This window comes from Aythya ferina (genome assembly GCF_964211825.1).
Source record: "Aythya ferina genome assembly, chromosome: 2".
In the NCBI taxonomy this organism is placed as follows: domain Eukaryota; kingdom Metazoa; phylum Chordata; class Aves; order Anseriformes; family Anatidae; genus Aythya; species Aythya ferina.
This window is the reverse complement of record NC_140297.1, coordinates 147,547,428-147,691,606: the sequence shown is the minus strand read 5'-3', so window position 1 is coordinate 147,691,606 and position 144,179 is coordinate 147,547,428. Positions and strand designations below refer to the sequence as shown.

The window sequence follows — 144,179 nt, the reverse complement described above, 5'->3', positions numbered from 1 at the left end:
TAATGGGCTTGCTGCCCATATGCTAAAAGGTGCATTTGCACACACTTGTACCTGGAGCATTCTAGACTCTAATATTGCAACTGTAGCATCGCAGCTGAAGAGATCCTGCTCCCTGTCACTGCTTGCAGCTTACCTTATCAGATGGCTCTTCGTTTTCACAAGGTCTCATCATGCAAAGGCGTGCCTGCTTCACCATCTCACACTGCTGATTTCTGTTGGTGACACGGGTGGAAAAGCCCATTCCACAGCTTTTGGAACAAGCGCTCCATTCTGTTGTCTGTTCAATACAATTGGCACTTGAATCAGACACATCGATCCCAAGTGTGGCCTCCTGTCTGTATGCTGGAGACAAAACCCCACAGAACTTTATTACAGGAAAAACTTATGGGAAAGCCCAGTAACTAACTGACCTCTACTACATGTGGGACGAAACAAGAGACCAAAAAAAAGGTCCAAAATTCATGCTTTAGGAATTTTAACATCTGCTTGTTTAGGAGCCCTGGATGGTTACTACCTACGTCTAAAAGTCAACTGAAAGGTGCATGCCATCAGAACAGTGCTTCAGCTAGTCTTTAATCATCATTCTTTCCGATGGGAACATATTACAAATCTGTGCTAAAGCTGTCACAAAAATATTTGTATTAGATATGACTTGAGAGAGGTTGGATGATTCATCTAAACTAATAAACAGCAGGGAAGTAAACTGCTGTATTCCCACAGTCATAAAGTAACGCAACCTTGTCAACTATTGACAGATTATAGATGGGTGATAGAGGGGAGGAAGGAAGGAAGGAAGGAAGAAATTTCCAGCTGTTATCAGTTGCTCAAAGCCACCACCAACTCTGAATACCTGTTCTGCCCTCATGGATGTGTTAAGCTGCATTATGCAAATATTGCTAACTGTATAGTTTGGTTCAGCAGTTATCATATGAGCAAACAGAATGCTGTCTCAGTCACATGAGACAGTCACATGAATTTTCCTGCATTACTCCTACAGCTCTGGCTGTTAAGCTTCCTTAGATATGCATTTTTGTCTTTTGAAAGATAAAGATCCAAAAAGGTGGCTTTCCAAGACAGATGGCCACTGCTAGAAAGAATCCAGATAATCAATCTGTAGGTATTATAAGGATTACCTTGTCAGTCAAAAATAAAAAATTAAAAATCAAAGAAAATGAAAGATAGTAGAAAGTCAGCAACCTTTTCATTTACATTTTATGTGTCTTACATCCGACACTGGAGAATTCTGAAAAGTTGTTAGAGCTTTTCTTCCTGGATCATTCTTTAATTGTTTTTCAAATGGATTAGCTGAGTTTCAGCATAAGTAACTCCTTAACACCACAAAGAGCAGTGACTGGAAGAGAATGCAGAGCCTTCTACTCTCAGTAAAAGTAGCTTGCGAAAATTCATGTTGAACTGATAGCCTGATTTAAAGGGGAGGGACACATAATTCAGTAAGAAAACAGGTAAAAACATTACGTAGTCTATTTTTTTTTCAATTATAAAAGCACTTTGAGTTGTGTTTTGGAATTTTTTTGTTTTCAGATCCACTTGCTGTACTTATAACTACTGCTTCTCCAAGTATTTTGTAATGTTTTTAATGCCAACAATAATGATGAGAGCTCTAGCACAGACAGAAAGGAATTTGCTGGCATTTTAGCTACTAGGCTGACCACTTGTAATAGCTGGGGAATTTCGGGGGGGTAAGGGGGGGGGGTGGAAGTCTTTTGTAGACTAAGCTGTTAAAGTGGTATTTATGATGTAACATATTCTTGCAGGGCAAACAGCAAGACTGCAGTTTTGAGTACAGGGGCAAAATAATGTTTGGAGGATTATGAGTTTGTCCCTGTTTTATTCCACTCACAGAACTACCCCATAGCAGACAAACAGAAATCCCAGAACTGGAAACTAACTCAGGTAAACTACATTTTAAAACTGTGGTGCACAATTCATCCTGACTATCTTTTCTTTACCTATTCATTCATAACCTTTACATTCATAGCCTTTATTCATAGCCTGTGTTATACTTACTGGTCACTATAGAGGAGGAAAAATCAAAAAGAAGGAGCACAAAGCAACATGTTTTAGGATTTTGCAAGCCCACGGATATTCCCAGTGTATCACCTTCTCTCCCAGTGTGATTATAAGCTTTAGTTTCCTCACCAGCCATAGCGAAACCTCCCAAAATCACTTCGTCCTTCGGGTCACAGATCCACTTCTCGCAGCACTCTCCGGGCACTTCAACCTTCCTGGGGAAGGGGCAGTCCGGGCCGGGGAGCAGCAGGTCGAGGTTGCAGCGGGGCAGGCAGCCGATCTGCCCGTCCCGGCAGGTGCACTGGTACTTGCAGCTGGGCTGGAAGGTCTCCCCGTTGCGGTAGATCATCCCGTCGAACACGCAGTTATCCCCTTCCAGCACTGCCGAGGAAAATGAATTAAGATCACCCCGACGGCACGCTCAGCACCCTCCCACCCCTCACTGCCGGACCCCGGGGGTCTCCCTTTAACCTCCCCCTTTTAGGCGGGGAGCCGCAGGCTGGGGGCACTGCCCGCGGCCCCCCGCCCGCCTTACCCATGCAGATGCCGGTGTCGCCGCTGTCGTCGGGGCCGCGGTCGCAGTAGAGGCCGCCGCTCTCGTCGCAGGGCAGCAGCGGGGAGCAGCTCTCGCCTCGCTGCCGGGCGCACACCGGGCAGCAGGAGCAGCCGTCCAGCACCGCCGGCACCCCCGGGGCGCAGCGCGGAGCCTCCCCCGGGCACCCCCCGCTGCACGGCCGGGGACACTCCGCCTCCCGGCCGCCCACCTAACGGGGAACAAAACGGGGAAAAATCGGGTCAGGGCGGCGGCGGCTCCCCCCTCTGACAGCCCCGCTTGCAGCCCCGCACTTGCCTCGCACAGGCGGAGGAGGAGCGGCAGCAGCAGGGCGGCCAAGCCCTGCCCGCCGCCCGGCACCATGCTCCCAGCCGCCGCCTCCCCGCCGAGCTGTGGCGGCAGAGCCATTGCGGCCGCTTTTATAAGAGACGGCGGGGAGCGATTTCCACCCCCCTTTTCTCTGTCCCGCCGGAGGCGGGGAGCTGGAGCTGGAGCTGGAGCCGAGCTTGGCTCCCCCCCGGCTCCTCCTGCCCCTCAGCGCCGGGTCCTGGCCCGCCATGACCCGCAGAGGGCCCGGCCCCGCTCCCTCTGAGGCCCTCAGTGTGCCCCATGAGGGGAGAGCCTTGCAGGTGTGACACCCCCTCGTCAATAAACTAATTTTTCAAGTTTTTAAGCACTGCTTGTTGCCACAAAGCATTGGCTTGCTGGGTTCAGGGCTGCACAGCGAGCTCCTCGCTGTCTGTGCAACATGAGGGGGTGATGGAGAATAAGGACCAACACAGCCATGGTACAGCATGGGGTGGTGATTTGGACATCACACACACACAGCCATGCTTACACTGGCCTCATCTGGGCACGCTGACACGTCAAGCCTCAGGAGTGCTTTGGAGAAGTAGCTCCAGTGCGCGGTTACCTGAGTGGTATCACAGAACCACAAAACGGTTGAGGTTGGAAGGGACCTCCGGAGATCATCTAGTCCAACCCCCCTGCTCAAGCAGGGTCACCTAGAGCATGTTGCACAGGATCACATCCCAGTGGGTTCTGGATATCTCCAAAGGAGACTCCACAACCTCTCTGGGTGGAGTCTCCTGCTTCACTGCTCTGTCACATGGTACCTTCAGTTACCTGAGTGTAGGTACCTGCAGTGATATAGGCAGAGCTTATGGGAGACTAAACCTGTTAACATGTTATCTGTGTCAGAAATTATCTTCTGCCCAAGGCAGGTGGCCTTGGGTCTCTCTAGGATATAGATGTTCTCCATCCACAGTTGTCTGAGGCAGGTAATATGCACTGGGTTCTGTTGCAGCTTGTTAAAGAAAAAATATTTGGAAAATAAACAGGGGTTGTAGACAGGCTAGTGAAAACAGGATGCCTTTTAAGCCTAAGACATGACACAAGTGGTACTCATGAATTTACAAGGCTGCTGTCACTCTAAGCCAAAGCAACGCTCAGTGCAGAACCAGCAATCACCAAAAGCAAGTTTTGTTTTGAACAAAAGTCACCTTGCCTTTCGTGATGCTGCGTGGGAACAGCTGGGTTTTTGGAAAAGGCTGTCATCTGGGCAAAGAGGAATATAGGGGTGTTCAAACCTTACTAACAGCTTGGGCATCAGTTTGAGGTTATTTCAGTTATCCACTGCCACAGAGGCCATTTCAGCTTCCTTATCTCCTTTTTTTTTGTCCTCTTGCTTCTTTGCTTTCTTCTCAAATTTAGGCAATCAGTATAAAGCCATTTTTATAGTACCCTGCTTGTGAACAGAAGGACCAATGCTGTTGGCCAAGCTAATGTTGCATTTTGCTAAAAAGAAGCACTGCTGTTCCTGTAGTCTTCCCAGAAGCAAGGCTGTAAGCCAGAGGGGCACATGCAACATCTGTTTTTGCCTGTCCCGCTCTGTGTGACTCTGATGAGTTTTTTGGTAGCAATAATCACAGCCACGGAAAGTTACCTTCCCTTTAAATGAGAATACTTCACTCTTAAATATATTCCAGTCTATAAAAAAATGTTTCAGCGCATAAAACTGCAGAGAGAATAAAAGATTATTTACCAGCGTAGTTAATTTTGAAAAATCAACTGCTTTATCTTTATTCACTATATTTATTATGGTGCCATTTTCTTATAAAATACCAGTTATAAAAATAATGTGATACTGCAGTTTAGTGCTGTAGGGACAAATTCCTTTTTCCAGACATTTCTGCCCCCAAAAAGCAGGCATAATTTGGACTCTTTTGGAATTACCCATTCTAAGATGCTGTTTCATCTTTCTGGAAGTGAATCTTTTTGTCCGTACTTGTTTTACAACTCTTTTAAGGCTGACATAATTTTTTCATATGAAAGCGCCCTTTGTTATTATTCAAAATAAAATAATGATCAGGTGGATGGTTTTATTGCTGGCTCAGCTGACAATGAATAGCACTTACTCATGCTATAAAACTAGTACATGCAAATGAATATTTTAGTTTCTCTGGGTTTGCTTTTTTATACTACTCTGTTTAATTGGGTTAATATTTGGGCTGCCACCTTGGGTCTTGGTTTTGCAAAGAGTAATATGTAAAGAAATTAAGAAATTAAATTAAAGAAATTAACTCTGCTCTTCACTTTGCAGGAAGACACGGTCGCCGAACAGTGTTGAGAAGCGTGAATTCAGGAACAGAGTCCAGGAGTACAATTCCAACTCCAAGTATAAACATAAGGGATTTCCCAAGCCAAGGTCACAGGCAAGAAAAGTCTTGCATGGTACCTAGTAAAAGGAAAACAAGCTGGTTATCTACAGTTTCTAACTCTTCGGGATATAACCTGTACAGGTGTGTAAGATGCTAACTAGGGGCCATGCAGAACAAACACTGAAGTGTTCTATAATCTTAGCTTTAAAATTAAGCTGCTAATTGCTGTGAATGCTTAAGCAAGCCAGATAATGTGTCTTAAGTTGCACTTAAGCATTACTGAAGCATGAAGTGCTTCCCAGATATCTTTTCTTTCTGGAAGGAATACAGCTTTGCATTTTTGTGCAGAGAACATATGCCCAATCTCATCCACAGCTATGTTCTCCTTTGCCTTTGCAGGCAAGTATTTCTCCCTCTGGATTTACATCTCTGCCTTGGGCTAAACCTCTAGCAGTGCTGTCTGGACATGATGTTTCACTCAGGTCCTTATGTCCATAGAGCTAATAACATTCAATATGTCACTTTTACCCAGCCTGTTTACTTACACAGCACAAGATTGTTTATGGCCTCTGTCTAAAAGACTGGAAGCAGAGATTACAAATAAAGCTGGTTTTAACTCCTACAGATTTTCTGGTTCTGGATCCTATTCCTATCCAGAGGTACCTAGGTATGTAACAGACTTTAAAAACATTCACAGCAACATCCCTCTTTTTAAAGCTAGCCACCTGTCCAACCTCCTGCAAAGGCCACAGTCCCACAGAATTTTTACTTTTACATTTACAATACAATTTTTAACATTTACAGTTACAATATTTTTCATGAAAATTTCAAGCTAGTTTTAGCTAGTCCTCCATTTAGCTAGTCCTGCTCCACTTAGATGACAGCTTGAAATCCAAAATATACATTACACTTGACATACTAATAACGAAACAGTAGGCTTGATAACAAACTTGTTCCTTTTGCCGTGTTTCCTCTCCACATGAGAGTTTCTTCACCCAGAGATGAAACTGGTGTAACTAAAACAGTCCTAACTGTCTGAGCTGGTAGAGATGCTTTGAGGTATGTACCACAGTCACTGTGTTTCAGAGGAGATCTGTCCAAGATGCAAGTGGACTCTCCTCCATTTGTCTGTGGTTATATCACTAGTCTACATGGCTAGAATTTTGAAGCTGCTGTTTGACCGTTTGTTGTTGTTGTTGTTTATTTATCCTCAACATTTGAGGCTTTAATATTGATTGATGGTGTGGTTAATCTTGAAGGTGATACCTGAGCTACAAATATCAGACTCAGATGCTGGTGACATTACTTCTGATGTCAGTGTTAATGAACAGTTTTAATTCTTATTGAGCTTCTTATCAAGAAAATATGAGAAGATTGCTTCCCATGAAGAGCTACACAAGTTCATGAAGAGTCCCTTCAGCTCTATGCCAAGACTGAGTGCTTCCTATTCACAGTGGGATACCCGTTGCCATTAGGCAACAGAACTATGTTCATAGAATAGGTTCTGTATTTTGATACATAGATCCTTTTCAGTAGGATCTAGAGGATAGCATCAATACCTAGAAGATGCACTTAGTACCCCACTGGAAAGATTCTGAGAAGGAAAATAGTACTGAACCAAAAAAGCTCTTGAGGTCTGATCAGCTTAAATATTATCAAAGGAGCTGTTCACCATGAGTAAAACCATCTGTTCCTGAAAGCATCTGTTCATGCTGAGGAAGTTTACTGATAAACCTCTTGCATATATCATGATTGGGACGGTGAAGATAGGTCAGGCCACTGGAGGTCAATATGACTGTGTGTGTTCTTCCTGAGTAAACCAGGCCAGAGAATTTTCCCCACTAGTACATGCAGTGAACCCAATGACTTCTCTCTTCAAAAGGAATTCCGTTTCACCTAAAAGATGGATATTCCAGAAAAGCAGCTGTTTTCTTCCATCTTTAACACTGTTTCTTGTATAATTCTTTAAAGTAGGATTTAAGGTGTAATCATTTTTCTAATGACAATATTATCAGAATCAGACCCGCAAACTTAAGCATGGTTGTGTTTTTTAGTTGAAATTAAAAATATATTATCCTTCTGCCTATAGAAGTATTGTACTTGTTATTTTATACAACATTTTATGTGTAGTGTTTTACAATTCCATTTAGCCTATGCAACAATACCATCAGTTTTGCAATACTTAAGAATTGTGCAAGTGACAGTAAATTGGATTTTATTTTTTTGAGATATGCCTCCTATATCATCACAGTTTTGGCAAATTAGAAATCTGGAAAACAAAAAAAAAGAATGTGTTGGAAGCAAAATATCTTTATTTTAGAGATTTAACTTTGGACTTAAATAACATTTTGTTTAAAATTGAAACAATTTAGAAAATGTCAGAATGAGTTAAGTGGGGATGGGGAGTTGCATCATTGCTTTTGACTCAGACAATTCCGTGTACTTAAAAGAAATTCACAAAATGTTCCAGTTTAATGCAGTCTGTATGTTCTACCAAAAAAGTTTCCTCAATTTCTTTCTTCCAAACTTATTTTAGCTATAGGGCCTGCTGGGAATACTTCTAGCACAAGTCACCAGGCGAAGTTGCTATGTATGTCTTTTTGTTTTTTGCTGTTTTGGGGAACATAAGAGGAATTTTATTTTTTTAAGAAAGCTTTTATTTTTTTCATTTACAATTTTTTCTTACTAATGTTGAAAAAGCTCTGCCTTTTGAAGTGAGAAGAGTGCAGGTGAAAGTGTTTGCTGTGGTTTCATGTGGGCTGAGATTTCTGGAAAAGAAGACAGCCAAGAAGGACAAACACTGTACTCATACTGCTACAGATAAGTAGGGTGGGAACAGCTCATGTCCACACTGCTTAGGGCTATCATTCTTTAGACTAGCATTTAATTCTTCATGCCCTGGAATTCTCCGTACCCCCATGGCCACAAAATATAACCGTTAGTTTGGGGAGGATGAGGGACATTACTGAACAAAGTACCTGAAGTAACATGAAGGAGAGCTATGCTGCATCTCACCAAAATGATGTTTTTATACAAGGACTCTGTGGGTAGATGTTGCATGCCACGGGATTTTGTATGCTTGCCTGCTCCTGTTCAGGATGGCAATATGCGTGTGCATATTCAGTTCTGTGCACTCACGTTCTGTAGTGCTGATTTCTGCTATGTTGGGAAGCAAAGAGATGAGAATTATCCCAGAAATCAGTCGTTAATATTTGCTCCCCAAAGAAATTAGAGCATTTGCTTATTTCATTTGATTTAAAAATTCATTAATCCCAAATATATACTTGTGCTTTGTATCTGAAAACCAGACTGATATTACTAAGAGTCTAAGTTTGCTCCTTTTTACTGCATAAGATGATAATAGATAAAAAGAATTAGGGAATTTTTCCTTTCATTTTTCATGGAATGAAATTTATTTTGATGTAGATGGCCAATGAGATCTTTGAGGAACATACCACTTAATTTCTACTTCAAGAGCTTCAGAAGAAGCTCTTTTTTTAAAAAATCTTTTCATGGATGAAAAGAGGCATGATTGCCTCTCAAATTGTTTTTGAGAAAGGAATACACGTGTGAGTAAGGGCTAGAAGAACAGGCTGGCATTTGGAGGATCCTAATGGTGATAAAATTGTTGTTCTGCAATCAGAAAGTTAGATCAGCAGAATGGATTTTCCCCGTCTTTCTTTCTTCTCTAAAGAACATTCTTTGAGCATGTCTGAAAGAAAGGAGTATGGCTAACTAATTCAGCTAATTGACAGTTCCTGACTCTGCCAAGTCAGGTTTGTTACTAAATGGCATGATTTAGGGCTGTCCTTCATGCCTGTTTCCCATATCCGCGTTGGTGTCTGCCAAGAGCTGAATAATCTGGCCATAAGTAATGAAAACATGCTTTATAGCTTTCATTTAATTTTGCAATATGCTTTTGTCATATTCTTTTGTGGCCTTAACTGAAAGAGAAAAATCTTGGGAGAACAAACAAAACTTACGGTGTGTCCTGGGAATGAACACTTCCAGAGGTTTTTGAATTGGTTGAGATCTGAATTAGAGGCTGTGAATCTACTGTGAATGCAAGGCAATGAAAACAAACAAAATGCAATTAAATTGGACCCTCTTAGGTTGAGCACTCTCTGTAATCTCTGCTGTAGATTTGTGCCACTGGTGAAGAGGCAGTCTCAGAAGTAATTCTTACCATTTAAGGATTTTAAGGTTAAAACCAGCTTTTGCTCATAGAGCAAGTTACTAGCCAGTGAAGGCAGGGAACTATGAGAATATGTTCCCTACAGAGGAATATCCATATCCACAAGCACTGACCCACTGTGTAACAACTGCAATTTTAGGGGTTTTGGGAGTACATTACAGCACTCCCGTCTCTGAGTGAGAAGGGCAGGGACGCAGTACAGCTACAGAAGGTTGTATCAGGGATGCCTGCTGCAAGGTGTTCCTCTTTTCTAACCGGAATAAATTTGAAGATCATACATTTCAGGTCAGACATCTGATTTTGAGTATCATTTATCTTTGAGTATCATTTATCTATGTTAGTAATACATCTGCATTTTCTCCATCATCTCTTCTGAGTTCCTGCAGTGTCCATGAGTAACATTCTGAGCTGGCAAGCCGGGTGCCCTTCCAGGGAACCATTCCCAGCCATAGTTCCTGGACTAATTTTCTGATCTTCCCAAAATCTCTTTGCTGTTTCTCTAAGTTAGGGCTTAAAAATGCTCATAAGGAAATACTGAAATTTTGATCTTGTGATAGCCAAGCCTTTTCTGTTGGCACTACAAAGAGATTTTTTTCTCCTTTAGACAGCCATATGATATCAACACGGCATACCTTCTAACTGCATGCAATGATTTTTGCCAAAGGAAACATACCGAGTCGAGCTTCACCCACCCAGCGGAGTCACTGAGTCCGAGCACTGTATCAGCCATCCAGCAAAGAAATCGAAGACATGAGAGATGGAAGAAACAATTGGTCACCTAATCTCTTTTTCTGTTTTGCTGGTCCTGTTGCCAGGGAGATATTGTATTAAAAGGAGTGGCCCACATATTCACTTCACTTATAAACTGCCTCATTGTAAAAACAGCATTTAAAAATAAAGTTTAAAATAAAGTTTAAAAATACTTGTGGACTGAAAATGTTGTTGTGTCATTGTTTAGCCAAACTCAAATAATTTAATACTTTCAATATTCCTTGTAAATGATCCATTCAGCTTTTGTGTGTGTGTGTGTGTGTGTTTCTCTAAATTTTGTCCAGGTTTTCCTACTGAAACTCATAGAGCAGAAAGAATTTAGTCAAACAAGCACGTCTTTTTTTTTTTTTTTTTTTTTTTTTTTTTCCTAAATCAAAGTCAGGGGCTTGTTTATAGACTGCATTAACACAGTTCGTTCTCTTTTCCCATTTTCTTTTCTTTGGTTCCTCTAGAAGTGTCCAGGACAGTCTCCCTCTGTTTTCCCTTTTGTGGAAATGGAAACTAGATATGGATTCAAATCCCCCCTCCTTTTTTTTTTTTTTTTTTTTTTTTTTCCATGGGACATATCAGCTTGCTGATATGTTTGCTTCTAAGTTCAGAATAACTCAGTACAAATATTCATCAGGGTTAACATGACATTCGCTTGTTCTGTAAGCATTACCAAATTCAAGGAATAGGCAGAAGATCCAGAAGTCTGCTGTTAAAATTCGGGATTATTGTTTAGTCTTCTCTTCAAAGAAGAGATTTGGGAGGAATGCAGGCGGTCCTGGAAGAGAAGCAGCTCTGCACCTGTAGGAGAGGGAAGCTCCATTCCTGGGCAGCGTTCAGCTTCATGCTCTGATCCCGTGATCTCATCTCCTTTTTGATGAGTTCCTTCATAACTTCCCCACAAACTTCTGTAGAGTGTCTTAAACACCAGGAGGACACAGCATGTAATTTGTAATTTGACCACAGCAAAGCTTCTGAGAGCAGCAGTTCTCTCGAGAATTAAATGCCTCTCCAAGTTTCTGTCACTGCTCCCACCAACTGTCCGTGGGCCAGCGCTGTTCCTCGCCATACACATTACGGTTGATCCTTTGTCATCAGTTTCCTGCAGCCTGTCGTGGATCATTTTTGTGCTGCATCCAGTTCTTCGAGAATTTTACTTTTGGTGGCAGGGTAGATATTGTTTCTTTCAACTGGTGTTTGTAACTCCTTGTACAAGTCAGTTGGCCATGAGTACAGGAAAGCCTAAGGTGTATACAGTTGTCATAAGAAATAAAGTTACTACATGGTGAATTGTGATTCATTTTCCTGGTAGCACACGGTGTGGCATACACCGTTATGGCTTGTGCAGCTGGGGAGCAGTTATGAAGAGGACCAGGGGGAAACTGCAACCCAGCTGGTTATTTTATACATTCGGTTTTAGAGGTTATGTGACAAGAAGCTCCAGGGCAGTGTTTCTAACTTCAATTACTGCTTCTGCCAAAGCTGCAGAGAGCACTGGAGTGAATTGACCAAGGCAAAGGGACTGTGCAGGTGGTAGCCACCTGGCCTGGCACATACACTGCATCTTGCAGAACCTGAACACCTTCCTCTGGCCTTGAAAGAAACTGTTATCCTGACAGACTATGTATGTACTAGACACAAAAATCCATCTGTTTTGGAACACCGCAGCCTCAAGATTTTCGCAGAGGTACATGAGGTAAGATACAGGGCTCTCTCATCATACGTGATTTCCTCTAAGTCACTGCCAAATCTGGGACCCAAATCCTGTTGGAAATTGGACATTGTCCCATTTGCTTAATGAATTTGCTAGCAGATAGCTATAAATAAAAGCAAATGTTAAGCAAATACAAATGTGAAGTTTCCTAGATTGTTACTTTATAGAGGCAAATTTTTTAATGTCCTGAGAGTGTCAGCAGCCATTATCTCCTGAGAGCCCACAAAGCTGAGGAAATAGATTGAAAAACATTTCTGATGCTGCAGAAAATGAAGTGCATTGATTTTCATTAGTGATGTTCACATTACCTCATGGTTTATGATTTTTGAATCTGAAGTACTGACAAGAATATTTACAGAAAACTGGAGCACCCTGCATTAATATTCACTTATGTTGGCATCCATAGCCCTTGAACTATAGTCATATCTTTCTGCCACACTCAAAAGGTCTCTTGACTAGCCACACAATATAAAAAACAGAGCTTTTGCAATGATGTGCAAACAACACTTAGATAAAAATCTGTAGAACAAGAGTCCCATTGTGCATTTCAGGGATCGGCTGCTTAATGCCCAGATTATGAATAAATCTAGAAGCTATCATTTGCTCCATTGGAAAAATTATGAATAACAACAATAACAACAAAGCAAAACAGTCACATTATAACCAGACTTCAGATCATTTGAAAGGAAAAATAATAATGAGGAAGTCTTTGAATAAATATGAGCAAGATAGTAATTTGGCCACTATATCTACCCATAATAGATGAGATTGGTTGGAGATAGATCCTTGGCTGGTGCAGTAAACATAGTAGGTGCTATGCTGTGTATCCTCTGGTGGTTTTGTAGGGGGAAATTAGGGACTGTAGATGGTGCCACCAGAGCCAGGAATGGAATATCATTCTCTTTATATCAAAGCATACGGTCAGTAAACTGCTTTCTGTACCACCCCATGGCCACAGCAGTTTCAATAAAATAGCAACTATGAACTCCCTCAGTAGTGATGCCGTCATCAGGATCAACCTGAAGGTAGATTTCCTTGTTCTTAGAACATTCTGGAACATCAGAGCCACTAATGGATGGTACTGTGTGTTCTTAATATCTGTCGATGTTGGTGGATGCTGATTCTTCTGCAAATGTAATTCTAAATGAAAGAGAAAATATTGAAAGAGCTGCAAGGGTGAAAAGGGAGTAAAACTTCTGCTTAGTGAAAAAGACGGAAACATTTGGTAAATACCCAATCACTTGTCAGTGAACGGAAGAGCCACCTTCTCTTCAAAGGGAAAAAACACCTCTCAGATTACTTGCCATCCGTGCACAAGTTGATTTTCCTGTGAGGAAGTTTAAGTAAAAAAAGGAGGAGAGAGGAAGGGAGGAGAGCAAAGCAAAGCAGAGTCTTGCTCTGCCCCATTTCCTCTCGTTTGCTTGACTCTGCTCTTTAATCTCTGCAACAGCTCACATAGGTGTTAACAAGACTGGCAAACACAGCTGGTGTGTCCTGCCTACTGACACCCATTTGGCCTTCAGTACCAATGCCAAACAATTATAAATGGCTGTAAAGTTCTTTTAGTTCATAAAAATTTCCAGAAATATTTGCTTCGGTATAACCTTTCAGTTTAAATACGGCACAAACAGCAGGCTAGGTATGCAAAATCCATGGCTACAGAAGTATGTTTGAAAGTCTCTAGGCCACAAGTCTGTTTCTCTTGCCAAGAAGAGAGGAAAAATTTTATAAACTGGAAACAGAAATAAAAGGAGGTCAGGGACAAACCAGGAGAAAGGAAAAGAGGAATTACAGAAATACAGGCAGAAAAAAGATACATATTAAATAAATAAATAAATAAACACAACTTTTTAATCAGTTGTTATGTCAAAAGCTATTCAAAACCTATCTCCAAAAACAGTCATGGGCTAATAATGGTATCTTAGAAAGTTCAGCAAAGCAAATATTATAACTTAGAAACTGCTTTGCAGGAGTAGTTTGCTGATACAATACATATGGTAATTATTAATTAATCATTATTTATATTAAACATTTTAATAAATACTAGATAAAGTGTTTATAATAGATATTATTGAAGCTTCCTATAATACTATGCAGTAGGGACAGTACAGACATAGAAGAAGACACAAGCTCTGATCATGACAGCTTGGAACCTAAATAATATTAACAAGCTTATTACATCATAAGGAAGACATTAGTTGAAGCTGAAAGCAGGAGTTGCCGTGTCTATGATCATGGTAAATGTTTTCTGCAAGGCACTCTTAAGCCATTTTTTTCATCACTCCAGGTTTCATAACTAAGATAAAAGAATGTGCATACTGCACCATGAGAGCTCATCCAAATATTGTCTCAGCAATATCAACCTGTTTTAAATAAATATGAGTTCTTTGTTGTGTAGACAATCTATTTTCTTTTCATTTTCTTGAAAATACTATGCCCTCTTCCTCATATAACATGTTTCTTCCTTTTCTTTTCTGATTCTTTTTTCATGACTTGAAATATTTTCATTTGAGTAATTTGATAACATCTATTAATGCAAGTCAGGGCATTTAATATACATGTAAGAGTGAAATGTTTTAGTGTAAACTCTAAACCTTTTTGAATCTTTTTTTGTGAACACAGAAAAACGTGGCAGCATTTTAAGAAGGTGATATTTTTTCTCAAATCCACGTTTTTTTGATAACAGTCAAACTAGACTCTGAAGTATCTACTGAAGAGATAGCTCCAGTGAACAAGTGGAAAGGTAGTGCCAGGTTGTATAAAAATTAGTATCCTGGATTATGTTAGTTTTACAATTTAAAATTATCAGTCCAATTAATGTACAAAACCTCTTAATTTGTAAATAAGGATTCTATCAGCAGTTAAACATTAGTTGTAAAAAGGCTTAATGGAGTAGCAATTTAGAAAAAAAAAAAAAAAGTGTATAGTCATTTTTCATGCTAATAGCATTTAACAGAAAAAATATAGGCATTATCTTTTTTAAGCATGATTATCTGACATAATTCTAAACAAACTTTTGGTCATGTCTGATGGTTTGGCTTAGCTAATTATAAAGATTATGAAGGCATACAATATTTTGTGATGTAGACAAACCTCTAGATCAGCATCTATAGGACAGGTAACCACATCACAGAAACCATTACAATGAATTATTTTGTTACTAGCAGTATCAGAGCAGAGACTGGGGTCAAAGGACTAAGAGATAGCTGGAAGACCTAAGGATTTTGGCTGAGTAGCCCTGAAAGCTCTGTACTCTCTCTGACGTGATTATTTGGGAGCATTCAAATGAGGACTTTTACTTATAACAAAAGAAGAGGGAGAAGATTCTCTTGTAAATTCAGTGTATTTTTTTTCCTTTAATACAAAGTTTTAAAACATATAAAAACAAAGTATTAAACAGTTTAGAACATGTTAAATATGAATGGAGAAACATCTCATCACCAAGCAAGTCAGAGTTTCTGTTGCAGAAGGAGTAAAAAAAAAAACAGCTCTCCAGAGATTTCAATACCAGTAACTTTATTTTTTTCACTCTTCAGCTCAACTTTCATTCATGGACATGAGAAAGAAGGTATGTCAGTGTTCATCTGTGTGTTTTCATAGTGAGTAAGCTCAATGCTATTTCACCCAGATGTTTCTGTACTGTGAGATGAGTGGAAAGTTCACAAGGTTCATTAAGCTTCAAAGATCCACAGCTTAATATGGGCAACCTACTAGCTGACATGTTAACCTGTTACAACACCACTTGATCTCCTCAGGGAGATTTTTCGTACCATCAGATTTTGATTAAAATAGCCCTTCTTGGTCTTCAGTACCTAGGAAGTAAACTTGGATAATGTTAAAGAAACAATTAGGGGAGAATAAACCACCAGGGAAGAAAGCAGCGTCAGCGAAGCCTGAAAATGCCTGTCTAGATTTCACTATCTTACAAGACTGAAAAGAGGCCTTCAGTTTCCTAAGTGTCCTTACCCATGGCAGGGAGGTTGGAACTATCTGATCTTTAAGGTACCTTCCAACCCAAACCATTCTATGATCCTATGATTTTAACTTCACTCAAATGTGATTTTTTGTTTTGTTTTGTTTTGTTCTGTTCTCAGAGTACTTCTATTCAAGCGGTATCTCAGAGGCAGAAAGGATAAAGAATTACATCTTACTGTGAATGTTTTGGTTGTCCAAACTTCACCCAAAGTTTTAAAACTGTGGGAAAACTTTTGATAAGGAAATCTTTGATAGCTGTCATATGGATTTAATGCCACTGCCATTGAAGTCTGGCTTTATTACCTCTTTCAATGTAACTGCTTCAGTCAATGCATCAAGAATTAACCCAACCTCTGGAACTGTATGCCTTGGGCACCCACATTAACAAGGAGATCTCTGCAACAAAGTAAGAGACAAGGTATTCTGAAATCAAAAGGGTGAGATGCTTGACACTAGAGGAAGGAGGAGGAGGAGAGTAAGGAAACAGAGAATTTATAAAAATAAGGTCAATGAGGGGAATTAATCCACTTTGTCAACTGTTTTGCTTATATGCAGACACACCACCTCCATCACAGGGTTCTACCAAGCATGTCCCTTGGCTGGCTGACTTGCTTCTGTGCCAGCCAAACCACTGAAGTGTAGATGGGGGGAAGAGGTGGAAGTGTCCAGTATTGGAATGCAGCTGTTTGACTTTTCCATACAAAAGTCATCAAAATAGGGATATATGTATTTTGTAAAATTCAGTCCAGCATCAGAATTATAACAAAATAGAATTAAAGCAAAAGTATCCCAATACATTTACAAATAATGACTGGATTTGGTTTTGAGCCTCTTTCTTACTTGACAGAATGTAATCCCCAGATATTTTCAGATCTCAGGAAAAAGAACCTCCCTCCCCACTACCAGAGAATGTAGTTCATACCCTCAAAGCATGTTTCTTAACTTATTAAATACCTTAACTTATGCACATTAATATTGTAATTTTTTTTTTTCCTCAAGATTCAGTCATTTCATAATTCTTTGATTAACTTGATGACTCTCTTCACATTTTCTTATTTCTTTCCTAACTGATATTTCATTCAATTAATAATATTTCATTCAAAAATATTGCTTTCCTGAATTCTTTGACTTTCTGCTCTTTCTGCTTCATAGCAGTCCTGCCTCCACTCCCTCAAATACACTCTGGGGTTTATCTAATACCTTTTGATGTTAATAGAAAAAATTTCCATCAAAATCAGCAGGTTTGGGGCAGAGTTGCTCTCAAGCATATTAAATAACAGCATGTAGGAAGCATATGTGTAGAGTGGAACTTTTATACCAAGGGTAAAACCTTGATTTTTCCAGACTTTCTTAGTAGCATGACACTTAAAATCTTGGTAACTTGAGGTCCTCCAGCTCTCATACTGATGATGATACTCACCAACATACAGCAATTAAGGTTTTACAAACAAAAACAGTTATACAACTTTTGGACAGTATTATTCCTCCCCAGAATAATCCCATAGCATGACCTAGGGACACTCTAACTCTTATGTGCACCACAAAAGACTTTTGAAAATTGCTGTGCTGTGTTGCTTTTCAGATTAATGTCATTATACAAGACCTAGCTGAAGTCTGAGTTGGTGGCCTTCCAAAAGTTCAAGAACCTCTGTGTTAAGGGAAAGCAGCCTGATACCATTGATGGGAGGGGGGTGAGAAGTAACACTGACAGACATCCCAGGATAATATCAGACAGCAAACTAGACTGAGCATAAAGACAACTACAGCTGTAAGTGCTCTAGGGGCAAGTTATGCAGCAACTTCATGTAAGAAATCAAGGAGTTAGTGTTTTCCCTATGTCAGGTGATGGTGGTATAGAGGTGTATCATGTTATAGGTTACAGGGCTGTGCAGACCACCCCTAGCTAGCCCTGGAGCCGGAGGGATTTGATCCCTGGATCAAATTTCAATCCACTCTTCAATCTGCTGTAGCTTCCTTGTTATCATAGCACCAATTCCTTGTTTTTCCCAGCAGGTGAGTGAACTCAATCCAAAGAGAAAAGCATCTCAAGGACCTTTAGGTATTCAATTGTTCAAGCAAAGGACTGTTCAATAATGACATTATCAGAAGGTGGCAAAGGAAAAAAAAAAAAAAGCAAGTAAGACCTTGAGAAGAAAAAGCCAAAGTCCATTTCCTGTCCAAAGGATGTCATTGGAGTCCAGGTATCCATTGCAGTGCTTTTCCAATAGGATGTCTGGTCAGGGGAAAAATAGGTAAAGTGACTCTCAGCAGGACAGTAAAGTTCTTTTTATTTTCTTTCCCATATTTCTTCAGAACAGTTTCTTTCTGTAAGAATGCAAAGTAAAGCCAAATGTCTCTAAGGTATCTTTTCAACAGACTTCCAATCTGTAATGATGGCTCCAATTGCCAAAATATTTAAAAGGCCTCTGAAAGTTAGAGCAGATATAAAAGCCTTTCTCAGGCCTGAAGAACCAGATTATAGTATTTTTATGGAAACCTTTAGAATAGAACCATAAAAAAGGCAGGGATGAAATCTTGCCTCTTTTTCTACTAAATAATCCCTTTCAGGAAGTCCACTGCAAGTTGCATTTAAAACTATTTTGGCACCTGCCGATAGCATTTATCTGATTTTCCTTCAAGTTGTTTCTGTCAACTGAAAAAATCCTTCTGGTGGCTGAAACTGTGCTAGATTCATTAACCTTTGTATTAGTTCAAAACCAAAGTTTTTGAAGAGCCTTCCTTAAACCTCAGTTTTTTAGTGAATGTAATTGAGGATTTTTTTTTTTTTTCCTCAATCTCAAGCTATATTATGTGAATAATGGAATTAAGGCAGCATAGGGTTACTTGTTTCCTTTTAGGTGGAAGAGGTTTGCAGAGACCTATTTGATAAAGAGGGTAAGAATTTAAATAAGCAGTGTACTAACTGGAGGAAGGAGAGGGTAACATGCTTCACTTGTTACCAGACCGAAGGTGTGGGTCCAGATGGTGCTACTCACCTGCTTTGGCTAGTGTGCACATCTCAGGCATGCCTTGGCTCTGTGTTGCAATCACATTTTTCTCCCTTTTCCCTTGTTTCTAGTGGGAGAAAATCCAGGCTTCTGGGCCAGAAGATTATTGTACTCCAGCAAACCCCTTGGCTTGAATGGTCAGGAGGCCCAGACTACTCACCTGACCTGCAATTTTAGACTCTGGGATTAATGCCAACTCTCCTTTCAGGGAGAGAAAACCAGAAATTTCTCTTCTATCTCTCATATATCTGTAGCCTCTCAGCTGACTTCTTCATTCACTGTGCTCTTTCTCTTCTTCACTCGTCCAACCCCAGAGCTGACAACACATATTACTCATAAAATCATTAAGTCTGGAAAAGACCTCCAAGATCATCTGGTCCAACCATCCACCTACCACCAATGTCACCCACTAAACCATGTCCCTAAGCACCACATCCAACCTCTTCTTGAACACCCCCACAGACGGTGACTCCACCACCTTCCTTGGGCAACCCGTCCCAGTGCCCTACTGCTCTTTCTGAGAAGAAATGTCTCCTCATTTCCAACCGAACCCTCTCCTGGTGAAACTTGAGGCTGTTCCCTTGTGGAGGAGGAGGAGCTTGAATCTGTTGGAAGTTAGAGGTTGGAAGACACTGAAGACAAGAATGATTCTAGTTAGGTAGGGCTGAAGAAATCTTCAATTTTGGGGTGTTGTTTTTAAAATCCAGAATGTGCTTTAGCAATTTACTTATGCCAGCCTATTTAGAAGTTGCTTCTGTTTTATTTTTCATATTCCTATTTCCTAAAGAAACATTATTAGCAAATCTTTAATTTGTTTTTCCTAGCACTTTTTCTTTACAAATTAACCTGGTGTAAAAACATTGGAAGCACCACTTTTGGCAAAGGATTAAAAGAAATGAAAACAGGCTCCACTTTGTTGAAATCAATCCCTTAAAAGACTTTCAAAGGAGTTACCAAACTTGATAGGAGGTTTTGATTAGGTAAGTCATGATTGCCAGATAAAACAGACATTATTTTTTTGGTGCAGTTTTTTAAAGATACAAGATCAGGGAGACAATTACAAACATTACAGTATAAATACAATACTCATACAATTACAGCTATATTTGAATGTCACCTTTTGCTGTTATGTCTATTACCTGACATTTTAGTACATATGTGAATTGTTGAGCAGACATTCTTACTAACAATTCTAAAGAAAAGAACAGAAATAAATCATTATAACATCAACAGTTAGCAAATGGTTAAAGAAGTAGATTCCCACCAAAAAATGCAATTACAGAATCACAGAATAGCTGAGGTTGGAAGTGACCTCTGGAGTTCATCTGGTCCCACCCCTCAGCTCAAGCAGGGACACACAGAGCAGGGAGCCCAGGACCACGTCCAGATGGCTTTTGAAAATATCTAAGGAAGGAGACTCCACCAACTCTCTGGGCTACATGTGGCAGGGCTCCATCACCCATACAGTACAGAAGTGCTTCCTGATGTTCAGATGGAAGCTCGTGTGCTCCAGTTTGTGCCCGTTGCCTCTTGTCCTGGCACTGGGCACCACTGAAATGAGCCTGGTGTCAAGTGTTTATATACATTGATGAGATCCTCCCTTAATCTCTTCATATCTAGGCTAAAAACTTCCAGCTCTCTCAGCCTCTCCTCACAAGAAAAGTGCTCCAGTTCCTTCATCACCTTTGTGGCACTAATTAAATCATCCATGGAAGATGATCTTCTAGGTTTGATTCTAATCAAAAGGAATTAAAAAAGGTAGCAAGTATGGCAGGGAGCTGGTGAATTCATTGTTTGGAAAATAAGAGACTTTCTGAGAGCAGGAATCATCATATTCATTGTCCATACATAAGATCTTATAAAGAAGCAGCCCAAGAGAAAGGTGTTTAAGGAGGTACAGTGAGTCTTCAAAGAAAGGGACTTGAGAAAGGTTTATTCTTGTGACTAAAGTGTAATCAACTGATATTTGTTCACAAATATGCTCTGTGGCAGAGATACTTGGAAACATGAGCTAAAGTTATGAAATTATGTACTTGTTGACATTTTCTCGAGGGGACATGACACTGCTTCCAAGCCCTACACCTCAATTTCTGCAGTCCCTGCTTCTCTCCTCAGGTTTGGACAAAATGCTGCCTGTTGAATAAGTTCATCTTGAATACTGTAAATGCTGCAAATCTTACTCTGTGTTGGATGAAAGCAAAGCATGTGTATTCTTTTGAAGAATTTCATGCTAGAGTTGTCTACCCTCCATCTTGTGATAGACGGCAAAGCCAATGCCCACTTATGGGCATATTTAAGAGATTTCTGATCATATCAGTATGTTGATTGAACTCAAAGAATATTTCTGCTTACTGCTTCTTAAGATCCATGCAGCAACTGGAAGGAGCAGGACTGTGACAGTTTCTTCTGTGTTTGTATAACTCTGAGCATGCATATGTTATATATCATACAGAACAAATAACTTTAAAAGCCTAGTACCTCAGACTTCAGTTCTAAGCTAGATTTTTCTCACTTGTTTTATATTTAATGTATTAAAACCTATCTTCTGAAACAACCAAAAGATAAATCTTGCACCTTTCTCTGCCTTGTCTGAAGTCTCTAGCAACCACAGCTGTGCTTATGGGTATACTAGTGGTCTAGTATACTGTATGCAGGTATGGGTTCTAACAGTTCTAATATTATTGCATGAATATTATGAGTAGAAGATGTTGTTTTCCTGAGAAACTTGTTTCTGGAAGTTAGTAACTTCTTCAGAATGATGCCATTCCACATTGGTTATAGACATATGATTATAGAAATCATGATGGTGAAATAATGATCTTAGTGATGAAGATGTGTAATTAAAGATTCTAAGGATGCATATTCATATGCATATTAGCTGTTTCCATTTCACTGCTTAATAATATTTAGGCATAATCTTGTCCTTGAATTTATTTTTTTATTTATTACAATGTATTCTTTAGCAAATTCTAGTGAGAAATCCAATGTTAAACAGCATTGCATCATTAATTTTACCAAAATCACACCCTGCTATATGCTTATATTTTAGTTTTGAGTACTGAATCCCCAGATATGCATAATCCATAAGTGAGGGGAGGTTTGGCACAAAGTACCTGCAGTTAAGTCAGTAGTGGCCAATACACATTAAGTGCTTCTGGTCAGGATAAAAAAACAGGGAGGAAATGTACAGGATGCAAACTCAGTTGCAAAGTGCTGAAAGCAAACTTTAACAGCTTTTTCTTGACAAGCTGCACAAGACAGAGAAATATAATAGCTGTAATCATTTTCTGTTAGTTATGCAACTAATCTTGATTGGTTTAGATTTCATTTCTGTATTATTTTTATTATTATTTTTTTTTTATTTCAAAGATTGATTAACAGATTGAAAGAAAAAGGGAATAAATCTTGAACTAAGATAAAACAAAAGATGATTTATACTGTCTTGTGAGTCTTTTCTTCTCTCTCCCCCCCCCCTTTTTTTTTTTCTGGCACTGGTTTTAACATTTTTTCCTAATGTTCTGACTAGCAAAATGCCACCACCAGTTTGAAGAGAGACAAGCTCATTCCATTATGACACAGCAGCTATGACAACCTCTTTTATTGTTGCTTAATGGTGTGTTCAAGAATGTCAACACAGCTTGCAAATATTTCTGGTTCTGCTGTTTCAGGGACATGAAAACAGCAGCTTCAATTGTATTGAAATATTATTCAGAACAGCTTAATACTTTCAGAGCATTTCTTGGCTTCAGTGTGCTTGCCCATATTTGTAGTGATAAATTGTCCACTAGTCTTTGAAAAGTTAGTTTAAAACTCTTAGTACAGTGAAATAAGCTATGCTCAATAAAACAGAGGTGCCATTTAATTGGATGTGGAGACTGAATACTTGATGAATAGTTACCTCTTCATTTCTCATTCACAAAAATCACAGAATAGCCCAGCTTGCCATGACCTGTGGTTTCCATTTGAAATGACTGAGTATGATTGCCCACTTCGATATGAAATGGCTCCTGAACAGTTTTTGTGAAAGTGGTGCCAAATCATAAAAATCACCATAATAAATGACACACTTATCAGCAGTTTTCAGCAGTCAGAGGAAGGAATTTGCTGGACACAGTAGGTGAAATTTGTCTGTGGAAACACAGTTTAAAAAGACTAGGCAAAATTATTATCTGCTCGCTCAAACATATATTTTAGGAAAAATCTAATAAATCATAGGATCATAGGAAAATTCACATTGGAAGGGAACTCAGTAGGTCTCTAGCCTGACCTCCTGCTCAAAGTAGGTTCAGCTCAGGGTTCACACCAGATTGCTCAAGGCTTTGAGCAAGCCCAGTCAGGGCTGAAACCCTCCCAGGATGGACCCAGCACAGCCTCTGGGTAATCTGCTGCAGTGTTCGACTGCCCTCATGGGGAAAAAGTTCCAGTTTATACCCAGCTGAACCTCTCCTCTTTCAGCTTATGCTGAGTCTCTCTTCTACCCACCAGGAAAAACGGTGAGAGCCTGGATCCCCATTTTCTTCACGATCTCCTCATAAGCACTGGGGTCTGCTCTTAGGTCCCCCCAGGGCTGTCCCTTCTGCAGACTGAACCAGCCCAGCTCCCTCAGCCCCTTCTTAAGGACAAGTGCTCCTGCCCTGAGCATCTTGGTGGACCTCAGCTGAACTCCCTCTAGCTTGCCAATGTCTTTTCTGTGTTGGGAGCCCCCAGACTGGATCTCAGTAATATATCTCAAAATCAGAAAATTCTGTCTTCATCTTCCCCATTGTTCAAAATCAGCTCATGAGGTCACCCTCTGAGCCTTTCATAAAGTAAATCAGGTCCCAGGCTGGGTACCACAGAATTTGATTCTCAGTCCAGTGTAATGATTTTCTTTTATTCACACGTAGATGTTTCTCTTCCAATTTGTACACTCACACATTTTTTTTCCCAGACCTATATGATAAAATCAGTTCATATTTCTATCAGTGGTACTGCAAATGTCTATTTTCAATTCTCTTTTCATTAACTCACACCTCTGATCCAAATATATATGTCTTGCTCTGCATTATCTAACCTTGAGAATGGGAGATACAGCATTAGCCAAAAAATATTACTTTGCTTCCAGAATGTGTGGGTGTGTGTAGGAAATAAGAACTTTATTTTGTTGCTAGAACTCTGTTCAGTACCCTATTGCTCACTTGATTTTACAACTTCTTTCTCCAGTATCTTTACAGGTAGTGAAGGGCAGAAAGAAAGAAAATTAGCTTGAGCATATGTTATTTAATCAGAAGTATTTGAGGATATTTCCAAAAGGAAACAAACAAACAAATGAAAACAAGACAAAACAAAACAGAAGTAACACTATCATAACTGTTTCAAAATACAATGATTAAAGTAGTTCACTTTTTAGGTACTATGCCTCCAAAACATGCTTATTTTAGAGTCATTCTTTACTCCTCACTGTTTCAATGTCGGGGGAAATAAAACATCTAAATGCATTGGATGTCTCAGTGCAATGGAGAACATGTGTTTCTGTAGGCAGGCCAGACAAACCTGTCCCTGACCTGCTGAAGTGGCTTGGTACATGCTGCCTGGACTTGCTCTCCCTAGCTCATGTGAAGGGAGATACGCCTTCAACATCTGTAGGAGTGCAGGCAGATCTCAAGCTGTCAGCAAGAACGAGCATTCAGCTACTGACGGACATTCTTGGAAAGGGCTTTTCCTTGGAAAGGAAAACCTCTCTGAAATCAATACTACTTGAGAGATCCAAAAATTTCACCTGTGAGGGAAGGGCCTGGGGTACACCATGAGGCACCACCATAGCACTGACTCTATAGTGCTGTCTCAAGCCATTCTAATTTGGTCCTCTGGACTGCAGAAGGGCCATCAGGAAGGGCTGATTTTATTAAATGTATGTCAAGGCAGCACTGTCTAGACCACCGACTTTGTTGTTGTCTTTTCAAGCTGCAGAGGAACATTATTATCTTCTGGCCTGGCCTTCTGAGTAGCCATGAGAGAGAAAAGCTGACTGAAAGCAGTGCTACATTAGTCTCAGGGTTAAGAAGCAACCACTCTCCTGCAGGTCTACACAAGCTGAAAGGAACCTTTCCGCACTCCTCCACAACTGCCATAATGAGTATTTTGCAACTTGCTATTTTTTAAAAGCAAAACAGAAATAAAAGCTGCATGGAAAGCTCAGTGTGCGCTCCACAGGTGACTGAGGTAGCTGCACTTCTGTGCTACCAGCCTACTGTAGGATGCTATCTGCTTCCGTAGGCAGTTTTATTTTCTTGGCCCCCTTAAGGATAGCTTAACCCAGAGAAATTTCATCATTTTAATGCATTTATAGTCATAAAAGTGGAAAATAAATTCTTTGGAAAGGAAAGGGAGAATTTTATTTCATATGGAAGTGCAAATCATAAAGGGCCTATCTCTGACTATACATAGCAATGATAATCCTTGCTTGAGCAGGGAAAGTGGCTTTTACAAAAAGCTGTGGAAGAACAACTTTCTAAATGTGCCAACAATTTACACTACTCTAGTATAAGTGCATTTCTCCTCCACCCCCCAAAAATGTCTGTAAGTAGAGATTTAAATCTGAACTTCCTTTCGTTTGCACATAGGTTTCTGGAGCTGAGATCCTGAGCCTGGGTTCCCACCCAGCTACCACGATCCCCATTTCCATCTGGCACTGTGCTCTGGTGAGAGGTTGGGCTGAAGCGTGCTGTGTTAAAGAGGAGTCTCAGGACTGCAATTCTCCAAAACTTAAATTAAATATAATCATGATCCATGCACCATCAACCATGTAAGTGATTTTTGAATTGCCATGAGAAAGCATGTTCATTCATTGACTTCCTATGCTTGTGTCTTTTAGATTCATATTTTCATTTGACCATAGTGTCTAGCACATATCTGTGTGGAAGCTGATGCATGTGGGGCAATCCCTTGAACCTAGCTGACCTAGAAGCAGTGTCTGCGGGGGTAAACAGCAAGTGTGGGGGACCTGTGATAAAACTGCTTTTGCCTGCAGCTCTGGAATGAGGCTGCCGTCTGTGCTGTCCAGGAAATTTGGTGCAGAGGGAGAAGATAGAAATGATCTAGGAACCCTTGTCACCTGAGTTTGGGTGACATGCATATTGCTAGGAGATAAGCACTGTGTGATGGACTGCAATAAAATGATTTTTAGTCTGTTCCAGATATGGCTGCAGGCTTCTCACAGCTTCTGTTGAGATTTTGGCAAAGTAGGAGTGTATCCTGAGCTTAGTGGACAGACCTTTGCCTAAATTTAATCTAGAGTCATATCAAAATACTGTGTCCTTGACCCTGCTCCATTCACCTCACTTTACAGGGGACAGTGCCCAAAGAACACAATGAAAGGACTGTGGAAGACAAATGTCATCCCTTCTCAGGAAACAAATGCCTTACTGTATATAACAGGTTAGAATTATTTTAACTGTGCAGAATTAAAGAATGGCTGAGGTTGGAAGGGATCTCTAGAGGTCGTTTGGTCTAACTCCTCAGCTGAAGCAGGGACGCCCAGAGAAGGGTGCCCAGGACCACGTCCAGGTGGCCTTTGAATATCTCCAAGAAGGAGACTCCACAACCTCTCTGGGCAACCTGTGCCAGTGCTCTGTCACCCGCACAGCACAGAAGTGATTCCTGGTGTTCAGATGGAAGCTCATGTGCTCCAGTTTGTGCCCGTTGCCTCTCAACCTGGCACTGGGCACCACTGGAAAGAACCTGGCTTCAAGTGTTTATAAGGGATGAGCTCCTCCCTTAGCCTCTTCATATCTAGGCTAAAAACTTCCAGCTCTCTCAGCCCTTCCTCACAGGAGAAGTGCTCATCTTCATGGACATTTGTTGGACTCTCTCCAGTACATCCATGTCTCTCTTGTACTGAGGAGCCTGGAACTAGTCACACTACTTCAGATGTGGCTTCATCAGTGCAGAGTAAAGAGGAAGGATCACCTCTCTTGCTGGCGGTACTTTGCTTAATGCAGCCAAGAACACCATTAGCCTTCTTTGCAGCAAGGGCATGCTGCTGGCTCATGTTCAACTTGGTGTCCACCAAAACCTTCAGGTTCTCTTCTGCAGGGCTGCTTTCCAGCTGGTTGACCCTCAGCATACATTCATGCACGGGACTGTTCCTCCACAAGGATTTCAACCATCCATGATGGATTTTCCTTTGTTATGTTAAGAAATGGATATAGGTATTTCCCAACTCCCTCACCTGGTTAAAGTGCCTAGAAGATTACATAGAAGCCTGCTTCCTTCTTTCTCTCCTTTTTTTTTTTTTTTTTTTTTTTTGGTAGAGAGTGGTTTAATGCTGAGTGGCACCCACTTTGAACATGTTTTCCCATCACTGCTCTACCAGCTCTGAAAACTGCTTTTGTTTGGATATTGTTATTATCTGCTAGAGACTGATAGGAATGTGGAGTCACTCAGTGAGAAAGGGAAACATGGTTCTCATTCAGAAAGAATGCAGTTTCATCCACGCAGTTTACAGCACAGTTGTATTTGAAGTTGAGCCGTAGGATCTTGTGGCAGTAAAAATCATTGTGATTTATAGGAAAATGTCACTCTGGCTGTCTCCTCTATAAAAGCTTTTTACTACTCTTGTTGAATATAAATCAGAATTATGTGGCCAAGAAAATGATGGTTTTGGCAAAATGTTATGAAGACAAAAAAATAAACGGATTTGAATTGTCTTGGCTTTATTCTGAAGAGAGATATTACTGGAATTTATTGCCTTGCCAAGATCAATATCCCTGTCCTTAAAAATAGGTGTGTGTAACTGTATGTCTAAATTCATATCCAAATTAATATAAGGATGTTCACTGTGAAGCTTACCTTCAAATCACAATAACAGTAGATCTTAACTGCTTGAAATGAAGCTGACAGTTTCAAAATCTTACTCTGGCCATATTTGTAGCACCACACTTCAAACTTTGGGTTTTTTGTCTCCTTCTGGGGGGATATGTGATGGGTCTCAGCATATGTGACTCAAGCTCAGCTAACTTCAATCAAGAATTTAAGTAGGAGATGATTCACCCCTCCCATGCTGTGTATTAGTTTAATTTATAGGGAAAAATATGTATAATAAAATAAATAAATGATCAATTTATTAGTTGGTTGTTACAGTTTTGTGTTTCTCCCCTTGGAGTGAAACTGCTAGGGAAATGGATGAGCATTATCAGAAGGTGAAGGAAGCCAAACAGAGGGTAAGAGAGTTTGGGGCTAGTTGTGTACTACTTCTTTCAAAGCCATGCTGTTAGCCAGAGGTTCCCAACCTGTAATATTTTACCTACACATGGGTTTTGTGTGTGTAGTCAGTGCAGCTTCCTGAATATGTCTGTGGAGAGGGACATGGGGCCTGGGTGGCCAGTATGTTCAGCTTTCCCTAGGATCTGAGTAAACTCAGCTCAAGCCTGTTCCTGGTTAGTGCACAAGGATCATTTATGCCCTGAGCATAGACACCAGCAGAGATGTACAAACTACCAAAGAGGTTGGGCACAGAGCAGGAGGGCACACAAAGGGCTCTCCTGGCTCAGGCATCCAAGCCCTTCTTTCTTAGAAGTCTAAATCTCAGACAGTATTGGGCAATATCATACAGGGGGCTAGAAGGGGGAAATATTCCATCTCTTGCTTCTGTATAAATGGCAATAACAATCTAAAAATTGGGATATAAGTGGTAACACCAGGCTGGGCCCAGCATTGTTCTAACACTTTGTTCTTTTATTTATTTATTTATTCATTTGTCTATTTATTTATTGAGGGGGGAGGTGGGAATAAAGTATCATCTAGACCAAATTAGTTGAAATCATATTCCACAGATAGCCACAGATAGCTCACAAATGAACCCCTGAGTGAAGAACAGTTCCATGTCAAGTCATTAGTAAAAATGTACTGTGGAATGATTTAATGTAAAACAAGTTTTAATACACTTGAATCAGGCATAACCCAGGGTTGATATGGACTTTGGAAGTGCTGCATAGTAAATGTAGTATTTAGGAACATGAACATATGTGGTAATGAGCCTTTATGTACTTCTAATCCATTCTATATGTTCTGCATGAAAAATGCTGATATATCTCTCTGAAGAGTCCTTATGACACTCCCAAAGTATACTTGTCTATTTTGACCACTCTAATGAAAATTCAGGATTAAGTGATACAGATTTCTGACTTCTGAATTAGAGGTATATTTTCTGATGTGTCATATTTCTGCCTCAGTCTTCCTGTCTGTGCAATGGAGATAACTTCACCTACCTTCTTTCTTCAAGGAAGCCAGGTGGGATTAAATGATTAATACTTATTAAGGATTTTAAAAATGGAAAAGATGAGACAAACACAAATTGCATTTCTTGCCTTACATATACAGTGAAAGGTGTTTCCTTTTGCTTCTGTTGTCAGAAGATTGCAACAGGCCATAACATTCAGCCAAAGCAGTCACAGATGTTGCCTATACCCACATATTTCTGAAGCTTTTGGTGATAAGTATGCAGTCTGCATACCTACAGGAATAAGCATGTACTGGTTCACACAAAAAATGAAGATACAGCAATTTAAATCAAGTGCTGATGAATTGTGTCTACCTCCCTCTAGCTATTTAATCCAATTAAAAAAAATGAGAGAAAAAAAAAAAAGAGAGAGAGAGAGAGAGAGATTAAATCAGTAACTTTACTTCTTCCTCCATAAGACAATAGGTTTTCATTCCTCTCTCTTCTATCATGCTAATGTCAAAAGGTCAAGGTGGTACTTTTCAAAGTCACTTCAGTTGGATCAGATACTGAAAGGCCAAAGTGAGAAAGAAATTGGAATGAAAATCACTTTAAGATTTACATAACACAGAGAAGTTAAATATTAAAACTGTTCAGGCCCTGGAAGTTTATAGTTAGCTACTATATTTTTCTGAATACTGCTGCATACACAGTTTGTTGACCAATAGCTCTGGCAGGACAGAAAGAAGGAATATGAAAAACTACTGCAATATAGAGAAATATTGTAAGAGTTTAGTCAGTCTTTTCAGAGACAGATTCATACTTAGATTTCTGGTGTAATACATATGACAATGAGATCAATACAAGTATGCAAAATTTTCAAGTTTTGGTCTGTAAAGCCCAGCTTTTCAAATAGAGTGTTAGGGTTCTTAAGACAATCAGATTTCATCCGTTTGGAGGAATCTGTGATGCTTAGACTCTGAAAACCAGAACGTATGTCTATTTGCTAATTAATTCATTGATTTGGGAAGAAAATGTCTCTCGCAAAATATAAAAAAAAGCTTGACTGTGACATAAAATGCATCATGTTTTTCTTTGCATAAATGTATTTACTTTCAATCCTTGTCTGTAGTGGGAGCATTAATGTGAACTCTGTAAATAAAATAAACTTCCTAGATTTTTATTTTTTTTTCAACCATGAGCCCTTATTTTACCCATAGTCATCAAGGCCCCAGGCTTTTCTAGTTAGTCACTTCTCTGGTCCAGCTTCCTTTGCTCTTGTCTCTGACCTGGACATGTATTAGTCTGTTTTGGTCACACAGTTATATCCTTTATGCTTTACACTTCAAATAGCAGAACCAGGCGTTGGCTCTAGTTTGGGGTTGCTGTCAGATTGCAGAATCTCTTCCTTCTGAGGATGCAAAGCCCATGATTAAGTCATTTTCAGGAGCAATGATTAACTGTGTAGATGAAAGTGACAGCTGAACCAAATGAGCTCGACAAAATGATTACTTTGACTAGCAAAAAAAAATTTACATACACAGTTAAAAAAAGAAATGTGCAGGTATCATCACATCTTGTTATTTTTACTAATGAAGTCTGTTATGAGACTGTGGATCAATGCACATGAAAGAGTTTAGATTTCTTCCTCTTCCTAATGTCTATTATAAATGGATTTTCTGGTAACATCTCTCTTGGTCCAAAAGATCACATGAAGGATATTTTAGAAGAGTTCCTCTCATACCTACATCAACACAATACCTATGCTGTTGAGTCTTGAGACAAACCTATAACCCACTGTGTTTCCAAAACCTAAATATATTGATTTTTATTTAATCTGGATTTGTTAGACATAAGAAACCTGAATAGAGGCTTCAGCAATCTATATATCTTAGAGCTGGGTGGCAGGCAGATATCTTAAGAAAGTCTTCACTTACCCTCTTCAGTGGCTGACTTGTTTGTTTGCTGTCACTCATGTGGCATCACTTCAGGGGGGAAAGCATAGAGAAAGGGTGCACAAAAGGCTGATGCCCATTATCTTGAATATATTTGGAAGCAGAACAACAGACAGATATCATCCCACTTGAACAAATCCAATGAATTATCTCAGAAAGAACTCTAAAATACCCCTGAAGGCAAATAATGTGGATGGGTGTTGCATTTGGCCTAAATCCCAGCCTTATGTCTGCTCTTGCACAACCAAATACATGTGACAAATAAAATTGGTTATAGGTCTGTGGCTAACCACTTCCTTAAGTGCTTTGTGTTTAAGAAAAGTGTAGAAGACACAGTGAAAATGTAGGCTGTCAAGATTCACAATGTTTAATATGCAGATTTCTTTCTATTTACATATTTATTTGAACAGGTTTAACACAGTTTGGCTTACTAGACAGCATAAGACACCAGGATCTTTCAGCTAACATTAAGGAGGATATGAAGACACAAATGAAGTAGATACAAGGGATTTCTGCACAAAGTACTAAGAAAGAAGATAAATGTGATACCCTGGTTTTGTCCAGGTTTGAAATGGCTAATAAATATTGGTAAGCACCATATATTTTTTTGCTTGAACTTTTGGTGGGTCAACATAATTGCCGTGTTTTGAGCTGTCCTGGCATTGCATGCAGGACTGGGTAGCATACACATATATTCTGCCATTAAAAATAACCTTATGAGAAAGAAAATAACCTTTTGGAATCTGAGCTGAAAGAAAAATACATGATTTTTGCCATAAGTTGACATAATTTGGCTGTCATATTTATCTTCATAAATCAAGTTCTACAAATAGATTAGTAACATGATTCTGCCGGTAAAGGGAGTCTGGCATATACCTGACAAGCTTCTGATCTAAACACCTGTGTTTTCAGTACCTTCTTAATTAGGTGCTCAGCTTTTCATGCCTCCAAATACATGAGCTGTAGCTGGGAGGCATTCTGCCAGTGCTGGGTGCAAACTGTCAGAAGTGACAGCATGACTTCAGCTGTACCTGCAGAAATCCACATGTACAACCACACCTACATTTCTTTCACAGCACAGGTGATGGAATTGCAAAATGCATTGTTTGGCATGTTCCCAGGCTGGACATGAAAATAGGAGACTGATTTTGAAAAGATGAAGACAGAAAACGCTGCAAAGCCAGATTCTGTCTTTAGGCTTAGGCTACAAGATAGCCCACCCATAACTTCACTTCCTCCAAGAATCCCACAACAGGAGCCATTTTCTCAAGTTCTTATGAATACAGAGCAAGAATTTTTTGCTGTGATGCTGGTTTATCCTCGTGCCCCAAACCCTGGAAGCAGGGTCAAGATTGCACCTACAATCCTAGAACCACAGAATATCTTGAGTTGGAAGTGACCCACAAGGATCATTGACTCCAACTCATGGATCCAAACAGGATCACCCAAAAATCAGACCACATGTCTGAGAGTGTTGTCCAAATATTTCTTGAACTCCAGCAGGCTCGGTGCCGTGACCACTGCCCTGGGGAGCCTGTCCCAGTGCCTGACCACCTCTGGGTGCAGACCCTTTCCCTAACCCCCAGCCTGACCCTCCCCTGTCCCAGCTCCATGCCATTCCCTCGGGTCCTGTCGCTGTTCCCAGAGAGCAGAGCTCAGCGCCTGCCCCTCCGCTCCCCTCGTGAGGGAGCTGCAAGCCGCCGTGAGGCCTCCCCTCAGCCTGCTCTGCTCTGGGCTGAACAAACCAAATGACCTCAGCTGCTCCTCATACATCTTCCTCTCTAGACTTTTCACCATCTTTGTTGCCTTTCTTTGGACACTCTCTAATAGTTTTATGTCCTTCTGATATTGTGGCATCAAAACTCTACACATTACTTGAGGCGAGGACACATCAGGGCAGAGTAGACTGGGTTAAGCACTTCCCTCAGCTGGCTAGCAATTACACTGCAAAACACAAAGCACGTAAGGATGTGAGTAGCCACAGACCTATAACCAGTTTTATTGTTCACATCCATTCTGTTGTGCAAGGATAGACATAAGGCTGGGATTTAGGCCAAACTCAGTCACCTATTGCTATGGATCTTTTAACAGCAAACCCCATGCAAGAAACAGCTGGAAGGAAGGAGAGAACTATTTATGCCTGCTCTACTCTCTCCTTACTCACTGCATACTGTTGAGATTTACAGACACAGTGCAGGAAAGTCTCTGTGGGGCTTATGCCCTTCTATTCCCCTGAAGGCTCTCAAAAGGAGCAGCCACAACACAATTCCAGGTTAAATTGCCATCTTAGAGATATTTGGCAAGAGCTCACGGGTGCTGCTGAGACACTTGACTTAATTTTGCCACCAATTCAAATGGAGTGCTGGGCTGCTTTCCTGTCTCTATTTGGATTTTAAATCCTCCCTGGATCTTGCAGAAATAATCTCTGCCAGAGACAACTTATCACTAGGTATTACTGAAATGCTCCCAAAGAGTGCATTTATTTTTTTCTTATTATTGGCCTAGACCAGGTCACAAAAAATGGGAAGAATTTTAAAGAAAATTCCCAGAAGTGGGTGCCAAGAACACTCCTCTTTTTGCCCCAAAGTCTCTTCTTCCCCAGGTTCAGGTGAACAAGCCAAGCATGGTTTTACTTCACCCATATATACCTAGTTTGTTTTCCAGGAACAGAACATGAAGTGATGTGCTCTGTGTAGGTAAGTGCTTAGCAGGTAAGGGCATCTCCCCACCTGGGGACAGAAGCCAGAGAGCATTTGGATGACACTGAAGGCTGAATAGACTCTAGTTTCTCAGACAACCAAGGTAAAACCAGGTGTATTGTTACTGGGAATTCCCTTGTTAAAAATGCTGGCAGTAGGCTTCTACATTTTTTATTTATTTATTTTTTGTTTAATATGTATTAAGTGTTCCACCTGCTGTGCTTTTAAAGACTTTCTGGTAAGTAATTCCATCTTCCTGTCTTCTCCACAACAAGTCAATGGCCAGGGAACCTGTGAGAATTTAAGCACTTCTTCATAGCTGCCTCTTCCAGCATCTTTTGCCAGCTCTGACCATCCATCAGAGCCTTCCTCCAGGGCAGGACCTCAGGGACGGTCGGTAACAGCTCCACCACTTGTCCTGCCTTAGCTCTAAATCCCTGGACCCATAGGTAGGAGCAATTTGTTTCCTCCTCCAGCTCTGTCAAACACCTGGCTTGCGGTTTGGAATTTGTGTACTGAGCACTTAACCAGAATCCAGAATTGAGTATTAAATATTTGTGATACGCAGGGAATGAATAAAGAGTAGGTGAGGAAAGACCATTAACAAACCTTCTTCTAGGCCACTGGAAAGGATGTGGCAAGAGTAAGAGGAGGATTTTCCTACAGTCAGTACCAAAAAGTCAGCAAGTGTTTGAAGTGAATTAGTGATAAAGGGCTCGTTATAGATATTGGAGAAACTTTAATAAAATGAACATGGAAGATTCCAGCTCTTTAATTTTAGAGTTTGCTCCTGCAGGAATGCTTAGGTTTTTATCTCCTTCAATATTTTAGCAGGATAGACTGTGTTTGCAATCAATAGTGGTTTGTATTCCTTGTAAAGTAGAAAGTGTTTAATTTGTTGAGAAAATCTGTTCTCAGAAAAATAACTAAGTGGTTTTGTAAGAAGGATGAAGTTTTTCTTTACACATAGTAAATCAGATTCACTAGGGGCAGTTGACATGCCCTCTTTTCTTACGATGTTCTTGAGATTCCGTGTTTTGACACCGTCAAAGAACAGGAAAATATGCCAAGCTTCTGCTGTTTGAGATACCAGCTGGTAAATTCCTCCTGCCTAGAAAAATCAAGGATCCAGTCACAGGGTCTGGTCTTTACATGGGGACTTGCCACCCCATCCAGAGCCCCATGGAAAGAAGTGGGACCCTCCACAGTTGCAAATGTTTGTTATCACTTCTGATCTGGGTCTCAGACTTGCATTTCAGATAGCCTAAACCCATGTAAGGCTGTTGTTTAGGACACCACTGCAGACATACCCAAGAAACTGAAAGCAGTGATGCATTTATCCCATTCAAAATGGCAGGGTAAAAGGAGTTGCTAAATATTTTAAAGAAACTTAACCTTAGAAATATCACAGTCATGATTATTCTGTGGCATTCCTGTTCTTCCCCAATAAATAAACCAAGACTTAATATGTGTAAAATAGATTTTACTAGAATATGAGAATGCATGGGAAAGTCTACACCATTTACTGAAGGAAACTTGAACTTCCTGTGAAATGGAAAAATTTGAGAGCAAAACATTAAGATCATTCATTGATTATATTCATTGGCCTTAAACATTTTATTTATGGACAGTCAGAAAAGATGGGAGAGGTGCTAGACATAACCCAGCCACAGTATATAAATTTCCATTATTGATGCTAAAATCCAAGTTATTTTAAAGAGGATTGGTGCCTTTAGCTCACCTTCTGTTTTTAATAAAAATTGCATTTTCATAGAAAAAGTAATAATGGCCTCCCTTCATTCCTTCAGATTTTGGAGTTTGCTGTAGACTTCAGTATTGGAATAGGCACAAGGTACAAGGTACGACTTCCTAATGATTACTTCCATTCCTAGCCATGGCAGTAAAATCCTACTCCTTTTATATATGCATATATATGTATATGTAAAATGTACCATATACTCTTGAAAGGTAAGGAGAACATTCCATGAGTTATGTGGTGGAGATACACTGCATACACTGTGTATGTGATCCAGACATATGAAAGTCAGTAGAAGGACTATGATGTTCCTCAGGGGAGATTGGATCAGGCTTCACATGATTAAAGAAATAGGTTAAACATTTCTGGTGAACTAGATGTCAGAAATATAGAAAATGTGGTCTGGTGTTTTACTTCAGTTAATTTTCACTTTTTTGGACATGTAACACAAAGCCTCTGAGTACTTTGTAGTTACTGCAAGAGATTAAATGCTTGCACCTGAAGAAAAGCCATCTGAACAAAAATAAAGAGAGACAAACAGTGTTATCAGTTCCCAAATATGATCCCAATTTGAGAGAAAAAGGAGCAAACTCTGTCTGTGGTAGAGACTGGAAAAACTAAGAGGAAGTTTTTCCAGTACCCCCTAAAAAGTACTCAAAGAAAGATGAATCAGTTGAAATGAATATAGCTTGCAAAGCACTCTGAGGGCCACAGTAGGACACATGGCTGGGAGACCTCCATTAGCATCCTGACCCAAAGCTGCTTCCAACAGTCTGTAGGCTTTTCAGAGAAGGATCTTGATGGATCAAGTCTCACTGACTATGATGGTGTATATATGGTGTATCTAACATTGCACTGCCTGCAAGTGTGCAGAGAAAAGGGACTCTCTAGATGACCTCAAGAGGTACCTTCCAACCTCAACTGTTCTGCAGTTCTGTGATTTATGGCTTCTTCAGCTGGTCTGAAATGTCTGCATCGTACCACTGAGCAGTAGCTCCACGTCCTATCAGGCCTACCTTGAGACAGTGTTACATGGGTCCTGCAGTTCAGATGATTTGCTGCTGAAGAATCACCTGAGTTGGCAAAGCAGTGTGTGCTGTGACCAGTCTTATATTGTGCTCCTTCTGCTTAGCTGCCTGAAGAAAATCTATCCAAGTGTAAGGCACATCTCTTTCAGGCCTTTCTGCTGATGAGGTTTACTTTTTTTGTGTTGCCAAAGTCATAGCATCGTGGAATAACTGAGAAGAGAACTCTGCATCTCTGGTCCAGCTGCCCTTCTCAAAGCTGTATCTAGTTGGGTTTGGGATATTGCCAAGGACAGACTCCACAGCCTCTCCGGGCAACCTGTCACTGTTTGACCACATTTGTGGGGGAAACAAAAAAACAAAAAAACAAAAAAACAAAAAAAAAAACCACAAACACACAAAAAGTTTTGCTTTTGTTTTTAAATATATAAATATAATTTATTTCAAATTGTGTCCATTGCCTCTTGTCTTGTTACTGGCTCTGTCTTTTTTACTCTCCCCAACAAGTATTTATATACATCAATGAAATCCTGCTGTACCTTCTCTTCTCATCAGCATGTACTGGTGCTTGCAGTTGTTGCTCCTCGGGGTCACGAGTTTACATTTCCCATGTTGAACACCATGAGGTTCATCTTTGCTCAATTCTCCTGCCTATATGGGTTCCTCTGGATGGCAGTATGACCCCTCTGGTTCATCAGCCACTCATCCATCATGGAGGATGAAGTCTTGCTGAAAAACAAACTGTGAGTGACAGCTTCTTGCCGTAAACCTACTCCCCAAGATGACTTCCTTCAAAGAATTCTCTAAGGACACTAGCAAATGTCAGGGACTTCACCTGCAATAATTGAATACTGTGTCCTGTTGTCACTTGGCTTGTAAGTCCTCTGTCACATTGGAAGCAAGTTGTCTGGCACCTTTCTTACCACCCCCCGGAATATTGCTCTTGAGCAAACAGCAAACCCTGACCCTCATTTTGCAGGGGATGGGAGAACATTATCTCTTCCAGTCCTGGGTGTCAGCCCAGCCCAGCTAGCACATAGCCAGGTGGGCACCCATGCGTGCTGCAGTGATGTGACAGGAGCACCACTGCTTCTGTGCAGAACTGGCTCAGTTTGTGCAAACCTCTTCTGGTGTGTTAGCTTATGGCCTGCATAAATCTGAGGTCTTGTCAACTGTAACTACAGTACTCAATGCTAAGCAACCGTGACATGCAAGGTGATTTCAGGGAAAGCCATGTGGGAGCAGGAGAATGTTGGAACTGGGACTCAGTTTTGCTCTGACTTGCATGCAAAGCTGTTAGCATGAGCACTTGGCATGGAAATTGTACAAAAATCGCTTGCCAGGGACTTGCAGTCTGTGTCTATGTGCATTTCTGTGGTGAAATTTCACACCTGCTAGACAAGCGGACTTGTCCTTAACACTTTACCTGGAAGACTCCTGGCAGAAGCATGCTTCTAACTTTCTTGGGATGCCCACATCACAGCCTTTGTCACAGGCACCCCAGTTGTGGTTTTCATTCTGGGACCCTCGGTGCCTTGGAGCATCGTGGAGTCAAAGGGATCATCAAAAGGGTCTTTTGGGCATCCTGTAGCAGGGGCATCTTGCATGGGTTTACATCATACAAGGGCTGAACTTTAGAGCAGAAAAATTATGTAGAAACTCTTCATGGAAATAGACTTTTTCTAACCCTAGAAAGAGAAGACCATGGGGTCTTCTCTGTCTTGAAAGAACAGTTCCCGGTATTCTCTGTCTGCAGATACATCCATACACAGTCCCATGATGTACCCCAATTCTCTAACAGTGAGTTCTGCAGCATCTTCAGAGAAGAACACTCCTTGTTGAGCACTGGTCTCCAGTCCAGGTCTTCCATTATTGCTCAGGACCACATGAAATTCAGAAGTTAAGACAGATGCCAACAGGGAGAGCAAGACATGGTGTTGCCTATTGCACTGTCCTCAGCATCCCTGCCTGGGGTCAGTGAGGTGTGGGGGGCCTGTTGCCCTTTGTGTACTGATGTGTGCACAGACATGGCTTGCAAACAGGTGTGTGATGAGCACGAGGCACATCTCATCTCTTGGACCTTCTTCCATTATACTTGGTTATGGAATACTTTAAAAATGAGGTACCATCTGTGCACTGGGATGCCTTACCTGCCCTCCCACCCTGCATCCAGTCAGGAAAGTCCAGCTTGGGGTCTGAGCCCATATTTAGGTATGGCAATGTGCACAACAGTCATAATTCAGGTCTCTGAGGAGCTTGCCTTTCATGACTTAAAAAAGCTATGGTGTTGAGCCTTTTACATCAGATACACGCTTTCCAAAATAGGTCCCAAATTTAGCTCATGTGGCATGTTGCTCCTGTTGATGCACTACATTCTCCTGGTAAAGTTTTCTGCTCCTCTGTGGATAAAACCTGTGAAGAACTGCTCAGAAGATAATCTACAGTCTGCTCTACCAGTCTAGTGTAGCTTTCTTACAGCATACTAGAAAAAAAAAAATAAAATAACAGCACTAAGTCTCAGGCCAAGTGTCATATGAGGTAAGAAAGTCTATCTGACATAATTTCTTTCTTAGAAACTTTTGGTGTTGAAAGTCTTCAAACTCTGGCACTTTGCCAGAGTCCACAATCCCCACCACAAAATTAGAAGATATGTAGAAAAGAAGTCCCTTTCCAGGAATGACACAAACAGCAAAGAACACAGTGAGAGGGGAAAAAAATCTCCCAAGAGAAGTGTTCAAGACAGATTAGAGAGAACATTTCCCTTTTAACTTATAGGGTACTGAGGATTTGGCCATACATTTTTGGTGAGTCTTACAGAAATTATTTTCTGATTATAACTCTCGGACCTGAGCTCTGCTCTTCCCACAACTGATTGTTTCCCAGAAATTACATTTTTCTTATTTCAGTTTGGTTTCTTTGATACCGAGCTGCCTGAAACCAAGAGTCAGAGCAGAAGGAAGAACTAAACTACCTAGCTCTGAAGAAAGTATTTTTCCCTTTTTTTGCAGGTACCAAAATTTAGGAATTGACTAAAACATCTTAAACACAACATTTTCTACCCAGGCAGATCCAGGCAAATTCCAGCTGGGCTGACTGTTTGTTTGAATTTTACAGTATCGTTTTAGGCCACTTAACATAAAAGAATCTGCTGCTGCAAAAAACACTGCACAGTTTCAGTTCACATTTGCAGTTCATTTGTTCATTGCTCTCAAGGAGACAAGCTGTTTTTCTTTTCTCTGTTGAAGTTTATTATACTGTGGGCAAAACATCAAAGGGGAGAGCTGGCCTAAGCTGTGGAGCAAGCCACAAGGGGCACACTGTTACACTGGAACAGTCAATATTTTTCAAATGCTAAAGATAGGAAATATTTTAAACCCTTTTTTTCCCCTTTCTGCTGGAAGTGCTGCTACATATGCCCCGCCTGTGTCCTGAAAAAGCTGCCAGCTCCCCTTGGGACAGGTGTCCTTCACGGGGCCAGGATGGGACATGCAGCAGCATCCTTCAGACAGGAGCAGCAGTGGGGTGGAGACATCCCAAACTGCTGTTGGAGGTAGGCTTGTCTGAGACTGCATCTGGGGACAGCTGTCAGCACATCATGTGCTGCAAGAAGAGGGGAAAATCCAAGCTGATAGTGGCTAGTAATGACACTATAATCCAAGAACTGGACCATGTTTTACAGCTATTAAAATTTTAACTTGAACCTGTCTTAGGTAGAAATGAGAAAAGCATAGAGAAGGTTCGGGGGGGTCTCATCGATGTGTATAAATACCTGAAGGGAGCGTGCAAATGGATCCAGGCTCTTTTCAGTGGTGCCCAGTGCCAGGACAAGAGGCAATGGGCACAAACAGGAACACAGGAGGTTCCCCTGACCGTCAGGAAGCATTTCTGTCCTGTGCGGGTGACCAAGCACTGGCACAGGTTGCCTAGAGAGGCTGTGGAGCCTCCTCTTTGGAGATCTTCTAAAGCCACCTGGACGTGGTCCTGGGCACCCTGCTTTGGGTGTCCTTGCTTGAGCTGGGGTGGGACCGGATGGACCCCAGAGGGCCCTGCCAGCCTCAGCCATTCTGTAATTGTGTAATTTTGTCATGGATATTCTATAGACATTTGGTAACAGAAGACAAGGGCACATTGGGAAGACAGCCATCACTGATGTTGCCTTGCGAATACAAGACTGCTTTATGGACTATGGTGTAACTTCAGCATGGACGTGTGTTTGTGAGCCATTTTGGTCCTGATGAGTGTCTGTTTAATGATCTGTTCTGACAAAGGGAGAGGTGAGTTTAAACCCCTCAGGTGACAGGGGCCTGAAATACCACTCGCTCAGGGGAGACCTTTTATCACAAGAGTGTTGCACAGAAAGGTAAAGGAAATTACTTCTCCTTAGACCTTGTTTTGGTGAAATTCTTCCCCCCTCTAGCTACAGGCTTTGTTTATGTGTGTTACCAGCACAGTGCCTTGAGCTAGAAGGTCACTTGTCTCCCTTTGGATTTACATGACATTATTGCTGAAGCCAGCAGGATGGAAAATGGAAAGCTTCCAGACCTGTATCATCTCCTGTTAAAGACAACCCAGGCTGCCTCTTCACAGAATACAGAGTCTCACTGAATCCCGTGGCAGTTTGCTACCCTTTAATGCACACTCAAATACAAGATACTCTCTGAGGGAAGAGTGATATTGTGAAGGTCTCTGAAACACTGCTGCTAAAAGCCTGCTCCCTTCTGCACACATCTGGCACACATCTGAGCCAGGGGCTCAGGAGGTCTCTCCTGACTGTGGTGGTTGTTTTCTTCCAGCCATTTCAGAGCATCTTCACCTGCTCCATCTGCTCGTGGCCTTCTGGGATAGCCATTTGTGGCAGCCAGTGGGTGGTTACCCACCCTCACGGTGCTGCTGGGTAAAGAAAAATGAAGCATAAAGGTTGAAAAAGAGCTTTAGTGAAAGAGCAGGTTGGATGCTTGGCTGATGTAAGCTGGCACAGCTTGGCTGCAGCCAGGAGAGCAGCACCACAGCATCAGACCTCTAGAAAAGCAGTAGATGTGATCTGGGAAGGGAGCAAATACTTCAGTTACTCAGGAAACTGCCTCCTTTACTTGAGGAAAATGCCGTTCAGACTGTGATGGAAAATATTTGGTTGTAGCAATACAAGGGTTTTTCAGTGGTGATCATACAGCTGACATTTTGTCCAGAAAAGGCAGAATTTCTTTGATGTCAAAGGATTTGTTTGGCATGAAGGGTTAAAGATGCTCTGGCTAGGGCAGGAAACAGTCTATAATTGAGGAAACAACACTTTTCCTTTAAAAGACTTTTTCAATTGCTTATGATTTGCCAGAAATTTTCCATGCTAGTTGCTTATTTTCTGCTGGGTCCTCTGAGAAAAGTTTAATCAGAAGTCATTAAAACCTTTCTAGGAGCAATTAGGAAAAGCTGCTCTGCTTTGCCTATAGTGAAAAACAAAACAAGACACCAGAACACCCAACCTGTAACTACACAACCAAGCAGCTGCATGTTCTGCAAGGGCAAGGCAGGTACCTGTCAGGTCCCTGACTCGACACGTAGCACTAGTGGCATGCCCAGAAGCAGAGTGTAACTCCTGTTACCTGAGGTCCCACAGCTCTACAAGAGGCACAGCTCGAGTCACTCCAATGACTAGCATCCCCGTCTTGTGTCTAACACAGAAGATAATTGGTAAATGCTGACAACAGGGAAGATTAATGAAGGGGTGAGGAATATGAGAAGAGGAAGGGATGAAACATCAGCAAGGCATGTTGAGACTGAAGACACTGCATAGAGGAAACTGGGTCTGCATTAAAAAGACAAACAAGAAAAAAAAAAAAGATAGTGCAGAGGAAATAGATGGCTTGAATCAGGATGCTATGGGATTTTGAAAGAAAAAAATGTGAGTGGGATGAGGAAGTGTGTGCATGCGCATGCATGAGCAAGTGCATACAGGCAGCCCAGCCCTTGCAGAGCTGTAGAAGAAAAGGTAATGAACTGGGGGAGAGAGAAACAGGACAGAAAGTATCTTGGAAAGAACAGGAAGATTTTGTGAAACTTCTCTTTCAATAACCTTGTACATGTACAAGCTTAGATGCTTAGTTTTCAGCATGTCACTGATGAAATATTTGTTTGGGGAAAGTCTGAAGAGCAGTAGTTAAAGGACAAGAGAACTTTCTCAGCTAACTTGGGCAGCTTGTATTGTATCCATTCACTGTTCCCAAAACTGTGCATAAGAGGATGACCTGATTTTACCTCTTGTTCTTCCATTGCAATGTGAAGGACCAGGAGCCAGCACTGTTATTCATATGTACCAAATATGTACCAAACAGAGCTTCTTGATCTCTGTTTGTGCTGGGGCATACAAGTTGTACATTTTCCTAAAAATATTAACTTGGCTGGCTTTATTTTAAACTATCAGTTCTGATGAAATGCACTCAGCATTTCAGTAATGCAAGGATGGACTGTGTATGTGAGGCTGTATCCCACAGGGGAACTTCACCACTTGAAAGGACACAAGCTTCTTTGCTGAACAGCCTAAGGTGAGAGATGCCCCAGGAATCACGCTGGTGAGCCATCTAGCCCACTGCTTTCTGGTGGTGGCATGAGGAACTGCTATTTAGGATGAACGTTTGAACATGACAGTGCAACTCTTTCCCTTAGCTATCAAAATCCACAACTGGTGGATCAGGGACACCAGAGCATCTGTTCCTCCTTCATCCTTTTAACACACTGACCCATTATTCATTGATTAGCCTAATCCCATCATAAACATACTAATACTGTTTGTATCCACAGTCCGTCTTTCTTTCTTTCTTTCCTTCTTTCCTTCTTTCTTTCTTTCTTTCTTTCTTTCTTTCTTTCTTTCTTTCTTTCTTTCTTTCTTTCTTTCTTTCTTTCTTTCTTTCTTTCTTTCTTTCTTTCTTTCTTTCTTTCTTTCTTTCTTTCTTTTTCTTTCTTTCTTTCTTTCTCTCTTTCTCTCTCCCTCCCTCCCTTCCTCCCTCCCTCCCTTCCTCCCTCCCTCCCTCCCTCCCTCCCTCCCTCCCTCCCTTCCTTCCTTCCTTCCTTCCTTCCTTCCTTCCTTCCTTCCTTCCTTCCTTCCTTCCTTCCTTCCTTCCTCTTTCCTCCCTTCCTCCTTCCCTCCCTTTCTCCCTCCCCTCCTCCCTTCTTCTGTCTTCCTCTCTTCCTCTCTGTCTTCCTCTCTGTCCTCCTCTTCCCTTCTTCCTCTCTTTCTTTCTTTCGCTTTCTTTCTTCCTCTCTCTTTCTCTTTCTCTCTTTCTCTTTCTTTCTTCCTTCCTTTCTTTTTTTTCCTCCCTCTTTCTTCCTCTTTCTTTCTTCCCCTCTTTCTTCTTCTCTTTCTTCCTCTTGTTCTCTCTTTTTCTTTCTCTTTCTCTCAGCAACATTACACCCTCTGTTCTGTTCCTAATAACTTTCTCATGAGCTCCAGTGTTTTATTGACTTTTCTTGCTTGCCATCGCATACTGAGCTGATGATTTCAGAGAGCCATCAGCAAAGGCTCCAAGATGTCTTTCCTAAGTTGTAACTCTCAGTTCCAAGTTTGGTATAGATCATTTTTTCCTAGATGCTTTGCCCTGTATTTATCTACATTAAAGTTCATCTGCCACCTTTGTGCCAGCTCAGTTTGATGAAGTCTTCATGGCATGCACAGAATTCAACTATCTGAAAGAATTTAGTATCTGCAAACTCTGCAAAGTCTGTGGCTCCATTTCTTCAGCTGCCATTTTAAATGAGCTGACTTGGTTAACATCCATAACTCCCTAGGAAAAAGAAATCTCTCCAAAATCCCCTTAAGGTCTGAAAGCTAGTTTCCACTTGTCTGACCTAGTGGAGCTCCAGGGGTTTCAGTCACATGTGATTTATAGAGGTCAACAAAGCCAACTGAGTCCTGCAGGGAGAAGAGGGAAGGATGCTATCTCCAGCTGCCTCTTACCTCCTTAGAAAAGGGGCTTTTCTTTGCGTTACTGTACTGGGATTGTTCCCAATAAATATGAAATGTGGAATATGAATGTACCGACAGAAGTATGAAGTAGTGTACGGCACTAAGATGATGCTGTGTACGTGTATAACAAAAAAGATGAAAGTGTGACCCCCATCCATTCAGACAAATTAGTTAACTTATAAGGAGTCTTCCAAATTGCACTGCTAGCAGCTTTGCTTATTTGGAAATTAGGGTATGGAGAAACCCTGAAGACGGAGTGGCCAAGGACGTCCCTAAAGTCAGTGCAGCCAGTGAAGGGCTTTCTGTGGTTGTAGCTCCATCTACCGGCACTAACTGGGCTGATCTCCACGTTTAAGTCATGAGCTACACCAAGTAATGTTCTTGGAGGTCTTGTTGTTTATTTATTTTTTATTAAAGAAAAATAAGGGATTAATGAATGAGTTAAATTCACCATTAACTTCTTCTCCTAATATCCTTTCAGCCAGCAGAGACGCACAATTTGGTGGTATCAATTAAGTGGTGACACTGCAGTAGTTCTTCATCTCAGAAGTCCCATGTGACATTGTGCCTCACCTAGCTTGTTTCAGCATTGCCAACCCTAAACCAATCACAACCCATGAGTCAGATCCTCTAAAACAACGAGACCCCACAAGTGCTGGGTTTTTATCTTGGAGCCTTCATGTCTCCTAAGTCTGCCATGGACACAAAGGCTCTTTTTCCTTTTGTGGCAGCAGCTATTCCAGCAATAACTTATCCCAGCAGCAGGATCCTAAGAAGAAAAAGCAAATGACACAAGGCCAAAGAATTTGTAATACCATTTATTTCAAAGGTCAGCTCTATTTAGTGCTGAGGGAAAATTCTGTTCTTACTTCCATTAGTGAGATTCCTTGCTGGCGACCTCAAAAGAAGTTGCATTTATATAACTAAAAGCAAAATCTGGCCTCTTGTTCATCAAGAAATTTCTCTCTGACGTATTCTGTCTTTTTTAGGAACATTTGCTCCAGCTAAGACCCAGACATGTTGTTTGACAAATTCATTATCGGGTATATTTACTTTTTATTTTAGGTCAGGGACTGAACCTTGGGTTTTAGCCCAGGAACAGCTGTCACTGCTATGGGTCAGGTCAGCCATGTCTTAGCACTCAGATGACACCTCTGTCCAGCTCCTCCTCCTTTCTGCTCTCCAGCTCATGCAGGGTCCATGCTGATTGTAGCCAGGGAACAGAGAGGAAGAATTCCTGTCCTTCTTCCAACCTTTAGAGCTGATACCATGTTGGGAAGTCGACCTGGGAGGTGGGGAACACTTCCCCTTCCCCTCTGGTCCTGAATTTGGGGTTAAAGCATCCGGTGATGATTCACCTTGCCTCTTATTTGAACAGCCCAAGGCTCTAAGCTGGCCCTACAGGTTTCCCAGGACGTCACATCCCAGCACAAGGTATTTACAGCTTGAAAAACAGGCATATTCAAGTTTCAAGACCTAGACTTATTGCATGGGACAAATGCAAAGAATTGCTAAAGTCTTAAACCTCCTTTTATAATCAGTGGGCCTCCCACACAATTCCTCCATTTGCCCTAACTTCTATGTTGTCTTGGTGGAACCATCAAAGTTCATCTGTGCATGTGTTGCCTACCTAAGAGTGAATCACATCCAAATACACCACGTTGCTTTCTGGGTTGTCCAGCTTGTCCAGATCACGGTGCAGCTCCCTGCTTGTCTGCATGCCTGGCTTCCTTTCCAAAACCAGGCAAGAAACAGGGAGAAGAGGGGATGCCTGTTCAGGTCACACTATCACATAGAGCTGTGATGTAGCTAGGGTGTTCACCTGGACCCAGGCAACTGGAAATAACTCCAGATCCTTCAATTTGGAAACAGTAAGACCTATGGTATCAGTAATTACATTATTAATTTATGCTACAATATTCTTTCCACTTGAAAATTAATTGCAAAGAAAGATGGTTATAGTCCTTTTAAGGACAAAAAAAAAAAAAAAAAAAGGGGGGTTGAAAAGTGTTTGTTAAAAGAAAAATTTTTGCCTCAATGGTTAGTGTCATAAAGTTTATTGAACCTAAAACAATACCTGCAGCAAGGTAATCAGATCACCCTGAAGCTCCAGTGCCTTTGTACAGGGAAATGGGGCAGTGTGAGGTCCTAGCTGTGCAGCCAGAGGAGTGCGGAGGATCCTTGGCTCTGCAGGAAACCCCTCTGGGCTTGTTCTCATCTGCTGTTTGCTGTTCCACAGCACTGGCCTGGTGATATGGGCCACACTTCGCTGAGAAGACTAGAAAATAAGTATGGATGAGATTAAAAGCTCCAGTAATTCCTTAAAGATTACTAGTAATGCTGTAATCAAGTGTAGGTCCCTGGGGCCCAGTCCTTGCACAAGAGCCTCTCTGGAGCCAGGTCTGACACTGGGTTTGCTGGGCATGTGTGAATATATTGCCCACAGTCTCCAGAATCCTTACAGATATTTGTACTAATCCCACAGCAAGGAAGGTGTTCAAACACCTATCCAAGCCTGATGACTTGATCATTGTGCTTCCTTGGAAGGCAGCTTGAACAAATTAGTTGCCAAAACTTAGCTCAGGTTTCTGACCTGCAAGCTGTGCCTTGGCGGGCTGGATGCAGGTAGTTTTCCTAACGCCAAGTTTGTAAGGCTCAAACATTTCGTGTAGCAGGAAGCAGCTGAAACCTGCAGATTCCTGAGGATCTGTTTCCTCTTCTAAGATGCAGGAGGCAGACCAACACCTCAAGCAGGAACTCTGTGTATTTACAGCTGGATAATCAAACTGAAGGTCAGAATACCCAGAAACTAGCGTTGGATATAGGAATGGCCAATTTGGCACATAAAGCTTCCCTTTAACTCATAAACCTTCACAAACAGTCCTACCTTTTAAGCCCATGTAACTAGTTGCCTGACTTAATACAACCGTGACAGAGACAGAAATGGTCCCTGTCGATCACGTACAGGCCGCACGACACCGCTGTCTTCCTGCCCACATTTAAATCCACCTTTGCCTTGAGCAACTGGGTTCTTCTCCACCACAGGTCTCCTTCAGCACATGAGCCTCTCTGAGCTTCCCATCTGTGACAGGAGAACAGCACTTATCTTCCCAGGAACTCCTCAGGTACAGCTGCAGTAAATTCTGGGCTGCCCAGGTTGGAAGGAGGTTTACAGGAGCACCATAAGGGACCAACAGCAGCTTAACCCACCAGGGGAAAGGTGAAGAGTCATGCTGGACTCCACTTAAAATAATAATAATAAATAAATAAATACATATATATATAATACTTCCATTGCTGATTTTTTTTTGTTTGTTTTTTGTTTTTTCTTCTTCTGATGGTGTTCCTTGTGTCTCCAATGTCTCCACAAAGGCCAAGGTATCACAACCAATTGTCCAAAATGCAGATCAGAAAAATATACAGCATGATCTCACTTTCCAATTTTCCATTTTATAAGACTTTATAAGACTGAAAAGTCCATTGTTAGGTTTGCATTTCAGTTTTAGGATTTGTGGTTCCCCATTATATTCAGACACAACCAGGAAGCCTTTCTGTACAAGCCCGGCAGTGGACTGTGAAATGCATCAGGATACCAGCATTCAGAGACCAGTTTCCCTCTGTATAGATAAAAATGGAGCAAACTAGTTCTCCAAGAGTTTTATGCTCTCTTAACATGTTGTTTTTTTTCAAATTCAGACCGGAACATCAACATTTTTTACACTTATAAAGCAATTGCAAAAATACAAGGATTAGAGGAAGTGCAATGGGAGTCAGTGCTGTGAGATGGGTTTGGAAGCTAAAGAGGAAAAGACACTGGCCTATTGATTTTTCAGTGCTTTTTCTTTAATTTTTTATGAATTGAACAGATTTGCATGATCTCTGTCCGGTTCTGCCTCTCTCTTTCTACAGATGTGTTTTACATCAACATAACTTTACTCGCTTTATGATTTATAACCAATATACAAAGGCCTGAGAAATCATTAACAGCCTGATCCTGTACATATCAATAGTCACTGCAGGTGCTGTGTCACCTTGGGTCATTTCCAGGTATTCAAGAAGACAGAAATAAAGTCAGGACTTCGGTGAAGCACTTTCTGTGCATCATTTTCTGAGTATGTTCTAACAGAAGCTTAGCTTTCTAAAATGTATCCTTTCCTTTCTCTTAAGCAATAGCAAACTAGTGCTTCTCCCTGCACCTTCTGAAGTCTCCTTATAGAGAACTTATTTAGCAGCAGCTGTGGAACAGCAGTATCCAAAATACTATGAAATGTTTTTTTGTTTCAATAAGAGTAGGTACCTGCATGGTATCTTGGATATCCCTGCACTGTAGCTTCACTTCATAGAGACATTTGACGAAAACACTTTTTGGCATCTGTGGTCTAATTCCATCCACCTTAAATTCATTGTGACAGTTTATATTCCTATCTCCTCCTGGGCTGCCTTTGTTCTTTGAAGAAGTCTAATATTGTGCTCTTCAAGGTCATCACTCAGAGGCTTGGGGACATTTTTATACATTTAATTTAGGAGAAAAGAGTGAGACGTATTAGAACCAGCTTGCATATATCACCTGTAATAACCATCACAAGGTTCGTGCTAATTCCCTATCAGTATTTGCATACAGACATCCCAGCATGCACACACCACTTGGGAGTCACACCCGTCTTTTTACAAAGTAATACAAAATTAATTACTGGCCTTTTTTTTTTTTTTAAAAAAAAAAAAAAAAGGAATGTGATGGCTTCCTTGTTCCTTTTTATGCTGTGTCCTTCCTTAGATATTCCTCAAAGACCAGTAAAACTCCTTAGATGCTAACAGAACATTTATGTCCTTTCAGTGCTTTTTAGCCACCTTTTCATACGAAAGCCACCTTTTCATTACTGGAGTTTTTACCTTTATCTCTTCACTGCCCTTTGTTTGTCTTTGATAGTTAAGAGGGAAAGTTTCACCTTTCCTCACTATGCAAATAAAGTTCCCATGCTATGCTAACTGCACTCTGTTACCTGGGCTTCTTCTACAAGTGGTATAAGACATTTAAACAGCACCCACTAGTCATCATCTTTACACCTCAGGTTTGAACTCCCAGGTTAGGTACAAAGTCAACTAACCTTGGACAGCTTTTTAATTGACACCACGTGTGGGATTCATCCTCTGTACGTTTAAACAGGCAAAAAGTTAAGATCTTTCCCTCATCGTCCCAGCTGGCTGCAGGTGCTGTAGCTGTGCACAGTCTGCAGTGTGCCGTGCACTTCTAGGTTCCAGGGTGAGGGAGTAACCACACCAAAATGCAGCACCCATTTACAGTGTTGTTGTAGCTGATCTGGCTCTTCTCCTCACTGATGTTCATGCTGTATCACATAGCAAACCACTATACAAAACTAATGTAGTTGTGTCTTCTTGAGAAATCTTAGCCTTTATTTTGTATGTCTAGAATCACACTGAGCTGCAAAGTAGTTTTTTGATACTTTCCAAAAAGAGAACTAATGACAAGACTTTACAAACAAGATTAATAACCAGACTGCTGCCATAAACATATTTAGTAACTTTAATGCTGCTTAGCATAAGTCCATTAAACATTTTCATCCATATACTCCAGTGTAAATGTATTTTATACAATATGAAGTGTTTTAAAAGTATATGGCTCTAGGTAAAACATTCACAAAACAAGTTTTAACGCAAGTAGAGGATTAGAAAAAAATAATCAGGCAGAGTATAAAATCTCTGGAAGATAAAATTTTCAGAAAAGATACACAAAACCATCCCATTGCAATAATTCAGGAGGTGGTCCCAGTAGTCAGAAGGGTGGCTGCTCACTTTCGTGTCACCGATAAAAATCTCTGTCCTGGGTCAGCAGGGACTGAAGGGCTCCACTGATGGTGGCTGGCTCTCATAGATCCTTGTTCCTGGCAAATTTGGCAAAGTGACCTTCAGAGCAGATACTTTTGTTGGCTCAAGAAGAATGAGTAGGCCCAGGAATGAGGGAAGTCCTGTCTTCCCTTACCCAACCGCCGCTGGTCTTTGTAGAATTGTAAGGTGCACTGGCAAGATGCAGTGAGCGAGTTGTTCTTGAATGACAGAGAACCTTTACGTTCTCACATTATCAATTTGGCACTATTCACAAGAGCAAAAAAAAAAAAAAAAATATTTACTAGCATTATAAAAAAAAAGAAGTTTTGCCATCTGCCAAAAAGGATGAGTGTTAAGGAACAGAGTGCAACACTATCGTTTCGTTAACTTTGTATTTATAACATTGCATGTCATTATACAACTGGGATATTCAAAGGAGGCTCAATTAAACTTCATTCCTGCCAAAAGCAAACTCCCTCATGGGCGGACTGCTTTGCATTCCACTGCTTTCAGCAAGATGCTGCATAGGCATCTCTCCAAATAAAAACACCTTTACAACACCGCAGGTTTAAGATGTAACAAACAGCGCACTGCATGAATTGAGGTCAGACAATATTCACCATTTGGTAACATTCCATTCAGATGAAGTTGACTCACATAATTAAGTAACAAATGCAGCACTTGAAGTAACAAAACCACAGCCGTACTTCAACAAAGTAAAACAGTGCAAATATTCCTGTTAAACAAAATTATATCACCTATATACACACAACACAAATGCACTGTTTGTTTTGCAGTATAAATAGATCTGATTGAGCTAAATGCCTAAAACTAATGAACTACTGTCTGGCACTCCCAGACACTTTCCATCTACAAAAGAACACAAGAAGCTTTAGAGGATCAGATCACCATAGCTGAATATGGTTGTAAAATAACACCAAAAGATTGCACTGCGTGGATATTTAAAATATTTCCTCTGTACAAAGTTAATAATTTATACTAAGCTGATACTGCAAAGTCAGCTTGGGCTCTGATTATGCACCGAGCAGCACACACAAGACCAGTGACTCCACCAGGAGCCTCAATGCCCACCTGTGTGGAGCGCACTGCAATGCTGCAAAGCACTGAAAGCCCAGTCCCAGGACTTAACGAGGGGGGAGCTTCTTAGCTGCCTGTGCAGGTAACATGTCTGTTTAGTTTCAGCTTTCTTCCTGCTCTTCTGGTTTAGCACTAAAATTCTGCTGTCTGCTCATGATATCTGTTTATCCCTGAACTCTAATATTATTCAGTGAATAATGTTTCTAATGAGGACCCAATAAAAGTAAAAACTAAAAAAGGAAGAGACAGAAACATGTCTTCTGTTAAGGAAATCCTGATTAGGGGTTATTTGCATTTCAGCAGTTGAAAAGAGATTTTAAGCAAAAAAAAAAAAAAAAGTCTTTTTTGGAATTACATTACAGTAAAACAGACAAGTAGTAGTTAATTTGATCTGAAGTGGAGCACTCAGGCATTAAAGTCTCTTCAACCGCTATAGCTTCCATCTCCTCAACGCCATGGCTGTGCTGCAACCATAACAAACAGCTGTTGCAAAGGCAAAAATCTAGAGGAGTAGGGGGGAAAAAGAAAAGAAAAAAAAAGTGAATCACACATTATATTGATCTACTTTTTTTCTATTCCAAAAGAATACACCAACACAAATGATTCAAAAGGTAGCTCCCTACCCAAAATTCTTATCGTAAAGACAGGCCTGGGATCCTCTGAAGTTTTCTCACAAACTTCTCTGTTTTAAACCCATGTTACTGTTTTTAACTTGCTAGCTGCAGAAGATCTTTTGAAATAGGATCTAAACAGAACACGTTCAGAAGTTATGGTACAGAACAATTGTGCATACTTACACCTTGCGTTTCAGTTTTGGAAGTTTGAAAACTTCAGTTTTTAGTGTTTGATTAGAAGACCTACAAGTGCATGCTTTACCAGCAAACAATTAAGGAGACAAACCTCTAAAAAGCAGAGTTCTTTACTTGCAGAAATACAGAGATTGATTCAAATCTGGCCTCCTTAACCAGATAACCAGACACTAGAAGAGATTCCTAAGAAATGCCAGGAATCTGCTGCTGCTCAAGAACTAAATTGAAGAGATAGAAACTGAAGGTCATGCCATGGCAAACTCAGTTATATAATATAAACCAGAAGAAAAAAATTAGACACTGAATTTTTGAAACATAGTTTCTTGTATTGTCCAGTGCTAATGATGGTCACTCTCCTAGAACATACAGATTCAATCACGATCACAACCTTGCTTTCCATACAAGTGTTAATCCGACACATCAAGTTTTGAATAGATGCTACATCCTAAAACTATCACTCATAAAAGGAAAAGATACATTTTTAATCACAGTATACATATCTAAGAAGTAATTTTAAAAGACAGATGTCCACAAGGCTTTATCTTTTTTTTTCCCCCATTTAGATCATAGGATTGTTTTAATGAAGTGTTTGAAAAGGGTCATAATTTTTTTCTCTGTATGTCCTGACTTTCTAATTAGATAATTTTGGGAAAAACAAACAAACAAACAAACATGAAGATGCTAAAGACTACAGTATCTGATTCAGCAGTTCCCAGCATCTCTTAATTAAAAATTACTGAGATGCAAATCTCCTCCTCCCTATCTTGAGAGGGATTTGAGGGTCACGAAGAACTGAATTCTCCTTAAAAATAGTATGGAAGGGGTAAAGGGTTTCTTGGAGTATTCTACTGTCAGAAAAGATAATGAAGGTGACTGAAGAAAAATATTTTACCAAATATTAAGTAGGATCTGAACACACTCAAACAAGGACTGAAGAACTACACTGAAGTGTAGAATTTGAGATATTTAATAGAAAGTCCTCTCTCAGTTTGGACACAGCCATGAGACACCACCTCTGTCTGTGTACCATTAAATGTGCTGGAGTGTGCTAATAGCAAGAGGGTAATGGTGGGCATGTCAGTCTCCAAGTCCTGAGTGCCTCACCTCACCCCTTCAGAGCTTGGCTTGCCAAAGCAAAAGGTTTTTCCTTTATTTTCTTTCAGAGAGAATGTAAACTTCACACCTTAGGCTCATCTGTTTTTATCCTAAGATAAGCTGAAGGTGTTTACAGCATAAGATTTGTGGTTATCTAGTTCTGAAGACAACAGATACCCACAGAGCATTTTAGAAGCTTAACAAACCCATACAGTTCCCTGAGGTATGTGAGATGCTCTTGGAGGTTAAAAAAAAAAAAAAAAAGGCTCAGTAGTTTTAGTTCAGTTCCACACGCCTCCTTGCCATTCAAGAGTCCAGTCAGGGAGAAAGCTAACGCCCGGTGTATTTCCTGACTCAGCTCCACACGCCCACATCACCAGATACAGGGATTCGGTGATGATGCAATTGCAGTGATAAAAAGGAAGTCTGAGCTTAGGCTATCAATAAAAACACACTAATCCTTGTCATAGGTAACAGCGTGGCCTTTGCAGCTAACTTTTATACACTTTTTTGATGTCAGGCATATCTGGAGCTGCACAAGGAGCTAGCCCAAGATTTTTCCCCATGGCATGTTCAGGACTACCTGAACAGTACCAAAAATCCCAAGCATTCACAAATTAACAGGCTGCCCAGGGAAGTGGTGCAGTCACCATCCCTGGAAGTCTTCAAAAGACGTTTAGATGTAGAGCTTAGGGAAATGGTTTAGTGGGGACTGTTAGCGTTAGGTCAGAGGTTGGACTCGATGATCTTGAGGTCTCTTCCAACCTAGAAATTCTGTGATTCTGTGATTCTGTGAAGTCTGAGCACAGGCTTGAAATTCACACCTGATGCTTTGATGAAGGCTCAGTTTTTATCTATTTCTCCTATTCCAAAAAACAGCATTGCTTTTATAATATCTCATCTAAAATTATAAGCTGGAGTGATAATAGACTTCAAATACTATTGTGAAAAGTACCCTCTGAGCAACAGCTTACTGTGATATTTTTTGCATGCCACTGTGAAAATATTTGCTGCTTTCAAAGACGATCACTTCTTCCATTTTGAGTAGTTGGCTACAGGGACTTACAACAGACTTCTGTCCCTAGATACAAATTAATGAAGTACATACCGAGGCTGCTATGCTTATGTTATATTCATGATCAGCTAGAATCTTCTCATGTGTGGTGGAGTTGAATTTGCGGGGGAAGTAATGCAGAGACGTAGTTGCTGCTTGCAGTAGAAAAGCTCCAAAATAAAAGACAAAAGTAGCCCCATGGAAAAGAAAGTCCTGAAAAGCAAAGAACAGATTGAGTCTGTGCTACAACATGCACCTAGTTCTTGTAGTCTCAGTGTAAGTGAAAGCCAACACTGAAACCTGAAACAAGCACTGATAACAATAACTGTACTTGAGCAATGCTAAATCCATCTGAGAGCTTAAACAGTACATGTTTTCACAACTGCTTGCAATTACAAACAACTCACTAACATAATTAGTACTAAGACAGCCCTCCCTCTCCCCAGCCTCCATATTCTTTCAAATGAAGAGGCACATGTGCTCAGCTTATGTACATGTGCTGACCTTTTAGATCACTTTAAAGCAAGTAGAGCTTACAGAACTTTCTATTTATAAAGCTCAGATCAAAAAGAAGGGACGTTCAGGCTGACTATCACAACTGAAGCAGTACAATACAAACTTGCAGTCCCCTGAATCCCTTCTCAGCCACAACCTCAACTCCAAAAGCTCCTTTTACATTTAAATGTTGCTTCTGTACGTGTCCAGAAACATGCCAACCTTGACACAGCTGAAGTTTACTTCATGGTACAAAGTCCAAGTACTGAGGCACCTCCTCAACTCTCTCTGTTTTGGCTCTACACAGAATAAAGTAATGTGGAGGTACTTTGTGATCCTGCTGAATAAAATGCCTGGCACTTAACAAGAGCTAGGATATGCTTTATATATGTGTCTCTTGTGCTCTTCTCTAGGCAATTCACTTCTCTGTAGTGAATGCTAGCTAAGCACAAGGTTCAGACATCTAACATTTGTGGATTCTATTATTGGTGTACACAAAAAAGCAGCTTTGGTGCCTAAATCCTTCTGTGGCTTGTGCCTCAGAGTGTTCCATGCGGCAAGACGCAAGACATGTTCCAGTACAGTTTGAAGACATCTAACGCATTTTTCCAGCACCTCCCTCTGGTGTTGAGTCTGCAAAGCATACATGTGCACCACACTCAGTTCCTGAGTCCATACAGCACGTGCAGCGTGTGCGTACACATGCAGGCCTGCACCATTTTGTATATTATACACAAGCATGGGTATGCTTTTTGATGAAAACCATGATACATGGTCTATCTCGAGCACAAATTCATTGTGGACCTGTCATTGGTGTGAGTGCAACGGACTACCAGTATGCCAAGAGCGAGCACCCAGGAAGAAGCATCCTGATCTCATCACAACAGCAGAGAGTATTCATACACACCAGAACTTACTGTGCATTACCCTTACTTACCTCGTGGCTATCTGATAGCAAGGCAGGAATGCGCTGAGTTTCCCTGATTAGAAAAATGTTTCTTCAAAGGTGTTAGATTTTATTTTATTGTTATCATTAAAAGAATTCATTTCCAAATTCATCGGTTGTTTCATATTTGATAGCAGATAGAGCTACTCTAGTACTCACACTCCAGTTAGTTTCGGCAAGTTATGATCTAAGAGGCCACTTACAGTTTCCAATTCCACTTTGACCAGGAAATAATTTTCTCTTAATTAACAATCATTTGAGGCTAGGTCATAGACAATACTACTTTCTTAATGACTGCTTATTTCTAAGAATATAAGTTTTGGCAAAAACAGCTGCAGTAATTCCCAACTTCTGGTCTTCTATCCTGTCTGCTTTACTTTTTTTTTTCCCCCTCCCCTAAGCTTTTACTTCTTTAGGAGCATCACCAGGAAATGCCACTGACATCCACGGAACTAAGAGAAGAAAAGAGTGCTGAGATTGGCTTTACAACCTAGATGGATGGCTGTCATGTCCTAGGCTTGCCAGAACTCAAGCTTTGGACACAAGACTCATTCCCTCAGTCTGCTGCTCTCCTGTAACATCCGTACCTCATACAAAAAATTGTAGAGACCAGCAACCGCTTGTACATGAGAGCAATGGAGCACTGGAGAACCTATGGTGCTGTGCTGCAATTGGGGAGGCACTTCTCTCCACCAGAAGCTTACTGGTTTGGTTTCCCCTGCTCAACTGAGCTGGCAGACAGACCTGCATCTTCTACATGACCAGCTGTGTGCACCATGACAGACTGCATGCAGCTGTGTGCTCCCTCCGTGACAAACCCCAAACCCCAACATGACCTGACATACAAATTTCATAGCGCTGAAGTTCAGCAACTCAATTGGTGTGCATAAATCCATAGATAATCAAGGACATCCAGTTTTTTGGGGCTACTAAATACTGGAGGGAACACAAATAGCTCCATGAGGAAGATGGTGCTGAATGCATGCAGGACAGGTGTTTTCAGAAGACAAACTCTTTCGTTTCCTCCATCCTCCTGCTGAAGCCTCTAATTTCCTTCTCCTGGCAGCAATTACAGTGAAGCCATGTAGCAGCAGAAAGGTTTCACATTCATATGGTTAGGGTTTCTATGACCGAAAAAGCCGAGATGTTATTAGGGAAGGTGGTCAGTTTTGTTTTTAATAATTGTTAGCACAGTGCCTAACTTTCCATTGTCTTAACCCTTGTATAATCATGGAAGCCTCACACAAGGGATATGTAAAACAGCACCAGATCTGCGTGATATGCTACTTCACATCTAATTTTGTAAACAAGTATGTTGTGAGTCAGGTCATAAAGAAATATATTTGTCATACCATCTGGTTTAATACAGTGATGTATTAAGGTCCATATTTTCCCCCAACTTTTCACTGTGTAGCATCTTATTTTTTAAATATCTGTATGAGCTCAGTGGAGCTACTTACGTCATACGGTATTAACAAACGCAGGTCTGTCAGAATCCCAAGCTATTTTTCAAATTTACACTTAGCCTTCCAGAGCCTGAAACCACCTTTGCTCATGAATCTATAAAGAATGCATTTGTACTCTCCCATAAACAATCTACGACTCTTCCTATTTTTCCTAATTTTATAATCTGTAATATCTGAGTTTATTATAAATTTAATTTCTGAAGTACCAAAAACATGTATTTATATAAATATGTGGCAACCTAAAACGAACACGTACACCTCTGTATTGTGTAACAATAAAAAGTTTTTAGTATTTCTAGTAATTATTTATTTGAAACAGCAGGTAAAAATCCTTGTGAAGTGCTACTAAAGAGTTTAGTGCCAACAAGTTACAGAACTTTTGTGTACCTAACAATAGTGGTCAAATGATACATCTACTGTTATTTCTGTTGAAGACTGGAAGAGGCTGGATTTCAGCCACCATGCTAGAGATAAAAGGATCCACGCTGCATTTATTTAAGAAACTGCCTTAGTTACGATACCTTTTTGGAGTAAGTCAGAGTCCCACAGGCATGGCTTTTATACAGCTCATCTAGCAATTTCCTGACACGGAAAGTTTCTCACTGATTTATCAAATACAAGGGGAGAAAATTAATAGCACAACCAAGCACTACCAACACCAGGCAGCCAACGTGCAAGATAAATGCTCATCTTAAAACAATCTTTTTCAATTTATAAAAGACTCTGCCCTTACCCAGCAACCCTGAAATAGATTAATGATTGTAAATTGGCAAATAGTTTCAATGAAACCCAGGACACTATTAATTTACTTAAGTTATATACATGCTCAAGGGCTTCGTTGCGTCATAACTTGTGAGGATGTCACAGCGTAAATTCCTGTAACACTCTCTAATTGTAACTCATTATGAGCTTAATTACTGCCTGTATTGTGCTGGAAAGCTAAGACCGTACGTATGTGTATTTGCTTTTATAGAATCCAGTCTGTTTTAATAGAAGTGTTTGTTTTAGTAGAATCCAGTTTGTTACCATTGATGGACTTTGATGCTGTTAGAGCCTCAAACTTATAAAGCTCTATGATCTTGCTTTAAAGAGCATTTTTTTCAAAGGACTGTCAATAACTTGAACAGATACATAAATATATTGATACTGAAAAAAACAAATCCAGTTATCATCAAAAAAGTGTCAGTAAGAAAACTAAGGCATGTGAGAGAATCTGCTGATCACCTTCACCTTTAAAACATGTCTGTTTTTATATTTCAGGAGTTTTGATTCTTTCAGAAGATTTTTTTTTTGATAATTCCCACTCTGATGACAGTTTTGCCACCTGTTATTATTCACTCCCAGAATTATTAGAGAGAGTAATACCACCTTGTGCTCAACTACTTGAGAACTAACAACCTCAAAGTAAAAACCAGTTTATGACAACAAAGGAGTACATAAATTAACAGTCAATAACCTCACATATCCATGTTGCTGGTAAAAACCAGAACCAACAGCTTCCCTTTTTTAATAGGAAGGTACAGCCTGTGAGAACTATTGGCACAAGCCATAATGCTCCATTACAGCATGAATTAAGTCTTTTCTTCACACTGGACAAAAGCTGAAGAGAACATAATGAGATCTGTAGTTTCCCCAGATTTCCCATAAGGAAGATAAATTTATAAAGATTAATTAAAAAAAAAGGTAAGCTACTAAGGCTTATTCTGACTTTGACTACCTAAGATCTAACAGCCAGTTGTCAATGCTGTTCTGGAACTGACCCCAAGTCAGCTGAAGACTTTCTTAGGAAGTGAAGGAGACTTCTTGGGTGCTTTAGTCTGGTGCTATTTCAGACAACCACATCACACAATGTGTTCGAAATATGTATTGTTTCCTTTACAACATTACATACATCTTTATACCTCCAGTTACTCACTTCTCTAGTAGTCCAAAAATATTTTCTATTTTCTAGTCTATAATTATTTCTGACCATTTAAACCAATTGGTTGTCGTGATTTATTAAACTAGCTCTTTTCCTGCTGCTCATGCCTTTTATGTGCTTATAGAGGACAAGTACCCTGCTTCAGTCTGTTTCAAAAGGTAGGTTCTTTCAGCTTTCATCATAAATGAGGTCTCGTATTTCCCCTCATATGTCATCCTTGTGGCCCTACTCTGTCCTCTTCCAGTTCTGAGTTCCTTTTCTGAGAAACTTCCTGTTAAATGTAAGCCTAGGCATTAAGACTTAGGATAACTACTTCTTATAAAATCATTTTCAATTTATAAAATAAACATAATCCTTTAAAAAATACATGTATACGTAAATAAAAAAATATCTTACTGTCTGGTTCCAGTTGACGGCAATTCTATTTGCATAACCGAAGAGGAACACGCACAGGAACACGATGGAGAGGAACCACGCAGTCACTGCTACGAACATTACCCATCCCTGCAGCAGTGGCAGTGGAACTTTTGTAGATGCTACCAAAATCCAGACTATTGTTCCAAACAGCTGCAAGGAAAGGAATGCAGACGATGAACTGACAGAGAATTTTCATTCAGTCCCTTCTAACTCAGAATTAGCACTTCATATCACACATCAACAAGCCCTCTGACTACTTTCAGGAAAACAGAGGAAACACTTCAAAAGTTCTCTAAGAGTATAAGTGTTGTTCTGAGAAATGATAGGCACTAAGTGGAGGTTAAACAAAGCCCCTCTTAAAACAGTCTCGACAATGGGATTTACATACTTAGGTGACTTGTGTGCTGCTGCTGAAAATGTTGCTCTTACTGTCATTTAAAGGGAAATAAAAGAAGCGTGAAAATATTACTCACACACATAAATATACAACTATGTATATATATATACGTATATATACACACACTCATACACTAAAGTTAGCTTGATGATGATGCACATCAAATTTGGATTCAATCTCATACTGTTTAGTTTGGTAGTCCTAATCAGATGAGATACATAAAGAAGATGAAACTACATCTTTTTTTTAACGTATTTGTAATGAAATGCTGATAAAGTACACAATAAGTAATAAAGTGAAAGATAAAACTAGGTTATAGAATAAGGTGAGTTATAAACTATGTTGCAATGGCTAGAGAAATGTACATTTTCCAGAAGTTATTGTAACCAGAGAAAGAACACAGCATTACCAATCTTTTTCAGTATACAGATCTGAGTGAATGAGTAGTGGGGGTACTGTGGAGCATTTACTTCCCCTGTTGGATAGCTACAGTTAACTTCAAAGCAAGCTGCTACTTCCTTATTTAAATCCTACAGATTTAAAACTACAAAGTCAGAGGCTACATTTTCAGATTCAGATAACTTCCTTGAGAATCAAGGTTGGAAGAGCGATACCTTTCAAAAGCTGCCTGCTATAAAATTAGCTATAATTGGTTAGAAAATTAGTCGGGTCCTCTCTAGTGTTATGTTGCAGCAGCATGCACGTAAAGACACACTGGTAGTCTCAGTTCAAAACTCCCAAGGGTTTTGGTATTAGCCTTCAAGTTGTTCTTTAGGGTTCCTTTTTTTTTTTTTTTTTGCTGTGTGACAAACCGCTTTCTCTAGTTTCACAAGGCTGCAGGTGCAAGTCTGTTACTTATTGACCAGACAGCGATGGGCAGTGGGGAAGCAGAAGGGATAGCAGAAAGCATTTGCGAAACAAGAAGTGGATACACACGAAATGTTTTCAGTATTTTGAATATGGAACCTTGCAGGATTCTTTTAAAAAAGGAAACAAAAACCGGGAAAAGAGAGAAAGAAAAATAGAAAACTACTGCAGAGATTGCTAATCTCAGCACGCAGGGCTGTGCAATTTCCCCAATACTACAGCTGTCCCCTTCGGCTCGCAGGGCAAATGCCTGCCAGGTTAGCCAACCTAATTAACCTTTTGTGCCAACTGACTCAGGCCCTGATTCAGCGCCAGGACTTGGTGCTCAGCTCCTTCCTCAGGTGCCGTTGTACAGCTTGCAGGGTGGCACCTAGCTCACAGACACATGGGGCGGGACGCCAAGAAAAAAAAATCTTAATAAATTAATAAAATCGCTTCTGCCAGATTTCTCTCCACCACACACACTAATTAGTGCCACAGAGACTGAGCTCAAAGGACCCCAGTCCCACATAAATCAGCATGGCCTTCCGCACACGCAGATTAAGCTCACTTGCAGGAGTTTTCACAGGACCTGTAGCACAACCACTGTAACTTTTCAGAGAGATTTTTGGGTTCTCAGCAGCTTGAGCTCCCCCTGCCACCCATCAGGACGGGGCTGGGGGGGCAGCTCCCCACACAGGGCCGGGCCAGGGGTGCCCAAGGGGAGGCGGGGATGACCGGGGAGGGAGATCCCGGCTCCTGCTGCCCTTCCCCGGGGCACAGAGCCGTTTTCTCCCCTTTTTGGGCTGGGGTAGGAGCGGCGGTGCCTCCCCTTCCCTCCCTCCTTCCCGGCGGCTGCCACAGCCCGCTCACAAAATGGCAGGTGAGGAGCGACGGGGTGGGGAGGGAAGAAGAGTACGGTGTTCCCCCCTCCAAAAAAAAAAACACAACTCACGATCTCCAGGAAGATGAAGGCTCCCGAGTAGGTGCGCAGGATCTCCAGCCCCGAGGGCAGAGTGACCCGGGGGGGCGGGAAGTAGGCGGCGGGGTTGGGAGGAGGCGGCATGGACGAGGCTCCCCTGGGCAGCATGGTGCCAGTGCCGCCGAGCGGGGACGGCTGAGCCGCGGCCAGGTGGGCGAGGAGGAGGAGGAGGAAGGAGAGGAGGAGGAAGAGGAGGAGGGAGCAGGTGCGGGCGAGCCCGTACGCACCGCCCCGGCCGCCTCCCTCCTTCCCCACCCCGCCCCGGGGCCGGAGGAGCTGCCCCGGTGTCACCACCCGGGACTCTTCTCCCGGCCAAAACCCCGCACCAGCAGCCGTGAAAAGCAGGAGCAGGTTCCTCAGGAGCCTCTCCGGCCGGGCTGGGGGCCTCCTGCTTGCTGGGTGTTTGCTCCGGATTGCAAAACCGCCCGTTCAGGAGCCCTGAGTCAGTTCCAGCCACGTTTACGTGGTTGTTTCCTCATGCCAATCTGCAGAAGGTGGTTATTTACATTCTGGTTTAGATATTTGAGGCTTTGAAATTAGGAGGATGCATTTTTTTTTTTTTTTCCCTAAGGAGTCTATTTGGTTTACCTGTTCAAATACTGAACACAATCACGTGCATCTGCTTTTCATTCAATCATGCACAATTACTAAAATCCAATAGTATTACAAAGTGTTTTTCTGCTGTAAAAGTTTGGGGTAGATACAGGTCTAGAAAGGTACATGGTCGTCAAACCACATAGTCGTCAAACCACATATAATGTATTTTCTCATCCTTCTTAGTATGAATACCTTTACAAGGTCTTTCCTAGATGAAGGATGTAGCATTGACCAGCATTTTTGTTGGTTTTCCCTTCGTGGCTGAGGACAGAATCACAGCACAGCTCAGGTTGGAAGGGACTTCAAAAGATCATCAGGTCCAACCTTCAAAGGAAAAGAGAGCCTTCACCCTTTGCACCCTGTCCAGCTGCATCCTCAAAACCTCCACTGATGGGGGTTCTGCCTCTGGGGTTGTTCTGGTGATTGATTATTCTCACTGTAAAAAATATCTTTCCTTTGTCAAGATGGAATTTGTCGTGGTGCAGATTGTACCTGTTGCCCCTTCTCTGTGTGGTTTCTTGTGAAGAGAGAGCCTCCATCCTCTCTGTAGACATCCTTTAAGTGCTGGGATACTGCGATGAGGTCACCCCAAGTCTTCTCCAGGGTGAAAAGATATGATTCTTTCAATCTTTCCTCATAGGGCAGGTTCTCCACCCCTTCAGTCATCTTCCTGGCTTCCTTTGGACCCTCTCCTTGTCTTTTTTAAATTGCAGAACCAGAACTGTACCATGTGCAGACTGCCAGGCGCTGAGCAAAGTGGGGTGATCACATCTCTATTTCTGCTAGTAATGACCCTGCAGAAACAGCTCAGAATCTGATTTGTCTTTGTTGCTGCAGTGACATCTCACATTCAGCTTGTTGTCCACCAGCACCTACAGGTCCCTTTCACCAAGGCTGCTCCTCAGCCACACAGATCCAAGCTTGTACTGGTCCCGGGTCCAGGACCTTGCACTTTGTTAAGCTTCATACAGTTCTTGCTTCTCCCAGCCTGCCCAGGTCTCTCTGTAAGATGGCACCCCTTCTGATGTGTCCACCTCACCACAGTTTAGTGTCATCAGCAAACCCGGGGAGGGTGCTATCAAGGCCACCATCCAGACCACTTACGAAGATGTTGACCAGTATTGATCCCTGGGGCATCCCACTTGTGCCTGGCTGCCAGCCTGAGCAAAAACCATTCACTCCACCCTTTGAGTGCAGCCTATTAGCCAAATTCCTACCCATCTCACAGAGCACCCATCCAATCTTGTCAGTTTGTCTAGAAGAATGTCAGAAAAAGTGCTGAGTGCTTTGGTGAAATCCGGGTTAAAAATACCTACTGCTCTCCCCATGTCAACAAGCAGATATTATTTTGCTCTAGAAGATGACGAGGTTAGTCAGGTATGATTTGCCTTTGGTAAATCCATATTGGCTTTTCACAACCACCTGCTTCATTTGGTTTGTAGTTGTTTCTAGGACTTGTTATATTACTTTCTCAGAGGCTGAAATAAGACTTAAGGTGTCCATTTGAATGAGTAAGTACTGTTTCATCCAGTGTTTCTGGGTGTTAATCCTCAACATATTCAGCTGAGATTTTAAAGCTGATGTTTTAAGAAGGTTTCATGCAAGTGTAGCTGCTCTGAAGGTTGAACCCACAAGGGCATTAACATTGTATTCCTTTGTTTTTAGATGCGCGGTGTCTTTCAGAGGTTTGTTTTTTGTGATGACAAGAAATATTTTAGCTTGAGATGCCTGTCCTCCCCACCCCAATCTAAAATCTAGGTGGGGAAGCAGTCAGCTTCTCTAAACACATCTCATATGTCCTTAGAGCATACCTAGTATATAAGTAGGATGGGGATACTTCTGAAATGCAGTAAAAGCAGCTCAGTTTTTAAATCATGGCTAATAGGGAAGGAAGAAGCAACAATTTGTATTTTCTTGTGCTCTCTCCTCATCGCCACACCCCTTGTGGCTGCGTGCCTCTTCCACTCTTAAGATGTGGGAGATGTAGGGTTGAATTGTCTGTTTGGGTAAGGGAGGCACTGAGCCTGGCCTCCTCTCTTTTCTGAGTGCTTTAACCTGTCAGTTATCAGATGAGAAGGATACCTCTTATTCCTCCTCTGGACATATTTTAGAAATGAACATGATGTCCCATTCATTTATCTTCAGGGAAGAATTCCAGGCTCTGGAGGCACATGCCTACAGGTCCTGACTTGGGTGTGTTTTGGAAGGGAATAGGATCCAGACTTGTGCCTAACTGATGAGATGTAGGTGGTTCTTTCTTGGGGCTGCGTTCTGGAGACCATATGTCCAATTAACTTAACAGTCTGGTCCTAAATCTGTTGAGATTACCCTGCACAGGGAGAGATCTGAGTGGGTAGAAAACTGTGTTGAGCAGTTTATGATTTGGAAGAAGAAATGTGATTATTTTTCTCTTATTCAGAGGAAGTACAAATAACACTTGGTCATAAACATTTCCATCTTTATTATCCTGCTACACAATTAATCTGTGTGGGCTCCAGCAGCAATAGATTTTTTTTTCTTGTAAGGACCATTCATTTTAACCTGCACTTGCCTTTTAACACTGATATTCTTGACTTTTACAAGGTTGTCACAGTAAAGTCTAAATATCACTGTTAGGTATATGTATACACAAATAGTCCTAAAGCAGATTTATAGAAATCCTTTTTTTTTTTTTTTTTTTAATAAATCCTAATAATTTAAATGAAAGTAGCTGTTTAAATGATTATTACTATGTTTGGGCAGTATACATGACAATGCCGTATCTGTATCCTTATATACTGATTCGGATACTGTTTGAATCTTTTAAAAATCTGAAGTCTATAAGGGATCAGTACCAGGACTGCACTTTTAAGTTTCCATGGCAAAAGCATGCTTGTGCTGGACAGCTGTCTTAATAGCATTTTTATGTAAATAATTGCATTGAGGCATGCTACAAGGCAAACTAATGATGCAGCTTCAAGTCCACCAGAGTTGATAAGTAGACAGATGTATGTTGACTCACTCTACCTAGGAAGGTCTGTTTATACAACCAAAGGGACTAAAAACTTCTCTTAATTAAAGTATTAAATAAAGTCCAAACTTCCCCTGGTGTTCTTGAAGTACTTATTGCAGCCTAATGTAAAGTTGGGATTGTCAAAGAACTGCAAGATCACTTACTGTCATTTTCAGATGATAAGAAATATCTGCAAGGGGAATCGCAGAATCATCTAGGTTGGAAGAGACCTCCAAGATCACCTGGTCCAACCTCTGATCTCTACTAAACCATATCACTAAGCTCTAAATCTAAATATCTTTTAAAAGACCTTCAGGGATGGTGACTCCACCACTTCCCTGGGCAGCCCGTTCCAATGCCTCACAACCCTCTCAGTAAAGAAGTTCTTCCTAATATCCAACCTAAACCACCCCTGGTGCAACTTTAGCCCATTCCCCCTTGTCCTGTCACCAGGCACACGGAAGAATAGACCAACCCCCACATCACTACAGCCTCCTTTAATGTACCTATAAAGAGTGATAAGATCATTCCTGAGCCTTCTCTTTTCCAGGCTCAACAATCCCAGCTCCCTCAGCCGCTCCTCGTAAGGCTTGTTCTCCAGACCCCTCACCAGCTTCGTTGCCCTTCTCTGGACTCGCTTGAGCACCTCGATGTCCTTCTTGTAGCAAGGGGCCCAAAACTGAACACAGTAGTCAAGGTGCGGGAGGAGATAAAAGTGAAATAAATTAAAATTCCAGCATTTGAAAAGCCCAGGTAAGTCAGTACACATGGCAATTCAGTAGTCAGTGCAGGGAAAACACCAGTAGAATGAAACTTGTTTACAGGCCTGTAGGTTGTTGATAGTTAGTGAGTCATTTTTCAAAACTAAGAGAGAATCTTACATTTATTTAGCTAGACTTGCTGCAGAGTATATGGCTGAGGCAGTTAAATAATTTCCAAGATGCAACAAATGTCATAGGGTAAATTAATCGATGACTTAAATTCCAAGTATAGTGAGGTAATGTGTGTATCTTTAATATGTATTGAAATAAAAATATCTTTTTCTGAAGAGAGAAATTAATATTTTGAAAAATACATTGAAAATTACTTATATGGATATGAAAATTATTTATATAGCAGCCCTATGTAGCCAGATTCAAACTACCTTTTGTGTTGTTCAGCATTACACTTCTGGAAGAGCTGAACATTTTAAAGGATACTAGGTTAGTAAGTGGAAGTAATGTGAATGTAAGAATTTATGGTCTTCATCTTATCTCTGTGTGTTTCCACAAGCACCTCTGGAAGCAGATGTAACTTCCACAAAGATGATCAAGGGATTGGAGCACCTCTCCTATGAAGACAGGCTGAGGGAGTTGGGGTTGTTCAGCCTGGAGAAGGCTCTGGATAGACCTTACAGCAGCCTGCCAGTGCCTAAAGGGGGCTACTGGGGAGGGACTCTGTCAGGGAGCATAGGGATAGGACAAAGGTAATGGCTTTAAACTAAAAGAGGGTACATTTAGATTAGGTATAAGGAAGAAATTCTTTACACTGAGGGTGGTGAGGCAGTGGAATAGGTTGCCCGGAGAATTTATGGATGCCTTGTCCCTGGAGATGTTCAAGGCCAGGCTGGAAGGGGCTATAGAAATATAGAAAAAGCAAACAGAAAGCCAGAAGTTGATTGTATGACATGCAGATTGTTTTGTTTATAGATTAATTCATTTAATATGCTCCTGGAAATTGCATACAGGATTCTGATCTCATACTGGTGGAAACTGGGTGTCATTCCTCTTTAGCCAGTGAAATTAAATTGGCATAAAACTGTTTTGCATAAAATGAATGACAGGGAAACCCTTTTGTGTAGTGTGTTTGCCCAGTGGTAACAGAACTTTACGGTCATGTTTGGACCAGTGCATATTATGATTTGGTGTGTAAATACCACATTGTTGAGGTTTCTTCAGAGGCAGCCTAACAATTTTTATTCTGACATGCAGGGCCAGGCTTTTGATTGCATGCTGGCACTTTTTGCATCGCCTAACTAAAAGAAAAATAACTGTTGAAGTCACTTGCCTGATCCAGTAAAACTGCATTTAGGATGTTCGCTGAAAAGATGGGATGAAGACTGAGAAATTGGTAGTTGGACTGCACGCCAGCAATACTTACTGTTTTTTTCTTCCTGCCAGCCTCCAGGTTTGTGGTGTAAAAGAGGAGCAGTTTAGCTGGTTGCAGAGGAACTTAGGTTGGTCAGCACAGGCTGGAGGATGTCATTTAAGTGTTGTCAACACAGGATGCAGCACAGTGCCGTGCCATTAGAGCTGCTGATAGTGTGGGGCTCTTCTCAATTCTCATCAGTCAGAGCTTCATGGATTCATCGTTAGTTGTAATGCGTTGGCCTCTGATCTTCTCTCACTGGTCAGAAGTGTGTACCTGGTGTTTTGATGAACTATCCATGCTGACAGAGAGTCACTTTTTTTCCCTAGTTGCACTTTGTTTGCTTTTGGGGGACTGTTTGTTTTATTGAGTGAATTCCTGGCTAAAAATCCAATAGAGGGCAAAGGGTAATTAGGCAAAAGACAAAGGTAGCTTCATTTTCCCATGAATGAGTTCAGGAAGGAGAAGTAGGGAGAGAAATCAAGCACAGCATTGCTAGCCAGTTGAGGGAAGTGATTGCCCCACTCTGCTCTGCAGTAGTGTGGTCTCGCCTCAAGTAATGTGTAGAGTTTTGGGTGCCACAATATGAGAAGGACATAAAACTATTAGAGAGCGTGCAAAGGAAGGCAACAAAGATGGTGAAAGGTCTAGAGAGGAAGGTGTATGAGGAGCAGCTGAGGTCCCTTGGTTTGTTCAGCCCAGAGCAGAGCAGGCTGAGGGGAGGCCTCATGGCGGCCTGCAGCTCCCTCACGAGGGGAGCGGAGGGGCAGGCACTGAGCTCTGCTCTCTGGGGACAGCGACAGGACCCGAGGGAACGGCATGGAGCTGGGACAGGGGAGGGTCAGGCTGGGGGTTAGGGAAAGGTTCTGCACCCAGAGGTGGTCGGGCACTGGGACAGGCTCCCCAGGGCAGTGGTCACGGCACTGAGCCTGCCGGAGTTCAAGAAGCATTTGAACAACGCTCTCAGACATGTGGTCTGATTTTTGGGTGGTCCTTTGGGGACCCAGTAGTTGGACTCAATGATCCTAGCGGGTCACTTCCAACTTGGGATATTCAATGATTCTATGAAATTAAAATATGTTTGTAGACAAATGCTCTGTAATATTTTGAAATAGCATAAAAACTTTTGCAAATGGAGCAAGCCTTTAGATTTCAAAACACCAGTTTATTCAGTTGTAAATAAGAAGGATTAATCTTAGTGTAAGATAAGGCCACGTAATTAGGCCTTATCTGATGACTGTTAGTAGGATGGTAAACATAACTATTTGAATGCAATTATGAGCATCATTAAGTGAATGATAAGTAACCTCTATATTTGTAGTTTCAGTTTACTTAAGAGTGTAGGGTCTTATTCTATTGGCATCTTTTGCTACTTAAATTAACTACTGGAGTTATAAGGCTGAGAGGGAGCTCTTTGAGCACTGAATAATGCACAGACTCCCAATCCTTTTACTGACAACGCTTCATCTCAGGGTCTTTGACCCTGGCATCCGGGAATCTTACACCTCTGTTGTTTATGAGCTTTTCTGTGGAACTTCAAGCTGCACATAAGTCAGTGTAACTGGGCTTCTGCCAAATCAAGGGATCCTGTTCCCCCACCCATGGTTTACCTCTGCCTCCTTTGTGTTAGAGCTGGCGTAAATGAGGGTACTGAGTGGGTCAGACCAAGACATAACTGTCCTTTTTTTCTCTTTGATTGATTAGGCTTGTGCTGAGATTGATTATTTTTCTGTAATAATAAATTGGTTTAAAAATAAACGCAGGATTTATGAGCTGAATACACTGCTATGTTCTGTCTTTATGGAATCTGCCAAATGTGGATTTTAATTCTCTTGTAAGGTGATAAACAGAAAACCATTATTATGATTTTTAAAAAAGATTTTCTGAATAATTGTCGTGGTTTAACCCGGCTGGCAGCTAAACACCACGCAGCCGTTCGCTCACCCTCCCCCCTCCCTCTCTGGGACGGGGGAGAGAAATGGAAAGTGAAGCTCGTGAGTTGAGATGAAGACAGTTTAATAAGACAGGAAAATAATAATAATAATAATAATAATAATAATAATACAATGATGATAATAGTACTACTACTAATAATATGTACAAACAAGTGATGCACAATGCAATTGCTCACCACCCGCTGACCGATGCCCAGCTTAACCCCGAGCAGTCCGGCCCCCTCCCCCCGGCTAGCCACCCCTATATATTGTTTAGCATGACGTCAGATGGTATGGAATACCCCTTTGGCTAGTTTGGGTCACCTGTCCTGGGTCTGTCCCCTCCCAGCTCTTACTGCACCCCCCCAGCCTGCCCGTTGGCAGGACAGAGCAAAGGCTGAGATGTCCTTGGCTTAGTATAAGCACTGCTCTGCAACAATTAAAGCATCGGGGTGTTATCAGCACTCTTCTCATTCTAAGCCAAAACACAGCATTCCACCAGCTACTAGGAAGAAAATTAATTCTGTGCTAACTGAAACCAGGACATCTATCCACCCCTTATTCCATACCATTTATGTCATGCTCAGGTTACACTCTTTTCCATACATTCTAATTAGTCACCTATAGTAATCATGGTAGTGATAACATACAGTATAATATACTATTTAACATGGTGCAATTCAGTTCATGGGCTATTCTCACCCAGTATTAAATCTCCTTGAGGTACACACCGGACCTCTCCGTTCTTTTGCATCACCCACCAAGTATATCCAGGTCCCTGAGCGAAAACAATTCCACGAATAGGTTTGCCTTTTCCTGAGGCAGGAGTAGCCCAGACTGTTTTACCCAGCATATTTTTTACATGCACTACAGGAACTTTATCCCCATCTACAGTACGTAACAGGTTTGATTGGGCAGGTCCAGCTCGGTTGGTAGATCCCCTAGTATTGACTAACCAGGTGGCCTTTGCCAAATGCGTATCCCAGTTTTTGAACGTCCCAGCGCCCATTGCTTTCAAGGTAGTCTTTAACAGGCCATTGTATCGTTCAACTTTCCCGGAGGCTGGTGCATGATAGGGGATGTGATACACCCATTCAATACCATGTTCTTTGGCCCAAGTGTCTATAAGGTTGTTTCGGAAGTGAGTCCCATTGTCTCGTAAGTAAAACCACAGGGTGGCACGGGGTGAGTACCCACCATATCGTCTTCCTTGTGTGGGTGAACGCCTACCCCTGACAGCTGAGACACTGCTTTGTACAGGTGCGAAGGAGAATAATCTCTCTTCAAGTTGGTGAACCTTTTCAGAAAGTTTCTCCCAAGTGTTCTCCTTTGGTCGGTGGGCACTGGTTGGTTCAGGTGGGGAGGACAATAGATTCTCTTCAAGTTGGTGAACCTTTTCAGAAAGTTTCTCCACAGCTGAGACGCAGGCCTGTAAGGAAGAGGAGAGACTTTCTTCGTACTGCCGGAGTTGTTTAGCCGCTTCACCCACTGTGGGTTCCTCATCCTCTTTCCAGGCCATTATTGCCAATGAGCTGGCATATGATGATGGTGCACTCCGTACAAACTTCCGCCACATGGGTCATGTACACTTGACTTCATCTGGATCTGTGGATGTTTGTTTGAGGTCTGGATCCTCATAAATCACTTCCCGTACGGCTAATTCCCTCAGGTACTGGATTCCCTTCTCCATAGTGGTCCACTTGCCTGGTAGACATAAAATATCTTCCTTGAAGGGATACCTTTCCCTCACAGCTGAGAGGAGACGCCTCCAGAGGCTGGTGGGTCGTGCTCCATCTGCAATTGCTTTGTCAATGCCGGCGTCTCGAGCAAGGGATCCCAGCCGCTTGGCTTCCCTGCCGTCTAATTCCACACAATTGGCTCCAGAGTCCCAGCACCGGAGCAGCCAGGTGACAAGCTGCTCACCTATACAGCGACCAAAATCTTTTCACACATCTCGTAGCTCGCGCTCGTTTAGGCTTCGGGTAGTTACTGTTGCTCTTTCGGCATCCTCATCTTCCTCCTCCTGAATCCTTGACGGCCCAGCGTCGTCATCATCTTCGTCATCTCTATACTTAGTTTTGGCAGAAGCCTTACCTGGATTGGCAGAAGACTCTCTGCGTTCTAAACGACTTGAATTTCTATACCATATTTTCACCTTCTCTACAGGGGCAGCTTGCACTGCTACTGCTCGTTTCTCTGACTTTGTTACAGGGTCTGCCACAGGGGTTGGAATGCCCTCTGCAGGGTCAACTTGCACTGCTACAGCTCGTTTCTCTGACACGGCCACAGGAGCTGGAGCGGCTACAGGAGCTGGAGTTGGAGCTGGAGCAGTTGCAGGAGCTGGGACTGGAGCAGCAGTAGGAGCTGGAGCTGGAGCGGCTTCAGGAGCTGGAGCTGGAGCGGCTTCAGGAGCTGGGACTGGAGCAGTTGCAGGAACTGGGACTGGAGTAGCGGCCGGAGCTGGAACTGGAGCGACTGCAGGAACTGGGACTGGAGCAGCTGCAGGAGCTGGAGCTGGAGCAGCTTCAGGAGCTGGGACTGGAGCGGCTGCAGGAGCTGGGACTGGAGCAGCTTCAGGAGCTGGGACTGGAGCGGCTGCAGGAGCTGGGACTGGAGCGGCTGCAGGAGCTGGGACTGGAGCGGCTGCAGGAGCTGGGACTGGAGCGGCTGCAGGAGCTGGGACTGGAGCGGCTGCAGAATCCACCGTAGGGGTCACAGTGGCCGTTGGATCTGTCACAGGGTTTGGAGTGGCCGCAGGGTCTGTCACTAAGTTGACAGCAGTATCAATGGCAGCTCGATAGGCATGAGCCAGGCCCCAGCACGTTACAATGATTTGTGTTACTTTGGAACTGCCAGAATCATTACACCTTTTTTTCAAGCATTCTGCCAGTTTTTGAGGATTTTGCCATTGTTCAGGGGTGAATTTCCAACACACTGGGGGTGCCAACTGCTCTAGATGCCTGCCCATATCCACCCATACTCCCTGCCACCCACAACTATACTGCCTCCGGGCAGATCTCCGGATGAGCTTCATAAGTAGTTGTTTAACTTTAAGCAGAACCTGAAGTGCATTCAGGAGGCAGAACAACAGGACTATGCTGGTCTGAGTATCCCAAGGATATTCAATATCTTGGAGAGCTATTGTAATAAACTCGGAGGATAAGAGGGTGGTGAAGGAGGAAGGGAGAGTGATCAAGGAGGGTACAGGGGTGGTGAAGGAGAAATGGAGAGTGATCAAGTAAGAAAAATTATCTTCCCCTTTCCCCCCCACAGATTGACTCCCTAATGAAAAAAGGCAACAGATACAATTGCTAATAGTTTCCAAAATACAGTTTCCAAAGTATAGAATCGAAGATGTTACTGAGTACAAATACCAGGTTAGAGTCATGGCCAGATATTTCATCATCTCATAAGCCACTGATACAACACACAGTACCATAATGGTCTGAAACCAGGGCCCAGAGAGGATAAACAACATGACAGAGAGCACATACGGAAAATAACGTGCTATAATACTCAATTTGGAAAACAGGCGCAGCACAGTTGAGATTAAAGCAATCAGCATTATGACAAGTGACTATTAAGCAGGTCTAATACTTATACCAATTTTAGTTTAACACACTCTGGTCAGATCTGCCGTTATCTCAACCTTTCGAGCCCCACGTTGGGCGCCAAAAAGACTGTCGTGGTTTAACCCGGCTGGCAGCTAAACACCACGCAGCCGTTCGCTCACCCTCCCCCCTCCCTCTCTGGGACGGGGGAGAGAAATGGAAAGTGAAGCTCGTGAGTTGAGATGAAGACAGTTTAATAAGACAGGAAAATAATAATAATAATAATAATAATAATAATAATACAATGATGATAATAGTACTACTACTAATAATATGTACAAACAAGTGATGCACAATGCAATTGCTCACCACCCGCTGACCGATGCCCAGCTTAACCCCGAGCAGTCCGGCCCCCTCCCCCCGGCTAGCCACCCCTATATATTGTTTAGCATGACGTCAGATGGTATGGAATACCCCTTTGGCTAGTTTGGGTCACCTGTCCTGGGTCTGTCCCCTCCCAGCTCTTACTGCACCCCCCCAGCCTGCCCGTTGGCAGGACAGAGCAAAGGCTGAGATGTCCTTGGCTTAGTATAAGCACTGCTCTGCAACAATTAAAGCATCGGGGTGTTATCAGCACTCTTCTCATTCTAAGCCAAAACACAGCATTCCACCAGCTACTAGGAAGAAAATTAATTCTGTGCTAACTGAAACCAGGACAATAATACATAAACAAGAAATAATGATGCACCCAGCTGCTAGAAGCTTTCACATGATGAGCCATGCTTCTGCATCTTTAAAACCTGTGCTGCTATAACCATACTACATAAAGAGAAAAAAAAAAAAAAAAAAAAAAAAAAAAAAAAAAAAAAAACAGATCATCACAGGGATCTGCTTATACTGAAAGAATATTGATTTCAGCATGAAATTCAAATTGTTCATAAAGAGGAGTTTAAACATATAGGTGATATATGTGTAGGTAATTTTAGTGAAATTAGTATCTGGAATTTATTTTAGTTAGACAAATTTGAACTGCTTTAATGAGCCAGATTTCCAGGGTTTTACATCCTGGAAAACTCCAAGAGTCTCAGTAGAGACAAATAGGACACGTCATCATTTGTCTCATTTTTTTTTTGTGAACTCAGGGTAAGCGCAAATACACGTTCTGTCACCTTGAATTTTTTGAGCTTGTCTGTCCACTGAAATGATAAACTCCCAGCGGGCACTCAGATGTTTGCAGGAGCTTATAGAACATGAACCTTATTTCTAATGCCCAATTTTCAGATGTCAGATTGTGAAATGCTGCCCACTAATATACTTACACCATCTGAAAACCAGCCCTCATACTGATGGCAAGTTCCAAATGGTAACTGTTTCTGGTTCACCCAAGTGCTGAAGCAACATCAGAAGTTAGCATAACAGGTGAGAACAGTATCTTTATTTCAAACCACACCATGAGTTTGGGGAAATACGTGGTTACTCCCATGTGTATAATGATTTCACTGTGGGGAAAATTCTGGAGGAATCTCAGCTGCAAATGCAATGAACTGGGAAGTATTTGTAAATGCAGTTTATGGTGAGTATATTTTTTCAGGCCTATTTCAACTACTCAGATCCTACTGAGCTCAATGTCAGGTTCCTACTCAACCCAGCTTCAGGTTCTTGCACAATGTTTTGGTAAGTTTAAGCATTTGATCAAGTAGGTCTTGATTCATAGTAAAGCAAACAGGTTCGAGGATTTTTTTTCCTTCTTTCACAAATCCTAAACCAGTTACACTGCATTCCTGTTAGCCTGGTGTCCTTCATGAAGAAATAAGTATTACACAGAGTACATGTGCAATTTTTGAATAGAAAACAATCTGTAGTTCTATTAGCATCCTTTAACTTATGATTCACAGAGGAAGGTGAAGTGTTTTGTCTGTCCTCACACTGAGACACACTCTGCTAAGATGTGGTTCAGACTATGAAAAATAAGTTAAAGACCAACTATCTCACTTTCACTGTATGATTTTTAATGAGACAACTACAGCAGTTACTCACCCAGGTAATGCTAATGAATATTTTAGTTCATTCACAGCTGATAATACAGTCTCGTGTTCATCAGTGCCTGATCTTGTGCTTTTTTTCCAGTCATTTTTTTCACTTATATATGTTCCTCCATTGTCATGAGTGTTGTCATCCTTTACAGTAAGTAACTCCTCAGAGTGAACTTGCACATTGTTCTTAGAAATTCTGAGTGAGGGGACAGAAAGGGAAGATGAAATAGCTACCAGGAAATTTTTGTTTTTTATTTACAAGACTGTAAGTGAAAACTAAAATCAAATGAGCTTAAAGGAGCAGTCTCCCTACACATCTCTGATTCTAAACAAAATATTTCATCTACTTTAGAATCTGATTTGGGATGGGATCTTATGCTCACATACTCTTCTGAGTGTTTACAGTGTGTAGCAGTGCATTTCAAATAGTTGCCTTTCCATTTTTGGCTTACCAGTAATTTTGTGGAGCTGTTTAAATAGCTTAAATTTTAATCCACAGGTATTTAGAGGAAGGAGGAATCAGTGGTCAAAAAACACAGCTCATTAATTTTGCATAATAGCAAAAGAATAAATAGGCCAGTATTCTGTGCATTATTTTACTAATAGAATAGTCTAATTGCACTGAAGTTAATGTTTATATGGTACTTTGAAGTTATAATTCGTTGTACTGGACTAATGCAATGTTCATACACTTCTACATGTAGCTACATTCTACTTGGAAAGAAATTATTAACCTAGCATGAAGTCCTTGGGGTTTCTAGTGCACAGAAACAAAACAAAACAAAACAAAACAAAACAACAACAAAAACAAACAAACAGGTGTGATCTGGCTGACCAAGTGCTTATGTGCATCTCTGAGCTATCTGGCTAGACCCCTACTGCAAAGGAAGAAGAAACAGCCACATTTGAAGAAGTTTTTTCATACTAAAGAAGATAACTGGAAACAGATCATAAATCATTTGTGTCTGCTTCTCAACTATAAAGGAAGTTTATAGCGACTGTACCCGACGTGGACATCTACCTTGCACATTCTTAAAGTTAGGTGACAAAAAATGCCTAGACCAAACTAGTTCAGTGTTTTCTGCAGTGATTTGAAAGAGGATAGAAGGGCTGCTTAAAATGAGTTGAATAGCAGTCTGGGCTGGTTGATTGAAAGGACTGACTCAATGTAACTTGAAGGGACTGCATACGCATATGTACCTGGTTCCGAGCACATCTGACATGGTGAATGAAAAATGTTGTTATGCTCTTTTTCTTTGCCCTCAAAGTCTATGCTTTTCTTTCTGTCAAAACCTAGCAGGCTAAGTTCTTAGAGCAAACCCATTCAGACTTGATGCTGTATCAGCCTGCCGTGGCTTCCTTCCAGAGACATCTGAGCTTCCCAGCCCCTTGTGTCGGTCACCTTGCGGGTGGTATCTCAGAAACAGTTGCAGCCTTGCACATTTGGTGGTAAAGTAAACACAAAGCAAAAGTACAACCTTCCTTCTTGGATCTATGGCAGACACAAAACTCTTTCCAGCCTTCCCCACATACACTTAACTGATTGTCTTATGCCTGGAGTCTTTCTAGCCCCACAGAAGCAGTTGTGATCAGCAGGTAATCAGTGGAATCCACATCTATGTTTTAGGTCCTTAACCTCAAACATAAACAACTTCTTCACTCCCAGTACTTCTTTCCATGTCCCAGTCTGGCTCTCCTGTAGAAAATCCTTTCTTTCAGAGTTTTGCTAACCCAGTTAGCAAAAAAAAAACAAAAACATCTTTGTCAGTGTAAGATTGTGCTGTGTTCCTTCAAGACTTTCTCCAGCTTCTTTCCCCAAAACTGGTCTCCCAGATGGACCATTGCAGGGCTCTTCTTCTGAGGTGCTCTCTTTAACTTTTTCCAAGTCTCTTCTGTCTAAATTATGCTTTCTCTCAGACACATGATCTGATTTTTTAATTTTTGTGTGTGTGTGTGTGTGTGGTCTCTGGGGATCCAGGAGTTGGACTCAGTAATCCTTGTGGGTCTCTTCCAACTTGAGTATTCTATGATCCTGTTTTTTTTTTTTTTTTTTTTTTTTTTTTTTTTTTTTTTTTCTGAGCCATACAAGCAGCTAGCCCTCACTTCCAGCTTTTCAAGTAATCCTCACCTCCATTGGAATAGGAAAATAGGAACTTCAGAGAAAATTACCTGACTGCCATGACCAAAAGAGGATGAATATAGGGACTGGTAATACAACATGCAATCAGATGTCTCTGAGTTACAAATCAGATCCCTGTGTGTTGGGAGGAACCACAGCCTGAAGTTTCAGAATTTAATTAGTTATATGTAATTAGAACAACTAGGAAGGATAAGCAAGGATACCTATCTGATTCCATAACCTTCCATCTCTGTGGTTCCTCTGCTTCCCAGATTCCTATAGCTACTTGGATAGTATGATGTAGAGTTGTTCTGCTATTATTATTATTGTTATTGTTTTTATTGTTGTTGTTATTATTATTATACTGTTCTTTTGTTCTCTTTAGTGAGAGTCTTTCAGTGGTATGGCATGATATGGCTTGTATAGTCACTATCATCTGTTCACAGAGAAAATCATATGAAGTGCAGTCATATACATTCCCTGCATAAACTTTAATATGTTCAGTGTTATGTGCCTACACTGGAAAAGGTTCATATCTGAGAAAGTAGGAATGAAAAAGTGTACCTTTCACAAAATTATGTGTGATTGTAATTGTCCTTGTACAGAAAATGTATTTCTACCTCTTCAGGTGCTAAGAAAGCTCAGTCTCTTGCATATGTGAACTTGTAGGAAGCTCTGGGGTTCCTGAGTTATTGAATTCAGATTTCTTCTTGATCTACTGACAGCCTTTCAAATTTCCTCAGACAAGCTTTTAAGCATTTTCAAGACCTAGAAGCTGGCTCACAATGGGAAAAAAATTCCTCAGTTCACATGCTAAGTATCCGCCAACTCTGCATTCACATTTTTCTGCAGTGTTTTACTTAATTTTCTCCCAGCTGACTGATCATCATTGTTGCTCCTCCACCCTCCACATGGTATAGTGTCCCACATGCTCAGGGAATGTTGTGGGGCAACTGGTACAAAGGCTTCCATTGTATGAAGTTGGTAAAATTAGCATCTCTTGCTGGACAATTCTTCACTGATAGGTTAATGAAATAGCAAAGACTTGAAAAATCTAGTAAGGGAAAAAAAACGAACAGAGGATTCATGACTGAAATATATTTTCAAAAAGACATTGTTTACATTTACTATGCTCTTAAGGATGGAACTGTGCCTGAAACAGTAAGACCAGAGCAATAATAGTCATCTGGCTACTTTTACAAAGCTATGCCTGTTTTGTAAAACACATAAGTAAAGACTAATGCAGCTATTATCTGGGTGGAAAGGGAAGATATATTGTGAAGTGAAATTACATTGTGTGAGAGGGTTGCAGGTCTGCAGACAGGCCCATGCTGTACTGCATCTTGCTAATGGGGAGCTACAGCCCCCTTACTGCCCCAACAGCAAGAGATCTGCTCTTCTTTAGGCGTAGGACGTCTGTGGGATTTAAGTATAGGTGTAGCATGGAGGATGTTACGGGTATTACGAATTCAGAACTCAAAAATGTACATGATCACATATGCTTCCCAGACACAGAGATCTCTGTGAGGTTAACTACTGTGCTTTGGCAGGCCACTGCTGCTTTCTGCAAAACAAGGTGATGCAAGTTCCTGGTCCCACCCATCTAATGAAAATTAAGTGAAACTTTTCCTCCCCATGTTGAAACATCAGCATGGAGAAACCTTTCCAGGCCCAGGGAGGGTGGGGCGGCCTGCAGCAGCAGTGTGCACTGCGTGCGGCAGGTAGGCCGAGCTCACAGAATTCTTGTACCATTCGCTGTTCTCCCCTCCCACGCAGGCATAAAAACAACCCGGATTAAGCTACGGCTTTGATCTTCCTCATTCTTTCTTACACACGTTGAGTACGTTAAGTATGACTTCAATAAAAGAAGGAAAGAAAAAAAAAAAAAAGGCAGTTCATGGCTTTCCTACCTGTGCAATTGTATTGAAGTGAAGCAATCTAGAACAATGCCTTCCAACAGAACCAGAAGCTGGCCCCTTTCTGTGACACATACACCACATGTCATCACACAGCGTCAAATCGCATCTCGTAATAACTGTTTCATCTGGTTGAACTTCAACTACAGTGTAATATTCAAGACTATATGAAACCAAATAGAGCTGCCTGTATATTCTTGTGGATGTGGTCAAGAATGTGTCACACCATTGCTTTAGGTACTATTTTTTTAAAAAAGTCATTGACCACACTAAAGTCAGTGAAAGAAGTGGGTCTGCTTAATGCCCATGTGAGATTGCTTGCAATGTTGAGGAAAATATATTCCTAATGGTATATATTTATTCTGTAATCTTTTTTATTAGAATTATTTTTCAAAAAATTGCATCTATCACTAAGATCTGCACCTTATGTGCATTCTACACCCGGTGTGAGCAGGAGGTTAATGATTGCATTGAGGTGATAGTCTGCAGGAGATCATAAAATCTGTAGGAGATCATAAAATCCTGACTCTCTAAGAGCAGGAAGAACACTGAAGTATTCCTGGTATGATCTGTCAAGATCTTAGGCTGCTGTCTTGTGTTCACTGTTCATCTACAAGCAGATGTATCATGATGCTGGTGTGGCTGAACAGGGAGCTCATGGTGGAGTTCCAAATAAAAAGGTAGTATAGAGGAGATAGAAGTAGTAAGGGGCTATGGTGGAAGAGTTTAGGAACATTACCTTAGTATATGGGGGTAACAGCAGGAAATCTAAAGCTTAGATGAAGTTGTGACTTGCACAGGATGTTTAGGGCAATAAGAAGAGCTTCCACCATTATGTCAGTAGAAAAAGGCTGAGCAAAGAAAATGTAGCTGATGATGTAGTGACAGCAGACAGATAAAACTGAAGCATCCAGTGGTTTCTTCGCTTTCTTTAACAAGTTATCCCATTCCTCTGTGCTTAGGGAAAGTGCCAAAAGAGAACAACAGGCAATAGATGAGGGCTGAGTCAGGGACTGCTTGAGAGTTTGACCAGAAAACCCCATGGGACCAGACAGATCACAGCCAAGTTGCTGAGGGAACTGATTGCAAGGCCACTTTGTCACTTTGGAAAGGTTATGGTGAACGTGGAAGGTTCCTAATGACTGGAATAGGCAAATGTTGCACCCGTCTTCAAAAACACCAAAAAATAATCCAGGGGTCTATAGACCGGTCAGTATCACATTGGTCCACATGGAACTTAACAGAGGGAGTCCTCCTGAAGGACATTTCTGGGCATATCAATGAGGAGAGGCTGAATAGGAACATCATGAATTTATTAAAGGTAAATCATGCCTGGCCATCCTGGTAGCTCTCTGTGATAAAATGACTGGATTTGTGATGAGCAGTGGAGAGCAGTGGCTGTCATTTATCTCAGCTTTAGGAAGGCTTTTGACACTGTGTTTCCAACAATATTCAGTCAATACACTTGCAAAGGAGACCCAGAGGGAGTGGAGGGCTGGCAGGAACCTTAGGAAATTCAGCAAGGGCAAATGCAAAGTTTTCTTCTTTTGGGGAGGCAGAGCATCCTGCACCGTTAGATGCTGGGGCTGACTGGCTTTGCTGAGAAGGCCCTCGGGAGTCCTGGTAGACAGCACTGCCCATGGGACAGTGTGCCCTGGCAGCAAGGAAGGCTCACAGCATCCTGGGCTGTTCTAGCAGGAGCACCACCAGGAGACTGAGAAAGGGATTATCCTCCCATTCAGCACTTGTTAGAGCACATCTAGACACTGTGTCCTTTTAAGCCACCTCCAGAACAGGAAAGACATGAAAAAATTGGAGCAAGTTCAGATGAGGGCCCCCAGGATGGTGAGGAGGAGCTAAGGAAACCAGAGTTGTTCAGTTTGGAGAAGTGGTTCTAAGTGAACCTGATATCTGCCTGCCAGGACCTACAGGGGGGTCTTCAAGAAGATGAAGACAGACTCTTCGCAGTGATATCTGGTAGGAGGACAAGTAACAGTGGGCATAAATTGAAACAAGAAAGGTTCAGGCTGGGTATAAGGAAAAGAAAAACATGGGAAAAATACTGGGGTTAGAGTAAATGGTTTAGATACCCTGCTCCAACACACCGTAAATCATGAGTAGTCTGACACCATTTCCTGTGCTCCCGTCTCCATTCACTTCATGTAGAAACCTAAGGTACTTTACCTACCACAGTGAATTTCCATTGGCTAGCAGTGAAACCTGTGATCTAGCCCAAATTCGTAATTATAACAGGCATGTTTTTCCTGCAAAACACAGCTACAAGCCTTGAGTAAGTGCTAGCTCAAACTTGTGTCTGCATGGTGCAGAGCTGTACGGACTTACTTGCCAGGTTTCCTGTGTGGTACAGTGTCTTATTTGGCTTGGCCTATGAGCTAGACTTCTTGGCAAAATTTATTAACTGAGACCCGGTGCTGCAGGAATGGGTTATGTGAGCACCTGACCTTGCTTATGCCTGGCTAGTTTACACATCTGTGCTGCTTTCCTGGGCTGTCGCTCTTCTGTAGTTAGCAAAGAAACAGACACCCCAGGTCTATTTGCCCAGTGAATGCAGAGTGGTTAAGGGGACTGGTTTTGTTTATTTTTTTCTATTTAAGAAGGGGTGAATCTGGTGTGGTAGGTGAGATGGAGGATGCAGCAGGCAGTTCCAGCCTTTCCATTGCAGAAACCCAACGCAAGTTTGTTACTTGTTTCCCTAAGCAGTGCAACAGTCCTTCCTCCCCACACGTGGGGCATGCTCCTGGGTTACTTGTAATTCTCTGTCTGCTAACAGGGTAAATGGAGTCCAACTTCCTTCTTTGCTTTGACCATATTTCAATCTAGACAGGTGCTCCTTGCTTTTGTACATGAAGGAGACTGATTTTATACGTGATCAGACTGCCTGGTCAAATCCCAGGCAGAGCTTGACCCTGCAGCAAAGTGTTTCTGCTCCTTACCTTCTCTCAGCTCTGAGTTTTCTCCTAAAAAACAAGAGAATGGCCTGTTAATGATGATTGTCAGCATTAAGGACACCTCTGTTTTTTGTCAGCCAGTGATCCCAGTATGGCCAGGCAGTTCTGAATTTTGTTCCTCCAGTCTGGCAAGCATGTTTTGGTGACTTTTTGGCTCAGAGGTGAAGATGTGGGCTGGGGAGGTGGGTACCAGTGTGATTGTGCCTACCCACAGGGATGTTAGTAAGCCATTTCTTCTTGACTCGTAAGAACTGACGTAACACAAGTGAAGCTAGCAGCCCTCGACTTGAACTGAAAAAAGGCACTACTTTTTCAAGACACTTGGCCTTGAATTAGCCATTAATTCTTTATCATTATCCATTAATGATTCTAAAAACCAAATAATTTAGCTTAGTGAGTTTATTATTATAGATCCTAAAAAGTGTAATTCTGCTGGGTGTTGGGGATGTCAGTTATCAGGAAGGGAACAATTCAGGATGAGGTGCATTGTGCTAAGTGAACCTATTTGCCCAAATACTCTCATGGCATAGCAGAGGAGCAATGAGAAGAAATGTGGTCCCGCCCCTGCATTCAAGGGGCTGAATAGTTCTCCGGAGGGTGTGTAGCAGCACAGGTAATTTACTGCTGGTAGCCATAAATGGTTTTCTTGAGGAACAAGTAGCTCCTGTGTTGGTTATTGCTCTGAGATGAGCTTGCAGACAAACTACCAGCTAGGTGAATGGTTTGGAGGATTTTCCTGCTGAAGACCAGCTTGGCTAAGTATGACTGTTGTCTACTTGCCTTTGCAGTGCTGTATGCACCAGTAGGAGGGAGCCTTAGAGCTGACCTGCTGCACTCCTACCTGATGGGACTGCCTTCACGTTCAGCTTTTCATACACCCAGAAGAGCACTATGTGTAACTTGGTGGCAAGAGTGACCTGCAGGGCATGCTTCTGCACTGTGAGTGGTGCCCAGCATTGTCCTCAGCCTCCGGGTAGCATTCTCTTCTTTTCAGTCTCAAGTGGGAAAGAAAATCAATAGACCTTGCAGAGGCCCTGGCGTCTCCTGCTATTAGGAAAGAAGAGACTTCTAAGCAGCCCGAGGAAAGACTAAGAACAAACAGGCTCAATTCTGAAAGCAAAATGGGTGCTGTGACCCAGGAGCATCCTAGGCTTAAAAACAGTCCTGAAAATGCTATAGAAGGAACCACATGTGCATGGCTCTTCCACTATATGAAGGAAAGTAATCCTTTGGTATTAGCAAAGATATGAAAATCTGATCCATTATTGGCATACTGACATGGATAACTGAGGAGCCAGCTGTGATGTCAAAACCTGCACTTACTGCTCATCATTTGTGGAGAGTCCCACACTAAGTCAACCCACAACTAAGGTTGCTCAACCAGACCTGAATCTGGGTTCTTGGAGGATAAAGCATGTTTTATAGCTGCTTCCTTTGTCACAAAGGCACATGTAATTTTAGCATTAGACATCAAACCTTGCTGGCTACTGAGGGAGGGTATAATATGTTCCCACAGTCACTTGTTAAACCAGCAGTGCACATTGGTACAAAAGTAACTATTTGTGCTTGTTTACTGCCTACAGCAATGGTTTTGCTTCCTTTATACTGTTTTCTTTATGCTAAACTTTTCTAGATCCTTGCACAGCTTTTGGGGGTCATCAGGTTAGAACTGCCCCATCTCCATCTATTCTCAGGTTACATACAAGCTGCACAGACTTGCAGACAAAAGTGCCATTGGTAAGTTGGTTCCTCACACCTCAGCACAACGGGATGGGTGACGGAGTGGGAAGCAGAGATAAGTGAGTCCTCCCCATGTTCACCTCTGTGTGTTCTAAATTTGCCCAACCACCCCAAATTACACTTAAAATTGAATTAAAAATTCATAGTTGGTGGAGACCTGAGCTGACTTTATGGTCACTGCCATCTAGCAGTAGTTATTTTTTAACCCAGTGAAGTGAAGGCTGGAGGGAGACTTATCCCTTTTTGTCTGCTTTCCCTACAGCGGATGAATGAGGAGGGGTTACAGCATGTACAGAAGGTGCCAGATATCTTTTGTGGCACATTTATTTTCTCTTCTTGAGGAATTCACAGATGAAGTAGATGGTGACTTGGCACTCAGAGTCATTCCACTCTCCTGTGCTGAGCATTTCCACACAGTCCTGGCTGCCAGTGGAGTCATGAGGCTCCCCGTCCTTCCAGTTACTGTAGTTCTGCAATGGGCTGCTGTCTGCGTACACAAACTGCCCTTCTTTTTCCATGTCGTTCATCCCAATGAAGGCTCGGAAGAGGCCGCTCGTGGAGATGTAGTCAGCAAGCAGGGCGTTGGTTGCCTCATCCTTAGGCATGGCAAGTGTTCCTCCTCTGTCCCTGCAGTGCATGAGGGCTTCTCTGTAATTCTTCTCTTCTTTGACGATGTAGTAGAATTTCTCATCTGTCTCCCTGATGCCTGCTATAACTAAAGGCAAAAAAAAAAATCATTCATGGCATTTCAGCAGCTATCAAAGGAACTTCAATTTGATGGTTTTTACACCAGAATTAATGAAAGAGAGAGAAGAAAAGTATTCCCACCACCGAATTTATGATGAACAATGAGGACATGACCAGAGACTACTAGTGGGAGTGACAAGCACCGTGCATGCACTAGGATGAGGGCTCTTCAGTCCTGACTGGCATTTGTCTCCTGTGACACTTCAGTACCAGACATCCTTAAAGTAAATTTTACCAAATCAAGGCATGCTAAATGGACAAATAGCAGTGTCTAACTCTGAATCACCCCTGTTGCTTTATTGACATCCCTGTCATTGCCATATTGCCATATTGCATGTTATAGATCGTGAAAGAGTGCCGTGGGATTGGAACACAGGGGTATGGATAGCTTCTGGGCCCTTTCCATGCAGAAGAAAGTCAATGTTACTGCTAAAATAAGCCATTTTAAATACAGATTGATATTCACAGCTGCTGTAGCCACCAAGGGGCATTGACTAGGAAGGAAACTGTGGCTGCTCAGCAGCTTTAAAAGGTAAATTTCTTAGGCAACACGTATCCTGTTGAATAAAGCAGTGCCAAGAAGCATTCCTGGCTAACTGGCAGTTGATCCTGCTGTTGGATTGCTGGACTGGAAATGGCCAGAGCTTTGGCCTGGGGCAAATAACACTTTCCCACACAACTCCAGAGTTACCGCAGGTGCAGTTTAGCAGAGGACCACTCCTGGTATGGCCATTCAGTTTTGTAGGATTTAGTAATATAGATGAGAGCTGTGCCAGTTGGCCATAGAACAGTTTCAGACACGTTTTAATTTACAGATATCAACTGAGGCCTAGAAGAGGTTGTGGAGCCTTCTCAAAATCTCTGCCATGCTGGGAAATGCTTTTTCTTCCTTTTAGTAGGGACATTTTTCACTGTTCCGCTGACAGCACTGCATGCAAATGTGACTTTTTATAACCCATGGTTTTAGGGTGCTGGTGTCTCCCTTATTACAGGACAATGACACTCACAGTGAGGGAAGGCATGAGGAGAGTACCATGAATGCAGCCCTTCTGCACAGCAGCAGCAAGATCAAGAGGTTCCTAGTGCTTTTCCTGGCTATTTGGACCAGGTCTGCACAAACTTTTTTCCTTTCATTGCCTGAGTGGCCACTGAGCCTGAGGGTGAGCAGGCTGACAGTGCAGAGGCAGTTAGCAAGTGGTGCCTGGTTCTTTTTGTGATTCTTTCAGTTGTGCTATTGATCATTGCTGTATTGTATTTGCTTTTATTCATCAGCTGCTTGTATCCTTACAGGTGCAAGACTGCCTACTTTCTGTATGTTACTGCATTGCATCGCACAGTGAGCCCTCTGTCTTTGCCTGGATTCTGCCACAGAACAGTGGTAGAAGAATAGCAGTGACAAAAGTTATGAGAGCCAAATAAATCACAGCAAATACACAACATAACAACCCTTACCATTCTTTACAAACTTGATGGATGTGTTAAGCCGAGCAACGTTGATATTCAGTTGTCCAACAACTCTGCGGTATCTTCCACAGTCACAGACCGTGCCTGATGCAATGCAAAGGACAGAGGATTTATCTGTTCAGAAATACTTGTGTGTGTATACGTGTGTGTGTAGGGTCAGCCACAGCCCGCCTTCAAACCTTCTGGAGCCTTTTAAACATGGGGATGGAACAGTTTGCCATCTTCCTTCCACCCATATCAGTATAGGATTTACACATCTCCTGCCCCTCTCATCATCAATTCCATCTGGCTACTGAGAACTGGCTTGAAGTGTTGATCACACGATGTCACATCTGAATGCTGAAGGTGTCCTTTGGCACCTCTGTATCCATAAACAGCACTGATTCCCTAGACTTCTGACAGAAACAGCATCACTGTTTTCTCAATGAAAGAGTATTGTGTGGTGCTGGAAATACCTCAGTGGAAGGACCATGATACTGGACTGCTACATACAGTTGTGGTACAGCAGAAAAAGTTGATACCAACTCAAATAATCAGCCTGTCAAGCACTGAAGTCTCAGTTATATTTTCTGTTGGTAAACTGAATTTTGGCTTAGTGTAGGTTTTGTTTATTCCTCTCTTATTGTCAGGAAGAAAACAATTTGCTGATGGTTTCCCATAAAGAGCCAGACTGATGCTGCCTATGAAATGTCTTATAAATGAACACATCTGAACATTCAAGGTGGGAAAACATTCAAGGTTACTAGGACAGAGAAGAACCTTCTGGGTCATCAAATCCAAATTCTCTGGTAAGCAAATGTATTGCTTACAGGAGATCTGACAACAGATTGTGCTCTGTCTACAATCACATATATTTTTGTCCTTGTGATCCGATTAGGAAACTATTAAAGGACTTCATTCCTTTGGTATTCCAAAACTTTATTCTAGTTTCCAGTATAAAACTATTCCTGGCCTGTTTACATATTAGTTTTTATCTTATCAACCATTCTTTATTATTTTAGCTAACTTCTCCCTGTGTTGTGAATGTTTTTATATTCATAGCCATCAGTCATGTCCCTGCCCAATCCTCATTTTGCTAAACATAACTTTTTCAGCCTTTTGCTGTTTGTTTCACCCATTCTCAAGTTTTTCCAGACAAACCAACCCCAAAAACAGAGACCCAGAAAACTCAACCATTCTTCAGAGAAGGATGAACAGCATACCTGCTTTTCCCTTTTTTCCAGACACCCCTACTAAGCCTTTGGCTCCTTTGTCACCTGAATAAAAAGGAAAATACATTTTCAGATCTCAGACAGTACATATGTCAGGGGAGTGTGTTTGAGAACCCTGTTTAATAATATATTAGTGGTGTGCTTCTGACAGGAAGCCCCTATGTACTGTACTGGCAGATGTACCGTACTGCTAGATGTACCGTACTGGTAGATGTACTGTACTGGCAGATGTGCCAAGTCAAACAAGCCATGATTAATTCTGGTGAATGAAAATAAGGAGGACTCTTTAATAGCTAACTCACTGATAACACAGACATCTTGAGTGCTGCTGGTTCCTGGTACTGCTTTAAATATAAACTGCCCAGTGATCCCAAGAGGCTGAAAGCACTCAGAAAACCTCAGGGAGGTGAGACCTGGCCTCTCTCATTGCCTTGCAGGACACAGCCCTTTCCTGGGGTCGGTAGCTTCATGTCAGAACGAAGGACCATATGGGGCTTATGGTCGCTAAGCCACCGAATTCATGTGTGCAGCAGATTATGTTTGCAGGCAGCAATTAGCACCTGCATGAAGTGAGGTCAGTAAGGAACAGTGTTTCATTTCAGGTGTAGTTCGTGGAAACAGGATTTATTTTCCTCCAGCTGCCTTCCCCTTGTACTGTGATTCACAAGAATGATTGTTATAAAATGAAATTGCTTCTCCAAATGCTATGCTAATAAAGGCAGGTGACCAGCATGTTTGTTTTTTTCTTTTTTAAGTAATGTCAGCTGTGATTTGACAGCTGTCAAAACTCTTGGCTGTCTGGATCAAGAGCAGATTGACTATATCCAAAATTAGTGTCAGCTCTTCTTTTAAAAATTAAAACCTTCAGAGGCCAAATAATGTTAATACTTGCTCTACCTCGTTGATAGCCATGTTTTCATGCGCTTTTTCTTTTATACGGTTGTATTATAGTTATTATTTTTAAACAGAAATCAGGAGCTGGCTGGCATTTTAATTAACATAGCTTTACAGCCTGCACACTAATATACTGAAATTTCAGGGTTGCTTCCTTAAGAAGTTGAACGTTTAATGGTCAGTCTAAACAGTGACTTAGTGGCCTTTGCTTCTGCAAATAAAAAAAGGAAAAGAGAAAAAAATCCACCTAGAAGGGGGCAATACATTATACAGTCAGGTTGACAGTTTGATTTAAAGGCTGAGAGCATTGGTTTACTTTCAGATAAACAATTTTTGGATTCTTAAATTCTAGTCTCCTTTGGTGCTTGGAGACATCTTAGGAGATAGCTATCTGCGTCTTCAGTTGTCTAGGTACTTTTGAAAATTAATCCCTCAGGCCAAATTCTTTTGTTCTTCTCTGATAGTGCGGCTGGCTAGGGGCCATGAAGGGTTTATTAAAAAGCATTGGTTTGAGAAGCTCCCAGGAGAGCTTGTTCCACCCACTCACCCGCCTGTCTGGGCTGATGCTTTGGTTTAGAGACCACAGAGTTCCCCTTAGGATAGTGGATCCCTGCTGAGCTTTTGAGGCAGGTCTCCTCGTGGCAGAAGCAATATTTCTTCTTAAGTAGCTCTAAAAGAAAAGCCTGAGACTCTTTCCAGGCCAATAATTTCATGAAATGATTTTCCAAGTAGATTTGGAGTCTGCCTTGATTTGCAAGGAGTGGTTGTCCTGCGTTATGTAAGTGCTCTCTTAAAACTTTAAAAATCCTCCCCTTACCTGGCTGTCTTGGGCATCACTTGGTGACACCTCGCACACCAATGTGGATCACCAGGTGTGGCCTCCTGAGCACCAGCAGAGTATTGACTCAGGCCCTTCAGCATCTAAAGCAGAGGCACTGGTTTGGCTATCTCTTTCCAAGATCTCAGAAGATCTTGCTACTTCCTTCACAAGGGCCAGATTTTATCTCTTTCTCTTTTATCATCTCAAAGGACTGTTTTTTTAACTCACATAGCAAATTATTTTTAGCCATGTCAGTGATACATTGCACACAGGAAATAAAACTATTTCAGTTAGCTCTCATCACTGATCTTTATGCACAGTTTTCTCTGGAGATCACTGGTCACAGCAGGTATTTAATATACCTCCATACCTGGAACTCACACAAAACACGTATTTACCTTGAGGGAAAAAACAAAACAAAACAAAACAAAACAAAAAAGTTCCCAGACCAGGACTTACCCTTTCCACCAATAGGACCAATTTTCCCAAGCATTCCCTGGTCACCAACATCCCCCACAGTTCCTTTGTTTCCTGAGAGAAGAAATAGGATGAAAAAGGTATGGATGGCTTCTGTCCTTTCTTCCCCAAGACGCTAGCCCTTTACTGCTGCTGTTTTCCCCAAGTGTGGCCCATCCAAATGTAAGGCATGGACACAAGTGTGCTCATGAGTATACACATGAACAGATTACAAGCTTTACAGTTTAACTTTTATTTAGAAAGTTTTATAAATGAAGCTTGCTTGAACCAGCCTGGGATGCTGAGGTGTTTCTGTGAGCTGCAGGGTTACAGGTAGCTCCTCTCTTCTGTCAGGGAACAGCAAAGTGACTCCAATGCCAGAAACCAGCCTTTAAACAAGGCCCACAGTGGCTCCCTGCAGGCAGCACAGGTTCAGATCGTTGCTACTGTGGGATACCTGCAGGGCACTGCAAGGCACCTTAGCAAAATTGCCTGTTCAGCTGCTCACAAACATCATATTTTTGTACAGAAAATACAAGCTAAAACTCCTAGTGATTATTGATTTAACTTCACAGCCAACCTAGGCCATCAGCATTTTGACCTCTGTTGATTTTTTCTCTACCCCAGACAAAAGCCTTGGGTTTGTTTGGGAGGTGAAGTACTCAGGCTTTGCTGGGAATCCTCTATCGAAGCAGGATTGCAAATAGGGAACTACTGTTTGTGCTGTGTGTGTTTTCTCAGTCGTTGGAGCACCGAAATAATGGGTGCCTTTTTGACTGATTGATAGTTTAAGTTCTAATTTCTAGAAGTCTCACTTTGCACACTGAAGTTAACATCACTAAGTCACTTCTTAATTGGTTTGTTACCTGGTCTGCTTGAATCTTACCCGATCTTTTTTAAGGTAAGAAGCAAAGCCATATGAGTTCATTTAAAAATGAAGAAGGTTTTCATTATAACAGTAATAACAGGATGTTTGTAAAGATTCTATAAAGCTAGACACTTTTCTGATTAAACTTAAAATATTAGACCACTGTCAAGGAAGAAAGAACACGGATTGCATTATCATTAAACTTTAATGATACATTAAGCTTTTGAGTTAGGGTATGCAAACAAGGCTGACGCTATCACGTCTGGAGCCTCAGAGTGCTCTGCTGAGCTCGCTGTGAAGGTGTGGGACATGTTTAATATGAGTCCTGACACTCCTTTGGCTTCTCGTTCTCAGCCCTGGTGCTGCTTGCTCAGAGGAACTTTGTTTCTCAGTTTGGTTTTCTGCAGAATGGGGACAGCTGAGACTGAATTTTGTTGAGCATCCTGATGTATTGCCAGGAAGTAACTCTCAAAATTCAGTTACACCTAAAGGATAATTTCAGTAAGAGAACAGTAATCCTTCTGGTTGTACGTATGATTTAGGTCGTTTTCAGTCTTCTGTACCACACTTATGGTTGTCACTTGGGAGATCATCTGTAAAAGTGCTGATTTATTACATGAAATTTGCTTTGGATTTATTGCCAGGTGTAGCTTCAGTATCTATTGGCATGAATTGCACCAAACTCTCAGAGCATTGTTAGGTTCCCTGATTAATATTTGACAGGCATTGTGAAATCCACTGGGGTGAGAGGAATGAAAAGCATTAAACAACACTGATCATATGCACCAGTACAGTTTTGTATGTTGATAGTCATATACCAGTAATAGCCAACAAACCAACATAAATACCTTTAGGTCCTTTTGGTCCAACTTTTCCTTGTTTGCCCACTTCTCCTCTATCTCCTTTTTCACCTTCATCTCCTTCCAGAAACATAAAATAAACCATCATGGGACATTTAACTCAGTGCAGTAAGAACAGGTATACATTCTCAGAAAGTAAAGTTCACTGTCAATTTTTTTTCTACTTACTTCTTTTTATTTCACATTGAGGGCACAGTAGCCATGGGATAAATTTCCAAAGAAGAGCCGATGAATCTGACCATTAGGAAAAGCTAAAAATTTTCCCTTTGGGGGAATCTGTTCCAACATAAGGATTATACACCAACTCTAATTCTTATCCTTTAAGTGCTATTAGTTATAAACCAGATAAATAAATGAATTGAATTTATTCAATAGATAAATATTGAAAAACCTGAGCACACCAGGGAGAAATGCCAAGGGAGACAATGGAATTTATTAATTGTTCCTAGTGACTCTGAGTTCAAGGTATGCAAATGTTATAGAAACAAGAGGATTATAAATGTGTTGCAATAGATCTTAGCATAGACATTAGCACTTAGTGTGGCAGAAGTCTTGCCTTCAGTTTTTGACAGGTGGCATGTGTTAACATAGCAAATGTCTTCTGCAATTACTCCAATACTTCATTTTGAATTAGTCATTCCCAGAGTATCTAGAGGAAGTAAATTCATTGCATTCATTAGAGTAGTGCAGAGATTTCCCCAAATGAGACCAAGGTCCTATTACACAGGTTACTGCCCATAAGTATAGTAAGAGACAGCCTCTTACTGAGCAGCTTGCTGTTTGAAAGAGCAAGACAGTGATTAGTAATGGGAAAGAAGTGTTATCTCTTTCCTCAAGAAAGAAGTTGCACAGAATTTCATTTGAGATTATGCAGCAAAACAGAAAACCAGAGGTACAACAGATTATTTTATCTTCTATTTCTTAATTTTGACCTGAGGAGATCTTTCCTTTTTTTTTTTTTTTTTACAACTGTTGGGGGGACACCTGCACCCTCCTGCAGCAAAAGACCAGCACTGAATACAGACAGCCTTCCAAAATTCCTCGCCTGTTCCCTACCATTGTCCCATTGTCTGCAAGACAAGAAGAAGGACAGAGAGAAGGACAGAAGAACAGCATTACATGACAAGACCGGTAACCCATCTCACCAAGGATGGTGTCTCCAGCCCTGGCAGAAAGTGTTCAGGGTGTGCTGAGGGTGACTGCTCCCCGTGAGCAATGGTTGGAGGGCTCACCTGACCCAAGGACCGCATCCAGGCAACTTGTGAGAGCCACTTCTTATTCTACTATGCATGGATTAGTCTCGAGCCTTTTAAACGCAGTTAGATTTTTGGTTCCTACAATATCCTGTAGCAAAGAGGTCAATGATTTAATGTGCTGGGAAGTAGCTTCCCATGGTTGCTTTCAGATTGACTGTTTCTTTGTGTGTCCTCACTGTTTTGTGAAAAAAGCTACCCACTCATTATTTACCTCCTTCTACTTATAGCCAAGACATAGCATATCATGGGGTGTCTCATGGGGTGATGAGAGATGAGAAATGGGGCACATTAACTGCAGCATACAAAATGTAGCAGGGGGTCCTCTGGCATGCGAGTGTGTGCCACAAAATCTGTAGTGCTGGGGCTCCCTTGTGAGGGGCAAACTCACCCCATCAGTCAGGATACTCTTGGGGATGGTCATCAGTGATCCAAACTGAGAATGATAAAGCGCTGAAATTCAGTCTGAGTTGGAGGGAAGAAGCATTTGTTAGAGGGAGAGACAAACAAAAACCTGACGTGTGCTGGTTCACTCAGGCACTTTGTTTTTAATTCCAGCTGCCTCTGGACAAAATAGGAAAGGAAAAGACTGTAACCAGTCAGAAGTAGAAGTTTTAAACATCTTTTTATTCTCACTGGTTCTTCAAAGTTACTTGATAAGTCAGTATGTATTTCCAAAAGCCAAGCTTCTTAAAATCCTGATAAAACTTTGGGTCTTAGCCTCAAGCTGATAGAAGGATACCTGCTTGTACTGGGTACTTGTCTGGGGGTCATCAGACAGCAGAGCCAGAGAATTTGCAGTTTAATTTTGCTGTTGACCTCAGTGCTAACATCATTTACGACTGAGAAATGAAACAATTGTCCTTTCTAAACCCACCTGTGAAACTCTTCAGAAAACTGTAAGAATCACTTCGCAGTAGGGCAGAAATTCAGAAAAGATTCCCAGAGGTTGGCAAAGAGCTTGTAAAATGAAATTCAAGGAAAAGGTTAAGAGCTGATGTGTTCACGGTCTGCAAACCCATGCAGGAGAGGAAATGTGTGATAACAGAAAGGAATCAGGGTGCGATTAAAAGTCTGGAAAAGCTGTATGAGTTCTGACTAGAAATGTAACATGGGGTTATTTAACAAATGGGCCACACTGTCCAGCAGGGAAGGGAGACTTAAGAGCCTTTTCACTTCCAGCCTTTACCAGTGCAATGAATTTCCATGTGCAAGAGATGCTGTAATGCTGGGTTTGTTGTAGAAACAGCTGAGGGAGTTTCTTTGGGCTGTGAGCATGCAGGAGAGCAGATGAGATTCCTGCTGACCTTCCTACCCAGGGGACTACTTGTCACCCTCACCATCCAGTCACCTTCTCTGTGTCTTGTGGACCGCTCTGTTGGGTTAAGGCTCTAGCGAGGCTGCTGTTCTCAAAGCATTGCTTAGGCACTTAATCTTAGAAATAGAATCCTGGAAAGAAAGTCAATATACCAGCAGAGAAGCTGTGATTACTCCCCAGAGGTATTTTCTTCCAATCTCAGTTACAACGTTTAGAGCTACTAAAAGATGCAGTGGGTTTTTCTGAGACTTTGGACAGGTGGGGCTGCCAGAGATGAAGCTAGTGTATGGGGCATTAGACTCATGGCTCAGAGCCGACAGGTGAAAGGAGTAAAAGGTATGGGAAAGTTTGATCTGGAGATTTTGAGGAATTAGGAGGTGTCTCAAATTTATTGCTAACATCTCCTGTATAGTCCCAGTTATTGCTCAAACCATCTAAAAACCTAAAGGACAGGGAAGGAAGATCTATCACCTATTTCATCTTGGCATAAAGCAGCCTACCTTTTCCTGCCTTAGTTCCATTACCTGGGAAAATAAGAATAATGCTAATTTGCCTGTCTGCAAGAGGAGAAGGGAAATCCTGATTTTCTCCCAGTATCACATCTGAGAATGGATAGGCAAAGCAAGGGTAGAAGCCAACAGCATTAATTAGTTGTACCCTTTCATTGTTAATGTAATACTGGATTGATCCCAGTGCTTGGAAAAATGGTGTTATAATTATAAATCCATTGTGCCTGCCTTTAGCTGTTGCGTGCAGTGATCATAAATTTTGGCAAGCAATGTGAACTCTTGAGTTATGCTCCCCCCTCGTGGTGTTACCGTGATTTGCAACGAGGTAGGAGGGAGTGTGAAAGTTTGTTTTGGACAGGAGATGAGTTGGCTTTCTGTCTACTTTATAATAAGGATCTCTCCTTTTCTTCTGGGACCTCATATAGATGGGGCATCCCCGCGTACCAGCCACTTATTTTGTGGTCTGACAGAAAGGGAAATCTAACTTCTGGCTGTGCTCTAGAGTGAGTTTTTGATTTTTTGTACCACTGTGCTTTATGCTACATGAATTTTCTTACAGAAATAAATAAAATATGATCCTGACCTCATATGCCTGATATGGTTGTGGATGAAGCACTGGAAGCCAGTAGCTGAAGCATAGCCATTTCTCTACCTGTTCATATTCCTGCAAGCTGATTCACTTCTTCTGAGTGACAGATTTAAATTATCAGAATATTTAAGTTAATACATGAAACAATAAGTTGCTAGACTCTTCCAGCTTGGGACTGTGCAAGACAGAACAAAAGAGGAAATGATAAGCAGTAAATGGCTTCTGCAGCCATTAGAAAACTGTAACTGTAATTGAGCGAGAGAAAACCCAGTCCTTTCTTCTCCTATAAACAAGCTCAGTGAAATGCTGAAGGTCTAATAATCAGCAGGATTTTTAGGCAGTTGAAAGGATCTCTGCCTCTTTAGAAGTTTCACTGAACAATGCAATGTTGAGAGGTTACATTTGGTAAGAATGCAATTAGCAAGAATTTACTGACCTTCGGGTGATTTATATTTCCTTCCTCAGCCTTTTGTTGGCAGTTTATTTGGTTTGTATTCATGAGCGGAGGAAGTTTTCAGGTTAAATTGTTCACATATGTTTAGTGGCTCCCCAAGCCTCGCGATCGGGGGCTGACCCCGGATCTTGGAGAATCACACTGTAATCCCCAGGGATTACAGAGGCCACGCTTATCTGGAGATGCAGCCCTAATCTGGGCGAGAGCAAATCTGCAGGCTGTGTGGGGTCTAAAGCTGGGAGGGGGCTTCTAACAGGCATGTTTTTCTCCAGGAACACTTAGTAACAAGCCTCTTCACTCACAGCTCTGATGAGACACCCTGGCTCCATGCAGGGTTTTACTCAGACATGTCTCCAGGTGTTCTGACAAGCCGTGGCCTCAGGTCAGCTGCAATTCCTGTCTCCTGACCAAAAATACTCCATAAATGTTAATGTTTCTTAAGCCTCTCCTTTACAGTGAATCAATTAAATGCTTCCTCTGAAGAAAAAGAAGGACAAAGCCTATTCTCAGTAGATCCCTCCCAACAGTCCCAGGTTCAGCTCCCTGAGCCTGCAGGCTCAGCATGCATCACAGCCCCGGGTACCTTCCTCCACGATCCCTGGGCATGCCCCCCATTTCAGCTGATAAAAACTCTGCCTTTGGTGGGCTAAAGCACAGTTCTTCTCCTACATCAGATAGTCTGAACAGAAAAAAGGACATACCATGTACTGCAGCCTACTGACGCTGAGCTGAGCCTTTGCAGCACTTGGATGCGTACTCTCTCTGTTGAGAGGTTTGGTCACCAGAGGGAGTCGCAGACTCCAAGAAACAAATAAATAAATAACCAACACCAAAACATTTTGTCTTTCCATTGTACAAGCATGTCACAGTTACGTCAATGGAAAGACTGAAGATTACCTCTAATTTCACTTTCGTTGTCTTTTAGACACTTAGCAAATTTCCCGTAGCTGAGGGGGTTCTTGTTTCCAAGCTGCATGCGATTAGTGAGGACATGATTTCTTGTCCTGCCCTGGAGTAAAATGATATAATCTGGCTGGAATCGATCTGACGTGATGTGCCCTTCCCTGTCTTTCCTCCTCCTGTCTGACCTCAGCACTGACTTGTGTACTTCTGTCCCAATTTGGGTGATTTTGAGCACTCTTCTGACCCTGTGTTTAATGAATTATTGGAATGAAGAGGGAAATACCAATAAGGCAAATAAAAGTGCACATTTTTAATAAGCTGGAGGACTCTGATGAATATACAGCTGAGCCAGTGCAAGGTGAAGGTAGGACCGTGCAGTCTGAATGGTGGAAGAAAAAGATATTGGGCCTCCCCTTTTGGAGAAAAAAACCGACAGATCAGTCCAGCTGTAGTGTGTAACTTCACCCATAGCCTCTCTTCCAAGTGCCCTGCAGGGAACATGCAAGGCTCCACAGGTTGCATTATGAAAATAGAAGTGTTTTGCTCACAATTTCTTGGGTACTCTTCTCTTTACCCAGCTCCAAGTTAGACAGCAGGGGCCCAGTCACCTTCCCTGGTGAAATGGAATGCATCCTCAGGAATAAATTGGATTATCTGCTCACTTTTCTGCTTTCCACTTATAAGGAGATATTGACTTCACTAGAAATACCCACTTCTACTGCATTGCATGAGCCACACTCAGACCCTCACTAGGTTCTGTGAAGCTCCACTTATCTGGATTACTTGAAAGTGTGGGCCTTTGTGCACGGATGGGACATATATTGTGTCTTTGATAACACAGAAATAATTTAAATTGTTTCTGATTCATCTTTCACTAGATCTGTCCCAATTTAAGCTTCTCCACTTGATCCCCTGCCATTATGATATGATCTCAAAGACCCATGTGTTACGGTGGTTTGGGTGAGGAATCAAACCAACATGGGTAAGAAATACAGACCCGGTATCTTCTGAATTTGTATTTAAGTGCCCACATGCATGCTTTATAACTCAGGCTGATAAACATCAGAAACTTAACATGTGCTAAAATACATGAAGGCTAAAATCCATGACAAAATAGAATTATGTGTTGATTATAAAGGGCTCTTCAGATCAAACGTGAGGTGCTAAGAGGGAAGCTTAGTTGTAGGTTTGAACAGCCTATAGGATGTGGTAAGGCACTTTATATTTTCGGAAGAAAATGTGGATAGCAGCATATCTGGTTTCTGAGAGAGTTTTAGATTTTCCAGGAGTGGAATTGCGTAAGTGCGATTAAAGTTGAGAGATGGACAGCTATACTGGAGACCACAGTAAATGCTATTTTGAGGAGCCAGCCAAAGTCATAGAGTTTATAAACATCATTTGTCAGCAATAATAGTAAGGAAATGCTTTCCATCTGAATTGCTATGGGAAACTCCCAATACTCTTCAGATTTCATCTCATTCCAGTTTCTCAACCTGGGCCTGATTCAAGGCCTTTGAAGTTCCTGTGTCTGGATTTCAAAGGAAGTGATCTGGGACCTGATAGCAAGATAGCAAGACAGCAAGATCTGGATTCAATGCTCAGACACACTCCCCCAAATTCACATGAAATCAGCTCTAGCCTTGCTCTGCACTTCTGCAATGCCAGCCTTATTCTTCTCCCCCTGCTCAAGCTTTTGTTAGGAGTTTAGTAGTCAAAGTTTTGGGCTCTCAGTTTATTTCTGCCCTCATGTTGTGGCTTATTGATTTACTCAGGCTGGAGCATGGATTGACAGCTGGTGCTTTTCCTTTCACAGTGTTTGCTGCTGCTTTCCCATAGTTTCTGGTTCCTCTCTCAGGCTCAGCATCCCCCAGCCTATTTCCAGGCTTGGAAGGGTTGAAAGTAAGCAATGGGGCCATAACTAATTTTGCTAGTCAAAGCACTTGGCTACCCTGGGAAATTCATTGCATTATTTATGCTAGATCTGGTTCTGTTTGTTCCCAAGAAGTTAATGGAGTACAGAATTTGGTCTTTACTGTCCTAATTAGCCAGCTGTGGATAAGCATTACCTAAACTAAATTTTCAGAGGTACTTCACCAAATCAACCCAGCTAAATCCAATTTCTTCTTAAATGTCTCATGTCAAACACCAAAAATCACTAGTTACAAATGCGGAACACATGTATTGGTCCAAAGCATGAATTTGCTTCTTTTCCAGTATTTCAATAAGGGTCACAGAAAACACTTCTCAGATTTCTATTTTTAACTTCTATACAAGCCAATTTGCCATGTACCTCAAAAGCTTTCTCAAGGAGCCAGGATAAGACAGCCATTGCACCAGGGTTCATTAAAAAATTCCCCTCTTTTTGAGAAGTGACCTGATCATTGCATAGAAAGGGAGACTGGGAGAGAAGGGCCAGCTTTTTTTTTTTTTTTTTTCTCTTATATATATTATATATATTCAAAATTTCTTTGCATAATTCTTTAAAAATAGACCTCAACATTCATTTTCTTGCATCAGGCATGGAAAAGCAGCAGATAGATGGAGGGGACTGCAGAGAGCCTGGTTTGGATCGCAAATAACCACCAGGGGTCAGGCTGAAACCCTTATTCATTTCTAAATGCTGAACAGTTTAACTCAGGCAGACGCTTATCATAGCAACTGAAAGTGCAAAAGACTTACAGGATGTCTGCTGTCTTTCTGCTGTTCCTATGAGATTGTGTCCTTCCAGAGTATTTTCTAGCTCTTTGTGTTTTGTGGTTCTGCTGACACACTTTGGGAGACTGCTGGGTCTGTCACAACTGGTTCGAAGACTTTCCTGGTGATCAGCCTGGAATTACCCTTTCTTTTCATCCCATCACTCATATCATACCTCTCTTGTGACCTCTCAGGTCAGAGCATAAACAAGGCTATATTTTTGAAGGGGAAGAGCTTGGCTTACACAAATTATCTGGAAAAGTTACAAGTGGCTGGTACAAGCAGTGACACCGATGACTCTTTCTGAACAGGTGATCTTTGGGATGAACATGCAGGAAGGTCAAGTGCTTGCTCCTGTATTAACTACGAATGCCTAAATGATGAAGTGAGTACTGCAGCCTTCAACAGTGCAAGAATGTAAGGGTGATAAGGGCTGAATCTCTCCAAACATCCTCTCTCCTCCCTTAGCCTCCTCTCCATGGTGTTGTGTGATGGGAAGAGCAGCATTACTGCTGTGTGGTACCAAGGCTGATCCCACTTGCGGCCCACACAGTGGATTTAGCCCACAGGACAGTTTGTGCCACCACAGCTTTGCAAAACTATTTAATACCTTTGAATTCCTTGCACATGTAGGTGCTTGGTCCCATAAGATCCTCAAGGTATCCCATTAATGTCTGGATGGAGGGATGAAGTTGCCACAACAGGAATCTGGCTTGTGCTGGTGGAAGATGCTGGCCACTGTACTGTGGGAGCCCAGCACCTCTGACCTCTGACTTGTGACACCACCATAGCTGTGTCACCACTGAGCAAATGGGAGGTGAGGGGGAGGAACTTGTGCAGTGTGGGTCAAAACCTATATCTGGGAGAATGTTTGACAAAAGGGCACAACAAATGTAGCACAGAAAATAAACCTTACAGCAATGGAAGTCTGAGCCTTGTCCATTGTCAGGGTTAAAGTCTGGGCAGCAGTGTTGCCTGTAGCTGTTGTGTGGTCCTAGGCTGGGGACCATGTGCTCTGAGTCTTTAGACACAAGATGGATAGAGGAAAACTGGCAGCAGGACAGACTGGCTTCTGCCATATTAGGCCAGCAAGCTTCATCACTAACTGCAAGAGATGCCTGAGGAGTAGCAGAGTAGTTCACACACCCAGCCAGCTCTGTCTTTAGTTGCCCAGCTCTTCAGCTTATAACTGCCCTGGATGAGCTCAGATCTGGTAGGACCTGAAATCAGGCTATAGGATCGTATCATGTAAACTGCAAAACGTATTTGATGACCTGCAACGGATTTGAGCCAGTAACTTGGAGCTCATTTACACTCCTTTTACCAATCATGGATCTTGGCTATGGTAATCTAATTTTACAGTAGTAGTGAGGACCCTGCCAACACGTTTGGCTTCTCCATTGCAGCATCAGCCAGGGGGCAGTAGGACTGGAAATGTATATATACTGACTTTCTCAGTACCGCACTTGCAAAGAATCATGATATCTAACCTTTAAGTGCTCCCTGTCCCAGATAGACCACAGAAACCACCTGGAGTCCCAACTACTCTCACATTGTCACAAGACCACCTCATTAGCCTCATGACTTGTTAAACACAATTCTGTCAAACTTTGTTCTCCAGCCTGCCATTATTCATGTACTAACTAAACAAACTCCCACTAGCTCCCCTGGGAATCATTACATCTCTCTACATTTATGCTGTGGCAGCAAAAGTTTAAGCTTGGTTTGTAATCATAAAGAAATTAATTTGCTGATTAAAAATGGTCCTTTAAGCAATATGCATTTGAATAATCCATCATAAAAACAAATGAGTCTGGAGCAATGCTTTAGACTTGATAATCTTTTTTCTGCTTAAAATTTAAATCAGTTGCAATTTTTTTTCCTCTCAATCCGTAGCCTATAGAAAAACACAATGAATTACTAAAAAAGAAAGCAATAGTTTGAACTGCAGTAGCCATGGTGTGGAATATAGATTTTAGATCTCTCATTGCAAGATAGATTTGTATGTCATGGTCCTAATTTTTGGCTGAGGTACCCTCCAGGCAATTCCATCGACATTAGTTATGTTACCCAAAAAGTAAGTTAATGCAGAAAATTTGGTTTCAGATATTTGCAAAGAATTTTGAAGACAAAAGAACTGCACATGCCAGAGCTGATCTAATTCTTGTTGAGGTCTGCAGTGAAGGTGGTGTTTAATTCAACAGGAGCTTCTGTATCAGGTCTGATGAATGCAGCAGAGCTCTGTTTACAGGTAAGCATTTGGAAATGATGTCAATACAATCATTTTAAATATTACATTTCTCTCTCTACCTATATGCAAAGTGAGCCATCAACAGTTCAAAATAGGTGCTTACTTTCAGACAAAGTTCCTCAATTTATGGCTGCTACCTGTACCGGCTATGTGATGAATACAAGAAGTAAGAGAAGATTTATATGGCTGCAGAAAGGTGCAAAAGGACAACTTTAATTTATATGAGAATATGCAAGACAATTCCTGAAACTAAAGTAAAGCAAATTCAAATCTCCTTGCTTCATCACTTTCCCCCACTACAGTTTCACTTTTCTAGACATTTGTACGGTCTGCAGTAATTTAGATCTTTCATCCCCAGCCTGTGGCACAAGCGTTCCACATCTATTTTAAAAAATCAGCCTTTATCAGTACTGGTCTCAGCATTAGTAACCTCATATTCCTCACCTTTTGGTCCAGGTAAAATTGTGTGTGTCGAGCAGATATCTGTTGTAGGTCGATTGTCAACATCAAAACCAAAAATCTGAACTTGGAAGATGAAAAGCACTACTAGGGTCCCGCATTTCCTTAGCTGTTGTTCTTTCTTGCAGCTCATCCTTGTAGCTTCTCAGGAAATGCCTTTCGTTGTTACAGTCTTAACAAATGCAGCTGATTCAAAAATAAATGCTCCGCTAACTGAAGCAGTGCAAAGATTGGGAGCTACATGCACGAACAGCTAAATAAAGTGAAGAAAGGAGTTTGACGATGCTGTAGTTATTTCTGTCCTGCACATTATCCAGGATATTTATTTAACACTGACAGCTGTTTATTCCAATTTATCTCTTATCTGTGAGATGTTTAGCTGCTTTTGCCATGGAAAATTTCTTCAATATATGGGGATAATCTCTTTTGTCATTCTTTTTTTTTTTTTTTTTTTTTTTTTTTTTTTTTTTTTTCTCCTTTCCCTGCTGATTCTTCATGCCCAGCTTTTCACTTACTCAAGAGACAAAAGACTGCGGTATTGTATCCAAGTGAGTACTAATTAGTTATAGGATACTTGTGGCTGGTTCTGTTCTGGAAGAGTAACTCAGACTCCTTGTAATGTGTAGAGACTACCATAAGAGCTTTTCTCCAAGGAGACCTTTTGTGACAAGAGACTAGCTGCCAGTCTGTTGTGGGTGGAAGTCACTGGTGTGATTTCCTTTTGGATGCCATCTACCGAAAGCCCCCATAGTGGAGGATGAAAAGTTGATTTTACCAATGGTTGCTTGAGCCAGAAACCCACAAATGATGGTTTTATGCTTACAGATTTTTCCACAATGGTTGCTCCAAGCCCAAATTACTTTAGTAGGCACAGCACAGAAGGACAAACTTCAGGATTAAAGCCAAAGTAGCACGAGGTTAAATGACTGCAGAACATCCTTTCATACCACTTTTTTCCTCTACTTTCTAGCACACAGAGACAATATATCAGGACAGTGATATAGCACAGGCCCCAAGGTAGCATGCAGCACCGCTATACATCCTCTTGGAAGGAACTGTGACAGCTATCCATCCATATGCTTTTTCCATTCCTAGAAAAACCTCCGGCTTTCTCTTACGGAGAACACAGTAACCAGGGACAGCAGATTATTCTAGGAAGCCTGGCAGTAAAGAGAGGGGAGATGGGTATTTATAATCTTTCCAGGAATTTCACTAACTTCTGATTTCTTACACAACAAAGGAGACAGCTACTCAAAAAGCTGAGCAACTCTGTTGAACCACCTATTGAGTGAGGGCACATTTGCTTTCTATTTTCAAAAAATATGTTTCCTATAATAATAGCTTTTGAGGTGCTCTCCTTGTTATTTAAGAGTATCAGTTCCTTAGCATCACAATGTTTTAGTCTTCCAGTAGACAGAAAAAGTAGCAGCAGGGATGTAAAAGCGGATACCTTTTCTTAAAGGTATTGCAGAAAGGCTTTGATTTCAAGCTTTCATGTGGGATAAACTGTTGGCCAAAGCCCCAAGAGGGGTCAAGAGACTCCTCTCCCTCTTTCTTTCTAGCCTGGTCACAGACTGTCCCATTTTTCAAAACACTGTTCTTTTTTGTTAAACTGTATGCAGTACTTTTCAGAAATAAACAGTGGTTTCAGTGCTAAAGAATGTTATCTAACTAACACCTTCAAATGTGGCCTTGATAACAGATACACCACAGCTAGAGGGGGAGGAAAGCGAAAGCTGGGATTAGAGATGGATACAGTTGTACCAGGAATAAACTTGTTCCTCTGTGATTTGCGTTGGGCACTGTGCCTCCGACTTGTACACTGTAAATCTGTTTTATTTATCTTTTTCTTCCCTTCACTTTCCATTTTGTGAGCAGAAGGTCAATGTAAGAGCAAGAATAGAGAGCGTAGGAGTGGGAAGTTAGTGTACTTAGCTTTGGAGGAGGCATTTGGGGAAATGTTGCCAAAGTGACGTGAATGATGCTATCTGCTCCAATATAGTCAGAGACTTGCAGTGAGTTCTTTGTTATTTATCAGTGATAAAAGGGGGTAAGTGTAAGTGAGACAGGAATCCATTTGTTTAACCAGTTAAGTTACTGACTGGGACAAAGCAGACAATATTTTTGAATACTGCTGTTACGATCATTTTCAAATGTTCTCATTCCACATTAGAAATGAAATCAAAACCCTACAATTTTTTTTCCTCCAATAAAAGTCACAAAACCCCTAAACACACAGTGAGAAACAGAGTTTAATATATCCAAGAGCTTGGTAATGACGCCACTTACTTAAAATGTAAGAGATCCAGATTCAAATGCTTTCTCTGCCTAACTCAAACCAGCGTTTGCAATGCAGCCTTAAGGTTATCTTGTTATTACAGGGCTTTTTGTTAATCAGTTACGTCTTCTTGTATGTTCGACCAGAAATCCCATCCTGGGGCTAGAAAATCTTCCTTAACAGGAAATCCATCACAACAGATATAGTAGAACAAAAATTTTGGGTTTTGGTGAATCAGTATTTATCAAACCAGGTTCATTGAAAAATCCTGAAGCAACTTCACTGCTGATGGAGATTTAATGAGGCACATTGCCTATTGTGCATGTTAATTCTTATTGAATCGGGCTTAGAGAAATGTCTGTAGGCAAGGGAGAAAAACAAGCTAAGCAGTGTTGTCCAGACATAAAAGACATAAAACAAACATTTCCTAAGACATGAATGTTCTACAAGGAAACCACCAGAAGACACAAAAGGAAAATTGTGAAATATTCTGTTGCTTTGAGCTGAGCAGTAGTCAGGTAACCTTCCTGTAGTATTAATCCTACTCAGAGCCCAGGCACTTCCTTGGTCGTTGGTATTACCTTCACTTGGTTATGCACATGTTAGTAGTTAAATGACAAGGAGTAAGTCATTTATGACTTAAATGATAAGGAGTACAGACAACATCCTAAAATGGTGCTCATAAGAAGGTGGCCAGTTCTACAGCCAATTTAAATTATTCATAGATTCCCAGACTCTGTGGGTGAACTCCAGGTTAACACATCCTGTCCATTACCATGGACTGATTCAAGACAGAGATGCTGAGAATCTCCTGGCATCCTTTCTAAACCAAATTTAGTATTATGGAGAACTTTTATTTCCTGTACCTCAGTATACTGAATAAACCTGGGGGCATCTGAAGTAAAAGAGAAAGAAAGAAGGGAAAGTATTTCTTTGCTTTGGGTTCCTACATGGCTTTCTATTCTCATGGTATAACAGATCATGATGATTTGGAGTGTATCAGGATGTCATAATGGATACATCAATCATCATGGCAAAGCTCAGAGAGAATGGAAGAGGGAAAGTGGTACTGTGTGGTTTGCCAAGTGGAGGCAGAAAAGTAAACCTAAGGGTGTTTTGTAAAATGTCATTTTTGGTTTTGACACCATGCACTGTCTGCTCAAGCCTGTAAACACAAGGCTCCACCAGTGTTATTTCTCTGAGTAAGATATAAGCAATGACTAGACCTTAATATGCCTCAAATAGCTGCCAAAAAAGAACTGAACAAGGACAAACAATCTCCAAAATCTCCTTGTTTCTACATTCAGTAAACAGCATTCATAGGACTCTAATGATATTAGTATTTTTTTTCTTAAATACTTAAAGGGCAGCCCAGCAGTATAGGAATAGATGTTCCCCTCTCAGCTATGATCTCCTTGGCTTCCCTACAGAGTTTGACTCTGTTGAGTTTGGTACCTTGAGAGATGATCTTGAATGTTCCCAGGTCTGACTCGGGGATGGCAGATTAGGAGTAACTTAGGTCGGCTTTAGAGCTGACAACCCCTTTTGGGGTTATTCCTACCTCTCCTTTCACCCTTTTATCCCCTCCTAGATTCTTTTTTTAGCCCTTAAACAGAAAAAGTGACCAGATTCCAGCTGGAAGTGTGTGCTGTGAGGCTGGAGGGATACGGAGAGAGCTGATGCTCAGGGAGCAGAAGGGCAGCAGGTCAGTACTGAGATCTCAGAAGGAGCTTGGGCTGCAGACCATAAATTGAGAGAGCTGCTGGACTCTTTATGAGATGTCCTATTGAACAGACACTGTACCCTGTTTGTTAAACCTACCTCAATTGTGTGTGACTTCTGCTCACTCAGGTAGCACTGCAGTGTAACTTCATGTTTCTAGCTTTTGCACTTTACTAGAATTTACTGGCTCATAGTGAACAAGTCATAAATGCTTTCTTTGTGAAGACTTCTCTGACAGTCAGTCTGCTGGCTTTTAATTCTACTGAAGATGCCTTTGACTTTACTCACATGGCATCAGATTTCCCGAGAAGCCTGAGACAGATACCTATTGTTATTTTCCATGCAATCACTCAGAGAAGCTGTTCAAAATAGTAAGGCGCTCAGATATGCATTCACAGATGTGATAGAAAGTGAAATACTCCGTGTGGTTTGTAATTCTGTTTATCTAAGTGCAGCCTCTTCCTGTGTCAGAACAGATTTCTGCAAACAAGAGGGCAATGATTCAGTTCCAGGGGAAGACTGACAAAATAAACCCCAGCTTCTGCTGACCTGATGTAGTGCTGAACAGTGTCCTACCCTGGGAAAATATTTCCTGCTTTATTTTCATAAATATTTATGTAATTCCTTCTGGGAAATATGGCTTCTTCAGAAAACTGAACATGCTGCTCCCTGACAGAAATTTAACTATTTGTCTACACGAGAGATTACGGGCATTTAACCAGCCTTAGATTTTTACAGTCTTATCTCAGGCATTTCTGTCTTTTAGGGTTCTCTTTCACTCTGCTCTTAGAGATCACACAATGTCTTGAGTCCTGGAGCTCAGCCCTGGCCCTGGATTCCAGACACACCCAGTGTAGGATGATACAGAATACCAGTCTTTGTAGGATTGGTATTTGGGGCTGAGAAAGAGGAACCAAATGTGATGTTCTGCCTGGAATCACACTTCTGTCCTGCCCAGCTATAACCTTCCCATGCAGGTTTGAGGTTCCTCTCTAAGAAAAAATAATTAATGTAAGCAATTAAACAGAGGATTGCATGGTTAATGAAAATATTTATGTTTAGAAACAGACCTAAACACACCTTTGTGAACTGAAGTCGAACAGGTATCTAATCTTTTGTGTTTGCTTTCTAAGTTTCTAGTGGTGATTAGCAGTGAAGTCGTGCATGAGTTACCCCAAGACAACAGGCATATTCCCCACCATGGCAAAATAAAGCAGGTTGATCCTATTTTTAACCTTTTCAGAGAACCCTTGCGCTAGTGCAAACCTGAGCTTAGCTTGCCAGCTCTCTATCAACCCTTCCCTGAAGTGGAGAACTGTGCAGGGTGCTGCAGAGAAAGCTGGCTGGTAGGTATGAGACATTCACCAGAGATGGCAGACACTAAGCTGGTGCCCAGGATAAATCACGTGAACGTGTAAGTGGTACCTAGGTCATGTGCTGATGTGTAGATTTTATATGAAACCTGCTTATCTAGAATAACATTGAAAAAACTTCAAAATACAAGCACATCATTCCCATGGGATCTTAGTCTCCTGCCCCTAGCATTCATCTGTGGTGGCTTGCATTATTCATCTGAACTTCTGATAGAACACACGTATTTATAGATAATATAGAATTACAAAGTATTTAATTCCTCTCTTTTTTTTTTTTCTTCTTCAGTTTGAATTCTGCCACATATTTTCCAATCACAGCCAGAACCTAACAGATTTTAGCACTTTATTCAGTGCCTTGCAAAAAAATAAAAATAAAAATAAAATAAAAATAAAAATAATAATAAAAAAATGAACGAAACCAGGGAGCAGCTACCTGCCCTGGAGGATTCATGAGCTCATCCGGTAAAATGGGAAGGCAAAGTTGCAAGGAAGCTAGAGGGGAGACACAATAAAAAAGAAAGAATCCACAGGAGACCAGAGGAAGTTGGAACACCTCCCTCTTTGCCCATAGGTATGTAATAATACAGGCACAGCCTGAAACAGGCATTCCTGACTTTTTTTTTTTTTTTTTGGTGGCCTCCTGACCACCATCAATGGTAACAGTGACTGCTTACTGCTCCAAAGGGGCTGACTTGCTGCTCTCAGAGCCCCTGGTCCTGGCCACTGCCTGAACCCTGCTGCCAAATGAGTCTGACACGTGCCTGCCCCACTCGATGAACTCTCCCTTACCTCCTCTATTGCTTCCTTGCTGTTTGGGGACGCACAGTATTGTGTAACATGTATCGTAAAGTTGGTTTCATGTCCGCGTGGGTGTATTTCTGGCAAGAAAAAGAAAGTTTTGAACTTTGTTCTCCCACCTTCCTAGTTAATTGTCTTGACTGTGACACTGTTTGGTAGTGAAGGGGAGGGAGGTGATGGTGGTGGCATATTTTCTGCTTGACATCTTAACAAAGGCAAAGGAAAAAACTTTCACCCAGTCCATACTCTGAAAACCGTTTTTTTTTTTTTTTTTTTTTTTTTCTTTTGTTTGTTTATTTTTAAACCCGATAATGAATTAGACTTTTTATAGCTCCAAGTTCCGGGTAAAGAAGAAAGATTAAAATAAGAAGACATTTTTCTGCTCAGTTCTGGTTATTGCCGGTAGCTCTGAAGCTTCTGACTTCTGGTTTGTGAACCAGAAGACTGCATTCCAGTCCCCACTTCACATGCATGTCTCTGAAGCGTAGATACCCGTAAGTATACAATATGAGCGATTTTAAGTGGGTTTTAGTTTAAAAGTAGTTCAACATATAAGGTTCAGCACCAGCATGGACTGGATAAATGGGCTGCTGTGACTTCTACCATTTGGAGTAATTCACGTCACTTGCAACTACTACTCAGCCATCCCTGGAAAGGATAAATTCGAGCTACAGGGCTTATAGAAAGATTTCTGAAGAGCAATTATTTTGCTGCTGATGGGAACTGTTGTGAACCACTGAGTTTTCAGCATTTTTCCCCAAGGCAGGATTCTCCCAAACTTCAAGTTTGCGTTTGTCTCATCCCCACACAGAAAGTGACACATGCTTGGGTGCTTTGCTTTTTAATCTGTCTGTTCTCTGGCTATAGCAATATAGATATAGAAGAAAGGCTCATAAATCAGCACACTATTTCTCATCAACAAAATTTGGTGCGTGGCTTTGTTTAATATGTGGGCTTTTATGACAGTCTTCAAAGGAATTTATGAGTTTAGAAGTAACATTAAATCAGTTCCAAGGACAGTATCAGTAAAACATTATGTGGCATTGTCATTTCTCCAAGTGTTTTGGAGTTTCCAACTTTATTATAGGATTCACGGTCACTTTCAGTCTAAGGGACAGGAAATTGCCACACTCTCTGCTAGGTGCTTGCAGTTTGGTCAAAGTAGTACGTGCTGAGGGGAGCCAGTGCATCCCGGCAGGGTTTTTTTCGTCCAATGCTGTGGTGAAGAGGTCTCACCCTTGGGTTATAACCAGTCAAAAGCAATTCAGATAAAATCTGAACTTGTGAAGAGCTGAGTTAATGGTAAGAAGCTGCCTCTGATATTATCTGCTCCCTGTCTTTATAACACAGAAGAGATTTGAGAGATTTGCCATGCAAGCATCCACCCTGCTGCATCACATCAGATATGTGGGTTTTTTTTTGTTTGTTTTTTGTTTGTTTGTTTTTGCTTTTTCTTTTTTTTTTTTTTCTTTTTTTTTTTTTTTTCTCAAAGACTAATGACATAATCAAAAGATCAAGGACTATGCAAAAGGTAAGTAGAGCTTGATGAAGTCCACCATTAAGAAATCTCCAATTGCTCATCTTCCTCTCCTCCCTCTTTGTTTCTTGTGCAATTTATGACCTGATCCCTTGGTGATAAAAATTACTTCAGGCAGTGGAGGAGGCTGCTCGACTGATCCCCGAGGTGACTCCAGCTTCGTGCTGCTGACACGGTCCATTAGCTCTTGAATCCGTGCAGAGGCTCTGGCCATGCTGTTGCCTCCACATTCCTGGGATTGGCTTCGTGCCCTGCTTGCCACAGTCAATGCGTGCGCATGATCGCTTGGCTACCCGCCCCAGTACCCATGCAGCAGGATGGCGCCGTGCCTGCTCACACAAGTGGGAAGCCAATTTCACCAGGGTGCACATGAGCGCTGCAAATGGATTTAGACTGGCATCCTGCTGGATGCCACTTCTGCCAGTTCCCCAGCTGGAACTGGCCTCTTTTCTGCAATAACATTTTATTTTTATTTTTAAATTCTAGACTTAATTGATCTGGAAATGAATTACTGCCTCTTAGCAGTAATTGACAGAAGTTATTCACAGACAGCACGTGCCTTCCCTTCAGGAGGATCTGTGGTGGGGAATGAGTCAGTAACTCTTCCCCTGTCTTCCACTGTGTGTGGATGACGGTGTCTCGGTGCCACTCGGTGCTGACTCCATCTCATGCAATCACCATACCCACTGTCATGCCATGCCCTGCCATACATACAGACCATGTTCAGTGAGTGTCTCTCTGGTCCTCCTGGTGGTAAGGGTGATGGAGACAAAACCTAAATTCTGAGCCTCCTTCCAAGGAGGCAATAGTTGAGGTTTTTTTGGACTAGAGTCCCTAAAAAACATGACAGCAAAGACACAATGGCTTTATATCTCCAAATATTTGCATCATACAGCACTTAATAAATAACAAGGATGCACAGTAACATGGAAACAAAGGACTCAAGCAATCTTAACAAGAAAACACAGATGAGAAAATGAGAAGTTATGATTTGTCTGTTATTCTAATTACGTAGGGTTAGAACCAGACTACAAACATCTGCTACTGTGATTTTGCTGCTCCTGGGAATCCTCAGCCCTTTCTTGCTAAGTAGAGCACTTCAAGTAAGCAAGATCTGGCCTGAAGAACTCCATAAAGCTGTATTCATTACTTAGATTTTCTGTTTGTGCTGATTTAAAGATCTGGCCATTTTGATTTTGTTTGGATTAACTGAGCTCAAGGGAACTCTCTGATGGAATGTGCCATTGTTTTTTTTTTTTTTTCTTGGTGTTTTTTTATGTGATGCAATGCATTAAAATTTTCATGCAGGCAGTCATTAATTGTCAAAGCCAAAAATACCCCTAAACTCCTGTCTACAATTATCTATGCTGTGCTATATTGGGGACACATTATGGTTTCTATCATTAAGAAGGCCTCCTTGTAATGCTCCATCGTGGATAAAAGATAGCCACAAAAATGATGCATATGGACAAAATATAAAGTGAAATTATGGGTTTCTATACCAAAATGGAACTACTGATGATGCATATGCCAGACACAAGTGACACAGAACAGAACTGTTAGTAAACATAGGCTAAACTATAAATATTCTTAAGACGAGACATCACGCATTGTTTCAAGTGACAAACTTTGTGCTAAAAGAAAGAAAAAAGATCACAAATCTAGACAGACAGCACTGCTAAAAGTTATATAGCTGCATGATTCATTCCCTAAAGAAATCAATGTCAGGATGACATTTTTCTTCAGGCAGTACTGGCAACTGCTCGTAATTTGGGTAAACTTTCTCTGCCCTATAAAAACAAACCATCAAACCAAAAGGTAACCACTGAAACAGGTACCACTCAACCAAAAAAAAATAGTATTTTAAACAGAGCACAACATAAAACTGCATGAGTCAATCTACCGTAAACTTTCGGCAAATAGGATGTGTCATAGAGATCAACTTCGGTGTTTCCAGAGAGCATAGACTTATACAGCAAGCTTTTTAGAAACAGACTTTGCTCCAAATAGTAGTTCCCTACTTTCAATAAACCCTGACTGGCTGCAACTAGTTATTTCTCCTGATACAGACAGCCAAAATAACTGCCTTGTAAATAGAAGCCTATGGAGCTAGATTAATTACAGGGATTGCATATAGTATTCAGAGCTTTTAAAACAAGAAGGGATCATTATGATGATCCCGGCTGGCCTCCTACGTAACAGAAGCCTTGGAATGTCACTGAATGATTCCTGCTCATAGCTGCTGGTGGTGATGGGAAGTTTCATCTATAAAGATGTATAATTTTTATTTAACTATTTCCAGTCAGTGAAAATGCACCAGCTAACCTGTTCCAGTGGCTAGCTGACCTAATTTTATAACCTGCTAGATCTTCCAAAACATATATTTATTTGAACATATTTAATATGTATGTCTGTTTAAATAAACAAGTTTTCATTTCAAGGATTCCTAACTGTCTATCAATTTTAGGCTCAAATGCCAAACAGTTCTACACCTTGTATCCTAAAACTGGTTTATGGCAGTGTATCACATCAACAACTTTCACCCATTTCACCCATATTGCAGTTCTCACCAGAGAACTTTTTTGGCACACACCAATTCTTGCTTCTTGGTTTACTTCTTCACTTTAGATAACAGTCCTGAGGTCCAATGTTTTTAGCTTATTGCACTATATAGTGTTCTTGACAAACTCCTAAACTATTCAAGTTGGTGGCTTCAGTATTACCTTTCATGGGGGGAGGTGGCTGAGACGTTGTCTGGAAGTGAGGTGGCTGAGAGGTCTGAAAGTTCTTAATGAACTTTATTGCTCTCTATTGGTGCTCCTTAAAGTCTTTGTCAGGAAAAACTGAGCTCAACTATTTGCAACAAGCTATTTTGCCCGAATATCCTTTTAGATGAGACAACCAGTTTGTTTGAGTCATCTCTTCCCATCATGCATGGGAAGATGATTTGGTTTGCAGTTCAACCAGTGCAGTGGTTCCAGAGAGAGCTAAGATGATTCTGTGCGAGTCAGTTTGGGTCCAGCAAAGCTAAAGCCTTTAAGCTCAGTGCCACAATATTGCTTATGTAGTTACTCCCAAGAAGAGTTCAGGTCCAAAACGAGACTTTTTTCTTTTTTAATTTTTATTTTTTTCTGTATTTTTCCTTTGCCTATGGTATCTCATAGCTCTGGAGAGTGGAGCATTGATTCTGATAGATTTCTGTAAAGCATTTGATTTTGTATGTATATGTGGTGGAAACATAAATTCCACCATGCATCAGAGTAACAAAGCCAGGTAGCTCTTAGTCCCCGCTTTGTTACACCAGACAGGCATGTGACATAGGTTTTGAGAAGGATCCGTGGTGCAATTGGAAAGGAAATGGGAGCAACAGAGCTGCCTCCCTGTGGAAAGGAGGAAATTAGGTAAAGATTAAAAACAGGACAGCTACAGACCTGGAATGAGCTTCTCCAGTGGGTCTTCAAATGAAAATGTAAAACTCCAAGGAAGGAGTTTTAAAGGTGAACATTCAGAAAGATAATGAAGAGTTAAAGTTCTGCAATAGAGAAATAGAAAAACTCACATTAACTTCTCTGAGCTTTGGACCAAATCACCTGTGAATTATATAGCATGGAAAATTGAAGTGTGTAAATACCTAGAGCCCATTCCACCTCTTCACCAGGTTCACTACAACAGAATGACGTAAACTGACAGTGGGAAATGGTTTATATAAAAGAATTTAAGAATGGACATACCAAAGATCCTTCCATTCCAAATGATTGTTGTTCACTTACACTGGAAAACAGAAAAAAAAAAAAAAAAGAAAAAGAAAAAAAAGAAATACAGGCCAAATTCAAATAACAAATTATATAATAAAGATAGTGAGATTTTTGCAGAAATATTTCTACTGAAGACAACTCTGTGCTTTTGTCCAACAATATGATTTTGTGTCCATGAGTGTTTTCATTTTGGCATGGCTCATTGATCTGCATTAAGTTTGGTTCAGACGTTTCTGAGGTTTGCAGAAAGAAGAAATCACAAATAAGGGTTGTTACATTTAATGTTTATGAACAGCTTATCCACTATCAACATCCCAACGAGGAAGCAAGGTATAATTTATTCCACCACTTGAAGAATACCTTTTGCATTATGCAGTGAATTGTACTGGACAGCTGTACAATGGGCCATCATTCTCAGTATTTAGTCAATTACACAGAATTTGACTAATTTGATTTTTTTTTTTTTTCTGAAGACAGAAAATCTGATAAAAAAGGAAAAAAATGTCTAAATGTCAGTCATCAACTATTGAATGTGTTTGGCAGGAGATTAGAAATTTGGTAGTTTCATCAGCTGCAAAAATGTTTTAACAGTGATAGATGTACTTGCTCACCTAACAACTTTTCAGCTCTGCTGAAAATTCCTAACTACCTCTACTGTTGGTGTCTGTCAGAGAACATGCTGAATGTTACCGATAATTCAAAGAACCACCTAAAAACAATTGCCAATATGGCTTTATAGATAAGAATTTTACAAAAGGATTGTCTACATAATTCCACAACTGTCTATCTATGGACTGTGTCCTCCTTAGCTTCTTGAGAAAATTTACTGAAACTGCATGCTGTTGATAGTCACTTGGGAAATATTAGCATAACCTCTGTTTTTCTGTCCTTTATTTTTGTAATACTCGCTGACTGGAAAAAAAGAATAAACATGTAACTGTAAACTGCCATTTGGAAAATCCAGAACTTTCACAGAAGAGTCATGTGGACAATCTCTTGTTCTCCATGTCTCAACTTTGTGGTGGTCTGTGAGGCAAAAAAGACCTTCTTCTGGCAACCCCCAAAGATGAAGAAGTTGCACTTGGGTATTTTGTTTCCTGACATCAAAGCTTCTTGAGAGAGAAATGTGCTATTATGATGGCATTATTCTTTTTTTTTTTCTTTTTTTTTTTTTCTTCCTGTAATAGCTGTGGCAGATGTTCAGCACTTGCCTTGCACATTTAAAATTCTGATTCATTCAGGGAAACTGGTAAAAGTTGCTTCAGGTACCTGTCACACTGATGTCAGTGGTAACACTTTTACTGGAATAACCTGGACCAGCAATGGGCACCCCATACATGGGTATTCACTGGAGGAAAGGAGGAAACACAGGATGAAATTTTTCTTGAATCTGGTGCACTGAAGTTGGCTTTAACATCTCTTTAATATTAGGGGTGGCAGCGGGCCTACCTGCATGTCTAGGAGCCCTGACTCATTTCAATATAAAAAAGTTCTTGTTACTTCATCCTGAGAAGTTCTAACATCTTTTTTACTTCCAGCAGGACTTTGAAATACAGTTATGTGAAGGGTGTGCACATATGCATGTGGCAGGAGGAAAAGGAGTGAACTCTTAATGTAGAAAAAAATATGCATTATTTTGTCTTGCAAAATTGTTTTTTCCAGAAATCCTAAGCTTTCCAGAGATCCCACAGAGCTGAAGAAAGCTTCCTAGCACCACAACCCAACACTGGCGTGTCCTGCAGCCAGCACAGCAGGACGGGTGATGAACCAACAGGCTACTGGGATGCTGCAGCAGCTCTCTGGGGGAAGGCTGGGAAAAGAACCCTCCTCTGCCCCCCTCCAGGAGCCCTCTTCAACTAGTTCTCTCCACTGGCAATACAGTGTGTGTGGCTGGTAGCCAAGACTGCTTATCTGCTTCCTCCAGCAGTTGGCCTCGGTGTAGCAATCACAAGTCATCAACACTTTGATCCCATTGATATGGCTGCATGGGAACAGAGTAGGCTTTCTTTGAAATGTAAGCTAGCAATGCATACTTGAAAGTCACACTTCCTTTTTTTAAAGTGGAAAATCAAGTCCTCTGAGTTTGGGAAGCACCAGATATTATCTGTCTGGCCAGCCTAAATTTGGCCTCATGTTTGTGTGTTCTGGTATGATCTTCTATTATCTTCATCATGGACTCTTTCTTCCCAAGGGCCCTGATTCATCTGAAGTTCAGTCTCATTACAAAATCAACACTTCAAAATTAGGAAGCATGAAACGTGGGGTTTCCCAAGTATCTTTCATTCTGCAACTTCTCCATTTCATCCCTAGCTTGAACAAAATGTGTCAAAATTAAGGCTGTTTGGGCAAATGCAAATGTGTGATTTCCTAACTTCTGAAAGTTTGATTTTGCAAGTGTTACAAACTATCAACGCTTTTTTTTTTTTTTTTTTTTAAATATATATATAACTAATAAATAATATTTAAAAACTCCCATGTAATTCAATAATCTGAAAGTATCAGCAGTGTGAATTCATTGCAGGTTATGAATATAGCATTATTGCACTTAATGGATCACTTCATCCATTCATATGTACCTGCCGCGTTTCAAGTAACTAAATCAAAGGCTGGTAATAAATTCCAAGGCATGTGAATGAGTAAAGTAAATAGTGTGTGGGTTGTAAGTGGAAATTCAGCCTTGCGCTTAACACTGGAGCCAAATTGTAAGAAAACTGGCAGGTATTTTAAAGTCAATAGGAAGAGAAACCCTCTAGCCCCAAAACAGCTTATGAAGAAGTTTTAGAGAACAACCTCAGCCAAAATTAAGACCAAATTTTACAGATGTTTTAAAATTATTATTATTATTATTATTATTATTATTATTATTATTATTATTATTATTGGGTTTTGCACCAAACTGCTGAGCTGAGTCATGGCAAACCTACATCTTGCTTTATCTCTTGTCAGTGACCTGTTGCAGACCCAGACATTCCTTGTTTTACTTACATACCAAATAGTCTTTTACGGCAGACTCTTCCTTTCCTATGATTTTTCCTTCATGTGAATGTCTATCCCTAAGATGAATCTGATAATAACACTACCTTACAACTTTTCATCCATAACTTATTTTCTTTTTCTACAAAGAATCCTTTGCTGACTTTTTTTGTATTGCGGTGCCAGTGGAGGTGAAGAGATGCAGCTGAATTGTTAAGACAGAGCCCTTCCCAAATGGCTCTTGTCCATCGTAACACACTGACTAAATATGACAAAGTTTTCTGCATCAGCAGTGCTTTGTTGCATCTGAGTGTCTTCACCCCTTCTCAGTAAAAGCTTTTTGCTGCAAGTGCCCAAAGGCATGTGAGCTCCTGTTGTTTGTAACTATAAACCGCTGGTTAAAAGTGACTCGAGTTTTGAGAAGATATGACTATGAAATATTTTTCTATCTGAAACAGCATGGCACTTGACAACATTGTCAGACTAAATGGGACTAAGCACCATTTTGATATATTTAAGTATTAAAGAAACAGCATAACACTTGCAAGAGGAAAACTGTTAGGAGTGGTTTTGTTCACCAGAGTATCGTCAGCTGGTTTATTTGTTACTTCAAATTTGTTTCAGCAAAATGAGTGCAAAACTTTGTTATCTTGGGTATACATCCAGTCCTGACACTGGGTGCAAAACATACAAAGCACGTAGGCTGTTGTGCATTTGCTGTGTAAAAGGGACGAGTCTTGACCCAGATTCTTGCCTTATGTTTCAAAGCAGCTTACGAAGCGGGCCTTAGTCCCTTCAGCAAGCATGTTTGGTACTAGTTAAAAGTAGGTAGTTTCCATTCTTGTAGAAACATATACCACTGCAGGAGACGTAGCGCTGCTTCCAGTCTCTGTAATAGGCACCACATGCACAAAGCCTCTGCATGACTTATTACTAAGCCAGCGTTTACAGTGGAGCTTGCTCTGAAGTGAAATCCCCTCAGGAAGTGCAGGTGGGAAGCCTGTGACATTTTTATTCTACGTAATTTAGGGAAATAAAACCTTTTAATAGTCAGTCCAGTATCACAGCTGGCTGATTTCACAGACTGTCAAGGATGGGTTGATGTGTTCAACCTTGAACACACAACACTTCCTTGTCAGCTTTATTATCTGTTTTACTGTTAGTTTCAGTTTTCCCTTGGCTAAAAGGAAATGAGCTGGAAAAAAAAAATAAAAAATGATTAGGTATTAAGGTGTCTCTTTCTGTTATGGAGAACTCCTATCAAAATTCCTCAGGTGACTCTCACTTCCCTGAACACCTTTCTGTGGACTACCCAGTGGACTGGGAGTCCAATAAGAAACAAGAGCAGGTTGAGATAAATTCCGTGTCAAGAAGGTCTAAGTTAACAAAATTAAAATCCATTCCTCATATCTTTCCCCCAGACATGCATATTCTTCCACTTGCAATCCACAGAGAGAAGCATGTGATCCAGAAAGGGGAATTTGGCTCCAAGGTAAATTTCTCCAGAAATCTTCCTTTAAAATAAAGACCCCTGTGGTATTTTTTAAAAAATATTTTCAATAAGGGCTGTGCTTTTTCTTTTCTGTTTGATGCTTTTCCAGCCTCTCAATCTTATATGTTAAATGAAAAATATGAGTAGACTCCAATTCAGTCCCAATACAGCACCTGGATTTAAAAGCATCCAGTGCCCAGCCTGATTGTTCATACCCTGTCTCCACTAGTTTTACCTGTGGAGCTACCTCTGTAATTTGCAGCACTGTTGGGTTTGTTGTTAGCTTTTTCTGTCCCTATATGTGACGATACTATGGGATCTTTTGTAAATTTATTCCAAGTTATTTGCTGGTCACTACTACAGCTGACTTTTTTGGTAATTCTAGCCTTGCAGGCCAAACATATGAAAAAGATTGTTTCAGTATGGTCTCCCTAAACTTGATTAAAGCCTGCTAAAATTGAACTTGTAGAGCAGTTTGGTTAGGGACTGAGTTGGAGGAAACTCTGTACTTCTCCCAGATGACTGCCATTCCAGTATATGAAGAACTAGAACATTTCTTTTTGGGAAGAAAACAAAAAGTAAGTTTCAGCATGCTGTATTATGTAACAGTTTTGCCACATTACATAGCGATTTTGCACTAAAAATGAGTCCCTTTAAAAATTATTTATGTAATGAAACTGAAGCCCCAGAAGTGATAGATACAACATTAGCAGCAAGGCTGAGAGGAACAGATCTTTTGCAGTCTCTTCACTGCATTTCACTCAGGAAGTAAATATTAATAGAGTGTGCTATAGTATTTTAATAAACTAGAAGTGGTCTTATTCTGATATTGCTATAGATACAATGGACCACACAGGAGAAAAAAAAAAATCATTGTCAAAATGTGTTTTTAATGGATACTGTTGAAAGCATAATTGTTTTGGATACAACTGCTGTTGTTTATCAGTACCTACAGCTCAATTCAATGGGAGAAGAAAAAATAAAATGTTGGTAGGCTTGCTTGTCAAAAACCTCTTTCTTTGTTTTCCACAGACACATGCTTTTGGCCTACAGCTCACTAAATATGTTGGGCATGGCAGTTTCTTTGAATATTTGATGTGGGTTTGTGGTAACTGCAGTAGCGAATTTAATTAAGAGGCATAAACTCTACAAATAGGTTCAAGATGCCTACCAATCTTTCTTTCTTCATTGGCGTCTTTTCACTTTTCTATCATTTTTTCTATCAATTTTTCTCTTTCTACTTTTTGCAAGGTCTACAGTTATGTTAAAAAGCAAACAGGAAATGCATGTATTCCTTCACTAGTTGTTTTGTACCCCATCTCTTAGTGTCATCTGGAGGTAATACTGTGCATCTGTTATGCCTAAATATTTGTAGAATCTCACACAATTTTTTCAGCTACTGTAGACAAAATTAATATTTTGATACATCTTTTAGACATATGGTTAGGATTGCAACTATTTCCTTAGTAAGTGTTTCTGTTCTTCCTTTAACATACTATATGCACACTAAAATTTGTGCCAGTAAGTAGCTCAGTGCATCAGTAGTTTCATCCTTTTTTTAAGTCATCCTCTACCTGCATCGCGGTTTCATGCAGATGTGGATCCATTTGTAGGCTTGTGTAGGGAAATACTTTTGACAAAACAGATACAATTTTCTGAGTGTGTTAATGCTCATAACAAAAAAGACCAATTTCTGCTGCTGAAAGGCTGGATTAGAGTTCTAGTCTCAGAAGAACAATTGGTTATCTACAGAAACATCATTCAGTCAAAGAGTAGCCCACTTCCAATAACTGTAATATATATTAATTTTTCCTATGATATCTGTATAAGATAGATATTATGAGCAGGTAGAAGGAAGATACATGAGACTTAATGTATTATCAAGCCTGTCTCCATTAGAGGGTAGAAGACAATTCTCTTAGCAGCTTGGCTTTCTTGCAGTTATATTGAAGAAGAGCTGAGGGTACAAAGCACCTGGAATTCCTGACACAACTGAGATGGCACTATTTGTTTATAGTATTAGGATTGTGGTCTTTGTTTCTTTAATGGGCAGATGTACCTCTTATTTGCATGAATGCTAGGCAATGTACGGTCTATTGGTGTAAACAAGTATAATTCATTTATTTATTAATTATTTTATCAACTATGTGAGGAATGTTTTAACAATTCGTGTCCATAAAGAACAATTCTGTTTGAATCCTGTCTGCCTCTGGGTCCTGCACTGGCAATTTAATTCTTGAACCACAGATGCAGTGTGTCCCAGTCTCCCCCTCATTCTAGTCAATTTATCAAGTCTTCAGAAAACACTCCTTAAATTTATGAACCTGTTTGCTTTTGTTATTCCAGACTTCTATTTCTAACAGTTACAGCCTTTTTTTTCCTGTCTTCTTCGAGATTAACTTAACACTGCTATAGATGTGTCTGTGAATGGCTGGGGAAGAATGTTTTAATTACTCGTGAAGTGTCAAATAAGAAAGCTGTTTGTGTTTGATGTCTGGGAGTTTCAGAACAACTGATAACAACTAGTGACTGTTATGGGATACTATGCGGATCTTTGGTATCTGGTTAGGGGGGCCGAGAGATTAAGAGGAAGGAAAAAGAAGCTGAAGGACGGCTGGGAGACAAGACCTGCAGAGAATATTCTATAAACTTGGCATGGTGCCAAGTAAGTACAAAGGGGGAGAGGAAGACTACGAGCCTTCAGCATGAAAGACCCCTGGAGACCCCCAGAAGAGACCCCCAGAGGAGACTGCGCATGCTCCAGTAGGAGGGACTGGACCCCGGAAGCTAATTATAATAATCTATTTTTTTTAGAAGTAGTAATGAATATGTATTAGTCTAGGAGTATAAAAATCAGCTGCTTGATGAAACTGGTGTGCGTCCTGGTGGAGCGGAGACTCCCGGTGCACCCAGCGCTGTTTGCTTACCTCTATTCCTTTATATTCTTTTAATAAATCCTATTTTTTTATTTAATCCTAATTTGAATCCTGAGCCATTTATAACAAACTATTAACTACTCTGGTGCTTGTGCTTCTTTATTAAAAAGGGTAAACAAACCTCTGGAACTCAATGCAATTACTTGTGTGCTTAAAAACAAGCATTTGACATTATTTTCAGATCAAGTCTTTAGTCCTTTTCCTTGTGTCCTGCTCTGGTGCAGCAATTTATGACAATTAAACCCATCCTTCTTCACCAGAGCATTTGTGCAGGGAGTATATTTCTGCCATAAGAATATGTTTTTATTGCAATGATAAATCCCTGAAAGAAGAATTTGTAATGGAAACAGTGACTGCTCTTTAAATGACTATGGAACCAGAAGGCTAGTCAATGCTTAAGAAAAACAAGGGGATATTTTAAATTTAGATCTACCATTCCTACTTTTATATGGACTAGAGGAAGTTAATGGTTCAGCTTCAACCCAGAGACAAAGCCAACGATGTTGACTGACTGCATTGCACCAAGCGCGAAATTGGTCCAAGACTTTCAATATATTCAGCTTTCCAAAGATCTTATAATCTGACTGGTATCAGGCAGTCAGAGGAATCCTGGAAAGAAAAACAAAGTGCCATAGGAAGTGGCACTTGTGATTCAGCCACTGACATTCTTCGCCCTGAGTCAGTCATGCAACAACACCCAGCTTCCCTGCTGGGTGCTCTCCTGCAGTAAGTCCCAGCACCAAGGCTCTGAGTCCTAACCGCTCCGTGCTGTGAAGCATTGGATGACACTTGTCACAAGAATAGCAGCATCTATCCTGGTTTTTGGCTGTAGTGCAAACTGGGTAATCACCATAATGTTCTGGTTGCTCTAATTGCCCACGGTTATTCCTTCCCCTTAGTCTGTGTCACACTGCTGGCATGTTGCAATAGCTGCTGTGTTTCTAGGGGTGACTGCTTTTGCTTTATGCCCAAGGGGACTTGGCTGGATTTCAGTGAGTGCTGAGTTGCTCCTCCTGTGTCATTCCGTTTTAGCCTGTGGCACTGTTGAAACAAAAAATGAACTGCCTTTCATATTTAGAAAGTGCCCACCTACTGGGGTCCAGATCAAAATAGGGGTGCTACTAGCCTGAGGAACACTGAAGACTTGTGCTATGACAGTAAGTAAAAATGATCTTTGCACCAAAGGGCACAAAGTACAATAGGCAAAAGATTCCATTCCTACACAGAAAACATATCTGGCTTGAGTCAGTTATTAGACTGTATTTCTAGTGTATGCTTTGGCACTACCAGCTAATTGTCAGCTGCATGTATCTACATCAGGAACACTCAGCACGTACTCATAAAGAATGCGCAGCAACTCCTCTCCTTTACAGGTTATTTTTAAAATAAGGAAGCTCTTGTTACAGTTATGGAATAATAAGCATCATAATTAATGTTAAGGACCAAAGTTTGATAGGTAATAAAATCCCAAATAAACTTAATTCTCCTAAACTTAAGTTGAATGTTTATAAGGAATGCCATAACAATAACTGATTTCTTTTCATGGTAACTACTTTATCAATGCAAATTTTAGAATGCCTCTGAGGCTCAGAAACCACACACCAACTATCTGCTTTCAGTAGATTTTTATGGTGGCTTATAATGGAAAAGATGATAAAACTTTAGCCATTGCCTCGCTATCAAATGCTTCTGTAATTCCAAATTAATATGCGTTGTGTTATCTGGTAGCTCAGCTGCTTGCTTTGCATTCATTATGATAGCAGAAATGATGGTTCCTCAGTGATTTTATTAATTTTACTGCCTGAGAGTGGTTTTTTTTGTTGTTGTTTTGTTTTGTTTTGTTTTGTTTTTTTTTTTTTTAGTTTCTTCTTTGAATCAAAACATATAGCAGAAAACACTCTTTTACTGACTTGTTAGAAATCTGATCTTGGTAAGTACTGAGTGTCTTTTGAGATGGTTCTGTAGGTTTCAAAGAGCTGTGAGTACGCAGTGAGTCACAAGACATGTTGGCACCTGGCAGAATCGTGTCCTAATCGATCTATGTGGTGTTTGGTGGTTTCAGCTGGCAAAAATTTATGCAGACTATTGCCTTTTAGTGTATTATACATTCCAAGCTAGGTGGTTTTGCAAGCCTTGAAGCCTGCTTTGAGCTCCAAATTCAAGTGTTTCTGAAGCATTAATGTAAAAATCCTGCAAGGTTTCACATTTCTTGACTTTCATAATGAAAGTAAGCAAACGGTAAATTTCATAAAAGTTTGGTGAAAGAAAACTAAGCACTGTTATTAAGCTTGCAATTAAGAGCAGGTTCAAAAGCTCTGCCAGGACCTTTCTAAGCCCCAAACACAGCACACTTCATTTAAACCCGAACATAAACACAGTTGATATAGCTTTAATCAGAAATTGTTTCACTCAGCTCTATTTAGAAAGGGGCCAGCCTGCCATTAGCTTTTGCCAAAACTCCCACTAAAGTCAACAGAATATTTAAGCACTCAGCAAATATATCCTCTTACTTTATTTCCTTGGTTATTTATAAACATTTACAGACTCCTAATGTAGATACCTGTGCATTTATACAGATCCTTTTAACACCTTCATCTAAGCTGCCAACCTATCATTTCACAACTATGGGATAGATGTCTAGGTAATCCTTTCATGCAAAGATTACACAGGATGCAGATGAAACCAGATCTTAAGGCAAGAACTGAAGGCTTAAGAATGTCTTGAGAAATACCAAATTTTAAAATGGAACATGAGTCCCCATTTCAGGTGTATTTTTCTGGAGCTGAGGATTTCCTCCATTGCGGAGCTGACTTCAGTTACCCTTTATAGTTGACTATAAACCTAAATCTACAGTATTATCCCTACGTTATGCATGATGGTGCTTTTAACTGAAGATATCGATCCATATTGCCAGAGGGGCTAATCTAAACTTCAGTTAACACAGCTCATTAGTTATTAACAGGACACAAGCTGCCTCCTCTTCTTTGCTGCTGTTCTTTTCCCAAACTTCTGTGCACAAAAAGGAGTGTGTGTTCCCTCTCAATTTGCACAGGAGCATTTCAGCCCCACAGGTCATATGTCCAAAGACCGAGGACACATACTACAGCCCTGAGGGGCTTCACACCATGCACAGATGATGCCAGTCCAGGTGTCACTTCAAATTGTGGCCACCACCATTGGCACAAAGCTAAATTGAGCTTAGATAACATAATACCAAAGTCAAGTTGTTCTGTGTTCTTCAAAGTGTTACTGAAAAGTCAGTGAGACTTAATCCTTTCATGCTTTTCAGCACCTATAAAAACCAGACCACAGCTCTTTTTGTACATTGATTTGTACTGAAGCAAAATTCAGTTTTTCAATAGCAACCTCCAAGTGAGGAACAAACACAGGAAAGTGTGAATGCCAGAGCCTCATCTGCAGGTTGCATATTAAACAGTTTCTAAACGAAAAGGTGGCCTGCTGTACTATAAAATAAAGTCATCATTTTGCAGACCTACAGCCCACCGGAACAAGGGGACAGGATGGAGTGTGCCTTTTCCAGTATTCCCCACCCACTGACCCAGAGCATGAAACCCACAGAGTTCTTGGAACTGCAAACAGTGTTTGAATTCAGACTAAAACTGGAAAACAGAAACTTGCCTTTTTTTTTTTTTTTTTTTTTTTTTTTTGAGTCACATCAGTCAATGCTATTTACAAAATCGGTTTATGGAGACCACAGGTGGACACTCTGACTCATTACACATGAATACTAAATATATCCAAGACAATCTTGGAAAATCCCATAAAGAAAGAGGGAATAGCCGTCTGATTTTTATATTTATAGCCTTGGGTTTTGGATGCCAGTAATGGAAATTATATTGTTTTCACAAAAAGCAGGTGAGGGACAGTAAGGGACTGAATGATTGCCAGGCTGCATGTGGCTGGAAGGAGAGGAAGGCCCTAAGCTAGACACAGAGGAAGGTTTGTCATGCCATAGTAGTTTGCCACTCGCATTTGCGGCAGGCTGTGGTGAGGTTAGCAATGCATTCCACAATTGTCAGGAGTTAAGCAAATGTTATGTCCCTTAGCCAGGGTGAAAAGCACACCTGCCCAGGAAGCTGGCATAAAATTTGGTACAGCCTCAGTCCTACCTCAGTCCTACATGGAGAATTTGAGTAGTACTTTCAGCCTCATATCCTGCCACACATTTCAGTCTCTCTGATCTTGAAAACCAGGGAGGTCCAAGGTCTGTAATATATACAGGAAAGCAGATAATGGATCCCTTTATGTTTGTCATCACTGACTTCTGTTTTGATGGATGTTTCAGCGCCAAGGCTTCTCTTATTCCCACTGCTGGAGGAGAGCTATTGCTGGACTTCCTACAGTCCCTAGCTTGGCTTTGAGAAGTGTAGCAGGGTGAAACTGAAACAAAGCATAGCATTTCTAGCCTGAAAGCTTACTTTATACATAAGCTGAGAAACAACAACTTATGTTAGGGAAGACTGACTGAGGAATGAGTTAGTTACTCTATCTATACCCTTTCCTGTATGACCACTAAAGTAAATAAACTAGATGCCAAAATGCAAATTTTTTACTTACAGTTCACCCAAAATATATTGTGGGTTTATGATATTTCTTGCTACCAAGATCCCAAGCCAAATTCTGCATAGATAGTGCAAAACAGTTCCTCACTACTCCAGCCTTTGAAACAGCCCCAAGAAAGAATTTCTCTGACACTACTGCCTTGCTGAATGTAGCAATGTGTGTGTGGCCACAAACATGGACACAATGAGAAACTACTAACGCAAAGTCAAATTAGGTGGTCATAATTATTATAGTCAAAGCTGTGTAGAAGAAAAGATGTCACTTCTTTGTGAGTGCCATTCATATCAGTGATTCAGTGGCTGAGCAGATGTAATGGGGATTTGTTTGTTGACTTCCTACGAGGATCTGCTAATTTAGCTCAGCTTGCTGATCCTTTAGCAAATTACCCACAGGTTCAAAAAAGTCTCTTCTGGTACCCAGAATGACTAAAGTTTAGGAGATGGAGATGGAAATACCCAACAAGCCTATCTGACTCACTGCAGTCAGTCTCTAATGAGCTCTCCATTTGTTCTCTGTGTCTCTGTAATCCTCCTTCAAGCCTGCAACTGCAGTACTTCTACTGGCAATTTCTGCTTCTTGTCTTCTTCCCGAAGGAGTTAATTCTCCAGCATTCTACACTTGTTTTTCATCCGTTCATACTATCTAGTTCAACTGATTTAAACCAAATTAAAATACTGTTTGAAATGTTGTTGTTGTTGTTGTCTGTTGAATTTAACCAGTGTAGAAGACACAAACAGCACAGCAAAAATGGAAAAGTTTATTGCAAAACCAGAGGGATGGCATAGTATCCTTTTTTTTTTCTTTCTTTCTTTCTTTCTCTCTCTCTCTCTCTTTTTTTTTTTTTTTTTTTTTTTTTTTTTTTTTTTCCCTAGAAGAATAAGCTTCTTTGTTTCAACAGTAGGTCCAGCAATTTCTAGCAGTCCACGGTCTGCAAATCTTATTTCTGCATTGATCATAACAGTCACATGAAATTATTTAACAAGTATTTTATTGCCAAGGTCACATGAAATTACTTAATAAAAACTTAAAAGTGAATTTGCCAGCTCATCTCTCATTGAAACACTCTTTTGGCTTAAAAGAACCTGCTGAGTTGTAAGAATGAACATTATTGGGCATTTTCCCAATAATAAGATAGCAATAACAGGGAGGAATGCTTGGCTTTGTTGTGCGGTAAATGAACAATGTATCCATTAATTTTATATGTTTAAAGTCTTATTTCATGATGATTTAGATCTGTGGCTAGTTTAAAATTCCTCTGAGCAGGAAAATCATGTAGGTGGTCTACAGCCTTCTGCTAAGCCTTTTTAAGAACACCCCCAAAAAGTAAAGTGAAATGTAAACCTTTTTGTGGGGAGAGGTGGAAAGACAACTTTGGGGGGATAAAGGGTATTTTGTTAGCCTAACCAATGTTTCATTTAAAACTTTGCAAAGGCTCTTCACTTCGATTGAGCTTCACTCTGTGCAGACTTTGGTCTATATTACAAAGAAGCAGCACTACCAAAGATTCACTCTCTTTCATGGGGGGAAAAGGTCAAATGACAGAAAAGTTTGAGTGTTTTGATACTGAACACCTGAAAGCTGAGCGCTGCTTCAGAAGCAGAGTTCCCTAAGTGCTGTATTGCCAGCTGTGGGTCTCCTCATTGCTGTCTCTCTAGGCTCATGGATCTCAAATTTGAGTTGCAGAGCACCCCTAGAAGGGGGCCCAACAAGAAGGGACAGGGTAGTGCTTACTCAGTGTCCTACGACTTGATGGTTAGGCTGTATCGTGTGAAGCAAGAGCCATGGATTCAGGCCCTATCATCCTTGAGAAGGTCCCCAAGCCAACTCTCCTACTTGGGTAGTACTGTAACAACTGGGTTACTGCATAGCTCGCTTCTTCCTGCTGTCTTTAAAAGAAGGTGGCTGTGACCACAGGTCTCAGTGCATTCTTCTTGTGTTGTGAGCACACCTGAAAGGTCCAGTGATTTATGGCTGCAGTTTCCTATTTTATGAATCCCGAACAGCCTTATGCAGGAAAAGGGCTTCTGAATGCTCATCTCAGCCAAGGTGATAGTTTTTGTGAGCAGAAGTATTAACTTGAGGTGCCCCACCAGCTATGGGTGCATGTATGGATTAAAAACAGCTTTCCTGGATCATTTGGAGTCAAAATCAAGCATTTTGTTGCATTTTAAGTGTTGAAGGAGTTCCTCTTAGAATTGCTGTTGAGTCATTACAGAATGGGTTGGCTTGGAAGGGTCCTTAAAGATCACCCAGTTCCATCCCCCTTGCCATGGGCAGGGACACCTCCCAACAGACCAGGTTGCCCAAAGCCCCATCCAACCTGGCCTTAACACACTGCCAGGGTTGGGGCATCCTCAATTCTTCTCTGCAAAGAGTTTTATTTTTACTGAATACATGCTTAGATATTAAAAAATACAAAACAAGCCACAGGACTTCTGAGACCCAGAGTTCATGTAAGTGGGTAAGAAATATTCTCTATTTTGATAAACAAGAGCTGAGGCCTTTTCAAGGGGTTACTGTGCCTATTCATGTCTTAAAGGCAGTTGCTCTTTGACTGCTCTGACTGCTCTGCATCCTTTAAATGAGACCACACTGTGTGTCAGCTAAATGATTGAAAAAATAAATTCTTTACCAGTGTAAAGTTGGACTCTCCAAAGTGTTTAAAACAACGTTGAGACACCACAAAACTTCAGGTCGGTACGAATTGTTCTTTGTGCTGCTTCCACTAAGGAAAAATGCACAAAGTATTTCCTTTGCCGAACACAAAAATTCTTCTCCCATTTGCTACAAGAGATTTGGGTTTATATCAAAGGTTTTACTTTTTAAACCGTAATAATTTCTTGCTAGACAGAGTGTATGTGAGCCTGTGTATATGTTTATGATTTTAGAATAAATGTATTACACTTCAACCCTTTAAAAATTTACCACAAATGTGTTTTACTTTTATTTCTTTAACTTCATTCCAACCAGGCTAACCAGAAGTTTTTCCTGACCTGATAAGAACCCACATAAAGTCCTCCTTTGCCTAATTTCCTAAATTTTGTATTTTTTCCTAAAAATTTCCTAAATTTTGCACCTAAAATGTGGTGGGAGTAAGGTTTGGAGTTGTTTGTTTGTTTGTTTCTTGCCAGTAGCAAGAAATTAGTTATTTGGTGACTTAGCAGCTCCTTAACTTCCACAAAGTCACATTGAGGAGATGTTGCAGCAACAAACCTTTTAGTCCTGGACCCTTAATATAGCCATTGTACCACTGGGAGGAAAAGTGGAAAATGCTGTGAGAGTTCTTCTAATAGAAAGGGAGTTTGGGAGCATCTGAGGATCTGCCAATACCTATTGACTGCATTAATGACAAACAACATAGACAAGAGAGTACTTGTAACATAACTTCTGGTGCCTGCTCTTGTAAGCAATGGTTTAACCACAGAAATTAGAGAGGAAAGGGAAAGGGTGAACACGGATATGAGAACCTGATTGTTCACAGCAGAACATTTTAGGTAACTCTCTTAAAAGCTCATGTGAGCTTGTGAACTGAACTACCAGTAACCAGAAACATTTCCCCTGATTTAGGAGATTAATTTCTCTTACTGGAGAAAACTCCAGCCGCAAGGATGTCCGTGGCTGTTCTCCTGCAGTGTGCTCATTATAAACAACAAAAGCTTATAGTTCCTGCTGTGAAAGTCTTGATGCAACTCCTGTGATGGATAACCTTCCCAAGCAGTGCTCCAGGTCCATGAATGAATGGCACGGCAGCGTATGGCTTCCAGGAGGGTAGCCATGCTCCGACCTCGGCCAGCTGGGCCGCACTGCACAGAAGCAGGGTACGGCTGAGCAAAGCTGTGCCTCTGCGGTCCTGCTGGTGATATCTGTGGGGCTGGATGTCCGTCATCTCCTCCAAAGGCCAAATGCACTCAGCTGTATGAGGAATACAGAGGGAGCTCAGGGCTGCGACTCCCGCCGAGGCTGGAATGCCACCCTCTTCTCTTCCCCTCTCAGCTTAGGCCACTGATCTCAAGCCATGAACCAGGAAAAGGACATACTACTGGAGAATGTGTATGAAACTCACGAGAGTTTCATACACATGAAGAGAACGTGTATGGAACTCATGAACGCTGAATTCCAAAAATTCCCTCGGCTCAGATCCGAGCTCCAGTGGTAATGACGAGAAACCACCATAATGGAGAGGCGAAAACCAGACGCTGAAGACCAGGAAATTAACTGATCAGATCTGCATTGTCTGTCCCCCTCTTGTCTCCCTCAGGCAGCTATTAAATATCACTAGACTCAAATCCCCACAGCCCAATTAACCTTTTTTCCAGAATATACAGGTATCTCAGAAGTGAAATATAATAACATAATATTTTTCTTCCTCACTGGACTCAACACAGGTTTCCTGATTGTATTATACACCCCAAGTTATTTACTCTAGCTTATTGGTTACATCAGAGAAATGCTGCACCTTTTTAAAATCTTTTCCAAAGTGGTGTTTTTGTGTTTTTGCATGAGCTGTAGTCCACAATGAATAACCGATTATGTATCGCAGCAGTTTCTTTTTTCTTCCTTATGTTTTAAATAAAATGCAATGGAAATTCAATACCCTGATCCATATTGTATTCTCACTTCTACCCACAAAACTTCTCAGAGCTGTCAGATCTCATTTGCAAGCCTCCCTTCTTCTGTCATCTGAAAATTATGTCAATATTCCTCACCACCTGATGCATTCTCTTGTTACTTTACCTAAAGATCAGAGAAAACACACATAAAGTATTAACCACAGCATGAACAATTATAATAACTGTTGGGCCAGTTTGCAAAATATGTTTTCTTTATTGCAACTTACATGAATAGCCTCAAAGTGAGAAGGCTAGGCATGTGAAATGATCTCACATACAAGCTACTACCTCTAAAATATAAATTTTGAAGGAACTTTGGAAACGTGTTGTTTCCCTTGGGTATTGGAAAGAGCAGAAGCATAAGTAAGTCTGAATCCAAGACCACACTTATGATTTTCCCATAAGAAATATATTAAGGAGAAAATTGGGAAAGCTGAGAACTTGCATCTGAGCTGATTTAATAAAAAAAAAGGGGGGGGGAATGGAGAGGGGAAGGAGGAATCCAGCTTTTAAAATGCAGTTAAATGCATCATTTTTATTTATTTTTCTCTCCAGTTCCAAGGAATGTAGCTCTCAGATGTTTCAAAATTAAGAGAGACTTCAACTAGAAAGATTGAAGGCCCATTGAGTTTCTTTACTGCAAAACCCTGTCATTAGGCAAAACTGCCCAGGAAAGGAGAAGGCTGTCGTGATTCCAGTGCAAATTCCACTGTTTAATGAACTTAAATCCCTGCCAGTTACTGGTGAAGTCCAACCTTGTTGTACAACATTCAATACTTTTCTTGTAGATGATGAATGCCCAAAGAGAAATATTTGATATGGTCCACTCATAGTACCATAATACCAATTTCACTGGGGTGCCACGCTGTGGTGTGGCAAATGTAGGAAACCAGAAAAATAGGGTACACAATTACCCATCCACTTCTTAGTTGTGGCCATTGGCGAGAACTTGCAATGGCTACAGTGATACTGCCAACCACTCTTGGAAAAAAAACACCACCACAGAGGGCAATTAATACTGCTTGTTTATTTTCTGGCAGTCTGCAATATATACTGGGAAACTGAGTGAGAGCCAAAGGCTGCTTTAATCTTCAAGAATTAGCAATAACATGCTGTGACAGGATTTTACAGATCGGACTGAATCCATATTAGCTTTATTATACTCACAAAACAACCGCACACATGATAGGATTTTTCTGTACTTGACACTACATGACACTCAGGTTCTGGCACTGAACATTTCATTTTATTTTATTTTATTTTATTTTATTTTATTTTATTTTATTTTATTTTATTTTATTTTATTTTATTTATTTTATTTTATCATTTTCCCCTTGAGTTACTTACCCTCTCCTCAAGCCTGCCCCCTAAATTTCCTGTGACTGAAGACTGTGTTTCCTTCCATGTCCCCTCTGCAACTCTTGGGTAGAAACAGCTCCAAAAGATCAAGAAACAGGAGGATGGACTGTTCTTGGTGTTACTCCCAGGAATGAAGGTTTGCTTGCCAGTGGCTTTAGTTTCATTGGAAGAGACAGCTGCTATCCTACAGCCAAGTGGGAAGATTAAATGATTTGGGGACAGTGAGTTCACCCAGCAGAGAAGGGGTGGAGAAGACAGTGTCTTGGCACAGCGAGTCTCTTTTGTGTTGGGAGAGCAAGTGTCTGGACGAGGCTGTGCTGGGAGGTACAGCCTAACCCAGAAATGACTAAAACAAATGCTCCTTGAAACACGATTTGGAGCAGAGCCTACAGCATGGCTGTAGCGCACATCAGATAAATCCTAGAAATGGTTGGAAAGGACCTCTAACTGCAGCAAAAGGTGAGCTGCACTTTAAAGTGCTCAGAAAAGATGAAAAGGCCAACTAGAAAAATTGACTGTGTGCTAAGAGGGACAGATGCTACATGACTGCTGGGAAATACAGCACCTGATTCTGTGCCTGGACAGGCAGAGGATTTGCTGTGCCTAGAGGAAAGCACTGTATAGTATTTTAGAGCCTCAACCACCCTTGAACTTGCTTCCTGGTTCCCCAGAAGGGATTGGTGTGGTCAGGGGAAGGATTAATGTTCCAGATGTGCATCTGGATTTCTCTTGGCTACCATGCCCTCTGCTAAACAAAGAGTCTCTTAGAAGATGCTCCCCTGCCACTGCAAAGCTAGTCAGAGACTTTAAACTAATTAATTTTATAAAGATGAGGCCATATGCGTATTCCCTTATGCTTCTTTGCCCAGTTGGCATGAATACCTTCTCCACTTTCTTGTAGAGGACAGACTCCAAATCAGCCCTGCACTTGGAGCTCCTTCAAAATCTGAGCTCTGTTACTCCCTGTATCTAATCAAGCATTTCAAACCTGTTCTGTGCCTCCTTATCTCTTGTAGGTAAGTACTAACAGGGAGGTGAGAAAAGCAAGCACTAACAGGGAGACAGAACAAGAAGCTCTTCTGGGAGAGAATTTTCTTCTCTGTTTCCTGAAAAAGGCCTCTGGCCAGTATTAGGAGAAAGTGATTTTCAGTGTGTGAGCCTTCTTTCCTCTGTTACTGCCAAAAACAAGGGACAGGTTTAAATAGCTCCTGGGTGGATCTCCTATCGAAACCAACATCCCCAGCTCATGTACTCTTGCAGAATTTGTGTCCACCTGTTGTGCCCCTAACACAAAACCCATCCTTGCCTCCAAGCACAAGAATTTGTGGCAGATCAGTGGAACTGTGTTTGGAGGAATAAGTACGCAGGCTTTCTGAGAGAAAACAGCAATCCATCTATAGGAACGATAAAAAATTCTCCACTGGTAACTCTGCCAAGAGTTTGTTAATCTGGTTTCCTGTCTGCTGGTGTAAACATCCAATAGTAAATGTCCTTTAACCACATGATTTCATCCTTCCACATCAGCTAACCCTCTCTCCCAGGGCAGTGGTGCTGGGTATAATAGGCTCAAAGTCTTCAGGTGTGCTTGGACAGCCTCTCCCTAAACCTTTCGGAAATGTTGCCTGCTCCTTTCCTGTGGCTTTTACACCTACTGCAGCTCTTGTGATTTCAGTGTCAGCTGATGAGGAGTTGATGTTGACAGAGTTTTTTTCGGGATTGTGGCTGCTGCCTAGGAAGGACCCTGAACAGACAGTGGATACCTCCTGCTGCCAGCATATAAAATCAACTTTAGCTAAGAAAAGTTTATCTAACCTATCCTTATACAATCCTAATGAGAGTGAAATGTCCTAATGACAGCTTCTCCACACAACCTCTTATAGTATTTAACTGTCTTTCAAGCATAAAGTATTTTCTACAGTTCAGCCTGTACCTCCATTGCTGTCATTTAACTTGATTTATTCTTCTTATGTGCTCAATTTGGTTAGAGAACAACTAGTTTTGCGGCTACTTTTCACCTTATTTGAAGAATTCTCCCCTGTGTCTCTTCTCTAGACTGTGATCCATTTCTTTCAGTCCTTTCTTAGCATGCTTCCTTCCTCTCTCTTTTATTTGTCCATTTCTGTTTTGAGTAGATAAATAGCTACAAAAATGCTCAGAAGGCCCCTTGAGGGATTCTGAATAAAAATCTTGTAATCTCTGTAATCATCACTTCCTTTATCCATACTAATAAGGAAGGATGAGGTATGGGTAAAAAATAAGCCCAAGGCACAAATAATACAAAACATATGTAAAGGAGACAGTGAGTCTTTATTTTGTAGAATCTCACAGCTTGGGAGGTGTTTTAGCTCTATGGCTATTTTTGTTTCTGAAAGTCTAGTAAACAGATTTCCACAGAGAAGAGAGCAGCAACTCTAAAATAGGTGAGAACACCTGAGTCTAGTACCACAGGCATGCAGTCTCTACCATATGCTCCCAGACACTTTGCTGTGGTCAACTGAGGCAAAAGTGGGGATCAGTGCACCCAAAGATACGACATTTCCCATGGTTTGATCCTTTTAGCTCAAAGTTTATGTTACTGTACAGTTGTGGATAGCTCTATGGCATCCTCCTGTCAACTCCTTTCAGGGAAGCTCTGCATATTCTAGAGCAACAGAACCAAATAGCCTGCGACGATACTGACTAGAAGTGCCTGGTGGAGCAACATCATTTGTTTTCCCTGTCAGCTTGGGTTTCAGTGGTTGTAGTCTTCCCTGGCTGCATGTAATGATATAGTTGGAGAGTCTGTAATATTGCCCGTAAGCCACTTCTTTAGAGCTTCAGACTGCAGAGCTTGCATATCGTTTGCGAAGATAGCACTGTCTTCTGAAGTTGCTCTCCATAACATTAGGTTTAGTCACTGGCATAAATAAAGATATTTGGCAAGGTATATTTCTGGTTCAGATGCTGAAGATGCATGATGCAGAATTAAATGCTTTCCAAGCCCAGATATATAAAATGTGCCATGCTGCATTTAGCATATCTGCGGAGAGGAAGAAAGAACATTTACCAGCAGATTGGGTGAATCAAAATGCCAGGGTAGTTTCTGGCAAACATAATGTAACTTGCATCATTGCTTATATGCATTTCCAATGTAGTATGAAAAATGCAAACTGGTCATATTTCAGTGTAACCCTCTATTAAGAAAACATTTATAATTTCAACCCAGAGTACATGGGTAACAAGATAGCCTTGTTAGTAAGCTGTGTCTGAATGAGTCACTAGCTTCATACACCATTATATGGATCAGAAAAGATGAAAATCTGTGAAGATTTCCCTTTGGATCTGTACATTTTCTACAGGTGTATCTCTTTCTGTTTGCCACCATCAGATATCTTCACAGAACAGAAATTTGATGTCTGTGATCTTCCCCAAAGCAGTCCTTACCTGATAGCTTTACCAGACACCTATTACATCTGGGTCTTTTGAGAAGGATTAAAGAGGTAAGGTTGCATAGCCAGTGTGAATCTTCTTGTGTAGACATGCATCAAACAGGTAATTACACTCTCTTGGTCAATATAGCATGCTTTTTTAGTCTATACAGATTTATTTTTTTTCTGATGTCATTGCTTTGGGAAGGGACACAGGGATATATCTTTAAATGGTCTTTTGAATATGATTTTGTGTGTGTTGACTCCTGAAGCCCACAAAACTGTTAGTGGAGGAGAAAAAATATTTACCATTTATTTTTACTCTACCTTTATTTTGACATTTTAAAATTGCTTAGCCTAATGTACAACATTAGCACCAGGGAACGACAGAGATCTGGGGCAGCCTGGACTCTCAGTCTCAGTAGGACACTGAAGAATAGTAAAACCCAGTCTGAGCTCAGAGTGAAACACCTTGTTGACTGAGATAGAAGGTTTTCCTCCCTGAGGCCAACTGGAAACCAGAATTACTCTTCTGCCATTCAGTCCCTTACAGGGTTACAACCTATTGCAAAATAAAGTACTTTGAAATATGTTGTGTATTTATGTTTGGTATCTTAAACATTTTTTAGGCTCACTTTTAAGTCTAACCTGACTGAAAACTTCTCAGTCCTGCCTTAAGAAAATGAATGTCATATCATTAGCAATGCGTTGAGGGTGAAGTTCCTCTTTCAGTGCAATAACTTATTGAGTTTACCTCCCTACATTAGAACAGAATCTTATTTTACAGTAAAATGTCTTGATTCCCATTGTGGAGACAAAGCCATTATTTTTTGGAAAGCTTCCTTTGACTAACACCTGTTGGGGTAATCCATCTGTAAAATTCAGAGATATCTCTTGTCAATAAGGCCATGAAATGGTAACAGAAAGATAGACAGATAACCTCCAGTGAGAAGTGAAGAAAAAACACTCAAACACTTAAGAATGAGAGAGATTTAACCTTCACAAGCTGCTATAGGAAGATCCAAATTCTTGAAATTCTTGAAATTTTCACACCAGTGCTTTCCTGTTATAGTCAAACACAACTTATTGGCAGTAATTAGATGAAATCCAATGACTTGTGTTATGCAGAAGATAAAGCTACATCACCTAACGGTCTACTCTGGCGTATGAACTGTTTACTTCTAAAGTAGTTATTTTACGCATTTTTTCCCATTTCTACATAGCTTAGTAGTTAGTCAAGACAGAATTTGGTTATTTCTAGTAAGGAAGTGATAGATAAATGTGGGTGATGTTTTCGTAAAGTATTCAATGGTCTACACATCTTGATGTGGTTTCTTTCATGGTTTTGCACATGTGCAGGATTCTGCAGTATGTGGGACATGACTGAATTCATGGTTTGAGGTTATACTCTATTATACATGGTTCTTACCAAAAAATAGAGGGCTTCTTTGAATATGCTGCAGAAATCCTTTTCCAGGGAGATCACTGCACGGGGGCTTCTCCTTTGATGTCATGATTTTCATTGTGAAATTTCAACTGGTCATGGAAACAATAAAGGTCAAATTATCAACTGGGTAGTGAGTGCACACGGAGGGCAGGGAAGGTCAGCGGCAGCCCTGGTCTTGTGGTTAGTTCTGTAGCCGCCCTGGATCTTGCATGCATTGGGTATGTTGGGTATGCTGGAAATGTTGAATACTGTTCAACAGCTACCAGAGACACGTTGGATGCCCGGATTTTCGTGCAGTGACTTTATACATATGACTGTTCCTTTATGCATGTACAGAAGATTACTTATTTGAAGGGGAAAAATATTCCAGTAATTTAGGTGCGGGCTCCTGAACTGACACGCTCTTAAACTAGAAGAGCTCTCCCTGTACCTCCTGTGCAGTGGCATCTAGGACTTCTCCAGTAGGGAAAGCACAGTGTGTTGAAACAGTTCACCTGGAGAACAGATGAGTCTTCATCATGGGAATGTGGGAGGTTTCTTGGTTTCGGGCATTGGGAACAAAATGAGTATCCAGCTGCATTCCAGCCAGCTTCAGCTTACAAAGAAGTTTGGAAAACAGTAATCCTAGACTTGTCTCTTGTATCACTCTTTCTTCTTGTGCTTTATTACCTCCAATACCACCATTAATGGGCTGTGGTTTCAGTGCTTTTTTATCATTTATTATGACAGGAGTTCTGCCTGTTACATGCTTGCCGTTCAGTGAAATACATAAAAGAGAGCAGATCAGCATGTAGCTGCCTAAAAATATTATTTTTTTGTGTGTTTTTAATATATTATGAGAACACTTTCATCCATAAAACCATGAGAGGGCAGCATTCTCTCTATCATTCATACTGTCTTTCTGCTGGAAATTTGAGATACTTTCCTTAGCATTCATCTCATAAACCACAGAGATGTATTATATATAATTCAGAGCTTGGTTCGATATCCTTTGTAATCAATAGGAATGTTTCCCTTGATTTAAAGAGGTGTTGGATGGAGGCTTTAGTTGTTCAAAATGACATCAGGAAGAACTGTCTGCATAATTTAAATCAGGAGATACTGAAAATAAGCAGTCAGGAAATAATTTTGGTGGTGGTTAACCATTGGAACAAAATACCAAGAATACTGGTGTATTCTCCATTTCTTGATGTCTCTGAATACAGACTAGATGTCTCTCTGGAAAAAGTGGACAAAAGCTGCTGGGTTCAATACTGAGGTAGCAGGGTGGTGTTCTGCGTCAACTGCAGTTGACGCTTTGTATATGCAGACAAAATAAGCCACACATTTTTTACACTGTTAGTAATTAATGGATAGAACAACTCCTTAAGATTTCAAGGATTAATTTTACAATCAAAATGGGATGTATTTCCTTGTGATCTTCTCTATGTACTGCCTGTTTTACCCATGACATCAGATTTGCTAAGCAAGATGATCCCTCTGGCTCTGAAGTCCATTAATCTGGCAGTTCTTTCTAGTTGTACAAAGCCAATACAACAGTTTCAGTGCAAAATTTTACATCTGTTATCTGATCCTTTGAACAACATGCAGTACATTATTGCAGGAATAAATGATTGGTTTTTTTTAAAGCACTTTTTTTTTTTTTTTTTTTTTTTTTTTTTTTTTGCAAATGTGCATTTTTTGCCAAATTAGAACAACTTCAGAAGAAGAGAGATTTTGAAAAGGGGAAACAGAATTGTTTGCCTCCAAATCAGTGCTTCAGAAACAAGTTAGGTCACAAGGAACAGCAGATTTTTAGCCAGATGAATATTTAGACATCTCACTGTGTCAGTCCAATGTACAGTGGCAAGTGCTAATTAGCATTCCTGCTTGCAGTTTCAGCAGAGAGGAGCACTTAATGAGCATGGAAACCAAGCTCTTCTTTCTATACTGCTTGACATGGTAACCCAACTCTGACCTCCATGGGTTTGTGATGAAATTGTTTTTTCTTGTTTGTTTACTTCATCTGCTGCTGCTGAGGGAAATTCCTGTATGTCTCTTATTCACTGTGTTTCAGTTATTTCAACACCCTTAAAATGATGCACAAAGTTTTCACTGTGAATACCCGTAGGGAGACAACCGTGGTTTCACAGAAAAGTCATTGGGACAAATGCAATGGTGGGCAAACATACACGATTCAGAAAGACTTACATGCCCAAAGCAACCATCCAGAATGTGAGAAAGCAAAAGATCTCCAGGAGGGATGACAGTAAAAGACAAGGTTATTTGATGAGAAATCCATCTATTTTTACATTTAATTTTCATTTTCTTTCATTGATATGACATTACTTAAAATGTTTTCCCATTGTTTCGGGGAGAAAGAAGTTATGCTTATCCATTATTTTTAATTGGAACCATCATAAGGAATGTTAATTTGCCAGTTACATTTTCAAAACTACTAAAGGGTGTTAGCATCTGTTAGTCTGAAATATTTTCACATTGCTACCATAACAAAGAAAAATGTGAGGTATTATTTAATTTCCCGTAACTTGCAGTATAAAAATGAATTCAATAACAAATGAGCTCTGCCCAGACAGCTGTATATTTTTTTGAGAAATAATGTAGCTGGTTCAGGTTAGCCCACATTTTACATAGGGTTTGAATTAGCACTTTTTCCACTGGGTTTTAAGAGTTTTTTTGTCTGCTGTTCTATTTAATACTGAAGCTTTGGTTTAGAAAGGTACTATCCAAATCAGAGGGCCTACTCACACACTTAGCATTAAGCATGTCCTTACATATCTCAGGAACAAGGGCTTTTCATACAATGAAACTAGATGGTGTGTGTGGGACCCGCTCATTACCTGAATCTCACCTAAGTTTTGATTTGATGCCTGAGACAGAGCCTGCCACTCTTCACTGGTGTGTGGGATGCTGGTGCCCCATGCTTGGCCATCCTATTTATTCAGGTGATATTCAAGAGGCCACAGCCCTGTTGTGAGTATTGTAAAGCAGAAGTATAAGATGGAAATAGCCAAGACAGGCCCCAAAAGAAATGATCATACACAAAGAAAACAAAAAAAGTCGTAGCAGCAAGCAACAGAATAGCTTCATGCTCCTTTCTTTTTGGATGGAAGGTGGGGTAAGGTTGATGAGGAAGAATGAGGGAAATACAGCAGGGTTGCTTGAAAATGTGGAGATCCATGGAGAGGAGAAAAACAGATCTCCACTCTTGGGCAGTGGAAATCCACTGAGAAGTGCACAGAGGTCCTTGACCTGGGTTGTGCTTCAAGCAGCCGGATTCTCTCTGCCCTCAGGCTGAATGCAGCCCCTACCCAGTAGCAGGGAGAGGAGAGAGAGATCACAGAATCACAGAATCATTAAGGGTGGAAAAGCTCTCCAAGATCATCTGGTCCAACCATCCCCCTACCAGAAATGTCACCCACTAAACCATGTCCCCAAGCACCACGTCCAACCTTTCCTTGAACACCCCCAGGGATGGTGACTCCACCACCTCCCTGGGCAATCCGTCCCAATGCCTGACTGCTCTTTCTGAGAAGAAATGTCTCCTCATTTCCAACCTAAACCTCCCCTGGCACAACTTGAAGCCATTTCCTCTTGTCCTAACCAGCACCGTCTGCTTTTGCTGTTGCCAGGCTGGCTGATGAATCTCCTTCACCATACTTCTGTCTGCATGGCCTTTCTGCTTTCTCGGCAGTTGTGGAAGGCCATGGATTTGACTAATTTTAACAGTCAGCTGATATATTCAACAGGGAGCTCATTCTGCTAAATAAGCTACAAAGCAAAACACCAAGGAGCATATTGCAGTGAAATAAAATACAGACTCTAATTGACGCAGTAGTTTTGAATAAATCTTTCCATTGTCACAGTCAGCGCACTAAATGCCAAGGCCTGTCAGCACAACTTCTTAGTTACCTACCCAAGGTAATTATATAGCTCTTCTCACTGCCGAATCCAACTACATCCCAATTTGAGGTATTAATCTGTTAGTAATCCTAGTTTATGGCTTTTTACCCAAAATAGAATAAAAACGGGAAAAAAAAAAAAAAAAAAAAAAAGGCAAAAATTAATGTCAGGCTTGATCTTTCAGGATGCTCAGATCCCATCTCTGTTTGCTGAGCCAAAATAACTTGGACATCACTTTAAATGTCTTGCTTGGAGTATGCAGAGAGCTGGTGCCAAAGCAGAGAACTGAAGTCAGCTCTTTCAATTGTACATTGTGCCACCCGTCCTTTTCTGGAGAAGTGGCCTTGGGGAAGTAATGCGCAGTTTCTTCCTTCTCCTTTTACATCCATGCTCCCAGTCCCTTGGCAGTTCCAGGCACTGTAGGCACGAGGCTGACCATTCAGTGCAGCAAACATTTGCAAACAGCCCAAGCCACCCACATGCAAGGCTTATAAATAGTAAAGTTGCTGCATTTAGTTATGGAACTGTGATGCTTTTCATCCCTCTGCAACTTCAAACTCTGCTTGTGAGCAGGAACAGTGGCCACTTTGTCCTCAGAGTTGCTAAAGTCTAAGCAGAAGAGAGGTACCCAATGTGTGTTTATGCTGAAATTTTACATCTGTCCTTTTATGTTGCTACCTGAGCATATTTTCATTCTTGTTGAACATACAAAATCATTTAATGTGTGGAATGGGTGGAAAAATGAAACTGCATTTCAGAGAAATATGGGGGTGAGGGAGCAGAAAGGGGATGTCACTGATTGCAGCCTTCTGCTATCAAAGGCCACACATCATATGATCCTTTTCACAGACATAATGGTTTACTGAAATGAAACACTCTGATACCAGGTTGGCCCTAAATTATGCCCTGTGTGCCTCAGCAGCTTCAGCTGGCATCTCTGGTTTGCAGGTCACACCGCAATTAGGCCTTTGAGATCAGAAAAATAGATAAAGGCCCTCTGTGGCACTTGGTGTAGAATGTGTTTAAGCAACGTATGTGTTTGGGCTTCCAGAACTGATATTATCTTTTGGGGAAAAACAAGTCAGTTCTATATTTTCTCTTTTTTTTTTTTTCTGTTTTTCACAGGTGGGCCCTTTCTGTTCTCCTCTTCAAAGAAAATGCCAAAATTTGCCTTGGTAAATTTACCTGTAAAAATCTATTTAGCTTTAGATGCTACCATTGTGAAAAAAAAATAAATCCCATTGTATTTAACAAGAGGTATTCAGGCAGGTCCTACAAAAACATATTATTCTTCTGCAAAATCCACCCTAAAAACCCTTCAGAATTTATTCCTGATAGTGGTTTTTTTTCTTCTTCTTTTTTTTTTTTTTCTTTTTTCTTTTTCTTTAACTACTATATGGCAAGGATATAATTTTGCGTTAAATTCAAACAGCTCAAAAAGTGTATGAAAAGATAATCATTTTCTATTAAATGCTAAAGGACTTTTCTCCATGAGGATATAAGCCAGCCCTACAGGAACTGGTAGTTATGCTGCAAAAGGATTTTTCAGGCTTAGAGAGCTTGGGGGAGGGTGCTCGAGTGCATTAGTATTCACTCCACACTCTTGCCTGCTGTTCCACATGCACTGTTTTGTGCCTCCATCAACTGCTCTGGATGCAGATCAAAATTATTTAAAAGAATTCATGGGGAAAAAAAAAAAAAAAAGAAAAAAAAAAAACACACACAAAAAAAAAACAGAGCAGCAGTTTCTATGTATTTCCACATTGCCTTCATTTTCATTGACATTCACTGTTAGCCTTTTTATAGCAATGTGAAAAAGATGGCAGAGGCATAGAAGGGAAAGGCTTTCTCTGATAAGAAATGCTTTTACATTTTAGGGACAAGTTCTCACAACAAATCAGAAGACTGTTAGCTTTCCTTGTGCAGCCCACATCAACAATTTAAAGAAGCAGCATCGAATTCTTTAGTTGTAAGGGCACTTTGAAATTATTATTCTTTCTTTGCATTATCTACTGATACACAGGAAGAAGTCTGCTCATCTCTGCTGTGTTAATCCTTTTTAATAGGTTGAACATCCACCTCCCCTCTTTTCATTTTTCAGTTCTCAGGGCTCTTTCTTGCCTCAAAGCCAGTCCAAGAGCAGACCCAGCAAAGGAGACATGTTCCTGGCTCCCAGAGTTAAGCTCACAACTACAGAACACATAGAACAAAATCCCATGAAAGATCCAGTGGGCAGGATCACCTGCAATACTTGGCTTTATCAAACAAGTTCTCCTGATTAAAATTAAAACAAAATAAAATAGTTTTAAAAAAATCTGCTTCTTACTTGCAGCTCTGAGGAAGGAGCCTTTGATTTATTGCTCACTGAGACAAACATGGTCCATGGCCCACCACCATCGCCTGTGGGTTGCTTCCTTAACGTTTCTCTTCTTAGGGACATTCTTGAGTGCTCATTCAAAAGGATGTGGTAATATGTGAAGCTGTCTCACAATACAAAGCTGTATTTCCCTACTCTGATAGCAGAATTCTTGTATCTTTAGAAATATGATGGTACATGAAGGTCCCCATGAAAAAAGAAAAGTGGAGGCTAGGAAGTTGAGGGGGAGTAGGTAGCACCAAAGGCAAAACCCCACAAGCACTAGGAGCAGACAAGCTTAGGAAAAGAGCTTAAGAGGGAAGCTTATAACTTCTTAGAGAAGTGAATGAAGGTGAATTGAAGGAAGAAGTACATCCTGCACGCACACATACACACAGAGATGTCCAATGGTTAAAATTCACATAGTCGGTAATAACGGAGGCACAGTGTGGTAGATGCGAAATCTTTAAATCAACAGCATTTCCTTGTGGCCAACAGTCATTTGTCTCTGGTCAATCTCTTTAGGCACCCTTGTCTGAAGCCCAGGTCCCCGTTGGCTGGCATGCTGGAATCAGAGCTGTTGTGCCAGGTACCACCCTGCTGTGCATATGGTGACGGGCATTAAATATGCATGAAGTTGACAGTTAATTTCGCTTCCATCAAAGCTTAATTTAGCTCACTTTGCAGCACTGAATAACAGAAATTAATAACAATAATTAATAGTTCTGCTAACACAGTGAGTAAAGTGCAGCATGTGATACAAATATTAAATCCTGGGAAATTTTGGTGCTGGGAGACAAGGGCTGTTCAATGCACCCCATATTGTCTCAGAGGTAAAAATTATTTTGCAAGGCTAAACAAAACAAAATCTAAACAAAAGAAAATGTCCGGTCAGAGGCAGCAGAGGAATGTGCTGGAGCATCCAGGGAGGATGTAGCGCCATCCACGCTGGCTGGAATGCATCTCCTGAGGAGGCTGAAATTCCTTCCATTTTCTCCCTCCTGCATTTTCTGGTTTTGAAACTTCCTTGCCAAGAAAAGGACAAAAGCTTTATTATGCTTGAAGTTTGGCCACAAGCAAAAGTACCTAAAAGGTGCTTTACTATATGAGTGTGTACTATTTCTGCAGGGACATGGCAAGCTTTCCGAGTGACTTTTGCCATCTTCCACAAATTGCATATTCCTTTTGTGTTACTTCACGAAGGTCCCTCCTTTTTTCTTGGCTTACACCACTGCACTTTCCTTGAAGCCAGAAGCTGCAGTGAGGACATAGTAGGATGAATTTCAAATTAATTCTGATAGGCATTTTGGGGAAGAAACACTGGGTCTTTGTTACTGATCTTCTCTCTTTATTGTGATTGTTTCTGTGAGTAGTCATAAGTAGGGCTTTTTGTGGGTGGTGTGCTGCACAAAGTCAGAGGATGACAGCATACTTTCTTAAGAAATTTTAAAACTTTTTTTAAGAGTGCAGCATGTAGTAGGCAGAGAAGTGCATTCAATTTTTGTAATATGTATACACACATATATTACAGACATTTAAAAAAAAATAATCTTTGTTTATACTAGCTTGGCCTGCCCTTCAGATATCTCTCACAGGCAGTGGCTTGCTCCCAGAGAGGGTGGATAGACTAGAAAGAGTCTTCAAACTTCAATCAAGGGGGATGATGTGAGCGGGGGATGGCACTGATGAAGATAGAGATGGCTGCGAGAAAATGCACAAGCTGAGGCTGGCCTCAGTGGCATAGTGAAGGAAATGGAAGCCACATGAAACGAAGCAAGAATATAATTATAAAGGGAAAGGACCATGTATTTCTCAAAGGTGTGGACAGGAAGCTTTAGCTCAATTCGGCAGGAAAAGGAGAGGCTGTTGGAGTTCAAAGGAACATGGCACTGGAAGGCCATTTTATAAATACGGGCAAATGGAACACTGTGTCTGAATTACTGGATTTGTAACGTTATCTGCGTACGTCACAAGACTGACGTACAGGTTGCCTGGTATTTGCAGCTGGAAAACATGAGCTTTATACCTAGTATTCTTATTTTGGTTCATTTCCTTAAATGGCTGTACTT

At 41.1% G+C, this 144,179-nt stretch overlaps 3 protein-coding genes and 2 long non-coding RNA genes across 7 annotated transcripts in view; 1 reads left to right on the top strand and 4 right to left on the bottom strand.

Moving 5' to 3' along the window:
- Positions 1 to 3,007, bottom strand: part of CCN3 (cellular communication network factor 3) — a 5,359-nt gene extending 2,352 nt beyond the window's left edge. The window contains exons 1-4 of the mRNA XM_084507681.1: positions 2,882 to 3,007; positions 2,567 to 2,795; positions 2,161 to 2,412; positions 134 to 342 (exon numbers count right to left, since the gene is read on the bottom strand). Coding sequence (XP_084363807.1) covers positions 134 to 342; positions 2,161 to 2,412; positions 2,567 to 2,795; positions 2,882 to 2,992 — 801 coding nt within the window. The 5' untranslated portion in view covers positions 2,993 to 3,007. The remainder of the gene's footprint in view (positions 1 to 133; positions 343 to 2,160; positions 2,413 to 2,566; positions 2,796 to 2,881) is intronic.
- Positions 3,008 to 50,001: 46,994 nt separating this feature from the next.
- Positions 50,002 to 62,077, bottom strand: MAL2 (mal, T cell differentiation protein 2). 3 transcript variants are annotated; one of them, XR_014689643.1, is made up of 5 exons: positions 61,826 to 62,076; positions 59,607 to 59,777; positions 54,437 to 54,595; positions 51,780 to 51,926; positions 50,002 to 50,590 (listed from the first exon to the last, which is right to left on the bottom strand). XR_014689643.1 is itself a non-coding variant. In XM_084509677.1 (4 exons), exons 1-4 carry the CDS (start codon positions 61,958 to 61,960, stop codon positions 50,564 to 50,566), a joined length of 492 nt encoding a protein of 163 aa, XP_084365803.1. In that variant the 5' UTR covers positions 61,961 to 62,077; the 3' UTR covers positions 50,002 to 50,563. The 3 variants fall into 3 exon arrangements, 2 of the variants coding, with proteins under 2 accessions (XP_084365803.1, XP_084365802.1); XM_084509677.1 differs by lacking the exon at positions 51,780 to 51,926 and having other exon boundaries at positions 61,826 to 62,077; XM_084509676.1 differs by having other exon boundaries at positions 50,002 to 51,926.
- Positions 62,078 to 84,120: 22,043 nt separating this feature from the next.
- Positions 84,121 to 102,737, bottom strand: COLEC10 (collectin subfamily member 10). Its single transcript, XM_084511280.1, has 6 exons — positions 101,566 to 102,737; positions 91,139 to 91,210; positions 89,426 to 89,497; positions 87,244 to 87,297; positions 86,030 to 86,125; positions 84,121 to 84,545 (listed from the first exon to the last, which is right to left on the bottom strand). The coding sequence occupies exons 1-6, from the start codon at positions 101,711 to 101,713 to the stop codon at positions 84,154 to 84,156; spliced, it is 834 nt and encodes a 277-aa protein (XP_084367406.1). The 5' UTR covers positions 101,714 to 102,737; the 3' UTR covers positions 84,121 to 84,153.
- LOC311432817 lies at positions 91,220 to 119,936 on the top strand. The gene is made up of 2 exons (XR_014690356.1): positions 91,220 to 101,121; positions 114,706 to 119,936. It is a non-coding gene; the product is annotated as an uncharacterized lncRNA (long non-coding RNA).
- A 13,349-nt stretch (positions 119,937 to 133,285) lies between these two features.
- Positions 133,286 to 135,950, bottom strand: LOC311432799. Its single transcript, XR_014690339.1, has 2 exons — positions 135,834 to 135,950; positions 133,286 to 134,016 (listed from the first exon to the last, which is right to left on the bottom strand). It is a non-coding gene; the product is annotated as an uncharacterized lncRNA (long non-coding RNA).
- Positions 135,951 to 144,179: the final 8,229 nt, after the last annotated feature.

Coding starts and splice junctions, on each gene's coding strand:
- COLEC10 (XM_084511280.1), bottom strand. CDS start 101,713: ATGAGCTGCAAGAAAGAACAACAGCTAAGGAAATGCGGGACCCTAGTA. Junction 89,498..91,138: donor TGGACCAAAAGGACCTAAAG/GTATTTATGTTG, acceptor TTCTTCTCTCAG/GAAACAAAGGAACTGTGGGG. Junction 87,298..89,425: donor TGGTCCTATTGGTGGAAAGG/GTAAGTCCTGGT, acceptor CTTTTTATTCAG/GTGACAAAGGAGCCAAAGGC.
- MAL2 (XM_084509676.1), bottom strand. CDS start 61,960: ATGCTGCCCAGGGGAGCCTCGTCCATGCCGCCTCCTCCCAACCCCGCC. Junction 59,778..61,825: donor CCTTCATCTTCCTGGAGATC/GTGAGTTGTGTT, acceptor CTTTCCTTGCAG/CTGTTTGGAACAATAGTCTG. Junction 51,927..54,436: donor ACATAAGCATAGCAGCCTCG/GTATGTACTTCA, acceptor CTACTCCTCTAG/ATTTTTGCCTTTGCAACAGC.